The sequence below is a fragment of the Equus asinus genome, chromosome 18 (genome assembly GCF_041296235.1).
Source record: "Equus asinus isolate D_3611 breed Donkey chromosome 18, EquAss-T2T_v2, whole genome shotgun sequence".
Taxonomy (NCBI): domain Eukaryota; kingdom Metazoa; phylum Chordata; class Mammalia; order Perissodactyla; family Equidae; genus Equus; species Equus asinus.
The window spans coordinates 24844162-24988340 of record NC_091807.1 but is presented as its reverse complement, the minus strand read 5'-3'; the positions used below and the strand labels follow the sequence as shown (position 1 = coordinate 24988340).

At 38.6% G+C, this 144179-nt stretch overlaps 1 protein-coding gene and 1 long non-coding RNA gene across 2 annotated transcripts; one reads left to right on the top strand and one right to left on the bottom strand.

Annotated features, from left to right (window-relative positions):
• Positions 1-76777: 76777 nt before the first annotated feature.
• Positions 76778-87779, bottom strand: LOC123278233 (uncharacterized). Its single transcript, XR_011495367.1, has 2 exons — positions 87640-87779; positions 76778-79977 (listed from the first exon to the last, which is right to left on the bottom strand). It is a non-coding gene; the product is annotated as an uncharacterized lncRNA (long non-coding RNA).
• Positions 86635-135680, top strand: ADAMTS5 (ADAM metallopeptidase with thrombospondin type 1 motif 5). Its single transcript, XM_014866273.3, has 8 exons — positions 86635-88473; positions 99013-99145; positions 110443-110610; positions 118877-119160; positions 120897-121080; positions 121451-121626; positions 123447-123622; positions 128927-135680. Exons 1-8 carry the CDS (start codon positions 87373-87375, stop codon positions 129492-129494), a joined length of 2790 nt encoding a protein of 929 aa, XP_014721759.2. The 5' UTR covers positions 86635-87372; the 3' UTR covers positions 129495-135680.
• Positions 135681-144179: the final 8499 nt, after the last annotated feature.

The following is a 144179-nucleotide window of genomic DNA, read 5'->3' as shown; positions in this document are numbered from 1 at the left end:
GCAGATAATAATCGTCCTTTTACTTTAATCCACTGCCAATATTACTTGGTTTTACTTGCGGCTGAAAATATTCTTCATTAACACAGGTATAGGTAATAAATAAAAATAATATAATTCTTGGATTTTATATTTGTAAATCATTATTTTTTATTTAAAAGTTGACATGCATCATTCTTATTTTAGGGCATAGATACATTTAAGCAGTAATGTCCATAGTAGTAAATAATTTATCTTTTCAATTTTTTAAAGATAATTTGCCAGTCTTCATACCCATGATATAAAAATTGGAATATTTTGAAAAACACTCTGAGTATTAGAATATTTTTAAAAATTAAAATATTTTGGTGAGAAAGACATTAAAATGATGGAGTAATAGAATTTGCTAAAAAATCTAGAAGCATCCTGCCTACTGACACTCATTTACTTCTTTACAGCACTTTCCTATGGATGACACAGATCTCCTTTTCATTGCTCACTTAAGTTCATAAGAATTTCCACTATATTTCATTTTTCTAATCTCTCATATGAAGTTTTCAAAGCATTATTTCTCTTTTAAGTAAACTATTAGGAACCCCAGAATGAGAGAAGAAAGAAAGAAGGAGACGAGCCGGGCCAGTGGCGTAGCGGTTAAGTCCCTGTGCTCCTCTTTGGTGGCCTGGGGTTTGCTGGTTCAGATCCCGGGCTTGGACCTACACATCACTAAAAAGTTAAGTGGCAGGCATTCCACATATAAAGTAGAGGAAGATGGGCACAGATGTTAGCTCAGGGCCAATCTTCCTCAGCAAAAAGAGGAGTATTGGTGGCGGATGTTAGCTCAGGTCTAATCTTCCTCCAAAAAAAAAAAAGAAGAAGAAAGAAAGAGAGAGAACTATAGAAGAAATAAATCAAGAATTCATTCAGAATTGAAGGACGCAAGCGTTCAGTCTTAAAAGTCCTATTCAATGCCCAAGAAAATAAATTTTAAAAGATCTACACTGAATCACACCATCATAAAATTTTATAGTACCAGAGATAAAAAGAAAATCCTAATATCTTACCCTGTTAGGGTACACAGGTCATGTGCAAAGGAACAGCACTCAAAAGTCCCCTGGATGCTAGAAGACAATGAAACAATGTGTTGAAAACCGAAGGGAGACTTATTGTTAAGCAAAGTATAGTGCTATGACTATTCACAAATAATCTGATTCTCCTCTCCCTCCAGGCATGGGGTAGGATTGCTTAATATTGCAAGTTATGTTGTCTTGCTTTGACCAATTAAATATGAGTGAAAGTCATATATATTACTCCTAAGTGGAAGGTGCTTGATACGTCAGGCTCCCTATTACCTGTCTTGATAAGTATGGCTGTGCGACATTTTCGGCCAATAGAACATAAATGGGAATAACATGTGTCACTTCCAGATGGCCCTTCACAGAGCCAGTACACAACATTCCCTTTTCCCTGCCTTCTTAATCACAGAAGCAGTTGTTGAGAGTGACCCTGCACTGGATTGGGACTCTGACTATAATGAGCAGCGCTCCTTTCCAATCTGCACTGGACATGGAGCTCGAGTTAAAAATAGTTTCTTATGTTAAATCACTGAGATTTGTGGGCTTTTTGTTAAAACAGCATAATCTAATTTATGTAGGCAAATATAACCAAGTAACCTCTATCCATTCAAACTATTAATGAAGAGTGAAGTAGAATAAGACATTTTCAGACATGAAAATAATCAGAAAGCTTACTCTTATTTATATCATCTTAAGAGGTTACTCAAGTATGTATCAGAACAAATAAGGCAGTAAACCAAGAAAAGGAAGGACATGGTTTCCCAACCAGAAGAGCAATAAAAAGAAATCTAAACATCAGCAGTATAGCTGGACTAAAGAGCAGCCAGTCAAGATTGAAGGAAAGGGGAAAAAAAGAATACCGTGATAAAGTTATCTGGGAAACAAAGGAGGGTTCTTTGTAATGAAATGTGCAAGAAAAATATGATATAGGCAAATAATGCAATAAAAGAAAAAGTAATTAGAAATCCTTGGAAAAGCATATTTAAAACTTTGCACATGAGGGCCGGCCCAGTGGTGCAGCGGGTAAGCACGCACATTCCGCTTTGGCAGCCCGGCCCGGGGTTCACCGGTTCCGATCCCGGGTGAGGACATGGCACTGTTTGGCGGGCCATGCTGTGGTGGGCGTCCCACATATAAAGCAGAGGAAGATGGGCACAGATGTTAGCCCAGGGCCAGCAATCCTCATCAAAGAGAGGAGGATTGGCAGATGTTAGCTCAGGGTTAATCTTCCTGAAAAAAAACTTTGCACATGAATATAGAATCTCAAACGTGAAGCAAATTAAAATATTGAATCATTTGTACAAAACGAGAATGTAGGGGCTGGCCTGGTGGCATAGTGGCTCAGTTTGGATGGTCTGTTTGGGCAGCCCAGGGTTCGAGGGTTTGGATCCCAGGCAAAGACCTACACACTGCTCATCAAGCCATGCTGTGGCAGGAGTACCACATATAAACTAGAGGAAGATGGGCACAGATGTTAGCTCAGGGCCAGTCTTCCTCAGCAAAAAGAGGAGGATTGGCAGTGGATGTTAGCTCAGGGCTAATCTTCCTCAAAAAAAAAAAAAGAACGTATCTGACTTTGACCTGAAAACATTCCTTTTTAAGTGACCTGGGGTTTGTGATAGTGAACCCATAAAAGATCATATGTAATGCTGGAAAATACTTGGACTAGATTTGAACAGTATTTATTATAATTAGTACATTTACAGTGGGAACTCATGGATTATATTCAAAAGGCAATTTGTCTTTTTTCTTTTGCTGCTCTTTTAAAAATGAAGAAAATATTGTGTTGCAACTGGATGAAAATCATTAATGTCCTTACTTCTTTGGACATTCCCAAGTCATAAAAGTCAGAAATTCTCTCTAAATTGTTAAGTCACAAAGTGTAATCTTAATCCAGACATTAGAAGGCTCATAATATCAATAATCATCATTTTAATTTTCTTCCCAATGTAAGACTTCTCTCCAACAGTACCACCAATAGCTAGCACTACCTTGAGGTGTGAACCTGTATCCAGGAAGGTGAGTAGGTGAAATGCTATTTTCTTTCTCTCTCACCTCTTTCTCCACTCCTTGTGTCTTGTTACTGAAATCTCTGGGGCTGGATCCTCAGAAAGTCCAAGGGTAAAGGATGGGTCTGAAAATTCCTTGCTTGACTGATATGGTTGCAAGTTATCTTCATGCTCTCTAGGCTTGGCAGATGTTTAAAGCTTACTGTTTATCTCTTGGACACTTAGGAATTCTCCAGAGGCTCCTTGCTGGGCCCATCCAATTATAACCTCTCTGACATAAGCGGTGCTGATTGTATCCCAGCTCTAGTCTTACAGGAGTTTACACAGAACTCTTTATGGAAGAAGACCTTCTTTGGCAGAAAGACAGCAGCTTAGAGCTGGCTTGCTCTCCTCCTTGGACCACGTTTAATTAATGGGAAGCACTCACTTATCTTTAGCCCTGCTCCCAGAGGACAAGGCAGTTTCCCCTTGAGTCCATTACAGGCTCATTAACTTTCTCAGGAAAACATCAGGCACCAATGCTCCATGTCCCCCAGCTTTACACCCATCATGCCCTCTGAGCAATTCTCTTGAAGCCTTGATGGCTTTCTCACTGGACTTAGATGGGAGAGGCCCAGCCTTTCATTTTTGTGAATCAGGTGGGATGCACAGCTCTCCCACAGCTTTTTCAAAAAACCCTCCTCATAAAATCTATCCTTCCACTCAAAAGATCTGACCTTTTCACACCAGGAGTTTGGGGGGTTGATTGGTTTTGATTGCTAGACAGACTGTAAATGTTAACACTCTTGAGAATATGAAGGTAAAGTTTTGGTTAATAGAACATAGTATGAGGAAGAGAGACAAGATGCAGGAAAGAACAGGGGAGACGATATTCTCTTAAAATGAGATGTAGAAAGCTAATGGAAAGAAGAAATGGAGGTTTACAGTAGTTACAAAGCTAGCCATCTGAGGAACAAAAAATATTAATACAATTGTCAACATCGGGAGGATGAGATGCCAGATGAGTATGGTTTCCATCTAAATCATCATCATTGATATTTGGAAACCAGTAGATTTTTGTCGGGATAAAGCAGAGAAACCAAGCAATAGATGCATAGAGATCAAGGTCACATTGGACAAAGAAGTTCAAACTGTTAAAAAGACTTCTTTTGTCTTAGGAGGCTGCCAGCTGGTCGGGGAGGAAGAAGGCTACTGATCCTATTTAAACTCTCCTGTGTTGTTGGATGATTTAACATGCATAGGTATTAATGTGATAAAGACTAATTTTTGGAAACTAGGCTTAAATACTCGCTAAATTCATTAATGGAAATTATTTTCTTATGTAATTATGATTGTATAAAGTAATCTAAACTAATAACAGAATCTCACCTTTTTAGAGACAAACCATTATGAATCAAAAAATTGAAAAAGGGGGGTTGGACTGGTGATGTAGTGGTTAAGTTGATGTGCTCTACTTTGGTGGCCCGGGTTTCACAGGTTCAGATCCTGGGCACGGACCTGTACACTGTTCATCAAGCCATCCTGTGGCAGCATCCTACATATGAAGTGGAGGAAGAATGGCACAGATGTTAGCTCAGCAACAATCTTCCTCAAGCAAAAACAGGAAGATTGGCAACAGATGTCAGCTCAGGGCCAATTTTCCTCACCAAAAAAAAAAAAAAAAAAAGATTAAAAAAGGGCAACCTATCCACTGACAGCTATAATAGTTATTTCATTTATATGTAAAAATCTACTCAAACATATTAGGAAAACACTAATATTTCCATAGTAGACTTGGTAAAAAAAATGTGAATAATAAATTTATGCAAAAATATACATGAGAATTCTACAGGTTCACTAAATGCATTACTCTAACAATACCATATCTTTGGAGTTAAAGTAGAGTCTACAGCCTTTTGGAGTCATCTAATCAAATCCTGGAGATAATAGGGAACACATGGCTGGCTATATGGAATGTGCTAATCTTAAGTCCTTGTTGGTGGCACAACTCTCTATTCCTCATCTTCTAGAAATCCTGACAAACTGCAGGACAATGGGCCTCAGGGAGGTAGGGGAATTGGAACTGGAGAGAGGAACGTGGCAAAGAAGGAAAATGGGGCAGTATTTGTCTTAAAGAACTAACAAATACAGCCCCAAGATTTACTGATAGGTCCTGATCCACTAATTGGAGACCTTGTTTTAAAAAGTATCGAAATGTGCTTTCTAGAAAAAATATTCTATTGTTTTTGTATTCCCTGCCCCTTCTCACTAACACTCCACCCCAACCCAATTTTTTATTGAACAGTTTTCTTGAGAAAGAAGATAGAAATGTGATTTTGAGTGACATAGTGGGAAGATATTTGACAAAATCATGTGTCTTACCTTAGACATGGAAGAAAACTGGAGGGTGTGAACAATCTCCCAGTATTGGCAATAACATTTGTAAGGTCACTACCCTTCCAGATGGAAATGGGATGGGAAGTCCACCAGCTCACTTCACACAAGTTACAAACCTGCCTGTTGTGTGATGATTTCTGGTTCTTACACAGCCGAACCGAAGTGGAATCAAGGACACAATTGACTATCAGTCCTCAGAACAGCTCCCAGAACACTTTTTCTCTACTTTAGAATTGATGCAAAATACTAATGATACCTTGTATTGCATAAAATTTATTTTTATTACGAGACATTTCCCTTTTTTCTCAAACCAAAAGTCATAAATCTCCTAACAGTCTTGTGGCTGATGTTTTCATTGAAACAAGGGCAATTTGTTTTCCACAAAAGACTAGAAATACGGTCCAAAAACGTTTGATATAAGGAGGTAACTTTACTCACTCGATCCCAAGAGCTGAACATTCACGTTAGGAAGAGCAGTAATAAAAAAACTGTCTGAAAGGACTCTGAACCACTTAGATTTAGTTATCTTCAGCAGTACCAACAAGAATGCTGAATTCATAAAATTGCTCAAAAAACACTTCCTTGAACGAGGTTCATATAAAAATTATATGGTTAATATAATTATATGTTTAATACATACTATTAACATTATATTAATGTATCATTATATTCATTCAATTTTATGAATATAATTATGTTAATATATAATGCATATTTTAATATGTATATAATTATATATAAAATTTCCTGTCAGCAAAAATCTGCTAATGAGTCCTATGTCTTTGTACATAGTGATGTTGGAACAGCAGTCTTACTTAATGTGAAGTACCGGGTGATCCTGTTATATAACTTATGATTCTTCTGTGGGTTACAAAACATACGTGCTCTTCCCATACAGCTGAGATTTCTCCCCAACGTGGGGTGAATGTGAGAATTTGAGAGCATTCATTTAATGCAGTAGCCGAAGGACTAATGGCGATGTGGTTTCACCTGAAAGGCAAACCCCAAGCCATGAACTCCTGGGACAGAATTAGAGAATGGCTCCGGTATTTGAGTTTTCCTTTTATTCTAACATAAATCAAAAGTGACTGAGCATTGTATTGCAATTTCCCCCAAACTAAATTTATCTTGGAATAGAGACAAAACAAGGGTGACTTATGAACTGAAGGACATATTCCATTATATTCGGAATGTATGTAAACAATTGTCTTCAGCATGAGAATGAAAATCTATATGCCTTCATACCTAGCCTTAGGGAGCTACATCACTGTGTTTGCTACTACATGGAAAATAACCAAAACAGATTAGCCCCTTGGAACAAAAGAGGCAACATTACAAACTCAAGTGACAAGTAACAAGATCCCATAGAGAGCAAATTCCTTAAAAGGAACTTTTGAAATCCCTTTGTGCTAGGTTTATCAGCCCGGGGAGCTTGATTTCATGAGGCTTTAGACAGGGGGAAAATTGTGGCACACACTTGGCTAAGTTCAGATCTCTTAATCCTTCTAAATTGCTCTGTCTTGTTTAGAAAGATCTGCTTACAACCGTCACTGTGCAAATGTAAACACAAGAGCTCTCAGATCCTTTTTTGTGCTTCAGATCTGCCAGACATCATTCATGTCTCATTTTACAGGCAAACCCTTGGTACCACCACAGGCTTCTTTAAAAAACCAAACCCTAACGCAACGCGCATGTACAAATCTTTGCATGTCTGGGTTTCCCTATAAGGGCACTGGGTTTTATTTCCATCACAATTCTTGTTTATAGCTCACTAAATTTATAGCCATCCTCTTAAACATCTGCAGTCATCATTTTTTCTCTCTTTTCTCGGGAAAATCACAACTCTCTATAGGACATAAAGCAGGTATTTTCTCCTATTCAACCTTAAAGGGAGATGTTCTTTCTGTGTTTTTACCACTGGAGTAAGTAAAATATAAGACTCCAGTGCTGCCAAGAGACTTAGGATGAGGCACTTGACACAAGACTTTTAATATTTCTGGAAATTTCCATTAGCTACAAGTCAGGAAAACAGAGTTCTAAACCCACAACTTACATTCATTCTCTGTGTGGCTGACGGCAAATCTCTTCATTTTTCCATGCTTCATAGAAACACAGACTTTTAAGGCCAGGAGGAACCTTAGAGTTTCATCAAAACAAGGTTTTCATTTTAGCGAGAGGGTCCCATATCCCAAACTACTAATTTAACCTCCCACAGGGAAAGAGCTGGAACTTCTCTCCCGATCTTCTAATTTCAGAGCGCACTTACTGCTCTCTCTACTGTGCAATGACCCAGTTTCCTCAGCCAAGGCTTAATGACAGGTTTCCTATCACAAGTGCATTATAAGGATCACACAAGATATTTGACCTGGAAGTATATCGGAAATATATGAAGTGTAAGTCACATGTGAGCTCTTACATATTTTCAACTTAACAATGGCTATAAGATGCAAGTTCAAATAATCCCTTTAAAATCATTTTCAGATTTTTACAATAATGCCTTAGTATCAGAGATTATCTTTCATGTTGCCATCATTGACAAGAATCTATAATATATATACCATATATATGGAATTGCTATGAATTGAATTGTATGCCCCAACTAAATTCGTATATTGAAGCCCTAATCCCTAATGTGACTGGCTTTGGAGATTGGGTCTTTAGGAGGTAATCAAGGTTAAATAAATTCATAACGGTAGGGACCAATCCAATAGGACTGGTGGCCTTATAAGAAGAGGAAGATTCAATCTCTCTCTCTCTCTCTTTCTCCCTCCCCCTACACGCGTGCACAGTGAAGAGTCCCTGTGAGCACACAACAAGATGGCAGCCGTCTGCAAGCCAGGAAGAGAGCTCTCATCAGAAACTGAATTGGCTGAACCTTGATCTTTGACTTCTAGCCTCCAGAAGGGTGAGAAAATAAATTTCTATTGTTTAAGCCCCGCAGTCTGTGGCGTTTTGATATAGTAACCCGAGAAAACTAGTACACTACTTCAGAAAAATAAAATTCCAGAAAACTATAATTTCCTGGAGTTATGTATTTAAAAAAAACTCCATAAAAATATAATTTAAGAAACCTTAGACTGGAAAATACAAACTTCATGCTAAGAATACCTTGGAAATATCTAGAACGTCAGCAGTTCATGCTTGTTTTTAGTAGGTCTTTTCCCTATCACTTCTGACACATCTGGCTTTTAAAGGTTACCAATATCACAATCCAATCCGATTCTTATCATCACGATGATATCCAACAGAAAAATGTGGCATGCCTTATTCCAGAGCAATAAAAAATGTTGTTATTGTGCTGTTGTTCTGATTTCTAAAAATATAACAGTCTGGTGGCTGGATATTGAGCCAATGAGGGGAGGAGCCCATTCTTTCATCAGTAAAAAACAAGAATATCCTTAAAGAGAAAAATTATCTTTTGTGAGTTGCTTCCTCCAGCTAGTGAACTCTGGACTGGTCCCTACTTGGAGCTGGTAACGGGACGCCACAATACACAAGCCCTTTCACCCAGTACCAAGCATTTTAACAGATGAAGCAGCATGAGTAGTAATTACTTTCAAGGAGTTCTTGCCTCCTTCCTCTCAAGCTTTTAGTTTCAAGTATAATTTTTTTCCAATACTGTTTTTCTCTTTTTTTGTTGCCAGAAAATCCAAGCTCATTTTCAAAGATTAGATTACCAGACAGCAACTTTCCTTTGTTGAAAGGACAAGCTTTCTAACAAAGGAGCTACCTGTCCCCAGCCTTATATATTTGCAAACTGGTACAGTTTTACCATAGATTTTAGTACTAATTTCAATCTTTCTTCCTGAAAAAAAGGGAAAGATCTTTTTATCCTTCCCCCTGAAAAAGAACAATGATACTACTAGCAGGGTTCTCTAGTTTAAAATTCGAAAGAGCTCTTTACCATGTTCTTTATTCAAAAAAAAAAAACCTGAAAATATTTTGATTAAATATCAGATAAATTAAATAATTTTTGTATTCACACTTTTAATTATTTTCATCAGTTTAAATTACGAAGCAAAATCTAAAAGCAAAGTGAAAAAATGTGGGCAATTTAGAATCTCCTCGTACTTTTCCCCACATATTTACTGCAACCACAAAAATGTTAAAGAATATTTCCCTTAGTATCAGGAAGCACATGTTATTAAATTAATACATATCAAAAGACATTCCCTCTGTTCTGTTTATTGCCTTGCCTGGAACTGATTTGGAAGAGAACCGTGGAGCACCAAGAAAAAAATAAAAAAAGAAATGCGGTATTCATGCCAATTTCCTTTGCCTGATTCTAACAGAATGTGGTTCATTCAAGGTCCTATCTCAGAAATGTGGAGATGCCTGGTACAGTGGGTTCTCACACCCATGACTGCTTTGATATAATGCACGACCCTTTCTCCTCAGCTCCTCAGCGCCCTTGGTTCCCACAGCTCCTCCTGCCCCACCCCAGTCATAAAGCCATCCCTTAGCTGTCACCTGAGCATCCACTTTTTGCCTCTGTCCCCAACAACAATCTAAGACCCATACAACATTCACCCTGCACTCTTCCTTAATCACTTTCCCTAAACCATTGCCCATGGCAGTTTGAACCTGCAACTCCATCCCTCCCCAGCCAATCCTTTCTCTTAATCCCATTTCTAGTCCCTTCTCCTCAGGATCTATCCTTTCAATGCCAGTGCTCCTTCCTCAGACTCAGGCCCTTGCAGGCCCTTAACTGTCTCAGACCCTCAATTCCAAACTTCAATCCATTTCCATTTCATCCCTGGCAGACCTTTCTCTCATTCTTTCAAGCATTTTCCTTTCTTGCAGAGTTGCCGGAAGCCCATGTCTGTCTGCTCTTCACCTGTTCACTCTCTAGTCCTACTTGCTGACCTTCTCAGTCCTTTGGGACCAGGGACATGTCTCTCTGTCCTGCTCTTGTCTTCTTAGATTCTGCCTTTTAATTCTCCGGATAACTTTTTCTGTCTAAGATCATGGTACTTCCTAAATTTTTACTTTCATTTTCTCATGCACTGATTTTCTTTTAAAATAAATGCATCTAAACCAAAAATATGTCATTTAAAGAAAGACATAAATATCAATACAAGCTCTCTAAAGGTAGAGGACAAATTATAATTGTATATATAAAGTCTGAGACACACCAGCATAATGAAAATTATATTGAACTTGGAGTCACAGGACATTGGTCCCGTAAAGGATTAGTTTGTGTTTGCTATTTGAACCTAGACAAGTTATTTAGCTTTCCTGAGTGCTCAGATTGTCTATAGACAACAAGGCTTCATTGCCTCCAGCTGCTTCAGTGTCTTCTGTGCATCTCGGAGAAGAAGACTGGGACTACATTTCCCAGAATCCTCTTCTCAAAGTGATTCCTGGCTTCTGTCTGACAATGACTGGCACTCATAGTGCATTGTTTCAGGATAGTGTTTGGGGAATGCTGGATTGGATTTTGAGGCCAGTATACACAAAAGATGGCTACCTCAAATATGGCAGTCTGTTCCAGGCTCTGGTTAGGTGGCACCCGCCAGCCCACTAGGTATGACAACAGGTCACCAATGTCAGGTTTACATCTATTTGTAGATGGGAGGAAGGTGATCAATTACCTGCCACCTTGAAGTTAGGAGAGGTCATACAACTAGATGTGGCCAATGTGTACAGGTGGAAGTGACTTGTAGGAGAAGATCCAGCAGGCGTTTGCTTTTTTTCCACTGCAATCAGCAAGCTCCATATAGTGGAGTCAGGGACCCTCAGTGAGAAGGGCAACCTCACTCATGATTTACTGTGAGCGAGCAATAAACCTTTTTGTTTTATTTTTAATTTTTTTCTGCTTTATTGAAATTGACAAATAAAAATTATATGTGTTTAGGGTATACAATGTGATGATTTAGTACAAATATACATTGTGAAATTATCACCAAAATCAAGTTAATTAACACATCCATCACCTCCCACATTCACCTTTTGTGTGTGTGGGTGGTAAGAACACTTACAATCTACTTTTCTGGCAAATTTCAAGCATACAATATGGTGTTATTAGCTGTAGTCACCATGCTATACATTAGCTTTTCAGAACTTGTAGCTGAATGTTTGTACCCTTTGACCAATATCTCCCCATTTCGACCACCCACTCACCCCTGGCAACCACCGTTCTACTATCTGATGCTATTAGTTCAACATGGTGCAAGGTTGGATATTTGTATTATAGAAAACCAGAGAAATTTTGGACTCAGGGATACCTGTCATAGTTGAGGATGGGGCAACATAATGAGAACCATTAGATAAAGTGAAAGTCTGCACATTGAAAGGCAAGACCATGCTAGATCTCTTTACAAACACCTTCACAAATGAGCAACCAGGATTACAACTTGTACAGAAATGAAAAGATTCCTCTCTGGAGAAAGACATTACCTAGTGAAACAGCCAATCCAGACTATCTTATAGGGAAATTCATCATTGAACAGAGTTACCAATCATACTGTGGCACCCCCTTCCTTAAATATGAGTTTAAGATTTTTAAAGATGGGGCCGGCTCCGTGGCCAACTGGTTAAGTTTGCTCACTCTGCTGCGGCAGCCCAGGGTTCAGATCCTAGGCGCGGACATGGCACCGCTCGTCAGGCCACGTTGAGGCGGCGTCCCACATCCCACAACTAGAAGGACCTGCAACTAAGATATACAACTGTGTGCAGGAGGGGTTTGGGGAGATAAAGCAGAAAAAAAAAAAAAAAGGAAGATTGGCAACAGTTGTTAGCCCAGGTGCCAATCTTTAAAAAAAAAAAAAAAGATTTTTTAAAGAAACAGAAACAGTGCGTGGATCAGAAAAAACTTTCAAGAAAAAAAAATTGTGGTTGAGTTTCACAGAGAGATCCTTAGAATAAGAAGAGGAGGCTATAAAAATAATAAAAACATGTAACAACAACAACAACAAATACTTCTGAAAATTAAAAATGTGATAGCAGAAATAAACAACTGCATAGAAGAGTTGAAGATAAAGTTTTAAGAGAAAATTGCTTCTAATCTAGAATTATCTAGCCAGCTGAACTCTCAATCAAGAATGAAGGCGCAACAAAGACAATGATAGAAAATCAAGATCTCAGAAAATGAATTAACTCTCTTCCCTATGCATACTTCACAAATCTAATATGCATTGCTCTAGTCAAGAAAGGAAACCTAGAAGAAAAAGACATAGACTCAGAAAGCAGGGAGTCCAACAAAATGATGAAAGAGTAAGGAAGCTTCTGGACTATAGTGAAAGCAAACCCCAGGATGACAGCTCTCCACTAGGCCCGTGTGAAGACCATCCAGACTGGAGCAGGAAGACAGCAAGCTCCAGGAGACCAATCTTTAAATAAAAAGTTTTGTTAAAAAGACACTTGGATATTTTTGAACACACTAGTTGGAGGTTTGGACTTCTAGGACAAGAATTTGAAAATAAGTTACTGGCTGTTACATGCAAAATGAGAAATTAAAAAGTCAAGAAAATTAAAGAAAAAATAATAAAGAAAATATAACCATTGCTCGCTTGAAAATAACATTTGTATAAACATATAATCATTAATTTTGGACTTTCCAAATTATGATCTAATTGTGATAGGATGAGGGACGGGGGTGGAGGTGTGGGTATTTAGAGGACAGAGTGGGTTTATAAGAGTTTCAGATTAGGAAGTCAATAAATACTACCTTAAAATGAAAACTCAGAGAATAGCAGTATAAGCATGGAGGATAGTATTAGGAAAAATATCTAGAAGATGTAAGAGTGGCTGCCTCTGAGGAATGGAAATAAATGGGAATCAGATCTGCAGCAGAGAAATTCGTTTTTTCATAACTTTCAGAACTTAGTTTTGTTATAAGTAATAGAGAACGGTTTGACTTTGGACATTATGCACATGTTTATTTTTATCTTTTAAAGAACCAGATTAAAAGTGTGTATTTTTTTAAAAGACCCTAAGATGTAGTGGAACATGGAATGTTCCCAGCCCTGAGAGAAGCCCCCTAGGGGAGATATTTAACAGGGACAAGAGTAGGGGAGAGGGCCAGACATGGGAACTGGACCAGGCACCATGCAGTGTCTTGCAGGACGTGATAAAGATTGAGGAATTTGCATTAACAATAATGAAATGACCACCTAAGTTCTCAAAAAGAAAAAGAAAGTTATATCTTTTTAATTATTTTAACCAATAAAGATATTTATCGATCATCTTAGAAATCCTCAAGAATAAATGAAAGCTAGATGTTCTTGAGGAGAGTTTCTGAGATTTTTATCTGGGCCTTAAAACTCATAAACCAAAAGAAAGTGGATAGCTGAAACTGTAGGATCCTAAAATTTCTATTCAGATTCAATATTCTATCCAGCATAAGTTGACAAGTACGTTCATGAAAAAGTGAGACTCCAATTAAATATGCTTCTTTCTACATCTGCCCCCATGGAGATTATTTTTGAGAGAAGTAAGTAATAATTTTTTGCGGGGAGTAAATATTACCTGTAAATTTTAATGACCACTTTAACTCCACTCCAACCCAAACAACATTTATTGCTTGACTGATGTTTCACCTCCCCTCCTTGATTCAAAGTTTGACTTTTTGTTTTCAGAATAGTCTCTGAGTATCCTAGAGCTAGAACTGACATAAAGATGTGTATTCTAATCCCATCATTTTTCAAGTGGAGTTCAGATAGGAAAAGTGACTTACCAAAGGCTATATATCTAGTTAGCGGCAAAACATGACCCCAATTCCTTTTCCTAGTTCAGATCTCTTTCCAATACATCAGCTCAGGGCTATTTTATTTCCTAGGCAATATAGTCACATTGACTGAGACCTTGTAGTTTTCCAAGGACATGTAACAATGTTTAAGACCTGGAATGGGGGATATTTATTGACTTAAAAGTATTTAAGAAAAGTGCAAAACTGAAATCTATAAATATATCATTAAACAACTGTACAACATTAATTTACATCAATGAGCAGTTACAGCATGACTTTGAGAATTTTATGTAGTTATATATGAATTTTATTAAGTGAATTACACAATATGTTGGTAAATATGTAAAGTCAGGCCTACAAAAAACATAAAACTGATCCTGTTGTATAAGTGGATCAAAAAAATGTTTTTCAAGATCAATGCTAGCAAAAATATTCATGTGTATACACATACACACAATACATATAATTATTCCGGGTTGTGCAAAAATAGTGGCTAGTAAAAAACGAATTCAGGTTTCAAAGTGTGTCTGCATAAAAATTCCGGGTAATTAAAAGTCATCAAGTTTGTTTTTTCTTGTCCTCATTATTTCAATTCTCATCTCTAAACTAGGGTATTAGACCTACAAATCATACAATCTTTAAGGTTCCTTATGGTTCTAGATTTCCATAATTCTATTATTCTCCTTCTTTTCTGAAGATCAATCCTTCTGTTCTAAAGATCGATCCTTAAGTGAAGACAAATCTTTTGCTGAATTCCTGTCGGGGAACACAGGGGTGGTTGGCTCAAACACTCCCCATGTGTATTGTTTTTGATGTCCTGAGTTCCTTCCTCTTCATTACCTCACACATTTGCTGATGTCAGGGCTTTCACTGTGGATCTTAAGCTGCAACCACCACAGATTTTTCCAGATGTTGACATATTAGGCAAATATATTCTTTGTGGGAGCAGAAACTGCTGTGAGAAGAGAAATCTTGGAAGCACATTCCAGTTGCAGCCTGATTTAATTGAGGTAGTAAACATCGTGGGAACAATGGTTGACACTGGCCAGGCTCCACCATCAGGAGGAGCACAGAGTCACAGGAGAACCGGCGGGGGGGGGGGGGGGGGGGGAGTGTGGAAAATAGGGCAAAACGTATGAAACAGTGAGGGGAGTAGGAGGGAGACAAAATGCCAAGAAATCCAGACACATAAACAAATGAGTAATACTTTTAATTGGTTGTTCAAACGTGAGTGTGTGTGTGTTAAAAGCTCAGAGAGTAATTTATGGAATAAAACATTGTACAAGTTATTCTCTTTGAGTTTTTAAGACCCTAGGAAGATATTTTCACATTATTCTAAGATGCTTGTTTTTCAATCCGATTTAAAAAGGATTACTTTACACAATTTACAAATTACAAAAGCATTTACACAACTAAATCACAACCTCTTCACCAAGTTAATTTCATTGGCTTCCCTTAGTAAATGTGACTTTTTGTAGCCCATTAAAGAGTTTCCTTTGTTCTCAAGGCAGCAATAAATTGATCAAAATGCTAAAGAGGGTTACAATTTTTTCACTCAAGTTCAATGTTAACATTTTCCCTCCACCAATAATGTCTTTGACAAGTTAACAGTTTTTGTAGATTATGAGTAAAGTTGTTTTTCCTAATTCTCTACTTTCAAAAATCCCAGTACATATTAACATTCTTTACACATTCTTATAACCAATGTTATCAAAAGCCTATTTTTTCTTTGCTTCAGTCCTTTTATATCAAGCTATTCAATAGTCTTGAAACTTCTTATCTTATTGCAACTCTCCACATATTATGAATCAGTAACTGTTCATACAAAGAGTTCGATAGTTGTTCTGCCCTATCTATTCAAACTTCCCCAATTTCTCATGTTCTATCCTTCCTGTGCTTCTAAATATATAAATACTTCAACTAACAGATGGCAAATGGAAGCATGAATGGGCACAGAAATCAATCCAAAGCTTTTAAGCATGAAATGTCCCTGAGGCAATCAGCAGAAGGAAAAAGAAAGGGAAGCTCGGATATTTTCAAAGGGAAGAAAGGACTGGCTGTCCTTCCTTGCAGTTTGGGGAACCCTTCAATAAACTGGGCAAATAAAACTGGCCAAGTGAGAATGAATTCATTTTATAGTTTAGATCACATTAGTAGATCACGTTGAAAGTGGTCCTGGGATTTTGGGTGCCCAATATGGCAAAAACTAAATAATAGACTTTCGTCTTGAATGCTACTACATTTCATTGAAATGAAGACCAATGCATCACTCTACTTTTAAGGATTTCTGTGAGTTCCTATATTAAAGCTTTCCAGGTTCTGTGTTTTTAATATTTTGGGTATGACATTTACTCAGTTTGTGGCGTCTTCACAACTGTTAAAGAAAACATGATAGTACAATCCTAAAATATGACTACTCTCTGGTCTCTTTCTCTCAATATTCATTCATCCCAGATGACTCTGTCCTTAATATACGACTATGAAGATACTAAAATAAAACAGATCATCCCAATGTATTTTAAATAATTTCAAGTGTCCTTCAGGCTGGTAGTAATATTTGCAGAAGGAGAAAAATATGTTGTGTTCCTTTATCAGCTAAGAATCCAGTTCAGTCTTTTAAGGGATATTTACATTTTAATTGTAATGTATATTTCATATAGCAAAAAATTTTTAATTTCTAGATTGTTTTTCACAATGTAATATTGAAGGAAAAAATAAAACTGTACCAAGAACAACATATGAGCAGAACTGTGGCTCTATAATGAGAATTAAGGGTTTGCACCCGACATTGATTTTGACTCGCTCTTTCTTGTAACTCTTTATTGTCCTTTTATTCTAAACACTATTTGAATTTTTTTTTCTATTCAGATTGCATCCTCTAAAACTACAAAGAGATTTTGATAGCAAATGTATTAACATAGAAGGTTACAAACCAGCACAGTTCAATGTTGTTGGCAGCGTGGGACAGTGTGGATCCTGGGGCTACAGGTTGGGATCCTGGCCGGTAAGAGACGCAGATTAAAAAAAAGAAGCAGCCCAATAATTTAAATTACATGAAGTTAGAAAAGTGTTCTGAAGCTAACATAGGGTTAAGGTATCTAATAAGGGATTAGGGGAGAGTTTGTTAGGTAGAGATTCAAGAAAGACAGGAGGATGACAAGAGGTCAGCCATGAGAAGAGAGGGCATGAAAGCATGCCAGCAGAGAGATCAGCATGAACAAAAGCCTCAAGTGGACAACAGCTTCACTTGCTCCAAGAGCCAGAAGCAGCTCAGCCTGGAGCTCTGTAAACATCAGAGAAGTACAAGGCGGGGATAGAGCAGGAGGCAGTGGCTGTTGATTGCATTGTTAGCCGGAGGGATATTGTATTGAGAGTGACTGAAGGGTTTTAAGCAAAGGAGTACAAATTAGTTATCTATTTCTGTCTACCAAATACCCCAAAACTTAGAGGCTCAGACAACAAGATTTATCGTCTCACAATTTCTATAGTTCAGGAATCCAGGTGCAGTTTACCTGGGACCCTCAGCTCTCATGGTCTCTTGTGAGGCTGCAGTCAAATTGTTGGCTGTGGATATAGCATCTCAAGGCTTGACTGGGGAAAGATCCATTTCTAAGCTCACTTTGGTTGTTGGCAGGATTCAGTTTTGTGTAGACTGTTGAACTGAAGGCCTCAGTTCCTTACTACCTGTTGGCTGGAGGCCACCCTTACTTCCTTGCCCCATGGGCCTCTCCATAAGGCAATTCACAGCATGGCAGCTTGCTTCATTAGAGGGTGTAATTGAGAAAAGCCAGAGAGAGAGATCAAACAAGACAGAAGTCATGGTCTTTTGTAACCTAAGCTTAGAAGTGACATCCAATTACCTTTGTCATATTCTATTCATTAGATGCCAATACGCTCACCCAACTCTCAGGGGAGGGAATTGCACAATGACAGGAGTATCAGGAGATAGAGACCATTGTGGGCCATCTTAGCAGGCTGCCCACTACCAAAGATTGTGATTTTATAATTCAGAAAGATTACCAGTTTTGTGTGAAGAAGGAACTGTAGGGATCAAAAGTGGAGTCAGGAGGACCATTTTGGTACATTTTGGTAGCTGTCTGGTTTACGCAGCCTATAAACGATGGTTTAGATGTGGAGGCTTAGAGGAAGAGAGGATTCAAGAATTTCTTAGTAACTGAGTTGATGATGATGTACTTTTGAATGATGAAAATGAATAAAGTCTAGAGTAGAAGTCAATTAGCAATTTGTTTATGAAAAATCAAAATACGTGTTAAGAAATGTTCATTGGGCACAATACGTTGCCTCGTTCAAAATAGACTAGATTATTTTTCAATCTGATTTTATCTAGAAGACCAAAAACCATTGTAAACAACCTAAAAATATATGTATCTTTGCCTGAAATTAAGCTTTCATTCGATGTGGCACCACAAGGAAGAATTAAAAACAATAATTATAAATGAAAGGAAAACAGATTTTAGATTAGCGTGAGAATCTTCTAGTAACTTAATAGAAGTCTGTAAAAATTTAATAAACTGCCCCATCAAATAATGAACTTCTCATCTCTAGAGGTATTAAAGAGCATTTATAAAATCAGAGGTTAGAGGAATTCTTTGTCAAGTAGAAGTTGGATTAATATATCTCTGAAGATTCACAAATCTTCTGCTCAATAATTCCATAAAATATTGTGCAGAATTCTCCTACAAATAGGATATCTTTCATTTTAGGTAATTTCACCCTCATAAATTCTTTACGTATAGACCTGCTGTATGCTACGCTCAGTCACAGATTTTGGTTGTAAGTAAAACAATAGAATAACACAACAGTTTCACTTCAACTTTCCTCTGTGCTTCATCTCATGTGATGGCAAATGCACTCTAATGGGCCTCAGGATATCTGTGCCTATGCATATCACTGTGCTCCATAGTCACTGAGAAGACTGCTCCCAGCCCTGCTCTCAAAGATATTTCAGGCCAGGGATCTTTTCCACATCAAGTTCACTTGTAAAATATTACCGAGGAATGGTAAGGTCATTTCCCAGAAAGTCATAGGTCTAAAGGTCCAAAATGTCTGCACTTATGCAACTTGAGAAGGTGAGAAATTTGACGCTAGGAATGGAATGTATTAGCACCATCTAGATAGTCATACATCCTCATCTTTTAAATGTGAAAGAATAAGAATTACACTGCAGCTACAACATATTTCTTTTCTTTCTTTTTTCTTTTTTTTTTAAGGAAGATTGGCCCTGAGCTAACATCTGTTGTCAATCTTTCTCTCTCTTTTATTTTTCTCCCCAAAGCCCCAGTACAGAGCTGTATATCCTAATTGTGGGTCATTCTAGTTCTTCTGTGTGGGACGCCACCACAGCATGGCTTAATGAGTGGTGCTAGGTTGCACCCAGGATCTAAACTGGCGAACCCCAAGCCACCAAAGCGGAGAGTGTCAACTTAACCACTCAGCCACAGGGCTGGCCCTGTCTTTTTTCTTTTTTTGTAGGTAATTACAATTCATTTCATGTCTTATTTACTTTTTTGTGGTAATTTTTTTATTGAAGCATAACATACATAAGTTGATATTGAAATATAACAAAATATCCCTTGATTGTGATTGCTTTGCATTTATTATTTTGAGGACATAGTTGACATATTTACAATAATGAGTCTTCCAACTCATGAAAATATCACGTTATTTGGGGTTTTTTTTCCATTTCTCTCAATAATTTTTATATTGTAAGTATCTACATAGATTTTTTTCACATCTTTCATTTGATTTGTTCATAGGCATCTGATTCTTTCTCTCTTTATTTTTTGAGGGAGATTAGCCCTTAGGCAACATCTGCCACCAATCCTCCTCTTTTTTGCTGAGGAAGACTGGCCCTGAGCTAACATCCATGCCCATCTTCCTCTACTTTATATGTGGGATGCCTGCCACAACATGGCTTGATGAGCAGTGTGTAGGTCTGCACCCAGGATCCGAACCCAGGATCCGAAACAGCGAACCACAGGTTGCTGAAGTGGAACGTGCAAACTTGACCGCTGCGCCACCAGGCTGGCCCCAGCATCTGATTTTTTTTTTTTGTTATATCGTAAATGGTCTTATAAACATAACCAGCACTCCAGAAGACACATGGTACAAATTCATAATAATTAGCCCACCAAGGTAACTACCCTGTGGCTTCAACATCATTGATTAATTTTACTTTTTTTGTGGAATTCTATGTAAATGGGATCATAGCATATAGTATATGCTCTGTTATGACTGACTTCTCACAGACAAACTTATAAAGCAACTCATCCATGTTGTAGCCATGAAAATAGTCTCCAATTTTGGAGGGAAGTTTTATTAATTTCCCTTTCACATTTAGATCTTCAGTCTATCTGGAATGTTCAGTCCATCTGGAATTAATTTTTATATATAGCGTGAGATGTGAGAAAAAGCTTAGTTCAATTTTCCTCCCATTTGAATACCCAATTGAGCCAGCAGCTTCTACCGAAAATATAAAGGTTTACTTTTATTCCCATAGGGACACCCAATTTATCTGGCATCATATACTGAAAATATTTTCTTTCTTCACTACATTTCAGTTGCACTCTTTTTATAAATAGTGGGATTCTTTATATGCATGTTTCATTCTGGATTCTTCTTGGGGTCTCACTGGACTATTTGTCTGATGGTGTCATACCGCAAAGTTTTACTGTAGCTTTATCATAAAATATCATATCTGATAGTTCAAGTCCTCTAGTTTTTCTTTAAGATTGTCTTTGCTCCACTGGTACAGCCACTATGGAAAACAGTATGGCGATTTCTCAGAAAGTTAAAAATAGAAATACCCTATGACCCAGCCATCCCATTACTGGGTATCTATCCTAAGAACCTGATATCAGATATCTCAAGAGTCCGTTGCACCCCTATGTTCATCGCAGCATTATTTACAATAGCCAAGACGTGGAACCAGCCTACATGCCCAGAAACTGATGATTGGATAAAGAAGATGTGGTATATATACACAATGGAATACTACTCAGCCATAAAAAAAGACGAAATTGGCCCATTCACAACAATGTGGATGGACCTCGAGGGCATTATGTTAAGCGAAATAAGTCAGTCAGAGAAAGACGAACTCTATATGACTCCACTCATAGGTGGAAATTAGTATATTGAGAAGGAGATCTGATCGGTGGTTACCAGGGAAAAGGGGGGGTGGGGGGAGGGTACGGAGGGGGAAGTGGTGTACCCACAACATGACTAACAAAAATGTACAACTGAAATTTCACAAGCTTGTAATCCATCATATTATTAATAAAAAAAAAAAAAAAGATTGTCTTTGCTCCTTTTGACTCTCTGAATTTCCACATACATTTTCAATCTACATATGCACACACACACACAACCCTACAGGGACTTTCATTGGTATTGTGTTGCATCTACTATTTTGGGAGGATATAGCTGATATCTTTAAATGATGAGTCTTCCAATCCATAAACATAGTACATTACTGTGTTCTTTCTGTCAGTAATGTTTGTTTTGTGATTTTCTGTGTAGAGGTTTTTTCACATCTTTCATATGATTTATTCGTATTTGCTATGTTGGATGCTATTTTATTTAATTTATTTATTTGTTTATTTGAGGAAGATAAGCCCTGAGCTAACTGCTGTCAATCCTCCTCTTTTTTGCTGAGGAAGACTGGCCCTGAGCTAATATCTATGCCCATCTTCCTCTACTTTTTATATGTGGCACACCTACCACAGCATGGCCTGCCAAGCTGTGCCATGTCTGCACCCGGGATCCTAACCGGTGTACCCTGGGCCGTCAAAGTGGAATGTGTGCACTTAACCGCTGAGCCACTGGGCTGGCCCCAGATGCTATTTTTAAAGATAATATTTGAATATTTAATTTTCTATTTGTTAATTTCAAACCCATCCCAAATCAGCCGCCCAACAGAATCAAGAGCAAGAAATATATATATTTTTAGTCATTGAGTTTTGAGATGATTTGTCTGTCTATGATAACCAACTGACACAATGTCCTTTACCAGTTTTATGGAATTCCCCTTTAATATCAATTTGTCAATAGATTAAAAAAAAAGGTATTGATTTCATAAATATTTTTCTGCATCCAATCAGATGATCCCTTTTTTCTCCTTTATTTTGTTAATCCAGTAAGTTATAATGATTGATTTACAAATGTTATACCGTTCTTGTATTGCTAGAACAAAGGCTACTTTATGCACTACTAGATTAATTTTACTGATGTTTCGTTTCAGATTTTTGTGTCTATGTTCTTGAAATAAATTTGTTTCCAAATTTTCTTGCTTGAAACGTCCATGCCTTGTTTTCACATCAATTTATGTCTGTCATTAAAAAGTTTTGGGATGGGCTGGCCTAATGGCATAGTGGTTAAGTTCACGCACTCCACTTTGGGACCGCGAGGTTAACAGGTTCGGGTCCCAGGGGTGGACCTAGCATGGCTCATCAAGCCATGCTGTGGCAGCATCCCACATAAAATAGAGGAAGATTCGCACAGATGTTAGCTCAGTGACAATCTTCCTCAAGTAAAAGGAGGAAGATTGACAGATGTTAGCTCAGGGCCAATCTTCCTCACCAAAAAGAAACAAAAAAAATTCTGGGAAATATTCCCTTGATTTTTATTCCCAAAACAGTTTTTGTAAAAATGATAACATTTCCCTAAATTTTTAGAAGAATTCAGAATGACGTTCCTGGAACTTGAAGTTTTCTTAGTAAAAGTTTAAATTGTGAATTCAATTTTTTAAAAGTTAGAGAACAATTTACATTTAATCTTTCATCTTTTGTCACTTTCAGTAAGTTGTAGTTTTCAAGATATTGGTTTGTTTAATAAAATTATAATACTAATATATTTTCCATATGTATCAGATACAGGTACACCCTTTTCATTTCTTTAAGAAGTTGCATTATCTCTTTTTAAAATCAAGAATAGTTTTGAAAAGAGGCAGGCTGGTGGCATACTGGTTAACTTCATGCACTCTGATTCAGTGGCCCAGTGTTTGCTGGTTTGGATCCTGGGCATGGACCTCCACACCTCTCATTGAACCATGGTCTGGCCACATCCCACGTACAAAATAGAGGAAGATTGGTGCAGATGTTAGCTCAGGGACAATCTTCCTCACCAAAAAAAAAAAAAAAAAAAAGAATAGTTTTGTAAGGTTATCAATTTTAATACTATTTTCAAACAATCAAATTTTGCCTTTGTTTATTTTCCCTAATAAATATTTGTTTTTTGTTTCATTGATTTCTGCTTTTACTTTTTATTATTTCCTTGCTTCCACTTTATTTAGTTCTTTTTTTCAGCTTCTTCACATGGAAATTTACACTGTTAATTTTTCAAATTTTCTTCTTTTCTTATGAATGTATGTCTGCTAATTTTTCTTCTAAGCACAGTTGTGGCAGCATCCTAAAAGATTTTATGTAATATGGTCATTATATTTTAGTTCAACATATTTTCAGGGCCTGCCCCATGGCCTAGTGGTTAAGTTCAGTGTGCTCTGCTTCAGCAGCCCTGGTTTGGTTCCCAGGCATGGACCTACACCACTCATCTGCAGCCATGCTGTGGTGGTGACCCACATACAAAATAGAGGAAGATTGGCACAGATGTTAGCTCAGGGTGAATCTTCCTTAAGCCAAAAGAGGAAGATTGGCATGGATATTAGCTCAGGGTGAAGCTTCCTTAAGCCAAAAGAGGAAGATTGGAATGGATGTTAGCTCAGAGTGAATCTTCCTCAAAAAAACAATTAAAAATCCCTATCTCCTACACTCCCTATCTCTGTTACTCTATTAAAAATATATAATTTTTTCTAATTTCTATGTGATTTCTTCTTTGGCACATGGGTGACTTATAAATGCATTTCTTAATCTTCAAAGTTTAGGGATTTTACTATCTTTCTACTTTTGTTATTTGTTTTTTGCCTTCAGCTTAATCATTTTTTTGTCAGAACATACTCTGTATGATTTCATTTTCAAATGAAATTTTTTGGGACTTGCTTTGTGGCCCAGCACTTGGTGATCTATTTTGGTAAATGTCCCATGTACACTTGAGAAGAAAGCATTCTTCTCAAGTATATTGTTGTTGTATATATATGTGTTTGTGCACGTGTGTGTGTGTGTATGTAGACAAAGAGACAGAGCATTACATATATTACATAATATATATTACATATTGTATATGAATTACAAGGTATTCAATTATATAGTTTAAGTTTTTGATACCCACACTGAATTTTTGTCTGCTTCATCTATCACTTGCTGAATGAGGTCTATATAAATCTCAAATTATGACTGTGAATTTGTCTTTCTGTCCCTTTTTTCAGTTTTAAGAATATAGCATTAGTTGTACACAAATTTGGGCCCTGTATATTTTTCTGTTGAATAGCTCTGTTAATAATCATTTTCTTAAATATTTGATATTATTATAATTTGATAGCTTTATGGTGGTTACTATTTGCACCATTTGTCTTTTCTTTCCTTTTTTCCCCATTATTCTATGACCTTAAATTAAAGATGCATCTCATGTAAGCAATATTGTTGGAGGAGGTAATTAAGGGGATATGACCACTGGTTGATCCACAAGCTGGACCTGGGCAATCAGAGGCTCCTCACCCCCTGACTTGTCTTTGGAATGTACATTCTGCCCACCGTTCCCATGGTGGGAGCCGTTTCAAGGATGCAGCCTTGAGAGAGCGATGTGCTATTGAGCATTGATCAGCATACGTGAATGAACCCAGCTAAAACCTCTGTATAACTGTTTAAGATTCTGGTGGGTGGGTACAGAGATCTACTCATCTTGCAGCCTCCCCAGACAAGCCTGCCATGTAAGCTCACTTGCTTATTAAACCCTGCCACCTAGCAATCTGCAGTGGCCTCCCTCTTTCTTTGGTCTCTCCTTGCCCTCCGTGTAAAGGAGCCCACTTCAGATTTCTCCCAGGTAGCTCTCAAGGATAAGAACTAACAAATACATAGTTGTTTTATTTTTAAATCCCATCTTTATAAATAACATTGTCTATTAAATTTAGATTTATTTCTACCATCTTACTATTTGTTTTCCTAATTTTTCCCACCAGTTCTTTGTTTCTTCTTTTCTCATTTCTTGCCTTTCTCGATAAATCAAGTATTTTTATTTTTCCACTCCTCATCTTCTATGAGTTGTTAGTAAGACATTCTACTATTATTCTTTTTTGTTGTTGTTAAGGTTCTTTTTTTATTGTGTAAAATATACATAACATAAAACTTACCATTTTTAAGTGTACAGCTCAGTGGCATTAATTACATTCACATTGTTGCGCAATCATCACCACCATCCATTTCCAGAAGTTTTTTCATCTTCCCAAACTGAAACTCCATACTCTTTAAACAGTAACTCCCCATTCCTCCGTCCACCCAGCTCCTGACAACCACGGTTCAACTTCTTGTCTCTATGAACCTGACTATTCTACATATCTCACATAAGTGGAATCATACAGTATTTGACCTTTTGTGACTGGCTCATTTCACTTGGTATAATGTCTTTAAGGTTTGTTCCTGTTGTAGCACATGTAGCCTTTCTTTTTAAGCCTGAATAATATTTCATTGTATGTATCAACCAGCTTTTTTTCATTTATTCAAGCATCAATGGACACTTGGGTTGCTTCCACCTTTTGACTGTTCTGAATAGCGCTATTATGAAGATGAATGTGCAAGCATCTGTTCAACTTCTTGCTTCCAGTACTTTTGGCTGTATACATACCCAGAAGTGGAATTGTTGGATTGTATGATAATGTTATGTTTAACCTTTTGAGGAACCACCATACCATTCTCCACAGCAGCCGCGCCCATTTTACACTCCCACCAGCAACGCACAATGATTCCAATTTCTCCACTTCCTTATCAACACTTGTTATTTTCGGCTTTTCTATAATAGCCATTCTAAAGGGTGTGAACTATCATTGTGGTTTTGATTTACATTTCCCCAATGATTAGTGACATTGAGCATCTTTTCATATGCTCACTGGCTATTTTTACATCTTCTTTGAAGAAGTATCTACTCAAGTATTTGCCCATTTTTTGTAAGTGAGTTGTTTTTTCTATGTTGAATTGCATTATTATTGTTTTCTTTGTTGTAAGTTCCAAAAGGCCTCCTTACACTACTGGATTCACATTAAGTTTATACTTTACCACTCTAGTCACATAATGACCTTACGATATTTTAATTCCATTTCCTCTCCCCAAATTTTATACTGTTTTATCATGACTTTTAATTCTGTATTTGTGTCGTTTAAATAACCATACAAATATTATTATCATTATTAATTTATTACATTAAACAGTCAATTTTCCTTCAAATTTACCCACCTATTTATCATTTCCTCTTTTCCCCATTTCTGACTGATTTACGATGCTTACATATCGGATAATTTTACTTCTGCCTAAAAATTCCGTGTAGTATTTCCTTAGTGTGGGTGTTGAGCTGAAAAACTTTTGCTGTCTGTCTGAAAATTTCTCTACTTCACTATATGTTTTTAAGAATATCTCTTTTTGAAAATAGTATTCTGTTTCGGCAGTTACATTCTTTCAGCTCTTTAAAAATGGCCTCTCAATGTTTTCTGTCTTTCATTATTTCTATTAAAAAGCTAGAGAGCAATCTTATTTTTGGTCCTTTGAAAGTAATGTATTCTTTCCCTGTGGCTGCTTTTAAGATTTTTCTCTTTGTCATGGTTTTCAGCAATTTTACTATGATGTGAATAAGTATGGTCATTTTTTAAAAAATTGGCTTGGGGTTCATAAAAGTTTTTGAACCCATGGCTCAAAGCTTATAATTAGTGTTGGAAAATTCTATACAATTATTTCTTGAAATATAATTTTTTCTCCATTCTCCATTTCTTCTCTTTGGTGACTCCAGTCGTATCTATACTATAACTTTTCATTTTAACTCACATTTTTGTTATGTTTTCTCAGTTATTTTATTTTTCCAATTATAAAATTTACATTTGATAATGTTTTTAATAGATTCAATTCTCTGGTGTTATCCTCCATCTTTTGATCTACTTTTTGAATGTATTGGTGATTTTTTTTTAATTCTATGTCTGATAACTTCTACCTGACGTTTTATGGTCTGTTTTTATTGTCTGCTTTGATTCCACATTTTCTCTCACCTCCTTTCCCTTCATTTTCAGCAATATATCTAGGAAAGGATAATTCAGATATAGAGAAGTTTAGATAAGAAAAGACATGTGGGGGCCAGCCCAGTGGTGCAGCGGTTAAGTGCGCATTCCACTTTGGCGACTCTGGGGTTCACTGGTTCAGATCCTGGGTGGGGACATGGCACCGCGTGGCAAGCCATGCTGTGGTAGGCATCCCACATATAAAGTAGAGGAAGATGGGCACGGATATTAGCTCAGGGCTAGTCTTCCTCAGCAACAAGAGGAGGATTGGGAGCAGTTAGCTTAGGGCTAATCTTCCTCAAAAAAATAAATAAATAAATCCTCAAAAAGAAAGACATGTAATTGTAAAGAATTTTTGCAAAAGAGTCTGGATTTCAAAAAGACTGGCTCACCATTAAAGAACAAACAAATGAAAATCCACAATAGGTGTTTAAAGGGACTGCAGATAAGAGGATCTACAACAGAAGATTAACAAGGTCACTAAGTTTACAATTAATCTTTCTGTGGTGAGAAATAAGCAACATTCTCACATGATTGTCATAAACACAAGAGATACATCTTCACACATCACCATTGCAAAAGGCAGAGATAAAGCTGATTCTGTTAGGGAGTCAGAAATCACAAGTAGCGTCCCAAGTATATTAGTCTGGGTTCTCCAGAAAAACAGAACCAATAGGATCTGTCTATCTATATAACTATCTAAAGAAATTTACTATAAGGAATTGGCTCATGTGTGTTCGGAGGCTGAGAAGTCCAAGATCTGCAGGTGGCAAGCTGGAGACCCAGGAAAGCCAATAGTACACAACCAGTCCAAACCTGAAGCCCCGAGAACCAGAAGAGCTGATGCTGTACGTTCTAGTCTGAGTCCAAGTCCAAAGGCAGGAGAAGACCAATGTCTCAGCTCAAAGACAGCCAGGGAAAGAGAGAATTCTTGGTCTTAGTCTTTTCTTCTATCAGGCCTTCAACAGATAAACACCCTCACAGACATACCCGGAAATAATTCAACCAAATGTCTGGCACCTGTGGCCTAAGCAAATTGACACATAAAATTAACCATCACACTAAAGTTTTGGGATTTTTTAACTTTTTTTTTAAATTGAGGTATAATTACTAAGGTTTTGTTTATTTAGAAGGGACTAGCTCTGGGAAGCACAACCCTTTATATTCGTTTGCTTTGTCTTGTTTTGTTTCGCTTTGATCTCAGGGTGTAAAGTTGCTGGCTTGTCAGTTTTCCCTGACTAGAATTGTGAGCACAGTGAGGCATAATTCATTGCGAAGGGAGACAAGGTGGCGGTTTTGCTTCTACACGCCATTTATGAGATTCTCCTGGCCCTGGAGCGGGGTGTTGCTGCGGCCTGCTAATTGACCCCTTTATAGTAGATGAGAATTTTTGACCATGACATCATTAACACTCTAGTTTACTAGTTTAAGAGTCATGGAGTGTCCAGATTAAACGTTATATTGATTGCTACTCTTTCTGTTTTGCCACCAAGACTTCATGTCACCTCGGGAAAATATTTGGGTTTCCCTGCAAAACAAACTCCAAAGTTCTGTTTTCAAAGATCTAAGTTATCAAAATATTTACCAAAAAAGACCCAAAAAGAAGCGGCATTACAGTCATAGTACATCATGCTAAGATTATCTTGCCTTAGTGAGATCGTTAAATAAATTAGGTGAATTTAATTTAAATTAGGTGAAATAGTTAAATAAATTACCTTTATAAATTACTTGTCTCAAAATTGAAGGTATTTCATATACGTATTAAATATATTAAAAATATTTTATATATTAAATATATACTTTTTTATATGGTAAGTATATATACTTAAACTTTAGAATGTGATTCTTCCATTGAAATGAAGGAAATTTCCACCCTTCATAATGAGGGTTCTTTATCTCATGGAAGAATATAATTCTCAAGGTTGTTTCTTAAAAGTATACTTAAAAGGATAAAAATGTTCCATGATGAAATCACAACAAGATTTGCACATTAGAAATGACGGCTCCTATGTGAAACATTTCTGTAAGAATTCCAAAGGCTCTACTAAAATCTCTGGCATTTCTGTAAAACCCTAGTAGATATTTTTGGTGTAACAACATTACCTCGAGGAATTCTAAAGCTGCCCCTCCCCACATCTGTTGGCAAAGTTCATGTCAAACATGGGTCGTGAAATGTGGCTCGAAGAGCTCCAATTCTTTCAGTCAAAACTAGTGATGCAAAGTTGTCATATAATATACAATTGTGTCCCCATGGGAGAATTGAGAGGGTAATATTTCAATCTCTTTAAAATTCCAGATGAAGAAATAGATTTAGAGAAGTGAAGAGATGTGTTAGTTTCGTACAAGTAGTTAGTGGCAGAACTAGTCCCCAAAACGATGCTGGTTGTTAGCTTTAAAAACTTTCCCACAGACCCACATTTAGAACAGAGAAGAAATTTATACCCTGAAGGTCTAGACATGTAAATGGTAGTGATTCACAAGAAGCAGAAACTTTCTTGGAGGTATCTAGCACCGTGTGAATTTTTCAGCCCCTGTAAAATATACCCACATCTCTTTTAATGTAAAAATAATGTTTTGTACTACTTACCAATATAACAACACCAGAAATTCAGGCACAATTAAAGAGATCTAATATAATATGGTGGGCACAGAGTCTAGATTTTTCTTTTTTACCATTGGCAGACTAAGATGCCCTCCAGAGGATACGTGTATCTGAGTTTTAGAAGCAAAGGATGACAGTCTGTTTCCTATATCATTAATTGGATCAAGTGGGAGTGTGTCTGTGGGATAGGGGTAATTTTAAGAAGTCTAGGAAACAGCATAAATAATCCCAGATTTCAAAATAGGCAAGACAAATCTAGGCAAATCTAAAATGTCATACATTTTTTTTAAATTCTACTAGTTCATTAATAAACTAAGTTACTTGGCACGTTTCTCATAACATAAGCACCAAGATGTAAGGCAAGAATGGAAGTGTCTAGCAATGGCTGTCCCACTAGCCCCAAGCAAAACCCTTAATAACCATCCCTACCACTCTGTAGTTCTGTACCCAACCCTTCAGTGTGCAAAACCCATCATTCTACTTTGTCTTTTCAGATTTACAAAGCCTAAAACTTCAAAGAAGCATCAAAGTTGTCCTTCTCCAAGTTTTCATGGTTAGAAATGACCTGGGGCCGGCCCGGTGGCGCAGGGGTTAAGTTCACACATTCCACTTCCCGACAGCCCGGGATTCGCCAGTTTGAATCCTGGGTGCGGATGTGGCACTGCTTGGCAAAAGCCATGCTGTGGTAGGCATCCCACGTATAAAGTAGAGGAAGATGGGCATGGATGTTAACTCAGGGCCAGTCTTCCTCAGCAAAAAGAGGAGGATTGGCAGTAGTTACCTCAGGACTAATCTTCCTCAAAAAAAAAAAAAAAGAAAAAAAGAAATGACCTTTTCTCTTTCATTCATTACAACTTCCTTTCTTATTTCTATATATTTCAAGTTGATACTAGGAAGAAAGTAATCTGATCAAATTAATTCAAATAAAGCATGTACAGCTAAATTTAAGACATTTAGATATATAGAGAGCTGTAAATATAGCTATATAAATATAGCTAAATAGCCATATAAAGCCATATATAGTCTGGTTAATTCTTGCCAGGATTAGCTCTCATTTGAAAGGAGGGCTTATTCCTAGCTCGAATGAGTTTGTAATTAGCAGAGAATCTGGAACTTCAAACATAGTGGTAAGAGGAGGGGGCTGGGAATTATATATGGCTGTCTTCTTGCTCCCACTGCTCAGTCAGCTGTTATGAGTTGTCATCACCTGTAGCTCTTGAGGCTGTCTCCCTTGACACTAGTTTTCCCACCAGGGTAAGTGGAAGACCAAACAGCAGGATCGTCTCAGTTTCAGAATTTTTTCTTGTGAAGGTCTCCTGGTGTCTCTGTGTGATTTGCTCCGGCACTGCCTCAATGCTTATGAATCATCGTTGCCTGCTTCATTACCCCTGTTTCTTGTGAGATTATGTTTCCCAAACTCTTTCAACCAGGTGTTGCTCACAGCCCAGGGGATGAAAAAGTCCATGTGATTTGAGGAAGAGATTCTAAGCAGGCTATCTTTATGTAGTAGTCTGGATTTGACTCCAACTTGTCTGAGAAGAGTTATCATGGTGTCATGCATGATTTCACTGTTGCAGCCTTTCAACTGCTTACCAGGAATGATAACGATTAATTCTGCTTCTAAGATGGGGGCAGCAGGGACGGTTCACTTGATACAAGTTTCCTCTAAGGAGAGGTTATTAATAATAATTGCTGATTTGAATCCATACGTATTCCTTGAGGGGTTAAGTAATTTCACCTACTAACTGGTCAATATGGATGTGGATAATTAAAAGCAGGCAGTTCACACAATATTAATAGCCAGCAATTTGAAGCCTATTAGAAGAGTGTTGACCTATCTTCACAACGTTTCCACCCTTTGGGTACCCTGGAGAAATTAAGAAGAAATATTGGCTGATACTGATCCCTGATGTAAAGAGCAAATTTGCTAGGTTATTCTGCCAAGAATCTGCTGTTTTAAGCAATTCATGACGAAGAAGGCCAGATTGGTATGCATTCTCCCTACTTAAGTATTTCTGGTTCAAATTAGTCCTTGCAACCATCGGTTCTGGTGGAAGCGTGGATTTACAGTGTACTGCGATTTAGATAGTGGGAGTGGAAGGCTGTTTCCAATACCAAGCTATATTGAAGAGTAATTAGGTGCAGTGGAATAGATCTTTTCTCAGATAAGGCCAATGACTTCCTCTTGAAAATGCTTTTCATCAGCAAGAACATTTTCTTTTAAGCGTGATCCATCACCAATCTCTTTTGTGTGTGGGTTTTTTTCCTTTCCCAAACCCTAGCAACAAAGCACATTTTGAAGGTTACACTTAAAATAGATATTTCTTTACGTGTGTTAAAGTACATAGTTATCATTTGACACACCAACATATGGAAAGATTTTATCCTATAATTTGGGGGGAAATCTTATTTTTGACTCTATATTTATGCAATGGAGGATATTTTAAAACTCTTTATTATTCATCTTTCTCTTCAAGAGAAGCTTAGTGACCTACTAATATTCTTGCACCATTAAAGGAGGCGGCTTATTTCAAAGAAATGCAGATCTTACCCAATTAGCATTCACTGGAAATAAAACTATTAATTAGACTTTTTTTAGATGTTGTGATAATATCATTTTCTGAAAATTAAGCCATTTACGTAAAAAAAAAAAACAAAGAGAACCAGATTTTTACCATTCGTTTGGAATCTCGGTTTACAAAAACCCTAAGATGGTCAAATAACTACTCTTTCTGAGCTGAAATTCTTAACATTACTGAATTATGTGCTTGAAATATAGGTGCTTGAATTAGTCATATCAGGAATGTAATTTTTTCTCCCAGTGCTTTCCACAGACATCAAACCAACTGAAATTTGGCATTTCAACATAGCCTATACCAAAGTAAGATTTAAAATTTGCTAAGCTTTGATTTTCTACCAATTTTAGATTTATCCATTATAATAATAATCTAGTAACTTCACAGACATGAGGCAGGGATGTGCTGAAGGTTGAAATATAGGTTGAATTTATCTCCCATCTTACCAATAGCCAAAATAATTTCAGTAGTAATGATTAACAACTAATGAAAATAGATCTATTATTAAACTAATTTGTACCAAGTTTTATGATAAATATTATGCATACATTTGTATTTCATCTTCAAATAATAAAGAAACATAAAGTGCAATTTTAGTCTTTTCTCCTTTAGACTGATAGAGAAACTGAGCATCAGAGAAGTCATGCGATTTGTCTAAGGTTTCACAGTTAGTAAGTAGGAAAAGAAGTATTCTGGTCATATTCCTCACCGCCAGACCATCAGATTTTGTGTTCATAAAAATGATGTTCTTCATTCCCTCATGAAAGAAAGTCATCAGTGAATTCCAGAAAAAAGAATATATATATATATGTATACACACACATAAAATATATAACTATATATTAATCCTGTAAAAAAAGAAGTGATTATGAATGCAAAGAGAGAATAATAGGTCCTAAGGAGAAAAAGAAGTCAGGGACCAGGGATAAGGGCAGTCTGGCTTGGGATGGGGACTTCCATTTTAAGAAGAACGGACTAAAGCAGCCTCTGGAGAAGGTGTCCTGTGAGTTAAGTCATATGGCATTGTGGATGGGAGAAGATATCTGAAGGACAGGAAACTTCCAGTCTAGAATCCCTAAGAAACAAGATTCCTGAAGTGTTTGAGGAATAGCAAGAAAGCCAATGCAGCTGAGGAGTAATCAACAAGGATTAGATAGCAGAAGGTGAACTCAGAAAGCTAAGAGGGGCAGACATTTATAGGACTTTGTATAAACCATTGTTGAATTTTGGATTTTATTTGGAATGAAATGTGAAGCTATTAGGACTTGAAAAGAGGAATTATATGATTTAACATATCTAAACAGTATCACTTAATAGCTGTACTGCAAATAGGCTAGGAGATGTGGGTTAGTGCAAAAAGAGCAGTGACTCAACTAATGTCCTGTCCACTTGGGAGATGTCAATGTCTTGGACCAAGGTAGAAGCAGTGAAGACGAGGAGAAGGTTATTTTGAAGATAAGCTGATGGTATTTGTAAATAGATTGTGTCTGGAATGTGATAGAAAAAGAAGGGTCCAGCCGGTGACTGGGGGAGGGGTCTAGTGGACAGGTGGAGGGTTTGGTGATAGATAGGCGCTCCTTTTGGGATGGAAGTTTGTGCAAGTTCTTTCTGATTTCTTCACTTTTTCTCAGTGAAATAGAAGATGGTCAGCTCAGTGTGAAGATGGGTGAGGAAGTTTCAGAAATTTAAGGAGAGAGAAGAAGGTATGAATTGATCCTCTGGGAGTTTGGAAGAGTAAATGGAGCAGAGAAATATGGTATGATTACTCAATAGCAATAAGGGGCAACTTGAAGTTAGGCATCATGAATTTAATATGAGATCAGACGGCACAGTTTTGTGTTGGATTCTGACCACATCAAGATGCAGGTGCAAGTGCACAGTATTTGGAGAGTTTAATGTAACCAGGGCTGGGATTTTGCTGAAGAATTGATTATGGGAAAGAGGGACAAGGTAGTCGAAAAGAGTATGTAAAGTAATGTTTTTAGTTGACTGTGGAATTTAGGCTGAGTGAGAAGGGAAGTGAGAACATTAGGTAGAATAACCATATAATTATTGTTTAAACTAGGGCACTATTAATTATAATGCTGAGATAACAGGTTTAAATCAAAACTCACCTATGCAAACTAGACCATATGGTCACCCTAACATTAGGAGATGTGGGACAAGGAAAAGGCAGTAGGATGAGTGGCTTATGAGTCTATGTAGGGTCAACGATTGTAAGAGTCAGGGTACTGGAAGGAATGAGCTAAACAGGTATGCTGTGAGAGTTGATGGTATGGAACGTGTGCAGTTGATGTTATGACTTTGAGAATGGGTGACTGAGGCAGGCAGAGGACAAGATAACTGAAAAGGAAGTCAGAAGCAGAGAGGCCCATCTGTGGAAAGATCTACCCAGATGATGTCATTCACCGATCTTGTGCAAGGGGTATTTTGGAGACAGTGCTATTTACCTAGGGGCTAATATCTTCAGGGAATGAAGGGGTTTGTCCTAGGATCAGTAGACACTTGCCCAAGGAAGAGTAAATCGTGTTATAATCCAAAGACTCAAGATTTAAAACTGAGGGAATTGAGAGAGAAGGAAGTAAGAATTGTCTCAGTGCTTCAAAGAGGCAAAGAGAACACCTACTCTATCTCTAGGCTCATGCTACAAAGTTTGTTGGAGATCCAGCTGCCACTTGACACCACAAGAGAAGTTGTGTAATGAGAAAGAAGCCATGTTTTGGAACAAGAAGGTGAAGAAAACTTTCTTTAAAAAGTTGAGGATATAGGGAATTTGGCTGTGTCATCAAAACCATGGGAAGGCTGAAAATAATGCTGAGTGGGAGAGATCGAAGTAGCGACTGAGAGATGGGATCAGAATAATAAGGTACACTATATAGGGAGATTAGAAATAGGAGGATGAGATGACTGACATCTCAGAGATAAAGGACATGATGAGATTGGGCTTCTTAGTCCCAAGGCAGACAATGATCGCTAATCTTTTACTGATGGGAGGGGGTGTTTTCAGGAAAATGAAGTAGACTGATGGAAATGTGGAGGATGGCAGGTGGGCAGCCTTCTTAAGAAGGCTTGAAAACCCTCCTTTCTTACTAATGTATGGCCCCCCCATCACCATAATATATTAAATGGTCCACGTTTTCAAAATGCAATTTCAATCTTGTGTATTTTTCTGTAACTTTTTCCAATTAATATATTAGGGTAAAATTTATTAATGTTACTAAATTGAGAATTGATGTCCTTTCAGGTGACATTTTCATTTAAAATTAAATTTTTTCAAATTAAAGTTTTCTATTATGTTTAAAGCCAAACATTTTCAGGAAGAACACATCTCTGAATTTATAATGATGGTAAAAATTATACAGAAAAGCATTATATGTTGCCATATATCTAAAAGCATTTGCTTTATGGTAATTGAAAGAATCTATTTATTTTGTATTGTCTTTTAAGGAATCTTTATTTTTTAAAGCTCTTATGTTTTTAATCTAGGAAGATAACAAGAAATTTTTAACTCTGGGCAACATTATTTAAATATTTTGGTGAATGTAATGCTATTGGAAAAGCCATTTTAATTAACATATATTTGAATAACTATTAATTAACATACACCCCTGCATAATAAATTAAAATTTTTAGTTAAAAAACTCTACCAGTACCTAATTGTTTAAGTTTCCTATTTTAGCATATTGAAAGCTGTTTAGACTAAAACCCTAACTCAACAAGAACGCAAATATTTGCATGACTAATAACAGCAAAGGAAAAATTTGGTTTGGATGCCTCTGTTTTTTCATTTATTTAGACAAACAGAATGACAAAAATAAAGGTCTGTCTGTGTAAATGCATAGTTATTAGCTCAGTTTTAGTTACTCTTCAGAATAACTGATTTTTTTATCTCTACATTTTTTATCTCTTGAGGGGAAAAAACAAGAAAGAATTCCAAGCCACATAAATAATCAAAGCAAAATAAAGTTCACATATTCTCATAAAAGGAGAATAAATGACTCCGTACGTTTGGATGGGCAGTCTTGTTTCCAGTCAGTGGCTGAAACCAGTGATTCTGTGTTCCTATGGTTTTCCCTTTGCCGTGATTGTTTACTCTTGACTCTACATGTACCATATTGTTTCTACCTTTGCTGTTTTCATAGATCTTGCTAATAACTTAAGAACTGTTCCGCCAGCCCATAGTCACAAAATTATGGTGGTGATCTAATATCTGTTTCACTAAAAACGAATATGAAAATAGATTGGTTGAAAGTATCTTTCTACTGCATTCCAAAGTACAAACTCCCCGCCCTAGCTAGTTACATGGAGGGTTATTCTGAAGTATTCACGGATGAGTCCGCTCTTCTTAAAATATGTGTTTTATTACACTTTAAAGAGTAGAAGGATCCTCTTAGATGCTGTCTTAGTATGAATGCCAACAGGAATTGCTTGTGGCTGAGGCATTCCTTCCCACACAAGCCCCAAATGCTAGGGCAGCTGTCTCCATAGCAGGTTAACACGTCCCTAAAAATGTTCTCCTTCTCCGAATGGCCAACATGAAGTTTAAAAAGAGTCACAGTAGGATGTGGGAAAGCAACAGTACCCAAAAAAACAAAAAAAGTCATGTAAACAGCTTCTGCTCTCCACCTAATTTCCAATGCTCAGCTTTGGTTCACTCTTCTTTTCCAAACTTTGATGAAGAGAAGAAAAACTGACTATCAGTGGGGTTCTTTCAAGGAATTTTGGAAAAATTCCCTCTTCAGCCACTTCAGATTTGGCATATGCTTTATTGTTTTATGCATATTTTATAGATATGGCATACAAGACCTGTTGATATCAGAGGAGATAAATTTTGTTCTAGAAATGCACCATGGAAACCATTGTAAGAATATTTCACCCTTTGTCCTTTGCTTGTGTGTTGGGACAGCGTATCTGCTGGAATAAGTCTCCTTAAAGGTCCTCAGTAGTAAGTGCCCCATCCTATTTTATGATTGCCTCCCTGTGGAAAAGCATGAAGATAAGAGAATACATCTTCCCAACAGTTGTCACAGCCTTTGTCTTTTAGGGAAGATTGAGCAACTAAACCGGTCCCCGTTTTTGAAGGTTCTCAGACCCCTCATATTAAGTCAGGTATGAATGACCCTGGGTACCCATTGAATTTACTAAGATTTTTAATTTAAAATTAGAGAAATGGATAAGGCACTGGAAAAACGCGTCTCGTTATCCGTAACTTAGTCATGGGAGACCTCTGAGTAGGACCTGTTAAGACTCTGGCAGCTGGTCTCTTTGAAATGGAAACATTGCATAAACTCAAGCTTTCTTAGTTAAGAACACATTCCCTTGTATAACCTTCTCCTACAACACACACACACACACACACACATGCATGTGCCCTGTATTCACTAATAAATATTCCAGCCACCACTCAGACTTTTCTAATTGCATATGTTAAAAGAGAATCTCCTCCCTGAATTAGTTGAATCTGAGTATAAAGGGGAAATGTTCTCTGAGCTACTGACTTTGGCCCAAATGCCCCTATCAACTTTTAAAAATAAGATCACTGTTAATGACTGTATCTGTATCTGTTTACTTGGGCTGCCATAACAAGTACGGTTGTCTCTCGGTATCCACGGGTGATTGGTTCCAGGACTCCCAGGATACCAAAATCCGTGGATGCTCAAGTCCCTTAGACAGCCCTTCCTATCCACAGGTTCTGCATCCTATACCACAAACTTGGTGGCTTAACCAAGAGAAATGTATCACCTTACAGTTCTGGAGGCTAGAAGTCCAAAATCAAGATGCCGATAGGGTTGATTCCTTCTGAGGGCTGTGAGGAAGAATACATTCAATGCCTCTCCCTTAGTTTCTGGTGGTTTGCCAACAATCTTTGGCCTTCCTTGACTCTGGAAGCACTTCTCCAGTCTTCACGTGGTGGGCTCACTGTATGCCTCTATCCAAATTTCCCCCTTTTGCAAGGCTATCAATCGTATTGGATAGGGGCCCACCCTACTCCAATATAACCTCATCTAAAATAACTACATCTGAAAAGACCCTATTTCCAAATAAGATCACATTCTGAAATGTTAGGGGTTAGGATGTTGTTGACCTATAAATTTTGGAGGGACAAAATTCAACCCATAAAGCTGACCAATAGGTCCTTGGAAGTAACAACTCCCTGATTCATCATTTGATGCTATTTCTACTCTCCCAAATTCAAGTTTCTCCATTCATGTTACTTATTTATGTTTGGAGTGCACAGAGATCCAATGCATTTTCATCTTCTTGTTGAAACCAGAGCAGTCGTTTATTTATTCATTCAATAAACATAAGTTTATTAATCGTATATTATCTTCTAAGTACAAGGGACATAGTGTAAAACAAACACTAATTATCCCCAGCTCTGATGGACTGACAGTCAAATTAGAAAGAAACAGTCAAAAGAGAATACAAAAGTTTATAATTAAGGAATTTTACATATTAAAGGAAATAAATTATTCTTATTCTGGGTACAGAACTCCAAGGAAGAAGTCAATAACTTGTTTACTCTTATTTTTGTGACTTCCCCAAAGCCTGATTTTTCACGTTTAATTATTGATTTAGGGGACTATCTGACATTGTAGGGAGATTAATTCTTAGCAGGAAGAAACAGACTCCACAAGAATGTATTTCGAGCGCTCACTGAGAATCCGTGGACCAGCAGCCACAGACAGATTCTTTTGCTTGGATTAGATCCGTGAGACTTTGAGCAAATATTGCTCAGAAACATGAATGGAGAAGATTCACTCTAGAAATGATTTTCCTTTTATGCTTTCTTCTTTGCCACAAGGAATTAAAGCAAACCCTTCTTCAAGAGGCACACTGGGATGAGATTCAGACGGACCATGGAGTGGATGGGAATCATGCAAATAAGGCAAAAGAGGAGGGAGCCATTAACAACCAAAAATAGCAACAAGGATACAAAGAAGCTTGTTAAGAATGGATTCTCTGGCTTCATGGTGATAGTGATTCCAGGTGAACAGGAAGATACAATTCTTTTTTTTTTTTTTACATTTTATTTATTTATTATTTTTGGGGGGGGAAGATTAACCCTGAGCTAACATCTGCTGCCAATCCTCATCTTTTTGCTGAGGAAGACTGGCCCTGAGCTAACATCCATGCCTATCTTCCTCTACTTTTTATGTGGAATGCCTGCCACAGCATGGCTTGCCAAGCAGTGCCATGTCCGCGTCTGGGATCCGAACTGATGAACCCCGGGTCACCAAAGCAGAACGTGCGCACTTAACTGCTGCACCACTGGGCCAGCCCAAAGGAAGAGCCAATTCTTAAACCAAGAGTAGGTAGCTTAATATCACTACTTGTCATGTATTATTAGAAAACATCTATATGAAAAGTATGCTTCATTTTTAATTTCTTGTTTACAATAAAAAATCTGGCGTCTTTGAAAACTGCAAAAGAAACAAATTTTATTCTTTAAGAAACATCTTAGAGGTCCCAAGTATCTTGCTTCAGTGGTATTAGTAGTTTCAAAGCAAGGATATCTTTCCAGTTTTTAAGATAGTCTAATGCAATGCAGGGTATTCCAGGACACAAAACCAAGAGCCTACAGAAACCTAGGCTGGGAGCAATGAAGAGATGTTTATCCTTAGTCTGAAAGTGACAAATGTTAAAAAGTCACTACTTGGGGAAGAGAATGGAGCCATAGATTAACCTGAGTAGGTATTATCATGTTGCTCTGCAAAATGGGTATAGCAGTCTTCACTTCCATCAGAAATGCATGAGGCTTCCTTTTATTCTATGTGGCTGGGGACATAGGGATACTTCTGGCCAATGAGTTATGGGTAGAAGTGCCATATGTCATTTATTTGCCAACACATAGTCCCATCACCCCATTCCAAATCCATCCCCACCCCCACTTTCTGTTCAGAGAGCTCTCCTTTTCCCACTGGCACGGTGATCAACAATGTTCATTGGTTGTGCTATCTCAGCCTGGATTTCCATATGCAGTGAACAGAGGACTACTGTTGATGCCGTAAGATACATATAGCATAAGCAATAAATAAACCTTTGGTGGTCTTAGCCACCAAGATTTTGGTATTATTCGTCTTCATAGCTTATACCAGGCCATCCAGACAGGTAGACCCCATAACCGTATCAACATTTGACATTAGCTGGATTTGTAATTTTTTCTGATCTTAGATATATAAATTTACATTTTATTACTGTTTTAACGTGCATTTCTCTGATACCAAATGTTCTGTGTATTTTATCATATGATTGTAAGATTTTTGTGTTTCCTCTTGAACTGTTCATAGGTACTACCCATTTTATGTTCCTACCTTTAAATACCATTGATTTTCATGAATTTTATTCATGTTTTGCGTTAACCCCTTTTTAGTTTTACAAATTGCAAATATTTTCTTCCATTCTGGAAACTTGTCTTTGATTTTGTCTGAGGCATCCTTTCTGGAAAATAAATCCTTAATTTTTATGCCATCAAATTGTCAATAATTTCTCCATTGGTGCTTTGCTTACAAAATCTTTCCCGATCTCTAGGTCAAAAGGACAAATTTCTACTTTTTCTTCTGATAAGGTTATAGTTTTTGCTTTTCATATTTAGCTCTTCAATCAATCTAAATTTTTACTTTCTTCTATAGCAGGAGTATTTTTCTCAATACCACATGTTAAACAACCTACCCTTTCACTGTTGATTTGTAGAGCCAGATTTCTTGTACACTAAGTTCTCATATATTGCAACATGATCATTGACTCAAATTTGTTAAATATTTCCCTTTGGGAATCTCATTTGGCAAGAGCATCTCGTTCCTATGGGTTTTTGCGTTTTGTGACTGGTAGTGCCTACCCACAAGAACTGGGAGACATGCAGATGACTAAATACACTGTTATCATCGTGTAACCAAGGGCATTTGTTGATCGTCCTCCATCCTGAACACCAAAACTACATGAATCTTATATACCATGTTAGGGAATGGCGAAGATAAAATATCGTAAGAATAAAGTTTCTGACTTGGGTTCCTTAGAAGAAGACCCTGACACAAGAGTTTGTATACAAGGCATTTATTTTTGGAAAAAAAAGAGGCCTGGTAGGAAAGTTGGGAAGTGAGATAAACAGAGAAGGCAGCTAACAAAGTATATCTACCACTACTGGGACTACAGCTTGACTCCTTTGGGAAACTCTGGGATTTAATGTAGAACCCAAGTTTTACAATTATCATACATGAGGGGTAAGGGAGCGGGGGTATTTCCAAACAAAAATCATTGTTTGAGAGCTTCGTTCTCTGTCTTCAGTGAGCAGAAAAGGAGCTCCAGCATCAGGAGAAAACTCTCAGGCACAGATGCTGGCAGTTGCTTGTGTGCAGACACACTATGTGCACTGAGGAGGCAAGGGTGATGGGAGGCTGGTGGGCCACCAACAGCAATTGCTCCCATGGTGAATGTAAATCGTTATTGGATGACCATATTTAATAGAAAAGGAAACACAGGACCTTAGAACAGGGCTTCTCAAGCTTAATTGATAAATGGACCCCACTGAAATCTTCGCAAAAATCCTACAAAGTGGATAGAATTAATATTCCTATTTTACATATGAAAACACTAAGGCATAGAGAGGTTGGGGGAAATTTCCCAAAATTTCAGAGCCAGGTTTTGTTTTTACCAATTTTTTCAGGAGTCCAAGTCACTGGAATATTGTGACTTTTGATATAAATGTTTCATTATTTGTCTTGATCCCCTGTTGCATTTGCAAAATGGTCTGTGGAAAAAATGTATGTTAATAATAAAAGTGTTTTGTTTTGATGAAATGAAAGAAACAAATTAAGATGTGAAAACCAAATGTTGAATTATTTCATGGTTGAAATGTAATAAGACAAACAGGAAACGTTATTCAAGCGGTGAGTGGACCTCTTATTTAATGTTCTCTCTTTTTATTTCCTCACATTACCCACAATGAAAACAATACTGCAACGCTCTGACTGCACAAGGTTTGCCACACTCTGTCCTTAAAATCTCCCATATCAAACCTTGGTTTTTAAATTTTTAAATTTAAACACAATGACAGATGCTACAGTGTTTTCGGAATCCCATTTTCGCTCATTCTAATGTTTAGTCACCATCATTCAATGCTCTTTCTTAAAAAAGAATAAGATAGGGTGACAGACTATCACCCTGTTTATGTGGCTCGATATTCTATTTTGGATCCACTGCCAGTCTGTTCACAAAATAGTCCACATTAGACAGATGAGGCTGTTCTCCACTGGCACTTTTTCCCTTGGGTTGACGGTAGGTTCTGAAATTCTTCTCTAGGATCTATTATTTAAAAGGTAATAAAAGAAGACATGCATTATTCTTAGTCATACAAAAAGCTTTTAAAATGGAACACTCCAAAGCTTCATAGATTTAAAAAAAATTTCCCCTAAGAAAAGTGATGTTTAGTTGTCAGCATTTCACATATTGCTGTCAATGCTCATATGGCACGGCTTCCAAGCTAGGGTACCACATAATGGCATCAGTGATGATGCAATATATCTTTATTTATGTGTCTTTATGTGTATGGGTTACAAAGATTTTTTTTTTAAAGATTTTATTTTTTCCTTTTTCTCCCCAAAGCCCCCTGGTACATAGTTGTATATTCTTCGTTGTGGGTCCTTCTAGTTGTGGCATGTGGGACGCTGCCTCAGCGTGGTTTGATGAGCAGTGCCATGTCCGCGCCCAGAATTCGAACCAACGAAACACTGGGCCGCGTGCAGTGGAGCGTGGGAACTTAACCACTCAGCCACGGGGCCAGCCCCTACAAAGATATTTTTAAATAAAGCATCTTATTTCATCACCAAAAAATGTATTCCGTGTTGTAGACTTTTACAAAGAAGAAAATCAAGGTAACTATCCCAGAATCAAAGAATACTAGTAATTGCCTGATGTACAGTTGAATTCAGGACTACTAACTCTAACATTAACGCAACATTAGTGTTCTCTCCAACAAGCCAGATTTCAGGATGATGTTTCCAAGTGAATCATGTGACACTATCAATTTAAACTCCAGCCTGGATATGCAATCTCGTAGAAGCTCCTTATGATGCCCGTAAGTGATCGTTAGTTTCTGGGTATTTGTTCCTCAAATATTTCTGCCAAGTGAGCCATGAGATAACACTTAACAAAAATGAGGTGTTTGTGTGATAATTACCACAAAGAATCTCTCCCAGTGATTCTTACTAATGGGGCAGAAATGAAAAAAAGGTGCCCTAAAATTTCCCAGCTAGAGGAATATATTGAAAGGCAGTCTGCTCTCAGAAAGTAAGCGGTGGTAGGGTGAATTAAGGGACTAATATTTCTTGCATATTGCTATTACTAAGGAATTGCTTTATGCCATACTATTTTAAGGTATGACAAATATATGAATGGTTAAGAGACATTATCTCTAGTATCAGGAAACACACACGCATGCACACATACTCACACAGACACACACACACACACACATAATCACTGATGATTAGTGAATAATTGGTGCAGATATATTTTAGAAATTCAGAAGAGATATTTCTGTGGATTAGTAAACAGTGGTGATGATACGAGAGATTCCAAGTATGAGACTTTCTGAAAAAGCAACAGAAATGAGACATGGGTTCTCAATGTTTATCTCCAAAAAATTCATTCGTAAGTGATTCAGAGTCACAGGATTCTTAGGTAAGGAAATGTGAGACAACAAACAAAATCTGCCATAAACATTGTTTAGTAACAAGTCTTCACTTCGTGCTGAATACTCCCTAAAATCCAAGGACAGAAGGCTGACAGGGCCATGAAAGAAAAGGCTTAGCATCATCTGATTATATCGCAGAAGACTGTAGTTATGCCAAAGCCTTGTGTTAAAAAAACAAGGTCATCATTTTATGGGGTAGAAACCAAATCATCCTAACCCATCTAGAGCTTATCTGTAATTTTCAGACGGCAATCCTTTTTCAGATGGTCCTGGTGGTCTAGTGGTTAAGATTTGGCTCTCTCACTGCCACAGACCAGATTCATTTCCGGGTCAGGGAACCACACCACCCATCTGTCTGTCAGTTGTCATACTGTGGCAAGGCCATGTTTCTGTGATGCTGAAAGCTATGACACTGGGATTTCAATTATCAGCAGGGTCACCCATGGTGGACAGGTTTCAGGGGAGTCTCCAGACTAAGATAGACTAGGAAGAAGAAACTGACCACCCACTTCCGATAAAACTGGCCATGAAAACCTTATGAATAATAGTGAAGCATTGTCTGATACTGGAAGGTGAGAGGATTGTGCAAAAAGACAGAGCAGGGTCCCACTCTGCTGTACACAAGGTTGCCAGGAGTTGGAATTAACTAGATGGCACCAAAAACAATTTCTTTATTAGGAATTAGAACTCCTCTAGTTTTCATTTGAGTTTTTCCTTTTTCAACTAAAAAATGTGTTCTAGTTAAAATAAAATGCATTTGTCATGCCAAATAACATCATTTGTATCCTCGCTTTAGATATCTAAACATGACAAGTGGAATTTATTGAAGCCCAAATGGATATTATTCCAGAGCCATGCATTATATATTCTTATATTTTATAATTTTGGATTAAGTTAATCTATATTCAAGTGATTTTCCAAATATATTTTTCTTAGGTCAAAATTTCTTTGCTTGGTTGCTTGCTAGCTCTGAATCAAAGTTGGTAATATATGATAACTTGATCATCGTAAGACAGGACCAACAATTTTTTAATTAAGTTGAAACATTCCGTTATCTAAACAAATTTATCCATATTTTTCCCAGGAAAACTAATCATTTATCATCTTTGGAAGAAATGAACTCTTCCTGACTCTTTCAGGACACTTCACTGTGGATAGAAAATGTATCCTGAACAAGTAATGTTATTTGTTCTGGGCAAACCTAATTCAAAGATCACTCATGTATTTCACAAATAATCATGGGTTACTAAGTATGTGTTTCACATTCTAATAGGTACAGTGGACAAAAGGTAAAATTCCCTGCCATCGTGGAATTTACAGCACAGGGCAGGAAACTAGTCAAATGTATAACTCATTTTCTATGATCAATACAATTCATGCAGTATCATCAATCCCAATAATTTAATTCACTATGATATAATTCATTATGACGACAAGAATTATCTATCAAAATAAGACACAAGAATCTCAGAGCGAACAAGACTTTATCCATGGCACGACCACCTTCTGCCTCATAAACTTCTAGCTTGTGGCTAACTCTTGCATCGTGCCCTCCCTATTGAGTCAGTGGGTACTTGGTGTTAGCGTTGAGAGCCACCACTGCAGCACTGTGACTGCAGCCTTCAAGTCCCTAGAGTTGAAATCAAGATCGCAATCTCTATGGTGAGAATTTCTTAGTGTTGAGAAATATTAATATGCTCAACTCAAGGATTGATCCAAGTTTTTGGGGTCTGCTGCTTATATAATTGTGGGAGTCTTCTTACAAAAAAAATATATATGCTTATGAGTACAAATTAGTTAAAGAGATTTGGAAGATGCTACTGCAAGAGAAGCTCTGAAAGTCAAGCTTCATAACAAATGTTTCCATTAATAAATGAGAATAGTGTGCACAGTCCCTCACACGGGCACACTCAGATACACACAATCAGCTGTAGGACTCTCTCACCTATAAATAAAGTTATGAATATCCTATGACAATCTTAGCAGATTTAATCCAGTCGTCTATTAAAAATACATTCTGAGAAACTGCCAAACTATCTTCCACAAAAATGGTTGTATCATTTTGCATTCCCACCCACAATGAATGAGTTCCTGTTGTTCCACATCCTCACCAGCACTTGGTGTTGTCAGAATTCTGGATTTTGGCCATTCTAATAGGTGTGTAATGGTATGTCATTGTTGTTTTAATTTGCTTATCCATGATGATATATGGTGTGGAGCATCTTTTCATGGGATTATTTGCCATCTGTATATTTTCTTTGGTGAGGTCTTTGCTCTATTTTTTTAATGGGATTGTTTGTTTTCTTATGATTGAATTTTAACAGTTCTTTTTATATTTTGGATTTAGTCCTTTATCAACTATGTCTCCTGGAAATATTTTCTCCCAGTCTGTGGCTTGTCTTTCATTCTCTTGACAGTGTCTTTCATAAAGCAGAATTTTTAAATTTTAAAAAAGTCTAGCTTATCAATTGTTTCTTTCATGAATTGTCTCTTTGGTATTGTATCTAAAAGGTTAACACCAGCCCGAGATCATCTCGATTTTCTCCTACAACAATTTTCTCCTCTTGTCATACAACCCAGCAATCACTCTCCTTGCTATTTACCCACAGGAGCTGATAATTTATGCTCACACAAAAACCTGCACATGGATGTTTATGGCAGCTTTATTCATAACTGCCCAAACTTGCAAGCAGCCAAGATGTCCTTCAGTAGGTGAATGGATAAATAAACTGTGGTACATATAGACCATGGAATATTATTCATCACTAAAAGGAAATGAGCTACCAAGCCATGAAAAGATCTGGAGGAATTTTAAAAGCATATTACTGAGTGAAAAAAGCCAATGTGAAAAGGCTACATACTGTATGATTCCAACTATATGACATTCAGGAAAAGGCAAAACTATGCAGACAGTAAAAAGATCAGTGGTTGCCAGAGGTTAAGGGAGAAGAAGGGCTGAATAGGCAGAACGTAAAGGATTTTTAGAGCAGTGAAAATGCTCTGTATGGTAACACAATGATGGATACATGTCAATGCACTTGTTCAAACTCATAGGATGTACAACATCAAGAGTGAAGCGTAACGTAAACTAGGGACTTTGGTTGATAATCGTATGTCAAAGTAGGTTCATCAATTGTAATAAATGTGCCACTCTGGTGGAGAATGTTAATAATGGAGGAGGCTATGCATGTGTGGGGGCAGGAGGTATATGGGAAATCTCTGTACCTTCTGCTCAGTATTCCAGTGAAACTAAAATAGCTCTAAAACATGTCTATTTAAAAATTACATTATGACTATGTGACTATGTACAGTTTATTCCAAGAATAAAAGACTATAAGAAATATTTTATTTTAGAAAATATATAAATTTAAGTTACTATATTAAATATCGAGAAATATGATGATGATCAATTCAATAGTTGCCAAAAATCATGTACTAATTTAAATAGCCATTCTTGATTTTAAAAGAATACAACAGTTTTCTTAGGAATCTAGATCAATTTGATAGACATCTCCAGGAAGCTCGTATTATAAATAATAATTAAGAGATAAAATTTAGGAGCACTTTCATTAAAGTCAGAAAGTCAACATTTTACTAGAATTCTTGAGCACAACAAAACAAACGAAGGAAATAAAAAAGTTCACATATTAAGCTATAAACCAACATAGATAAAATGTATTTGCACGTGCGTGTGAAATGTCCAGACAAAAGATCCAGTCTGGGTAGAGGTAAATTATTGACAGCAGTTGCCTCCAGGCTGACAAGTGGGATTGAAAGTTTGGGGAAGTGGGACATTAGGTGGCTCCCATTATCTTCATCTTTTCTTGTTCACAGCCCCACCCCTTGAATATGAGCTGGACCTTTGATTTGCTTTTAACCAATAAAATAGGATGAAATTGATGGGGTGTCATTGCTGTGATTATGTTACGTTATATAAGACTCTGCTAGCTGACTCACTCTAGAAACTCTCTCCTACTCCCTCTCTCCACTTCCCCCTCCTCCCTTTCTTCTCCTCCTTGCCCCTTTGTGCTGGCTTTGAAGAAGCAAGCTGCCCTTGATCCCACAACTGCAGGAAGATGAATTCTGCCAGGAAACCGAGGTAGCTTAGATGCTCATCCTTCCCCAGGAGTTCAGCTTTTGAGGAGACCACACCCTCAGGCAACACCTGGATTGCAGCCTGGTGAGTCTCTGAATTAGAGAACCCAGTGAGGCCGGGTGGGACTCCAGACCCACAGAAACTATGAGATAATAAACATAAGTTGTTTTAAGAGTGTGGTAATTTGTTACACATTATAGAAAACTAATATACTTTACTTTTTGCTCTACTTATGCATTATTTGTGCTTTTACATGGAAAATATAAATAAATGTAGTAGTGGGACTAACAATAAAAATCACAATGTCCTTATAGAATTAGGCTATGTCCATAGTCTAAGAAGCCTTATAATGCCCATCTGTGTTAAAGAGCAACAGCAGATGCATCAGAGCCTCAGAGAATCCTGCTAGAACTAAGAACCCAGTTCTTACCTTCATAATAGCAACCCACCAGGTGATTTAGAGGAAAAAATCTGCCTTCTGCAACACAAAGGGAAAACTTCGAATGGGAAAAAAAGAGGACACTTTTTCTCACAGTAGAATGACGACTAATAAGTTTAGAAGAAACTGTGGAATTTGGAAGTTACCACTTGGCAATCATAGGAATAACAAATAATTCATTCAAGAAACATCAATATATGCTAAAACTATGGGTGAACGCTCGAGGAATGGAATGTTTACATAGTCTCAAGGTTCTTCCCCACATAAACAGAAAACCTTTTGAACTACAAAGAGAAAAAGAGTAACTTTATAAGGAAGAAACTTAACAGTCGTCACCTTAATCAAGTGATCAAAGATGACATCACCAGTAATGAGACAAATTGAGATCGTGTACCTTCTGATAGAAGGCAATGAGAAGAACAAATTATATTTTCTGTGAAATTCTTGCCAAACATGCAAAATGTGAGCGCAACCATGAAAAAAGCCATCAGAAAAACACAAATTGGGGGAATAGAGGCAGGCGTTCTCAAAACAAAATATATGTTCTGTAACCTTTAAATTTGCCAAGGACCTGAAAGTCAATGAAAGACTAGAATACTCTTCCAGACTAAAAGATATTAAAGAAACATGACAACTAAATGTAATGTAGAATCCTGGAGTGGTTCCTTTAGCCATAAAGGACATCGTTGGGACAACTGAAGAAATCCGAATGCCGTCTGAGAATTAGAAGGTAGTTATGTATCAGTGTTAATTTCCTGATTTTGATGGTTATATTGTGGTTATGAAGGATAATTTTTTGTTTTTTGAGGAAGATTAGCCCTGAGCTAACTGCTGCCAATCCTTGTCTTTTCCCTGAGGAAGACTGGCCCTGAGCTAACATCCATGCCCATCTTCCTCTACTTTATGTGTGGGACGCCTACCACAGCATAGTGTGCCAAGCAGTGTCATGTCCGCACCCTCGATCTGAACCAGCGAACCCTGGGCCGCCGAAGCGGAATGTGCACACTTAACCACTGTACTACGAGGCCGGCCCCTGAAGGATAATTTCTTCATTGAAATTACACACTAAAGTATTCAGAGGTGATGAAGTATCCAACAGCAATTTATTGGAAAATGATTAACAGTACAAAAAAATCGTTATATTCTTGCAACTTTTCTGTAAGGTTGAAAGTATTTCAAAAAAAATAATTGTTATGATTTTTAACGAAATCAAGATATTTTCAAAACAGCCATATTTGTGAATGTTTTCATTAAACTCTATCAACTGGGAATTCTTTCAATTCAAAACCAAACACCACTATTACTAAAGAAGTTTAGTTTTCAAGTCTGATCCTCTTTCAAAATGTTTTGCTACTGGTGAAAGTTTACAGCACCATCAATCATGGAGGCTAGTAATTCACTTGAAAAACAATGAATTGAGTGCATGTATTATGAGTGTCTACCTATGAAAGAATTTGAGATTAAGGCAATTACGCCTTTACTTTGAAACTGTAGGTTTGAAATAAAAGTATCACTTTAACTAGAACCATTCAAATAAGTAATATTTCCTGTCCCCTTCTATTTTGTCAGTGTAGCCAGAAAATTTATAAATAAAACCATTTCTTTCAGATTCCGAACACACACTGACATACACGCACAAATACATACATTCATATATAGCCATCACTCCTACATTGTAACAAGACTATTCCTTTCAAAATGATAATAGCAGCCTTTACTGTAACCCACCACGCCAATAATGTGCTTGTGCATGAGTTAGAGATAGAGCAGATTCCCAGATCCGTGTGGTTTTTAAAGCCAGTGCCATCTGTTTATCATTGAACATTTCCTAAGGCCTACTTTCCACCACTGTTAAGACACTCTATTAAAGGGAATATCTAACTGCTCTTCTAAAATGCAGATATTACAAATCATTCCACTTTAGCAAAACATTTTGCTCTTCAAATTCCATGTTTTAAAAACTGCATAGCAAGGACAGAAACAACAAGAAAGGCATCATTTTCAAGTAGCAAAAGGAACAAGTTTTCATTGTTGCTTTCATTTGCCTATTCAACATACTTCTTTTTCCCACTTCACAAAAGTTCCGGCCAGCCATTCATCAGTAACGTTAAGAGGTTAGCTAATAAACTTACTTTAACCTCAAGTGCAGTTGGATTTTAGTGCAAGATTCTAAATGAATTAAAATCCCTTAAGACTCACAGAAAAATATGCTTTGGAGAAACTTCAAGCATCGTAATCATTGGTGAAAGAATATTTGGACCAGGAACTTTCCCAGAAACCACATTCTGAAAACATTTCCCTGCTTGACTCCGTCTCACTCTGCTGTTCGCTGGGCAGCATGGCCGGCTGTGGAGGACGAGCCTTACTTTAGCATCAGAAGGAATTGGGTACCAACAGCAACTCTGTTGTTGGCTACACATATGACCATGAACAAACGTTGAAACCTTTTTGATCATCAGTTTAGTTAACTGCATATGAGGATAAGAATATTTCTTAAGAGATATTGTTACAATTGAATGTTATAATGCGTATGAAGAATCTGGGAGATAGCAGATGCTTGAGAAATGACAATTATTAGCCATAGAGTTTGCCCATTTGCATCTTCATAGTAAAACGTCAAAATGTGATCTGTATTGTCACAATTTTGGTTCTTTCCAATAACTTTATGACTATAGTTTAATATTCTAATCTTTAAAAAATGGAGTATTCATGAATTTAAAGCAAACTTAACTAGACACCTGTTGCTGTTGCTTCATTAACGTGAACATTTTTCTCAGTAGCAAAAACATGTTCATTGCTAAGTTCTTTCACTTTCTACTCTGTAATGGTATTTTGAATAGAAATGGAATAATTTCATTTGCTACTTATATTTGAGTATAAGTGATATGGGGATCCTACATGGTTCAGAAATCCAGTTTTTTTGTATGATCTGAGAAGAAATTGAGAGACAGAATGCACACAGACAGGATTTTATGTTGTCAATAAATTCAACATTATAAAATTATGCTTCTATTCCATAAAACACCCATATTTAGTACGTTAACGACACTTTGTCCAACTAGAAAGTCAAAAACAGGAAGAGGATAGAGTAAATGATTTTTATTTGCTTTTTAAAATTCTTCTTAGAAGTTGCATTGTCACAAAAAAAGAAACAATTTCCTATTTTGTGAAAGGACAAGTTCACAGGAATTGTTTCATAAGCCATTTATCTTTAAACTATGGATGTCGGACTATGATATCAGAATGTGAGCCAAATTTAGATATTTATTGTTATACTCTGAAACTGTGAAGAAACTATTTGTTGATATCAAAGTTTTATTTTGGTTTTTTTTACCTAGTAAGTCATATTTTAAAGATCCTGAATTTGTAGAAGTCAGGTTGATATAATTTCTGCAAATAGATTTTTTTTACGGCTATTCAGCAACAATAAAAATAATTATCATTTCAAGTTATTTCTGTGTGCCAGACACCATTCTAAGCACCTCATTTACTCCTTAGCACTACCTGTAGGATAAGTATGACCATCCTTATTTTTAAAAAGAGAAAATTGATCCTTTGAGAGGCTAAAGAGCTCCATTTTTCCAACATCGCAAAGGTAGAGCCGGGACCCAAACCCAATTAATCCGATTCCAAACACTTCATTCTCATCTCCTCAGCCACGAGCACATACCCTGTGGAGCCCGTTCAGCTTCCAGATTTGAGAGCCTTTAACAGAGCTGCCACCTTCTCTGGGAAGCTAACGGTAGAGCCGCCAGCCTACTCACAGTGAAAGTGCCAAAAGTTACTTGATCTCCAAAACAACTCTCATAAGAGCCTGTCATGGCTTGAAGTGTGAAAACCACCAGAAGGTTAAAAAAGAAGGTAAGGGCATTATCTGAAAAGAAAAAAAATGAAGCCACAATTTAAATGTTTCTGGTACACATAGCTTAATCTGGTTGACTAGTTGGCATCACGGGGAGGGAACTCGTTATTGGCAAAACATTTCCAGCCAGGGAATTCCATTAATAAGACTTCATCCTGAAAAACACCATTGTGTCTAAGCTCCCGGAGGGCAGACTCAAGAAATTAGAGTTGGGGTCAGGTGCTGTGGCAACAGAAAGAAAAGGCAACACAAGCAAAACTTGATCCCTTTATGTTTTCATTAGGATCATCTCTACTCACAAGTGGAGTCTGGGCGAGCTGACAGTTTGTGTGAATAATTATGTATGTTTAGTTTTTAAGAGAGATCTTGCTGTGAATGTCAATGCTTAGGAGGAATTAGGTGAATCTAATGGATAGATGTTGATTTTTTCCGTAATTGTAGTTTACATTTGCATGGCGTTATACTCTCCATGGATTCCCTCACAGCCATCCTATAAAGCAGATAGAGCCAGAATGACCCCTCTGTGCCATAACAAATATCAGACATGAATTATTCAGTTGACTTACCCAAAATTATGTCACCACTTGATAATTTTGATAAAATAGGGTAGAAATTCTCAAACTTTTAATGTGCATGAAATTTAACAGGGATCTGTTAAAATTCAGATTCTTAGGTGCAAGCCTAGAGATTCAAATTCCTGGGGTGAGGCTCTAGGATCTACATTTTTAACAATACCTTAACTGCTTTTTTTGCAAATGACCCAGAATCTGTCTTTGAGAAACCCTAGCCCGATGAGCTTCTTGATCCGCAAATGTCAAGCTGATCAAAGACAGGCTTGAGGAATAATTGTGGCCTGGAGTTTCCTGGAGTGTTGGTCTCCCCTCTGGAAATATTACTTACAGGATTTAACAGACAAATTGTTCATAACGGCTTAAATCAAGCCATCTGCCAAGGAAACAGCTATCTAGTAGTAGACAGTGAGCAAGTGAAGGGGTTTCAGATACCAGTTCCCAGGGACAGCACAGGGAAGCTCTGTCTGCAGGGAGAAAAGGACTAATTGATCACATCACCAACTACTCTAGACAGACCAGCCCACCTGCTTGAGCACTATCAGGTAGTGGACATACCTGGGGCCAAGTCCTGGGTTTGTGGTCTTCACTCTTCTGCCTTAGGGATTGCTGCCTCTTTAATGAAAATTGTCCTGGGAGAATGATTTTGGTGTTTGTAAGAAATATTTGGAGGAGAATTAGACCAAAAGTCTTTTTAAAAGAATTTGGCGTCTTCTCTATAAAGCCTTTCCTGATCCTGCCAGCTGAAATCAATCATTTCTTCCTCTCATTTTCCATTGCACTGGATGTTCACCCCCAATTGGCACCATGATTTCTCTGTGAAGGATGTTTATTGATGTGTCTTTCCTATCTCTGTGCATGACTATGGCTCATTATGGACAAGGTCCATTGTGGATTCCCTGTTGCATCCCTCCATTGTGTGTGGCACATACCTGGCCACACAACTTCTATGTTGTTGTTTTCTGGAGATTTGAGTTAGGGAGGTTTTAATTTACCTGCTATCAACAGCCTTGAACAGATCATCTGAGACACCTGCCAAGCAGGTACTGTTCCAGATCCCACTTCTGCCATAGAAAGAACAGAGTCAAAATCTCACATGTTTTTCCTCTGATCTGAGACTTGTGATGCCACAATTTGTGAAAACAATAAATCCAAAATTAAACCTTAGAAAGAAATATATTATCATTAGGGAGACTAGGATTCTAGGTTTTTGACTCTCTTCAGGGGAAGAGTAAGCAGAGTTTCCTTGCACATGGACTTGGCAAGAAGAAATTGGTCAAAGGCCTTGGGTTACTTGCCAAACCTTAACCTGAGCCTGGTTTGAGGGGAAGGCAGTGCACAGACCACTGCAAGGTTAGGTGTATCCATTTAGTCTAAAGTTCTGTTGCCAGGCAAAGGTGAGAGAGGTCTCTTTGGGGTGTTGCTAATAATAAAGGTTTGTGGGTTGGGCCTGATGGTCGGAACTTACTTATTCCTTCATGCGTTTATTGAAGATTCACGGAATCTAGCGCTGTTCTTTGGCAACTAATGAGGCCTCTGACTTCTGTTGGTGGCCTGTGTGGCATAGGAATGACATGGTAGATGCTAAAAGCTGTGGTTTGGTCTTGGTGGCATCTTGGTCTAATAGTGTATCTTGGCCCAATATGATGCATCTTGGACAATTTGATGATACTTTTAGTATGCTGTTCCAGAAGCAAGAGTTGGTGGTGTCTTAGCAGTGTTTGGAACCTAGTAACATTTTTTCCCTGCAATGTAGTCTTGATGAAGTTTTAGCTAGTTAGTCAGGGAATGCTGAAAGCTTATAAGGATCTAACTGAAACTTGTTCTAATATTTCAGATATGATAGCTTTTAGAGTGTTGATTTGGGCCAATAAGTAGGATTTAGAAATAACTCTATATTGTGATTTGTTTTGGGGTGGAACATTATCACTCTGGTCAGTTTTTACTACAGTTTGTAACCAATGTTCAATTTAGGAGCTCTGCTCCCCAACAGGTGATACCTAGTGGGATCTCAGATGCAGTGGTAAAAGTCTAATGAAGTCTCACTTCTATGACCCATACTTAATGAGGCCTCAGCTTGGTAATCAGATAACAGTGGAATGTAAAATTTAGAGGGTCTTCAAGCATATTGATAAAGCCTGTGGAGTCATAAGAAGGCCGTCAACTCCTGAGGAATGCTCAGTGTCTTCTACTGTATGCATATGTGGACTTGTATTTGGAATGTGGGAAAAGGTATCAAAGATACTCGCCAGTTTTAGGGCTTGTGCTATTTCAGAGACTGTGGCAACGTGTGGTTTGCCATGATGAACCCACTATTCTCTAATCATCACTGGTAGCTGTTGGTATAGTAATGTGAGCGCTGCATTTGGGGCCTGGTAATGGCACCCCAATGATTACACACCCATGTTATTGTGTGGGATGGAGTAATGGTAGAGCTTGTAAGTTGGGTAGTCAAATATAGCCATAGCCCTAGACATATGAATCATCTTGGTGCTGTAATTGTGAAATTTCGTGGTGAAGACAGAGCATTGGCTCTATTTTATATAGACGATGTCGTTTTTAGGAAGAAACTGAACTTGGGAATCTGATGTTTTTCCTATGATAAGATTTATCTGAAAGCCCAAATTCCAAGTGCTCTGTTAAATGACATGTTTATTTTGGCCTCTACCAATTACCTATCCTTCTCAAGCATCATCTTCCTATGACAGTGTGAAATTTATCTGCTTCCCAAAATATTTGTAACATAAGTTCTTGGTGTCCTACCAAGATTCCTTTACTGAGCCTCTGTATTCACCCCTCAAAAGCTGTAGGAGTTTGCTGCTAACAGTTTGTACCAGCACTCTTCTCCAGAAGCTCACGTTGGAGAATAAGAGCTGACTCACCTGGAGATGTGTGGGAGGTTAACCCACACACACTTGTGGGCTTGCCTCATAGCCAGTGACTAATGGAACAGGGGTCTAACAGTCCATCCTTCTTACCTCTGGGCAGTACAACTTCTGTGATGTGATTCATGCTCCAGAGTTTCCTGTGGGTCAGGCTAGACTTTTCCTAAACAACATTCTTGCTTAGCTTCTCTCCTGGTCCATTCTATTTTCCTCATTTGTTTATAAGTTTTTCCTGAGATTACTCCATCAATACGTCACTTGAATGGAATCTCAGTCTCAGTTCTCTTTCTAAAGAAATATTACTAGGTGATTTAGGGAAGCAATGTAGACTGGATATCTTGAAGTGATATTAAGAGAAAAAGAAAAGAAAAGAACAGTGAGTAGCAATGACAACAACAAAAACCTAAAATGCTAGTGGAAGAGAAGGATATTAACCACTGAAATGTAATGATTGAGGACGAGAATCTCTAAAATTATTTTCCTCATTTTGTACCCAATGACTAGAAAAGTGTCTGGCTCATAATAAGTATTGAATGAATACATTAATAAATTAGGGAACCAGACATCCACCCTCTCTATTGGGAAACTCGAGTGCCTGAAGAAATAGATGGGGAACCAGCATCACAAATGGAGAAACATATGAAATAAAATAGATTCAAAGGTTGACAGCCCTGAGACAGAAATGGGAAACTAGAGAATTTGTTTTGGAAAAGAATGTAATTATGGTCCCCAAGGCTCAACTAGCCAACTTATGATATAGATTTATCCTTTTCTGGCCTATTAAACAACAAGGTTCTGTGCAGACGCAGATGTATAAGATCTACAGTTAGCAAAAGTTTTATTTTTCTAGCAAGGGAAATTGTTTACTAAATAAAATCTCATACTCTCAATAGAATTAATAATCAGATAAAAGCAGTATCTGTTGGTATGAGTTTGTTTGGTAAGTTAAAATTTATGGCAGAGTCAACCAATAAGAAAATGAAACTGTGCTGAATAATTAAAAAACTTCCAAGTGTGGATTACACTTTCTCTTTCCATCTTACGTGAACATCAGTAAGTATTCTATTTCTCTATAGTGTTTTTGAGAAAATACGGACACACACAAATAAGCAGATGCAATGACACTAGTTTTTTAGTGCCTCACCTTGTCAAGACACTCTAAATTAATGCAAATTCTTGAAAACACTCACAGTGAGAAATTTCTGTTTCAAAGTTGAATCACTTAAAGCCATACTGGCAAGCTTTACCTATAATGAATGCTCGCAATCGCTACCAAATTGTCACGATGAGAGGTTATGAGATTACTTCTTATTTCACAACAAGTGAAATTAAGCTGTGATCCAATCATCCACTGAATAGATCCCCTTGATTTTTTTCTCTGGTCACAAGTATGGAAGGAGTATTTTTTTCTAATATTATTTTACTTTAGCAGATATGCATTTGACTGGTTTATTCAAAAATAATGCAAAACTAAAACTTCCTAATCAATAATGCATTTGTTGGACACTTAAATATGTATAAAGATACATGTTTACAGATAAGGATTTCTTCTGAGATTGACCCTGCTCTTTCAAAAAAGACATACTGTAAAGTTCAAGTTAACGCTTTGTTGAATTCTGAAGCAACATTTGTAGACAGCTAAGTTTAAGGGTAATAGTACCTCTTATTGGGGGTTTTGAACCATTTAAAAATAGATATATATGGGGGCCAGCTTGATGGTGTAGTGGTTAAGTTCACACACTCCTCTTCGGTGGCCTGGTGTTCTCCAGTTTGCATCCTGGGCATGGACCTACACACTGCTGATTAAGCCATGCTGTGGTGGCATCCCACATAGAAGAGCTAGACTGACTTATAACTAAGATACCCAACTATGTACTGGAGGTTTGGGGGGAAAAACAAAAAAGAGGAAGATTGGCAACAGACGTTAGCTCAGAACAAGTCTTTCTAACACACACACAAAATACATATATATAAATGAATTTCATTATATACAAATGATATATTCTAAATATATATTCATTATAGATAAATGAAATTTAAATCAAACATCAGTAGAAAATCAGAAGCAGCTCTGTTGAAACCTAGAGTTTTACAGAAGAGTTTGAAAATCGTTCTGTAAGGGAAGGAGTGTAATCTGACCTTTAAGGCTTCTGTCCGCCGCTCTTTGCCTCCGTTATTTCTTCACCAGTGCATAGTCCTAGCAAAACTTCATGAGGGTAAGTGAGGGTATACAATATTTAGACACAAAGCACCAGTGACTAAGAGGCAGAGAGTATTTGCATTACGTAACCCTCAAAGCAATCACTTCAACTTTATAGAACTTTGTTTCTCAACAGCCCCCAGCACACATCAAAATCACTTATGGAACTTTATAAAAACATATCACCAGAAACCATCCTACACCCACCAAGTCAGAATTTCTGCCATTGGAACCCAGACATCTATACTGATTTTTTTCTCAAATATTTTATGGAGGTCATACTGGTTTATAACATTGTATAATTGCAGGTGTAATTATTATTTATCTGTTTCTGTATAAACTGCATCATGCTCACCACCAGTAGTCTAGTTTTTATCTGTCACCATACATATGAGCCCCTGTACTCCTTATGCCCACCCCTACCCCCCTTTCCCTCTGATAACCACTAATCTGTTCTCTTTATCCATGTGTTTATTGCCCATATACAAGTGAAATAATGCAGTGTTTGTCTTTTTCTGTCTGGCTTATTCTGCTTAACATAACACCCTCAAGGTCCATCCATGGTGTTACAAATGGGACAATTTTGTCTTTTTTATGGCTGAGTAGTATTCCATTGTGTATATATGTACCACATCTTTATCCATTCATCAGTTGATGGGCACTTGGATTGCTTTCGTATCTTGGCTATTGTGAATAAATAAACCCATTTACAATCATAACAAAAAGAATAAAATATCTAGGAATAAATTTAACCAAGGAGATGAAAGAGCTATACACTGAAAACTATAAGACATTGTTGAAAGAAATTGAAGATGACATAAAGAAATGGAAAGATATTCCATGCTCATGGATTATAAGAATAAATATAGTTCAAATGTCCATATCCTCTAGGTCGTTTTTAAAACTGCATGAATGTTTATGATAAGGGAGGATTGGGAAGCAATGGCAAGTGGCTTTATAGTTTTCAGAGCGTTTTTATCTATCTCATATTTTAGTCCCCAAAATTAAAAACAGAAGAGCATAAGGACCTGGAGAGATCCAAAAAAATAAAGGAGTGGACAACAAGGTAACACTTAGAGCATTAATAAATCTTAAGAGAGGTTAAGTGGCTTTTCTGAGAACCAAACCAAAATCTGCACTGCAGTGTTCTCACTCCTTATCCCATGCCCTTCCCGTCAGAAGAGGTTCTCTTAAGGGTTATGCATGATCGGGGGATGAACGATGTCTGTAAGAATTAGATCTGAGGATCATAGTCCTAAGAAATTTTATACAACCTTGTGCAAAAACTGAATATTTTCTTTGAAGGCCATGTCCTCCAGCAGGATAGTCCTTCTCAGACTAACACTCTCACTGAGCATTATGTTCCCCATTCACAATTAGAGACCTGAGATTACCCTGATGTCGCACATGGTCCTTGTCCATATGCGATAGGCCATGTCAACCAGCAAGACCTGAGTGACCTGTTAGAAGTAAATGAATTGCATAAGTGTTGAAGTTACCTAGAACCATCCAACCCAGTAAGTTTGGTCAACACTGTGTCTCCTTTATAAACTTTGCTAAAAAGGCATCTTTGACAGCCCTTACAATATGTCCCAGCTTATTTTCCGATTGTTGTTCCAAATCCATTTCTCATCCTTTTCCACTCTACCTTCTCTCTTGGGAGGCTAACCTGTATGGACTATACCCTTGCCCTGTAGCTTCTGCTGGATTTGGTCAAAAAGAGGAGGAAAGTAAATTTAAGATATTTATCTCCAAAACTGTCTTCTTGTGGAGCTACCTCAGGCTGGTTGCATTCTTCACCCAAAAGTCACTGCTCCTCTCCTCCAAGTGACCCTCTCTATAGACTCTTTCTTTCTCAGGTCCTGGAAATTGATCCCACCTCTTTTCCTATCATGCATGCCCAACTGTTACCACTGTTTTTATCCCAAGTTACCATACACTTTCCCTTGATTCCCCACTCATTTGCAAACAGTCCCTTTATTGAAGCTTCTTGGACCGATCCTCATCAAAATGAGTGATTTGTTTCCTACTAGCTGGCTGATCAATAAACAATACTATGCTCATTTTCTATGGAAGTTTTTCAAGTAGGTGAAGTTTATCCCTGAGCTCAGCTTCTGTATTTTTATGTTATGTAAGTATTTGTATTTATGTTGGATTTTATGTGTATATTGTCAGTTAAATACGTTTGATTTTGTTGATTAGAAATTTGAACATATATGCAAGCTAAAATTGAGCAGTAATCACTTAATACCAATTAGTTTCCTAATCTGTGGATTTATATCTATGTAACTGTCTTTTGGATTAAGGCAAATTAACTGAGGCTCATATGAAGCACATAACACAATTCTTCATCTCTCGGGTAACAGTGTGGATGCTGGATGAGGGGGAAGAGGCAGAGAGATGGACACAAGGGGTTGTGCTAAAAGAGATGCTTTGAGTGATGATGAGGGGCATGGCCACAGTGTGGTGACGTTGGTAGTGGCACACTCAGAGAAAGTACACATGGGACAAAAGTTAAATTGCATGGTGATAGGATAAATGAAGATGAAAGAGAGAATAAAAAAGTCAAAACTTAGTACGAGCACTAGTGACTTGCAACATCAAGATTTAGATTCAAGTGAAAATTTTGTTTATGTGAAAAAATGAAAAGAATCCCAATGAATTCTACTTGAGGACTAGCATAGTGTTCACTTCTGGAAAAAGTCTCTTGGAGAGTGGAAAACTAGGCAAATTCCAAAATAAATGGGTCTAGCAATTATGGACACAATATAAAGAACTTGTTCCCTATTGATTTGTAACATACTATTTGCATGTGTTACTTGTTAGTTATTTGAATAGACCTAACTTTTTGTTGAATTAGGCAGAAGGGGCAACATTCATTGCTGTGAAGGGTAATAAGAGAAACAAAAAATACATTTTGCCAACCTTTCAATTTTCTGGCCCATCTGAGTTTCAAATTTGGTTCAAAAATTTTTATCTAATTAAAATACAAAAGGGAAAACATTTCTGGATTGACTAAAGCACAGACATAGAATAGTATATAGATACTGTGAATATCAAATAAGTATTAGAAACTATTTTTATAAATTATGCATAAATAAATAAGAAACATATGGACTACATTTCCCTGGAAATACACTTGGGTTTGAAAATTAAAAGGAAAAAATAACCACTTGGCAAAAAGTTGACAAGACTTTGCCAAACCCCAACATTTGGAAAAATAGCTTGAAACATTTGAGGAACCCAAACACGATGGGTTTGCCCTAGTTAGAAGGCCTTTTACGGTCAGATGAATGTGGGTAACAGCGGAGGACGTAGGGTGGAAAAACAAGTCACGAACAACACATAGTTTGGCATTTTTCCAGTCAATTTAACATAAACTCAGATTAAAATAATTCACAGAATGTACCTGACTCAAACATTCACACTAAACAAGATCAAGGATTCCTTGGGTAGTGGGTCCAATTTGAAATGACAAGTTTTAAGAGCTTAGTATATCTGTATTGCCTGACATCCTACCCTTTCAAACGTAAAATCTAGATTTAGTGACCAGGGTTTCAAAAAGTCCGGAAAAAAGTATAAGAATGATCACATGAATGGGAATTCTGCAAGAAAGGAAATATTAAGAGGATGGACGATATATCAAAAGTAAAATTCTAAGTAAGTAATTGAAAATTATGCCCATGGAGAAGAAAATGCTATTGTGCTTAAGGCAATTTACAAACCTGGGCTAAGAGTTCTTAGATATATGAATATTTGCCCAGCAGAAGCATAAAAGAGAGAAGTGGTGGTTACTAGGACTAATTATAATTGCAAAGATTACTGAAGAGCCTGAGCACAAAACTGAGGCTTTTGAGAAATGTTAAGAACAATAAAAACCTACCATTCATTCAACAGCTATGTATACTCTGAGTAAGAACCAAACAAATGAGATACATAATCGATTTGAAGAAATTTAAGAGCTGACACTCAAAGAGGAGAATAAACTACTCATCTTATGTATTATTTTCATTTTCTCTATCAAAAAGGATAATTGTCAAACTCAAGTGAATTCATTTAGTTAAAATTGAAGCCTCAGATTAGTGAAAAAATAAAGGACATTAACTTCTTCATGTGTTATAGTATCTAAGCCTGGTGAATTACATTGTAGGGACCTAACAAAATTGCAGAGGACAAGCCAAGTCTCCACTGGTAATCAGTGATAATTCATGGCAAATAGGAGAACAAAAAGAATAATACATGATTTTCATTTTCAAAGTGGTTGAGAGTACAGAGGGGCGATTTCAACTTTAACGGGGTGGTAAAGATACGTGAAGTACTTACAGTATTTTAGAATATTAACTTAAGATTAGTTCACATCTTGAGGAATTTGAGGATTTACTTCCATTTGACTTATTGCAAGTTTTCTAGCAGAACCTGGCAGACTGCGTGTAGGAAGTGGCTATCACTAGATAACTTCTCAGATTCATGATTCTGGGAGGGAGTTAGAAAAAAAGGAACAGATGTGGAAAAGAGGTGGAATAGTAATTAATAGGAAGAATAAACTGATTTTAAATGAACTGAGATGGGATGATTCAAACATATAAATTTTTAAAAGCAAAAACATGAGTCAATTTGAAAAGTTCATGTCTTTATGACTATTAACTACTTGAGACTCAATGTTTCAGCCACTTTCCTTTCTTAACCATGACTTTCTATACCAATACTGAAGGCATCATGACTGTAAATCAAGATTGGAAATAGGAAAATTGTGCAATGGGGCTGATCCAAGATTGGAAAGGACATGGTCATAGAGGCTGAAATATGTTAGTGTTGACATTATTTAAGAAATGAACCACACAATTCAAGCTCCACAGAAAGTAAAGTATCGGGCCGGCCCAGTGGCGCAGTGGTTAAGTGCACACATTCCGCTTCTCCGCGTCCTGGGGTTCGCCGGTTCGGATCCCTGGTGCAGACATGGCACTGCTTGGCAAAAGCCATGCTGTGGTAGGCGTCCCATGCATAAAGTAGAGGAAGATGGGCATGGATGTTAGCTCAGGGCCAGTCTTCCTCAGCAAAAAGAGGAGGATTGGCAGTAGTTAGCTCAGGGCTAATCTTCCTCAAAAAAAAAAAAAAAGAAAAGAAAGTAAAGTATAGCAGAAGTGTAGCTTGTAGAGTGAGGTTTCAAATACTTGTTTACTCAGCATAAATAAAATGAGAGTCTACTGTGTGTAAGAACCTGTACTAATTCCTAGAGTACTGTTATGGTCCGTTTTATGTGTCAACTTGACTAGGCTACAGTCCCCAGTTATTTAATCAAACAATGGCCTAGATATTGCTGTGAAGGTATTTTGTAGATGTGACTACAGTCTAAATCAGTTGACTCTAAGTAAAGAAGGTTATCTCTGATAATCTGGGTGGGCCTGATTCAATCAGTTGAAAGGTCTTGAGAACAGAATTGAGGTGTTCCTGAAGAAAAATAAACTCTGCCTGTGGTTTGCAGCTGCAGATTGTGCTTGACATTTCCAGCTGGCCATTCCTGAAAGCTGGCCTTGTGGATTTTGGATTAACATGGCCAGCCCCCACAATTTGTATAAGCTAGTTCTTTACAATAAATATCAATATATATAACTTATTCATTCTATTTCCCTGATGGAAACTTAACTGATACAGATTTTAATACCAAGAAACAGGGTGCTGCTGTAACACATAAGTAAATATGTGGAAGTGGCTTTGAAATTTTGTAATGGGCAGAAGGTGGAAGAATGTTCAGACATATGATAGAAAAAGACTTGATTGCCTTAAAAAGAACTATTGGGAGAAAGATATGTTAAAGGCATTTCTGGTAAAGCTCAGAAGGAAGTGAAGACATATTATTAGAAACTGGAGAAAAAGCAATTCTTGTTATATAGTAGAAGTAAATATAGCTTCATTGTGCCCTACAGTTGTGTGGAAAGCAGAACTTGTAAGCAATGGACTTGGATACTTAGCTGAGGAGATTTCAAGCAAAGTGTTGAGGATGTAACTTGGTGTCTTCCTTCTGCTTATGGTAAAATATGAGCGGAAAGAGGTAAATTGAGGAAAGAACTATGAAGCGAAAAGGAACCAGAGCTTGATAATTGGGGGCATTTTAAGCCTATCCAGCTTGCAAAAGATGCTAAAAATAAGAGATTCACTGGTAGGAAAGTGTGTTCTGGAGAGAAGGTCAAAAGTGTGGCCAGACAAACTTTTGCTAACGCTGAAGAGATTAGGCATGTGGCTCATGGATCTCCGCAGCCATCTCGGCAGAAGATGGGAACAGAGATGGAATTACACGGGAAAGATCTCTGGAGGACACTTTTGTCTAGTGGAGTGCATCCCCATGACATACACAGGAGAGCCACATTTTTTAAGAGCGTTATTTCAGCAAAAGACTATCAATTTGCATGGAAAGTGAAAGAGAAAGGACAAAACGAAAGAAGGTTGTCAGACGCTCAAAATTCTAGAAGCAAGAAACAGGCTGATAAAACCACTCAGATACAAACGTGTGTTACGATTCAAGAAAAAGGAAGTATCACTCCAAAAACAGAGACTTGGTCCCACAGATCAAGACAGAGGCACAATGGCCAAAGTCTGTAACTCACAGAGGATTATTCCCAGGCTTTGAAATCTGATGGAATTTGCCCTGCTGGATTACAAAATGGCATGCAACCGGCGACCCCTTTCTTCCTCCCATTGTCTCCTTTTTGGGATCGGAATTTCTCTATCTGTTATTCTATATGTGCCCCACCATTATATTTTGTGAACAGATAACTCGTTTTCTGGTTTCACAGGTCCACAGATGGAGACAAATTTTGCCTCAGGATGGATCATACCTAGAGTCTCATCTATTCCTGATTTAGGTGATGAGATCTAGGATGACTTTATATCTGATGATATTTAGATGAGATTTTAGACTTGAGTTGATGCTGTACTGGGTTGAGATCTTCGAAAACGATGAAATGGTGTGAGGGTATTGTGTGTGTGGAGCGGACATGAAACTGTGGAGGCCAGAGTAGATTGTAGTAAATTGAATAGTGGTCCCCAAAGATATCAGGTCCTAATTCCTAGAACCTGTGAATGTTACCTATTTAGAAAAAAAGGTATTTGCAGATGGGATTAAATTAAGGATCCTGAGATGAGGAAATTAACTTGGATTATCTGAGTAGATCCATAAATCCATCACATATATCCTTACAAGAGGGAGACAGAGAGAGATTTGGCACAAACAGAAGAGGAGAAGGCAAATTGAGCACAAAGGCAAGAGATTGGGGTAATGTGGCTACAAGGCAAGAAATGCTGACAGCCACCAGAAGCTGGAAGAGATGAGGAGCAGCTTCTTTCCTAAAGCCCCACTGACACTTTGATTTGGGCCTAGTGATGCTAATTTTGGACTTGTGGCCTTCAGAACTATGAGAAAACTAATTTCTATTGTTTTAAGCTACCAAGTTTGTGGTCATTTGTTGAAGAAGCCACAGAACACTAACACAGATACAAAGAAGAGTAGGATGAGGAGTCTTTATAGAGATGATCACGGTCTCTTAGGGGTCAGAGGCAGGTCAGGAGGCATTATAACCCCTTGTAATAACACCGGGTGCACGAAAGAGGAAAGATTGGTTTCTCCTTGAGTCAAGGTGCACACCACAAAATTTTTCAGCCGTGGTTAGGTTAAATTCATCTTATCCAGATAAATAAGAGAAAGAAGATTACTAAACCAGCAAGGACGAGAAGAAAAGGGGTACAGAGGCAGTGAAAGAGTAAGTGCTGTTTTAAAAAATGGAAAGGATGGGGCTGGCCCCATGGCCAAGTGGTTAAGGTCACGTGCTCCGCTTTGCCAGCCCGGGGTTTCACTGGTTTGGATCCTGGGCAGGGACATGGCACTGCTCATCAGGCCATGCCGCAGCTAGAAGGACCCACAACTAAAATATACATCTATGTACTGGGGGGATTTGGGGAGAAAAAGCAGAAAAAAAAAAAAGAAGATTGGCAACAGTTGGCTCAGTTGCCAATCTTTAAAAAAACAATTAGCTCTTCCTTTGAAAAAAATGGAAAGGAATCTTATTTGACTAGAATATGGGATGCATGAAAGAAAGGCTAGTAAGGAAGCGTAAGAGGTCATCTGGGGCCTTATTGATGGCCTTTTATGTGGTACCAATGGACTTATTCATGTGGGAAATGGGGAACTCTCAAGGTATTTAATGCAGTAAGTCAGCAGGGGTTCATGAGATACAATTTTTTGTATATATATTTAATGTGTTCACTCTAGAAGCTACATAGAAAAGAAACTAGGTCTGTCTGAGGTCAGACAGACCAGAGACCAGTTAAAAAGCAATGGCAACACCCCAGGTGAGATGATATGACAAAGGTGACAGAAAGGAAGAGATGAATTTAGAGTCATTTTTGAGGTCAAAATGCCAGGACTTGCTGACCAAATAAACATCAGGAATAAGGAGGAATCCAAGGGTTTTTTTCGGCAACAGATGAATGGTTGCCAACGCCATTAACTGAAAAAAGAATGATAGGGGAGCTTGTGGGCTGTTTACACAATTCATTCATTGGCTTAACAAATATTTACTGTCCACCTACTTTGTTCAGGCTCTGGGCTAGTGATGTCAGCTTGGGGTGATTCCAGGACCTTAAGAAGGTCAAGCAGTTCAAGAAGGGAGAGAAAGGAAACACATCACACAGGGATTGTTTAATTCTTCATGTTTGCTTTATTTTGTTTCATTTTTTGAGTGGGTTGGTAGTGTGGAAAGAAGAGATAGTAGGTGAAGAGGTTGTAGTTTAGACAGGAGAAGACCGTAACTGTGGACGTGGTGGCGCAGCAGTTGAGTACGCACGTTCCAGTTCTCGGTGGCCCGGGTTGGCTGGTTCGATCCGGGGTGCGGACATGGCACTGCCTGGCAAAAGCCATGCTGTGGCAGGCGTCCCACATATAAAGTAGAGGAAGATGGGCATGGATGTTAGCTCAGGGCCAGTCTTCCTCAGCAAAAAGAGGAGGATTGGCAGCAGTTAGCTCAGGGCTAATCTTCCTCAAAAAGAAAAAAAAAAGGGTAAATGAGCTGTCAATAAGAATGTTCTACCTCCATGAACACAAACGAAACTTGATAACCTTTTAATGATTGATTAACTTTGAAAGGTTTTGGCTTTAAATATAAATAACATACCATACGCTTCTCCGCCTCTCATAGGTATTTTTTTAGACTTTCACACTGTATAAAAGTGTGCAGTGGTTTATTGATATGACCATCTAATAAGTTTACAGCTGCAAGATAATGAGACACACTTAGTATTGCACTTCGTTAAAGTTGCAGGCTCAAATGGAACCTAGAAGTTTAAATGAAGCTGCCTCTGTAATTTTGTAATTCTTATACAGGACAAACATTGATATCTTTATGTACAGTGAGATACTTATTACATTTGTATGCTGTACAGCACAATTTTTTTAAAATAACAGTCTAGGAAATAAACCAGAATAGTCCTCTTTTTATACCCACCTGTGATGCCATTGTACAGGATTACAAAAAGCTAGTACACAATAAACAATGATTATTCTTCTTTTTTGCTCAAAAGTCAGCGTCATTCTTGGTCCACAGATGTGGTGATTCTTTTATACTAATTGTCTATCAATGCCCAATGTTTCACAAGCCAATGAAGGTAATGGCCACATGGAAACACCTCACAAGTTTGATGTCTTGGTTCAAAAGAAGATAAACGGAAATAATGGAGAAAGTTTCCATAGCGAGAATTACGTACATGGCATTTGGTATCCTTCGTGTCCTGTGAGCCATTCATTCTCGTGGATGTGAAAATGGCCTTGTCCTCGTCCTGAGCGGAGTTGAACCTTCACCATATCCTCCTGGGGGACACTCCATCCCATTGCTACTCTGCAATTCTACAGCAGAGCAGTTTCTAATTATTAAAGGTCTCCAAAGTACTCGGTACTATTTAAAAGTGACTTCTACTCCACCCAACATTGCTCAAAGGGAAGTGTTATTGTAATAGATATGGAAACTGGTAATTTTCTCGTTTTACTAGATGAGGAAAAGATTATTTTGGACATTTTACTAGATGAGGAAATTTACCTGGCAGAGTTGAGATTCAAACCAAATACGTGATTCTTCAACCCTACAGCCTTGCTATTCCTGGCACAACAAGTACCTCATAAACACGCTACGTAAAATCCCTATATAACCAGAATATTTATATTTTTCTGGTGGGTTTTGCCCGGATTTAGTCCTTTGGGAAAAAATATAATTTTTCTGGTATAATGGAACTTTTGCGTATTTATGGACGTTGTCTTTACTTGGTTTAAAGAGATAAGTAAAGGAGAACATGCTTACTTCAACTGGAGAGGCCACATCTTTGGAACTGAAAGTGTACTTATTTATTTTTAACCAAGGTATACAATTTGCTATAATATTTAAGCTAAATAAAACTCATAGCATAGTGAGTCATAAGGAATTTTCATTTAAAAATGGTTTCTGTTGTTCTTTAAGCATGAAGGATTGACCACATGGGTCTATATCCTCTCTCTTACCTTCTCAAGAACACACTGAAATGGTTAGCCAATTACTTCTCCTGTCTCCTAGACCACTCTGTCTCGCATTCTCCTCCCTCCTCAAACCCCCAACATCTCCTTCCCTTCCTTCACTCTCAGCCAACAGCCTTGCTTCCTACATATTGAGAAAACAGGACTTCTGCAAACTATTGATTTTATCCAAAAGTTTAACTCTGCTAGGTACGCATAAGGAGAAGAAATGAATGGGAGGGCTATATAAGAGATCAGTCTTTAGCTACTGTAAAAAGTCATTGGGTGATGATTAAAATCAATAAACCAAGAAATAATATCATTATATACCACCTCGCAATATGGAAGTAAATATCAAAAGTAGCAGCTAACCATTTTGAAATAGTTGCTTCTGAGGAATAGAACTAGTGAGTCTGGAGGCATGGGAATACTATTTTTTAACTCAAAGCGTTTTGGCATTTAAAAAAATCTATATGATAAAAAAGACAATTGGTAAAATTGTAAAAGTAAAGGCTGGAATAAATTACACAAAAATTATAATTACCTTACTATTAAGATGTTATTCTGAGTGATCATTTTACCATGTTTTTTCCAACATTTTTAAATGTTACACAATTCATATAATTTACCAATAAATCTTTATGAAGAATAAATCTTTTTTGCATTTTATTCTATTTTAGAAAACATTTTAAGTGTTCTCTAAAAGAAATAACTCCATGGTCGGGGAGAGGAGAGTACATAAATGTCTGTTTGTATATACTGAATCTTCCTATTGTAGCCAGGATAAGAGATGATGCTCTGCTGGGCTCATTATTGGACGTACCACATGATAAAAGGGGAGAAAAATGTTTTCCAGGACAAAAGGATCCGCCAGCTTTATCAATAAATTTAATATGCCAAAGAAATTACGTATCAAGGAGGATTGTCAGCACTGAAAAGTGAGTGAGCTAGGGAGATGAAAGGCTCAGTTCTTTACCTGCAAAGCTAATGACCAGATCTTGGACCACGAAAATTCACCAAGGTAATAAGAATCTCAGGATTTTTTGTAGACAGCAAGCTGCTCTCAGAAGATAGTCCATTCACACCTCTGAATGATAACCCATCAGAATCATCAACAAGAGTCATCCTTGACCAGGACAACCTCCAAACACAAGGAATTGACTAGATTTCCAAGGCTCTGATTTTAGGTTAGTTTCACACCACCTATACCCAAGAACCAAAAATGAAGATGAAATTTCTCTTTCAAAGACTTTGCTTTCTACTCTATTCTTTTTCTAGACCACTATAAGACAGTCCTTAAATTTACAGCTAATCACTTGGGCTATAAATGAAAGAATTCCAGTTGGCTTTGGTTTTCCCACAGATACAATGTCGTAATAAGGGAATATTTTCTATCAACAGCTCAACAGCTTGATGCTCAATTTTTTCACAAAATCATCACAGTTTCTCTATTATAATTATTTGTCATTAAATCATAAATGTGTACACTGCACAGTATAAAAGTTTTAACATTGTATAGAAGTTAATATACTTGGACAATATATATTTGAACATACTTGAACTAGGCACACAAAAATACTTAGTTTACTGAAAGTATAACTGGTAGAAATACTTTGTGGATAAAAGTGAACAGCTAAGGACCTCCTGAGGATGGACAATGTTGTATAATATGGAACAAGATTTGAGGTCTGGGAACTTGGATTCAGTCCCAGCTCTGCCACATACCACTCTCTGGCTTTGCTCAAGTGACACATCATTTTCAAGTCTGAATGTACTCATAAGCAAAAAATAGTGTATAATGTCCTTGTCACAGATTTCTTAAAGGATTAAATACACTCCTCTATCCAAAGAGACTACTGTAGTGACTGTCACATAGTAAGTGCTCAGCAAATATTTGGTTATTGATACCAATTGGTACAAAATGAGGGAACATAGGCACAAGGATAAATAGCAAAGCTTTACATAATGTATCCTACATTATTATTATTGATTATTGACAACATATGTTTGAAACCAGGGACCAAAGAGAACCCAAGCAGACGGAGCAGTACAGGCTATCAGGAGGCCATCTGAAGTCGAGGACCCAGGCCATAGGATCTTAGGTATTGGTGCATGTCAGACAGTGCCAGTGATGGAGCTGTGAGTGGCCTCCCGCCAGGGCTCTGAGTAACTGGCAGAGCACTGAGCATGTGACTCATTAGGAGTCAAATTGCTGTAAGTGAGGAACCACCTGTAGCTAAAACAAGTGCCTCATTGAATTTCTGAGAGCAGGAGAAAACTCAGGGAAAGAGCGATCTCTCTAATGCAGAATACATAGTCCTCAGCCCTGGCTTGCGGGACTTTCTAGGAATTCCCTCTTGCGACACCTACATCTGGTCAAAGCGTCTCGTCTAAGTTTCCTCTTTGGAGCAAACTGGGATCTGGGAGCTGGGGCTTCCTATGGCAATCCTATACCTAGGCTCTCCTTACCACACTGTGGATTACTCTAAAAAAGAAATGGAGGCGGGGAGCAGTCCGGTGGCGCAGCGGTTAAGTTCACACGTTCCACTTCTCGGTGGCCGGGGTTCGCCAGTTCAGACCCCGGGTGTGGACATGGCGCTGCTTAGCAAAAGCCAGGCTGTGGTAGGCGTCCCATGCATAAAGTAGAGGAAGATGGGCATGGATGTTAGCTCAGGGCCAGTCTTCCTCAGCAAAAAGAGGAGGATTGGCAGTAGTTAGCTCAGGGCTAATCTTCCTCAAAAAAAAAAAGAAGAAAAAAAAGAAAATGGGAAAAATATAAGAATAAAATAAAAATTTAAAAGAGAGTTATTTCTTTTTAGTTTCACATATAAACTATATTAGGAAGCCTTGTCCTACCTATTTAGTCTCTTTCTGTCCCACGTATACTCCCTCAAACTTTAATTCCATTTCCTAAACCAAACACCATCCCCATTCACAAAGTCTATTTATTTTCCCTTTCCCTTGAGCTTGGCCAAAGGCAATTTTCTCTCTTTCTTTTCCAGTTTTATTAAGAAATAATTGACATACGTTGCTGTCTAAGTTTAAGGTATCCAGCAAGATGGTGTGATTTATGCATATTGTGAAAAAGTCATCACAATATATTTAGTTAACATCCATCATCTCATATGGGTACAATAAGAAGAAAAGAAAAACAATTTCTCCTTGTGATGAGAACTCTCAGGATCTACTCTCTTACGAACTTTTGTAGGTATCACACAGCGTGTTAACTAGTCATCGCATGTGCATTACAACCCTAGAATTTCTTGATCTTATAACTGGAAGTTTGTACCTTTCGATCACCTTCCTCCAATTCCCCCCGATCAACAAATCTTTTTCTTTTTAACATTAAACTTAAATCCTGCTTGGATATTGCCACATATTACTTGACAATCTTCTCTGTCTTCTCTCTTCACCATTAAAGCTTTGCAAGCTCGCTAGTTCTCTCTGTTCCTTCAACTGGGCCTGAATCAGCCTTCATTTTTTCTCAGTTCTTTTCTGTACTTACATTTCTGTTTCCCTAAAATGGTTTCTCTGCTCTTTATAACGCCCCCTTCTTTCTGCAGCTGAGACGAGAGCCGTCATCTGACCACGCCAGTACCCTGGTCTTGGACTTCCAGCCTCTAGAAAGGTGAGAAATGAATGTTTGTTGTGTATAAGCCAGCCAGTCTATGGCATTCTGTGATAGCAGACCAAACAAAGATAGATGCTTTCTAGATGAATTCTTTACTACCTTCTTCCGAATCACTGTTTTCAACTCTATGCAGAGTATATGAATGTATCGTATATATTTTTTACTTTCTGTATAATTATGGCATCTTAAAAAATCTTTCTGGCTAGGGAGATATTACCCCTCCCAGGGCTAGCTTTTGATATGCAAACTAACCAACCAGAGCCATTCCTCCTCCCTGTGGCCCACGTACCACAGGAGATGATATTCTCGCCTCAATCATCCCAGCGACCGGGAACTACACCTACAGTCCAAAGCCTGCCTCAATTATTCAAACTAGCCAATCCTAAGCTATCACCCTGCCCTGCCTGGCCTTTCTGTGGAAACACTAATAAAGGCCATGGCTTGAGGATTCCCCATCTCCTGCTTCTGTTTCCTAACCAAACCTTGGTATTCCTCCTGTGGCCCTTCCAGGCAAGCTGTGCCTGTCATTTCTAGGGGAAGTGTGCACATCATTACACTTTGTTTTCAATGGCATTGACTTCTCATTGTCATCAGTCAGAAATAGGCACAGCACAACGAAATTCATTAAAATAGTTTTATTATTAAAAAATGTATTTTTTATTTTCAAGATTTCTAATGTATTCATTTGCATACTTACCTCTTCTTTTTTTATTATTTTACCTTAATGCTATCTCATAATATCCTATTCTTTTAAATAGAAGTTATTTCTTCATTTATCTCTTCAAGTATCTTCAGAAACTTTATTTTATTTATTTTTTGGTGAGGAAGATTTTTTTTTTTCCTGGGAGGAAGTCAGTAAGAGATGGAAAGAAAGCAACATTGTCCTTCCATTTACCTCCTAAAGCAGTATGTTTCTCAATTTAATGTGTATGTATCTGCAGAACTTGTGAAAATGCAGATCCAGGGGCCAACCCTGTGGCCGGGTGGTTAAGTCTGCATGCTTCACTTTGATGGCCCAGGGTTCGCTGGTTCAGATCCTGGGCACAGATCTACTGCTCATCAGTCCATGCTGTGGTGGCGTCCCACATAAAAGAACTAGAATGACCTACAACTAGGATACACAACTATGTACTGGGGCTCTGGGGAAAAAACAAAAAGAGGAAGATTGGCAACAGATGTTAGCTTAGGGCCTATCTTCCTCACCAAAAGATTAAAAAAAGCATACTTTAAAAAAAAAATAAAGGGAAATGCAGACTCAGTAGGTCTGAGGTGAGATTTTGCATTTTTAGCAAGCTCCTAAGTCATACAGCTACCAGTTTTGAGTAGCAAGTCCCTAAAGCAGTGTTTTTCAGACCTTTTCAGGAGATCTCCAAGGTCAAAATTATTATTGTTACTGTTATTATTATTATTAGCTGAGGAAGATTTGCCCTGAGCTAACATGTGTTGCTAATCTTCCTCCTTTTTTCTTGAGGAAGATTTGCCCTGAGCTAACATCTGTGCCAGTCTTCCTTTATTTTGTATGTAGGATGCTGCCACAATGTGGCCACTGACAAGTGATGTAGGTCCATGCCTGGAAATGAACCTGGGCCATCAAAGTGGAGCATGCCAGACTTAACCACTAGGCCAGGGGCCGGCCCCTAAAATTACTGTTAAAATAATACAAAGACATTACAGTGGAGTTTTCCAGAGGGTACATGACATATGATGTTACATTGATTGAATGCAGAAGGAGATACCAGAATTCAGCTATCTTCTATAGAGAGATCTGCAAAAATATAAAACAATACCATTCATTCCACTAAATATTTTTTACTTTGAAGAATATAATTATTTTTCATAAAAATTATATTCCCTACATTAGCATGTAGTATGTTGATTATTGTTGCTACTAAATGAATCAACAAATACTTATTTTTTTCAGTTATAATTTCTAACATGGTAACTCTCAATAGATATAACCACATATTGAGAACCCAACATAAACCATAGTTTTCCGGCCTTCTCAACAATTTTTAAAGGGATAAATGAGCCCCAAAATATTTGAAATTCGTTGCTCTGTAGAGGACGGAAGTTTATTTTTTCTTGTTTCAGCAGAAACACAAGAAAGGGACAGTATTTTACTCTATAGATGTATCAAGAAAACAGTGAGAATCCACACATTTTAAAATGCCACCTTAGGACAAAGTACTTGTGGACATTTTTAACGGAATAAAAAAAAGAATTTGGCCCTGCTTTATACTCTTTTTTAACGGAATGTCAATAAACATTCATGGAGTTCTTATTCAAGTCCCTAATATTGGGAAATAACAGAACAGGAAAACAAGTGAGTCTTAATCCCAAAATATGCTCCATTGCCACAAAAGTGGATGAGTCAGTTTACCCTTGGCCTCCTTAAATCCTCGTGTTTTCTCCCCCATCTCATGGATGAATATGTGGGAAGGTATTTTCTTTATTGAACATGTTATTTCTCCTCTATGAGCTGCTTCCCCTCAAGAGAACACTTGAGGGGCCATGAGTCAAGTACTGCATTTGTTGACTTCACATGGGGCAGGAAATAAAATGTTTCTGGAAGTTTCAAACCAACATTTGCTCCAAGTATGCTTCATCCAGTTCCCTCCATCTTGCTTTAACCCCCTGTATCTTTGTAGAAATGGGTCCACCTTCTACTTTCTCTTCAACTTCACTTTATTGGAGTCTCACTGTTGTGTGCTTTTTGTTCATGACAACAGATTTCACCATCTTGCAACCTTTTCCAACTGTTTATCTCATTGGTGACTGAACTCTCTGCATTGCACAAACCTCTTGAAGGCACTGCGCCATTTACCTCCCTTTCTTCTATCTCTGGGCAGCCTGAGTGAAATTGTTCACATGGTAGATCTGAGCGATTACTGAATTCTCTTTTTAAATGTATCCATTTTGGTTTCTGTCTTAAAATACAACTATCTTATCCTTATTTATGTTCTCTTTACTTCTACCATCAACAATAATAATTAACCTCCTTCGAAGAAACGTCCTTGTTAGAGAAACAAAAAGTTGTAGTTTTGGGGTTTTGGGGGAGGGGCTTTTGGCTTAAAACAACAGGAATTTATTCTCTCACATCCTGGAGGCTAAAAGTCCAGAATCAAGGTGTCAGCAGGGTCATGCTGCCTCTGAAGGCACAAGGGGAGAATCTTTTCTTGCCTCTTCCTAGCTTTTGATGGTTACCGGCAAGCCTGGGCATTCCTTGCCTTGTGGCTGCTGTGTCACTCCAATCTCTGCTCTGTTGTCACATGGTCTTCTTCGCTCTGTGAGTGTGTGTCTGTATCCGTGTCTTATAAGGACACCAGTCACTGGATTTACAGCCTGCCCTAATCCCATATGACCTCATCTTAACTAATTACATCTGCAACAACCCTATTTCCAAATAAGGTCACATGCTGAGGTTTTGGATAGTTTCTTTTAAAGAAACAAAGACTTATGGTTTTAATTTTTGCTTAATCTCTTTACCTTAGCTGCTTGTTATATAAAAATGAGTATTCAAAACACAACAAACAGAACAAACCCAGAACCAGAAACGCCAGGGAACAGCAGAAGCTGATCATATTTCAAATTATAAATTGCTGTGTACTGTATATCTAAATTCCTCAAGGAACCACTCAGTGATTGAAATGTGAACACCATATCCATTAATCCTAAGGGTCTGATGTATTACACCACGTGGTGGGAAAGATACAAGTGATTGAGTCTTCCTTCAGGCACCGACAACCAACACCATGTTGTCACCACCTGAATTCTTGACTAACTTGAGTTCTAGATAGTCATGATTACTTCATAAGCTACAATTCTTTCTCGTTTCCTTCAACTCAGACCAAGATGGTGAAAAATAAATACCGATTAAAAATTGTTTTGCTTCGTCTCTCCCCACCTGAATCTCGTGGGATTAAATGAGATTGATTTAACTGAAATCAATTAAGCAACAGTCTGATGTTTTGCTGGGTGCTGGAGGCATGTGTAGATGGGGTAATGGTCCACACACTCTGTGGTGGCAGTCCAGCACGCATCAGGAGGGACAAAAAGACGAGCACATAAATGGCTTTAATACTATCAGCGAGTAAAAACACAAGAGCACATGAACAACAAAGACAAATTGGTCATTTTAGATCCCTCTTTATAGTTCATATAGCCATCTGAGGGAAGGACCATTAGAAGATGCATCTTTCTAAACCCTTTTGGAGTTTCTACTTTACATCAGGCTTTTCTTTGTCTTAAATATTTTTATTCTTCATAGCTTTAGCGGTTCTCTTCGAAAACCTCCTGTCGGGACAAAAAGTCAGAGATATTCTTTGAGCCAAAATTTAAATGGACACAAACGAGTTCAAACTAAACCCATAACTGCTGTACTGGGTCAATAATAACAATGACGATAGTAATTATAATAATATTATTTATTTGCTATGCACCAGGTGCTTCACACATATTTAAACTCTGAATCTTCATGAAACCTTAGTGAGGTGTGTTACCATAGTCAGTCTCATGCAGCCGAGGAAACAGGTGTGCACAGGGTAACTTCCCCAGGCTCACAGACGGAGCCTAGGCTGGGATATAAACTCGGCCACTTTGGCTTGTTCCTGTTGTTGTTTTTTGGGGAGTGTGCTCAACCTTACAGAAAGTCAGCACAAAGTAAATCTTCTGCTACTCCCCGGCCTACAGGTTGGTAGAAGACTTTTGACATAATGTTCACCCCCGGCAGTGTGCTCTAACTGCTAAGAGCCACTTAGGAGTTGTAGAGTGACCAGCTTCTTTCCACTCTGCAGGGTCGGGCACCGAGAGGAGGCAGGAGAGCAGAAAATCGCTTCAAAATACACACTAAGGGGATCTTCAGTGTCCTTAAGTTCCAGGATTTCACAGACATTTGCAGTATTTAATAAGATTAAACAGACTTGGAATAACAACAATACAATTGAAGTCTCAGTTTTAAGTAATCACAAATGTGAAAATTCTGAAATTAGAGTATCAACTGAGATAAAAGATGGAGGCAATTTTGATACAGACCAGCATGAGACACTCACGGGTGAGGAATACAGAGCGGAATAACAGAAAATACCGTAATAGAACAAGTGTCTTGCATTTAATAGTTACTTGAGACTACAGTTTTCAGGAATAATGGGATAAGCCTGATAACTAACATCAGACCAATATATTGAGTATTCATTTTTATAATCTTCAACTCAAAAAAATATTTAGACTGTCTTCCGTATGCAAAGCATTGAGCTGGAGACTAGACATAACAAGACAAGCAAAACAGAGGTGTGTCAATCCAGATTCTGTCTATTTTAGGTGACAAAATTCCTAATTAAAGTAGCTTAAAAAAAATAAGGATTTTATTGACATTGCTGGATTTGAGGGTTCTAATGTTATTGTCTTCTCCTTTTTCTTCTCCCTCCTTTTTACTTTCTCCCTTATTCCCTTTATCGCCGCTACTTGGCTTCATTCCTAGTCTTTCTCCATTCGTTGGTCTCTCTAAGATAAATGACAACTGCCTAAATGTTTTTTTCCTCTCTCTTTCTTCCTCTTGGGCTCACACCTGCTCTACAGTCCCTGGCTCCCTACCTTCACCCTACACCTGAGTGGGGCTATATGGCATGTTCTGCAGATGGACTGCGAGCAGAAATGAGGTATGCCATTTCTAGGCAGAGGCAAGTAAGAGAGGGCACCTTCTATACTCTCTCTTTCTTCCATTTCTAAGCCAGCCTTGGTGGCAACAGGAGGAGGATGGGTTTGGACCACAGAATGGAACAAACTTGAATTCCTGAATGATTGCATGGACAGCACCCTGCTTGTCATCAACCCACAATGAACTGTGACGTGAGCGAAGAATAAAATTTGATTGTGTAAAACCACTGACTATTTGAGGGTGTTTATTCCAGCAGTTAGAATAAACTTCGATTTGTGAAACCATTGAGAACTTGTGGGTGTTTATCATAGCAGGTCAATTTCCCTTTTTAATATATGGTCTTTCCATTTCTGATCATGGAGAAAAAGTACATTTGGCTAATGACTTGGGCAAATGTCCCAAGTGGGGTTGCAATGGGTAGAGCTCTTTCTGGAACCAAGTGCTATATGGCCAGGCTCTGAGTTGCTAGATTTGGTATCAAGTGCCCAGACCTGTGGAAAGGGGACAGAAATGCGATCAGCTTTACTCAAATATGTAGACTGGGTTTCCCTAAAAGTGTGTTATTAGGAAACAGATGGTTAAGAAGGATGACAGACAAATATCGATAAACACATGCACACATACTTTAAAAATATAGTACCATACATATTTTGCATAGTTAACATGTACCCATTCATGCCTCCTATTCGCCAGTTACTGAGCTAACAACTGGAGTTACAACGGTGACAAAGACAGACATGGTTCCTGTTTTCATGGAGCACATATTCTAGTGGGGAAGACAGACACAAAGAGAGAGCAGGAGGATAAAAGGGAAAGAGTCTGAAAGAAGGAAAAGAGGGAGGCCAAGAATGATTCAGAGACATTGACTTATTTTCAGCATGCAAAACATTTACTTGTGTAGGAGGAACCAACCATTAGACTTGTCAATGATCAAAGGGAAAAACAAGGTCTATGATAGAGAGGGGAAAAGGCGGGAAAAAAACCAAAAAACATCTCATAGTCTCAAGACATTGTTTTGCATTTTTTGGAGGGTAAATTGTTTATCTGCAAGCTAGCAGAGAGTCTAGTCAGGATAGTTCGCCCTTTAATCCTCTGACTACCATCACTTTTTAAAAGTTATTTTTGGATTTTCTGAAAATTTTGTAGAGTTTAGCTGTGGAATATACGTGAGAGCCTTTCTCTGGGTCATTCCTCCACTTGTTTAATTTCAGTCTGCACCATTTTCCTCATTCGACTTTTCTAAAAGAAAAGCCTCTTATAAGCTCACAGATCAATGAGAGAATTATCTATTCCGTTAATGCTTTGGCAGAAATAAGTGAGGATCTAAGATGCAGAAAAATAGCCTAGAGATTACATAGTTAATTGTAAATATGTGTTTAGTAATTCACAACCAACTATTGCCATTAATTCTAAAGTCATGAGTCAAAAGACTCCGGGAATCATTCATCAGAGTGACCTAAAACATTGGCCCAAAGTGACATGGGCCACCAAGGGTCTGATAACCTTTGAGGGCGGATCAGGTTAGGACTTCATTTAGAGGATGATTTTGAATTTAGGTTTGAGTCTCGTGAATGACAGCACCACAGCCTCATCCTTTCCTACCCTTTTCTGTCCTCAAAAAATTTGATGCCTCACATGCCTGAAGGATAAAGGAAATCTTGTTTCATCACTTACTTAAATTGGAAAGGACCTAAATGGATTGGAAGAGGATCCTAAAATGAGGAACAGAGAGAAGCAAAAGCAAGAGTCTGGCTTTGGGGAAGAATACAGGAAATGTGGGCAAAGATTAGATCACTGAACTATAAATCAATCAAATTCCATTTCTTCTTCTCTTCCAGCTGCCCGAAGCTCATTTGCTCATATTTTCACAGATCAGAGGTGGCAGTGTCGTTGGGACTCTGGAGCGCTTCAGCTAGTGGTGAAAGGCAAGTTTCTAACAGGTCCAAATCTGGCCAGCTGGAAGGAGAAAAGGGGGAGAGTTGATGATGATTGTCACGTAAGGCAGTTCTTTCCTGGGACTTGGAAGCACATCTTCATTCAGGCAGTAAGTAAGGGTGGCATTGTCACTTCCCGTTTCCAGGGAGTGATCGCACGATTCCGGGGTTAGGAAGAGGAGTATAGGAAGAGTGACACCTCTTAAGTAAGAGGAAGGAAGTAAAAGCTGCCATTGCTTTACCTGAACCCCATCTTCATGTGGGATAATGAGCTGGACAGCTGCTCTTTCACCTGTTAGTACCTGATTAGGAAAGGCGTGTGTTAGAGAGGGTTGTGCTAGTCCATGGACAGACATGGAAATATGATACTGTGTATCTCTTTCTTAAATCATCTAAGTAACTTGCAGTGACCCCAGCATCCTGCGTGGGAGGTAAGTTTATTGATCTGGCAGCTACTTTCTCCATTTCCTTACTGGCCAGGGGTGAGTGAGCAGTAACCAGTTGATGTTAATCAGCTTTCTTTAGACTAACTTCAGCTTCTTAGTTTACTGATCAGAAAAAGGCAAATACATTTCATACGGAGAGAGTTTCAAGGAAGATTGTGATATTTTGGAGCTTGAGCAAGGTGTTGTTACAGTGTAACCATAACTTTAAAAAAAAACTCTAATTTTAGAACGATGGGACAACAACTGCTACCTACTACAATTACAACTCCAATTACCACTATTTAGTAATTTGAAATCTTTGCTTAAATTTACCATCATAAAGGAAAAAAGAACCCTCAAACGTTTCAAATTACTCTAGGCTGGAAATTCCTGATTTTCCATGTGTTTCCAGTAAGGTTTGATTTTGAGATGATTTCCGGAAAATAAAGGAGAAAAAAAAGAACTCATAAAAGCAAGTAATGTGCGCATAATTGTGTGAGAAAAGCTAAAACAACATTTCGCAGCTGGTCAGCATAAAAACTGACTTGTCGGTTTTCCTTTACAGATAGCACCTGTATGTCTTAAATAATACACATGGACATTATTCATTTGAAGACTTTTCTATGGTATAGGATTTCTGTGTATAAGAAAAATGAAAATCCAACTTTTCCAAGAATTTGTTTTTTTATAATATTAAGTAAAACTGATTCTGAAGCATATGTTTTCTGTCACAACAGATACTGTTCTGTAATATATCCTAGACAGATAGTAGAGAAAATGGTTTTGAATTTTATCAGGAATGCAGTAAACTTCTCCGAAAAAAAAAAAAAATCTCTACAATGCAGGTCTCAAGAAAGTTTTCTTTGCAAGGGGGCTAGGGGGAGTTGGTATAAAACCCTCTCTTATTGTCCCAGCTCTGATCAGAACTTTCTATCCACTGTTCAGTGCAGCTAGAAGGGAAAATGTGTTGAGGTGAGTGTATGCGTGTGTGTGCACAGGCATGCTGATGTGCGTTGTGTGTGTAAGGTGTGCAGGATTGTGCACTGGCGTGCCGAGATGTATGTTAGACCATTGTGGGATATAGGAGGAGCTGGAGGGGGAAGTAAAGAGGTGGAAAAAGAGAGAAGGGTTGTTCAAGTATAGTTTCACCCCCTAAAAATTTAAGATTCATATCAAAGCCAACATAGTAAATATACTTCTTTCCCTGTTCCCAAAATGTAATCTTTAGTTTTGGTTTGCTTTGTACTGATATTTAATATAAGATCTACTGCCAATAAATTTTTAAGTGTACAATATAGTACCGTTAACTGCAGCCATGATGTTGCACAGCAGATCTCTAGAATTTACTCATCTTGCACAACTAAAACTTCATGCCCGTTGAACGGCAATTCTCCATTTCCCCCTCCCCCAGCCTCTCGCAGTCATCATTCTACTCTCCACTTCCATGAGTTTGACTGTTTGATGGGCGACAATATGGACGAATCTGGAGGACACAATGCTGAGTGAAACAATCCAGTCACAGAAGGTCAAATCCTGCATGATTGCACTTAGATGAGGTATCTCTAAATAACCTTTGGTTTTAAAGCGAGTCTTCTGAGAACTAGAATTTGCAAAGCTAAGTGGTGCTGGAGGAACCGGCTGACCCAGAGTCTTGAAGGCATTCATAAACAGCCTCAAGCAGCAGTAGAATGTTCTGACCCCTGTACCCACTGTCCTGCCAGGGAGGGAGATGATCCTAAGGGAGCTCACAATATAGCAAGACCCAGGGTAGGGATTCAGATCTGGGAAAGGAACACTGTTACACAGAGTGGAGAGATTGTGATCCTCCCACATGGGAGGGAAGGAGCAGGTGTGTGGCTGGAGGGGAATATTTATTGTCAGTTATTTCCTCACTCTTACCATTAAAATTGTAGATGGGGGAGGGGGAGGAAGTGACACTTTAGCAAATGGAAATTTGAGAAAATACGACTGACTGGGAAACATACATCCTATGGAGTGAAGCTGTCCTGAGGACATGCAGCTCCCGGCACCTGCAGGACCGAGTCTCTTGCTTCTGTCTCTCTGTATCTGTAGTTTCCAGCTTGTATTCCAAGCGTCTTTTGGTACAGTTGGCTCCATCTCCCAACTGGGAGCTTCTTTGACCATTAATCATGGCTTATTCATCTTCATATGCCTCCAGAGAACCTCACAGAGCACTCTGCCGTGGGACTCCGACAGATATTTGTTACAGTGGATAGATTTAAGAGGTGTTGTAACTGACCACCAGGCAAGGGAGTAAGGGATTTGGATTCCAGGAGAGCTGGCCACTAAGGATTTTTAAACCACAGACAAGTCATGTTGGTCTCAGCTCTCAGTTTCTCATTGGTAGATGGAGGAAGTTGCCTTACATGATCTCTGAGATAACTTCCAACAGTAACAGTCTGGAGTAGAAAATCTCTCTTCCTTTTGGGAAATGTAAAATTATATATCAGATGTGATCATATACTCCAGTGGAAATACCTCCCTAAAAATGCACAAATAAAACTGTTACTTAGGGCTGGCCCCATGGTACTGCAGTTAAGTTCACGCACTCAGCTTCGGTGGCCCTGGGTTCACTGATTCGGATCCCAGGTGCAGACCTACACACAGTTCATCAAGCCATGCTGTGGGAGCATCCCACACAGAAGAATTAGAAGGATTTACAACTATGTACCCAGACTTTGGGGAGAGAAAACAAAAGGAAGATTGGCAACAGATGTTAGCTCAGGGCCAATCTTCCTCACCAAAAAAAAAAACCAAAAAACATCCTTTAAAAAAAACTGTTACTTGGAATAACAAAATAATGAAGTAGCAATTAATCCACCTAAAATGATTGCTAATATATTTTGTCTTTTTACTGTAAAAAAATAAAAATGAAAACTTGGGCTACTTTCATCCAGTACAAATTACTTTGTTGGACTGACAGACATTCATTTTTCTGGAACGTAGCAATTTATCCTAACCCACTAGGGTAATATTTAAAAAGTGCTACCAAATGAACTTCCTAAAGTATCCAAGTTACTTTCACAGAAAAAAAAGTAGATCCAGGTAGAAATTTTCTGAATGTATAAGAATTTACTCATTAAATTTATAAGGGGTATTAGTTCCTTCCCTGTTTATGTGTGGTTCTATTAAATATTTAGTAATTGATATTCATGTTGGGAGCTTTATCTGTTTCTGTTCTGTTCTTCAATACATTTCTAAACGTTTGAATAATCTGAGCACAAATGTCATTATGTAATTAAACTTAAAGGGATAAAATTCAGAGGCAGATTCACTTGAGAAATGTGATGTTTTTGAAAGAGGAGAAAGACCTTCACTAAGAAGAAAATTCCATTGGAATTTCCTTAAATGGTAAATAAGAAATCTCCTTTCTGTGAACGCAAACAATTGTAATTAAATTTAAACACATCTAAAATGCCTGTCTATCCAAATGATCCTTTGAGATGAACAATGATGAAATGGTTAAAATTACAGAATCAAAGAGGCCACCCTGGTGGCATAGTGCTTAAGCTTACGTGCTCAGCTTCAGAGGCCTGGGGTTCCCAGGTTCTGATCCTGGGCACAGACCTACGCACTGCACATCAAGCCATGCTGTGGCAGCATCGAAATGTTGATGAAAATAATCCATAATCAATCTATAAATGAAAATTTGGGCAAGTTTATTCTGAGCTGAAATCTGAGGACCATGGCCCGGGGCCTTTCTTCACGAAGGAAGAAAGGGCACCAAAGAAGTGAGGTGTACAGAGTGGTTATATACCCCCAAACAGGATGTTTCACATATGATTGAAATGCATCTCCCACAATAGTCACAAGATTGCCCTGTCGGCACAGCACTTGATGGACACAGCAGGTAGTGGGTCTGCTATCTCTGAGGGCTTAGCAGGAGGCAAGTCTATTGTCTCGAGCTGGGTGGTCACAGGTGAGCAGCAGCAATCAGCTCCTAGCCTAAGGAAAGATGCTTAATCCTTAAGGAAATGCCAACGTTGGGAGGGGGAGGGAAGTTGCACCTTTATCTCAACGGCCTTTGTTTTTGCCATAGGGAATGTCTAAAGCAGATATACAATGCTTGCTCAACTGCCACTGGTCAGGCCCTTTTGGAAAGACAAGGTCAGGCCGAATTAGGTTTACACCAAATGGCTTCCTCATATACTCCGATATATCCTATTACTTGCCATTTTTATTTGTCATCATACATACAAAATAGAGGACGACTGGCACAGATGTTAGCTCAGGGCCAATCTTCCTCACGAAAAAGAAAAAAGAGAAAATTACAGAATCAATGTTGTTTTAGAGATGGCATTTAGTGCCAAATATTGGACTACCTTCCATTGAAATTGGTAAAAAAGAAAATTTGCTCTCTATAGGCACGTGGACCACAAGGCTGGAAGGCTCCTGGAGGGACAGAGAAAATTGCTGGAATCTAGATCCTCCTTTATATCCTGATCCGGAAGGTCTCTGGTTCCTCAACATATTGTTGGTAGCTTTGGCCTTGGGCATTGAGAGGCTGAGAGGGTGTGGAACTAAAAGGCAAGAGCCTTCAGCAATAGCAACTTCCTCCCAGGTCTGGAGATACTTCGGAATCCACCAGGGGTTAGGTACTGAGTGGTCCCGGGCCTCAGTGATCACTTCATTCATAAGCACAACTAACTCTCAGGACAGCCTTCACTCTGCCTCCAGGGGACTCCAGAGGGTGCTCCAGGCACAGGGCGGCGGGCATCACTGCTGGGCAATTCTAGAATCATCCCGGGGATCATGAACACTCTGAGGACCCCACATCCATCCAGCACCCACCTGATTCCCTCCCTGAAGAAATGATCAGATGCTTGAGTAAGGATCCAGCAAAACCCTGCTACCCTCCGCATCCCTTTAAGTCAAACAAAAGTAGAAAGATAGAAATGGGCTAATTATACCGGATTCATCTTTCCCTGATGTATTCATTAATTTGCCTGAAGAATGAAGGGGAGGAAGGTGCCTCTGCCCCACGGTAGACAGACCTTCTAACTATCACCAGGCAGCAACGGTTAGAAGTTGGATTTTCCTTCTATTCAATTAGAGGTGATAATTAGAGGAAACAAAGAAAGAGAAACCAAGTCACAGAGACAATGTCACTCAAGTACTAACAGGTACCAACCTGCGCCCCTCCCCCTCCAGTCCGCTCCTCCTCCTAAAAGGAATTTTTGAGAATGATAATAGGTCAGGGCCTAGGGCGATGAGTGGTTGTTTTAGGAGAGAGAAATACCAATAGGGAGAGTTCTGATTTAATTGCCATTTAAGCAGAAGGAAGAAAAGAAAGTGTGGGCACAAATTTTTTAAATCTTATGGAAAAAGAGAACGAGCGCAATTCCCTTCAAGAGTTAACTCTTTCCCGCCCTGCCTTCTTAAAACAAAGCAAAGGAAGTTCCAGTCATCCGGGACTAAGTGACAGATTGTGGGCACCGATGAAAGGCGCGCTGGAGCTGGGGGACGTGGCTCGCACACAAAGGCGCGGGGTTCCCAGGCGGCGGGCGGCTCTGCCCGGGGCACCGCCGCGCTCAGGGCGCAGCGTCGCGCCAGGAAGCGCCTGCGGCTCTCCGGCTGCCCGGCCCCTCTGCTGGTGACCGGGAGAAGTTAGTCACCCGGAGCTCGAACCCAGCGAGCGTCAGAGAGCTAAGAAGCCAGGGAATGGGGAGGGAGGGAAACCGGTCCCCGGACGGCTGCGAGCGGGAAAGAGTTGTGCTGGGCGAGGGGGCGCACGGGAAGCTGCGAGCCGTTTGCTGGTGGATGGAGTTGCAAGCTCTGCGAGGCCGGAGCCCACGGGCTTGCCAAGGGGAAAAATTTGCGGCAGGAACTTCCTACCGAGGGACAGAAAAGCAGGAGAGAAGGAGGCAGGGAGAGACTTGAAACGTCTCAGTAACTTTAAAAACACACCAAAACACCCGTTCAGGAGATGAGGTAAGCCGAGGTTAGCCAACCCGGATTGGTTGTGAAACATCAGACAAACCCAGAGCCGCTGTGGCTTTAAGCAAGCCAAGGAAATATGTTTTTCTTACCCAAATACTTTTTTCCCCCCTCGTCCTTGCTCCCTCCCTTGTCCCTCCTTCCACCTCGCCCGGTCCCTTCCTCTTTCCCGGTCTCCCTTTCCTCGATCATCCGGCTCGCCCGCCCTCCCCCATCTGATTAGGCGCGGACCGGGAAGGGTGGGAGTGGTGGGGGAAGCTCTCCCTTTAAGAGGCAGCTTGCAGTGACGAATTGTTGAAATTGCCATTGCAGGATGGCATGCCGCTATAAATTCATTGTTCCACCTCCTCGCATCTTCACAGCGCTCGCGCTGCTCTCCGCGCTCGCAGCGGCCGACTGGGGATGACGGCGGGCAGGAGGACACAGCATCCGAAGGGACACGGACGCGCCGCTTCACTGGCTCCCCGCAGGCCGCCCCTGGCATTTTTGTTTTAATTTTTATGGCCTTTTTTCCTCTCTTTCTTCCTTTCCTCCTGGTTCCAGTAGAGTCGAGGAAACCCACAAAATAAGAAAGGAAGTGGGCTCCGGAGCTTGGAACCCCCTCCGCCGGCGGGTCCAGAGCGGCAAGGGGGCGGGTGGCAGCGCGCACTAGTTGCCTGCCTGGTGCGCGGCACCTTCCTTACTTTTCTTGGTGCAGCGAGAGCGGCTGCCTTTGGGGGTTGGATTGGGGTTTTTCCCTTTTTCTCATATTTGCTGAATCTCAACCACCCGGCTTTCCTCTTTTTCTTTTTTTCTTCTTTCCGGAGCACGAATCCAAACATTTTCCAAACCAACAAAGAAAAGTTCGCACGCTGGCACTGCGGCCAGGACAGGCTGGCGCTGCTGCCGGGTCCCCCTCCCTCCCTCCGACACTTGACTCAACCTTGCAAGCAAGTGTGTGTGTGCCCCCACCTCCCGCCCCGGTAACTTCCATAGCGAATAACAAATACCCATAAAGTCCCCGACGCGCAGCCCCTCCCCGCGGGCAGCGCACTATGCTGCTCGGGTGGGCGTCCCTGCTGCTGTGCGCGCTCCGCCTGCCCCTGGTCGCCGCCGGCCCCGCCGCGGCACCTGCCCAGGATAAAACCGGGCAGCCTCGGGCTGCTGCAGCGGCCGCCCAGCCCCGCCGGCGGCAGGGGGAGGAGGCGCAGGAGCGGGCCGAGCCTCCGGGCCACCCGCACCCCCTGGCGCCGCAGCGCAGGAGCAGCGGGCTGGTGCAGAACATCGACCAGATCTACTCGGGCGGCGGCAAGGTGGGCTACCTCGTCTACGCAGGCGGCCGGAGGTTCCTCCTGGACCTGGAGCGGGATGGTTCGGTGGGCGCCGCTGGCTTTGTGCCCGCAGGAGGCGGGCCGAGCGCGACTCGGCGCCACCGGGGCCACTGCTTCTACCGGGGCACGGTGGACGGCAGCCCCCGCTCCCTGGCTGTCTTTGACCTCTGCGGTGGTCTCGACGGTTTCTTCGCAGTCAAGCACGCGCGTTACACCTTGAAGCCGCTGCTGCGCGGGCCCTGGGCCGAGACAGAGACCGGGCGCGTGTACGGGGACGGATCTGCGCGGATCCTGCACGTCTACACTCGCGAAGGCTTCAGCTTTGAGGCCCTACCGCCGCGCACCAGCTGCGAGACCCCCGCGTCGCCGCCAGGGTCCCGTGAGCGCCCCCCGGCGCACAGCAGCCCGGAGCCACGCTGGGCGCTGGCCCAGCAGTTCCCTGACCAGTCGGCTACCTCGTCCGATGGGGGCCAGGGACCACAGACGTGGCGGCGGCGGCGCCGCTCCATCTCCCGGGCCCGCCAGGTGGAGCTGCTCCTGGTGGCTGACGCGTCCATGGCGCGGATGTACGGCCGGGGCCTGCAGCACTACCTGCTGACCCTGGCCTCCATCGCCAACCGGCTGTACAGCCACGCCAGCATTGAGAACCACATCCGCCTGGCCGTGGTGAAGATGGTGGTACTGGGTGACAAGGACAAGAGCTTGGAGGTGAGCAAGAACGCGGCCACCACACTCAAGAACTTCTGCAAGTGGCAGCACCAGCACAACCAGCTGGGGGATGACCATGAGGAGCACTACGATGCGGCCATTCTGTTTACTCGAGAGGTAGGTCCAGCCTGGGTGTGTGGTCCAAACCTGGGATAAGAAGGTAGGTCAAAGGGAGTCTTGCTGACCGCCATTCTTCTCCCACAAACCCCCTGCCACTCTAGATTTGCTTAGCCGCTTCTTGCAAGAAACCCAGCCAACCTCCAGCTCTGCTCTGATTCAGGGTAGCCCCAGCAGCCATAACGCCTTAAATGACCAGACCTGCTTAGCCAATCCATCAACCAATCAATCGGGCAGGATGTCTCCAGTCTGAGATGTGGTGACATCGATGCATAAATATGTTAAGAAAGGACTAGGATGCTTAGGAAAAGGTACATAGCTAAATGGGGAAAGGAGGAAAACAAGTTTGTCTTTAGAATCAGGGATCTTCCACTTTCCAATGAACTCAAAAATGTAACTTTGTCAAGCCTAATGGAAAGGGCTTGAAGGTTCATCCATTGTAGTCCCTTTTATCCACGACCTTCCTTTGTAAGTGTTCATACCTTCCTACTTGAGCCTCTTCTGGGACTAAGTTGAGGGCAGACTTTCCAAAGGAAGGACTCTTTTTTCAATCAGGCTTCCTAATGGAGTTCTGACATGACCGCCTTGGTGGAATGTCAGTTCTTGGGCAGGAAGGAATGCAGGGGGACAAGGAGGACATAGAAACGGAATCTTATGAGGTTCCTTAGCAACTCCTTTGCCTCCTTACCCAGTGCACTCAAGCACTGTGCACTCCTCAGCTGCCACTGAAGGGTCATATCCAACTTGCATGTTTGGGTTTTGCATGAAATATCTTCTGAAGCCCCAGTGTGGAGATATCTGGGCAAAGAGTCAAGACATGAGGAAGGAATGTTTTCCGGGGAGAACCATCTTTTTTAAAAAGGATGGTTATAGAAAGGGAAAGAAAATGATCTTTAAAAGCCCAGAAGTTCTGGGAAGAACACAGCGTCTATTTGCACAATTGTTAGATCATCACGCAAGGGTGACATTCAGACACAAAGTCTGGGTTAGTTGTGAGTCTGACTTGCTCAGAACTCTGAGCCTCAGTTTTCACAACTCTACTCTGGTTGGCAGTTTTAAGTCATGCCTCTGAGATGCTTGGTAAGAACTGACTTTTAAAGCTCATTCTTTAAGTGTTTGAGATCCATCCAGGATAGATGAAAGATTAGAAACTTTGAAATATTGTGGAAAATCATGGTATGAAATGGAACAACCAGAGCTGGGATAGGAAATTCAATGATGGCTTGCACCAGGTTTCAGAATCACACAGCTCCACTAGCTAATACTCCTATTTTTACTGAGGCACCCCCGGTATGAAGGAAAAGCGATGATAAATTTGGAGTGGAGAAACACTTGTGGTTCCTGGGGTGGACACAAATGTAAACCACATGTAAACAGACGCCGGAGGGCAGTAGTTTAGGGAGAGTCAGGCAGCGCACAGTGCTATGCGCGATGGAAAATCTTTCTCCTCATTGAGTGACCTTCTGGAAACCATCCTTTAATTTCTCTGCACTACATTAATCTTTGAAACGGAAGAACATTCATTTCGTAGCCTTCCGTACGAAGTGAAGTTCTCCTGTAAGACTATCCCTTTCTTACTTGGTTTCCAAGTCCTTTTTTTGTAAGCAACTTTCCATGTCTGAATTCCTTGCTTGGCTATATCGCAAGAGGCTGCCAAGAAGAAGGCTTCAGAGAGTTTATGGAAGGAAGTTCTCTAAAGACAGAGGAAAAAAATGCTTTTGTAGGCATGCTGCTCCAAAGAGTAGGTCATTTTAATAGTTCGCTTTCATTTTTAAATACAAATGCCCATTCCATAATTTTTTAAATAAACAAAAATTAATAGAAGACCCTATGACTCCCTATTCCTGCCCCGTAATTTTCCCAATTGCTTTTCAGAAAAGAAGAAAACTAGTCAGTGATTCTAAATGATCTGTCTGTTGCTTTTTCTGGGTTTGTTTTTTGTTTGGGTAGTTAATTCCTGTTTTCCAAGCTCTGAAACACATCGGTACATTTTAAAAAGTTAAAGGCATTTTAAAGAGATAAAAGGGAGAAATAAATGAACAATCTATCTTAATTTTAGTAAGTATTATAATAAGACACATTTTTCGAACTAGTCCACACATGGAAAATATTTGACGTGGGTCCTCCCTGGCCGCCTTGCCAAGGAGAAGCAAGCAGACTTTTAGTAAGCAAATCTCATTTAGCTTGTGGTTGGCCCTCTTGTATGTATATCTAACTTGATGAGCACCAAATATCGGAAAAGTGTGTATATTATGAATATATACACCTAATTTAAAAGAGTGCTATTAATTAGGGCACTCAGCAAAATATTACAAGACCCTTATTCAGCATTCATTTGAAAGTACAGTGCTTCAAAATGGGAAGTTATTCTCCACCTAATACTTAAGCGTGTAGAAAACAGGAGAGCTGGAGGAGAAAGGATCTGAGCTCATCTATCTCATAGAAATCAAATAGCTTAAGACCTAAAGAAGAACTTTCATGGCTGTTTTCTTTTCAATGAGAAATACCCAGAGTTGGCACCAAGGTCCTCCTTTTACAACTGTGTTTTGAATGTAAGGAGTACGTTGCTTAGCAGCCAGACGCCAGCCCATCAAATCCATGTTTTGACGGGCTCTGAGCACCGTTCAAATTTTATGTCCAGATGTCTTCTCCTAAATTGCTTGTTTTTCAGGCATGAAGCAAATGTGTGAGGATATGTTTTCCACCCCTGTTTACTAGCCAAGGCTACCTTGAACGTTGTGTCTGGGAGTCAGCGGAATAGGGCTGGTAATTCATTTATCAAACTAACATGCTTCGCCCTTGGGACTGTACCCCAGCACTCAGTACTGTTCTAGTTAGAGAAACTTAGCACCAGTCCGTTTTCTGGCGTAGGATGCCGTTTTCATTCTGGAATGGCACTTAGGCTGGAATTCATGCCATGTCTGCCATCAAACAGTAGAAACCCGATCTCCCCAGGATTTAATTTTGCTTTCCAGAATCCCTTCCCTGTTCCTGGCTTCCTCTTTTATTTTAAAGTAGTTTCTTTAAAGGCAAACTCTTAAACCCATCGTAGAACCATGCACTTCTCTTTAGAAACCAAAGCCCTACCTGCTTGATAACAAAATTGGAAATTATTTAACATCTCCTCATCCCCCGCACAATACCAGTGAAAGCTTCACTCTTTCATGGATTGAAAGCATCCGATTGAAACTGAATGAGCTACAAGAATATACAATGTAAAAGGTGCATTCACTTTCATTAATTATCATTGTGCCCATTCATAGGCAACTGTCTGTCAGCTAACACGTCTCACTCTATGTTCTGCCTTGTAGTTCTGGGCTGGACCTCCACAGACAGCATTTCTCCTTTACCAGCTGGCTCCTTGTTAGGTTCTGACAATAGGGGGCCCTAGAGGGAGACAGAAGCTTGGAGGAGGGAGGAGGATGTGCTTTTTCTTATTTGCTTGCTGACTCGATTGACTCATTGAATCACTCATTTGAGTTCAAATCCCATTTAAAGTCAACAGTGAACCCTTAGCAAGAAGTCGTAGCCTATAGGTCAATCCTAATCAATAAAAGGTGAAGTAACTCAGAAATGGGAAGATCGAGAGCAGATTAAGCAGCGCTCATTGACATTTTAAAAATAAATTGTGAATTGAAAGTTGCTAAGGGAGTAGATCTTTAAAGTTCTCATCACAAGGGAAAAATCTGTAACTGTGATGATGGATGTTAACTAGAATTATTGTGGTGATCATTTCATAATGTCATATATAATATCATTTGTTGTACACGTGAAACTAATATAAGTCAATTCTATCTCAATTAAAAATAAGTAAATTGTGGAGAATGTTCTGAAAAATCTAAAGACTATTAGAGACAATATACAACAGCACACAGGACCTACTTCATTATTGTCTTTCTCACATTCAGCTCATGCCTATGGGTGCCTTCTGTGTATGAGCCACTCATTTCGGCAACTGAAGGAAGCAGGATGGAAAATACCTGTTCTCTGCCCACCTGGGCTTATCGCCAGAGGAGAGGAAGCAGATACATACATCAATCACGCTAATGTTAGGAAAACTCTGATACATGCCATAACTGAGCTATCAACAAAGTCTGTGAAAGGAGAGGGAAGACACAATCAATTCTACCTATGGATCTTTTTACAGGCTTTATTGTAAATGCAGAATTGAATTGGCCCTGAAAGGATGGGTCGATTTGATTTGGTTTCAGCCAGCTTTTATTGCGCTATCCATAATCAGAAACCACTTTGCAATTAATCCTTTCAACAATCGGGAACCATGGTATCATTATCATAATCAGATAGATAAGGACACATACAAAAAGAGAGAGATCGTCTTCTCAGAGTCAGATCTGACAAGTGGTAGAGAGAGAAGGTAGTCCTGTCTAGTGCTCTCTAAACTAAAAATCTTGTAACTAGTTTATTCAGATGTTCAATATGTTCCTAATAGGTAGAGAGAGATTCAGAGGTTTAAAAAGTGGCCCCTTTCTTAAGAATCTATTCCAGGAAGCAGACTGGGAAATGGATAATTGCTGTACAGCAAGGTGACTTTTATGATAGATGTGATCATTAGATATCATGGAAGTATATAAGAAGGTGGCCTAACCCATCAATTTGGACGAAAGAGGAGTTGGACCCAAAAGGAGAGAGAGGCATTGCAGACACACCAGGCAATCATGTGCAAAGGCCCAGAGGCATCATGGTGATTCTGTGAAATGCAGGGTGTTAGATGCAATAGGACAGACAATATGAGGGTGGGAGGGTGATAGATTAGTCAAGAGGAAAATAACCAGATTATAGAAAAAAATTGTATGTTATCTATATTAGTCTGCTTAGGCTGCCATAACAAAATACTATAGACTGAGTGGCTTAAACAACAGGAAAGTATTTTCTCATAGTTCTGGAGGCTGAAAAGTCCAAAGTCAGTGTTCCAGCCTATTTGGTTTCTGGTGAGAGCTCTCTTCCTGGCTTGTAGACTGCCACCTTTAACTTTAATTACATCCCTATAGGCCCTATCTCTAAATACAGTCACATTGGGAATTAAGGCATCAACATATGAATTTGGGGGGGGGGGAGACACAAATCAGACTATAGCACTATGCTAAAGAGTTTAAATGTAAATTAAATTCCATGAGAATCTGTGGAAAGGACATCCAACAGGAAAACAGCAGTGACCAGAGGTATGTTCTGGAATGAGCCTTCTGGCCTAAGCAGTTGGACCGGATCCAGGGGGAGCCTTTGCAGGCTTTCAGTAATCTTCAAGAAAAGACTCAAGATGGTCTCAACTAAACCAATGGCCTTAGAAATGGAGAAGCAAGGATCGAGTCAATAAATGTTACAAAGAAGTAGATGTGAGAAAATTAATCCTTCCAACAGAAGGAATACTTGGGCTAAGGTTTAGGGCCAAAGTGTTGATGAGATATGCCGGAAATAGTGGACAGGATAGATCTGGAAGGTGCAGTGGAGGCTGACATGAAGCCTGGGTTGCATTGTGCCAGGGTTGGAATGGCAGGCCAAGGTTGGTGTATGCTTTATGTTTTGGAGGAGTGGAGGAATCTTCTAAGATCTGGGCTCTAGGCAGGTAACTGACTGCAGCATATAGACGGGGAAGTTACAGGAGACAAAGGGACCCATTGGAAGCCTCAGGTGAGAGTCCATGCAGGAAGAAATAACGGGAGGAGTGAGTCAGATGTGGCAAGTGAGAGAGAGGGGCAAGTTAATGGTGTTCACCAGGTTTCTGATGCAGTGCTTCCATTTTCTTGTTTTCTGGAATATCTTCCTCAGTGCATTTCGTATGTTTAGTAAGCCTCTAAATTATTGAATTTTACTGAACACACCATAGAAATAAAGACCACGCTGTATTATTTCTTGCAAAAAAAGAATTTGCTTGACGAAGCACACATTATAAATGTAAAAGATAAAAACAATGTTGAGAATAACATAGGTGATGAATTAAGTTCAAGAATTGGAGTATTTAGATATAGGTTGAATTTCAGCTTTACCGGTCTCCAGCTTTAAGACACAATGCCACTTTAATCTTCCACATATATACTAGAAGGTTTCCTTTAATACCAGAAAGCCCTAGAGATCACCTGGCCCAAACTCCTTATGTTAATGATGAAGGAACTTTGTCTCAAAGCATATAAATGATTTACATATTGATTCTTACTAACACAGTTAGAATTTTTTAAAGCAATCTACCTTCCATTCACTATCTCTAATCGGCTTCTATTCCCATCTCCAAAAGAACTCTTCTGAGCATCTGCTCCCCGCAGTCTCCAGTTTACTCCATCTCTTCTTCCCCTTCTTCTTACCTTACACTTGTCAGAGGAAATTTCCTATCTTGGAACTCTGGGCCCAGACTATCTTTCCAACTTCCTCTGCTCGCCCTCCACCCAGCAAATCCCACACTGCGGCCACAACAAACTTCTTATTCTCAAAATAGACCCTGCCTTTTACCATCCCCTAATGTTTTCAATAGTTTTTCCTTTTTAGAATACCCTTCCTCTAAGACTGTCAGACTTCTGTTCATCCCTCAGGATCCAGTCATCTCCTCTGAGACACGTTTATTGAGTCCTCCAAGAAGAGCTCATCCATCCCTCTTCTGCGCTTCCTCAACAATCTGTTCATAATAATGTGTTGCGCTCTGCTTCCCTCTTGATATATCTGTTTTGCTCACTAGGTTGCGTTTCTTAAGCGTTAGCATCAGATCTTATTTTTTTCATTTACCACAGTGTCAGCACTTAGCAATATCTGACGGATTGTGGGCACATGATAATTGTTTTAGGAATAAATGCGCCTGGATCCTTTGGCCCCTAAAATCCGGCTAGGCTCTGTATGTTTGGTATTACCTAGTTGGATCCAGAAGCATGGATAGAGATTATATAACACGGGTCATTGTAATGGTTGGCCTAACAGAGCCAATTAACATAGTCTCTGCTGAGGTCCAAATCAAGACCTCTATTATTGGGGATTGCTATATAGGTAGCCAGAAAGGCACATGACACCTCAAGAATCAGATTCAGAGGACATGTATGAATTCTGGTGTGTAAGTGTATGTTTGTGTAATAGTAACTACTAAAATAGGTACCACGTCAGATTAGTTCTTCTATCACTGATACGTCTTTATAGGAATTGGGTAGACAGATAGGTAGACATCCCTCTACCTAGTTAAATCCTCTTCTGTGCTCTTTCCTTGAGCTCCACGCTTGGCCTTACCAGGTTGTAATATCTGTAGAAACAGAAGTTGCTGTTATTTCCAGATTCTCTACAAGGAGAATTTTGGCGCTGTTGCTGCAGTTGTAATGACGTCTGCTTTTATCAGCATTTGTATTTCCTTTAGCTCATTCCCTCAGCACATTTACGCTGCAGGAGAGACCAATCTCTCAGTCAGGGTTAGAAATCTTAAAACTCCTGTTATTCCTTCTACTTTGCACATTTGTATCTGCTTGGTTCACCCGGGACTGACCACTGCGATTTTCCTGGTCATACTATCCCCTGGCCATCTGCTTTACAAGGGAGCCTGTTTTGTTAGCTCCCCGCCCCCCACTCCAGCCACAAGGAAAGGTCTGGGCTACTATTTGTCCTTCTAAATTCCATGATAAATCACAGATTTTGCCATATTCATAATCCTCTAAATGACCATACCTAGTGAATGGTCACCATGTCAATGACCTCTCTGTCAAGGTTTCATTGGTCTTGCTGACCGTCTTGGCTCTATTTTTCAGTTAGATGCAATATCTCTGTCTTGTCTCCTGGCCAACGCCGTACCACACCACAAGCCCATGGGTTAAATCTCTGCGCGCTCTTGCAACTCTTACATTTTACTAAATCTTCCGTTGCATCGCTGTCTACACGTAAAATAAGATGTTGATCCTGAATGAAAAGAACCATGTTTAACATAACTAAGATATAACTTACCTTCATATCTCCACTGACCAGGCAGAAAAACTCTTGTCAGTACTTTTAATTCATTTACCTCTTATGTGGATATTGTCTGTGATTCAGTCTTCAGTATCTCCTGCCTCCAGATCCAGAAGATAGATAAGATCGATCAATTGACAGATAGAAAGACACATAGATCTGTTGCCCCAATAGCATCCTTGCTTTTACTTTGAATTTAAAAACAAGTTCCTATTAACTTCAAATAAGGTTTGCATCTGCAAATGTTGTTATAAGTCATCACCAGAAGATAGACGTGAGTGTGAGGTACTTTATTCTTAATAATTTGGTATACAAGTTGAGCTTTAATACATTGGAATGAGCATCAGATCACAAAGAAATGCAGGCATTCATTGTAAATCATTAGGAGGAAACCATAAGTGGGCTACCAAGACTGTAGTTGCTTGAGTGAAATGGAAAGGATGCCAGTTTACATAATTATACAGAAATGTACAGAGCACGGCTATGTAGTCAAGGGGTTTAATCAGTGTCGTCACAAAAAATAACGAGTACTTCTCATAATTTTGTCACTTGCACACATTTCTGTGGCAAAGAGCCAAGTGCATTTAATGCAATTCAAGAATGACAAGGAGAATTGATGGCCTCTAATGAGCAATTGATTATCAGTAAACAGGAAAGTATCAAGAATCCAGTTTAAACTGTTCAGAAAAGAGAGCCATTTCCATTTGCTGTGGCTCTTCATCCAACCTTATTGGAGTAAGGTATAAGAAGGGCAAACAATTCTTGGATTTTATTATTTAACATAATGAACTGCAAATTGTGAAGATAAATGTAAATCGTGGTTTAAAAAATATGCGTGTGCGGGAATAACCCACAGCATCTCGTAATTCACTTAAACCGTGACCTGTGTCTTTGGTCTTAAAACTACTAAAATGATTGGAGAAAAAAATGGATTAAAAAGTGTATTGTACTATATTATTATCTCAAAGACTGATTATTATGCAAAAATGTGTTCCAATTTCAATTTTAAAAACTACTCATTTGTTCTCAACAGCTGTAATCTGAGATCCCACGGGATGACATATGAGGATACACAGGAAACTTTGGGAGCCTATTGTTGGTTTGGTGACTTGATTCACCAAGGGTACTTGGCCAAGATTTCCACTGTCTCAAGCTATAATAACATCGTGGCTACAATGTAATTCATCACAGCTGGGATCTCATAATATACGAAACACAATAAGGACCTGAAAATGTACTAGAGAGAAGATCACAGGGTATATCTTTTAAGTATTCTTCACCTTGGTTGGATCTTCATGCAGCAAAATAGAGAAGAGTTAGAAGAGTATGTTGTTGACATTGAGTAGGTGGCATTGGTTATACGGTAATAACATTTTGCATTGGCTTCCTGGAGTTTGTTGAGGTCTTGCTAGTATACAGCATATTAAAGGAGTATAAGGTCTCCATTGCATCTGACTGTATTTTACAATTCACTTCAATTAGTCAAATGTTTGTTGCCTTCCTGTCATAAGCCAGACATTGTGGTAGTTGGGGATACAAAGATGATAGCTGTAAGAGAAATAACACTATTTCAACTAGTAAATAGTCATCTTTCATAGTAATTAATATTTTTAAAAAATCCTTTCCTTCTACGGTTATTCACTTAAGGTCTACTCAGATACTATCTTCCTTTTTTGGATATAAATTTTTACACCATTAATTAATTTTTGTTGAAAACAGTAGTCACATACAAGAAGTTCTAATGCCCATTAATACTCAAATGGCATTTAAGGGAAAGTTTATTATTACAAATCTATCATGTCAAAAATTTTATATTTTCTCTTTATGCTTCATAATTTAAAATTGTCTTGCGATATCTCTTTCATCTAAATCAGTAATTTTTAAGCACAAATGGGGTGTCGTCATGCCTCCCTTTGAGAATTTCTGAAAAGTTATGCAACTTCCTACCAGAAAAATGCATATACTCACTTATATAAACACAATATGGTACATGTATTTCCTGAGAATTGATCAAGTTGAGAAACACCACATTAAATGTGGTGAGTAAGAGTGCATAAATTTCTAAAGACACAACCTGTGAAATGATAACTCAATTTGGAAATTAAAAGAAGATCTTTTAAGCCATTAGGTTTTTGGATTAAAATTTAGTTTCCTATCCAAATTACTGATACATTTATATTCTGCCACAAATATAAGGCTTCACTTTGTCGCTGTGATGGAAAATAAATTATTAGGCCAGTCTTCTGATGAATTTAGATCAGAATATTAGGACTTTCCTAAGCATGACCATATGTAAAAATGATTCAGGATATATGTGTCTGCATGGATGGGGTACAGCTTTGTTAAGGCTGCGGCTGCTATTGTAACGGACAAGCTACAATCCTATGAGATCTTTTAAAATGTAATCGAGTCCCATCATCCTTCTGTGCTTCTGGGGCCCAGAGAAGCTTAGTAGAGTCAATGTCATTAGTTTGTCTTTGGAACATTTCCAGAGTTGAACAGGTGACACTATAAACATAGCCCCGTCTTGCTGTTCGGAGCGAGCAAGTGGCTCTACAAGGTGGCTCCTTCTGGATGTAAATTGATTTTAATGATTTCTTTCTTTCTCCCGGGTAGGATTTATGTGGGCATCATTCATGTGACACCCTGGGAATGGCAGACGTTGGGACCATATGTGCTCCAGAGCGCAGCTGTGCTGTGATTGAAGATGATGGCCTCCACGCAGCTTTCACCGTGGCTCACGAAATTGGTATGCGACGCCTTTTCTCTTCCCTTGCCAAATCAAACACTTGTAACAGCTGCAACAGGAACCAAAATTCTTGGCAATTAATTCCAGATTTTTCGTGGTTCAGATGTCCCATTGGGGATTAAATTTGTTTATATTTGCACTTTTAGGGTTAACTAATAAGGAAGAAGGAAGGCAAAATCAGGCCCATAGTAGATGTTTTCTTTCTGACAGTGTCATTTAAAAGTTTAAGAGAAATTTACTACTGCTACTTCTTTTTAAGCATCCATAAATGACTCTTAGGTGAAATTTGTCACAGTCAACTATAGAATGCAGAGGTGTTACTCAAGATGATATTGACTCATCCAGGGCTAATCAGATCTGTTTTCAAAGAAATTGATCATGTTTTATTCCATTGTGAGTGATAATAGGCAACTCCTGTCAAAGGTAATCCATAGCTATGGTAAACATTTCTGTCTCATTTTTAATAGCACAGCAGATGAAACCAAGCCCAAAAGTCAACAGAGTTTGGTTTCAAATATCACTTTACCCTATTTGTTTGTCATAAGAAACATATCTAAATCCTAAAACTAGAAATTTAGGACTGCGTTAATTGTTGAAAAGTATCCCAGTAAATAGGAATATGTGTTTCCTCATCATTGACCTAGGCTACTAAGTGTATGAGTAGTTCAGGACTTAAGACGTGATGTTAGAATTAGACACATCTGGGCTCAATTCTCGCTAAAGTATTTTCTACCTGTGTCACATTGATCTCATTATTTAAACTCTCTAAGCCTTGGTTTTCATATCTGAAATATAGGAATAATAGTGCCTATTTCATGGATTATTTTAAGGATCAAATTGTGTAGGTTATAGATACCAGCTGTTATTTATATCCACGTACACTTCTGTTTTGCTCTTTAAACATTTCATTGAGTTTTTAATATACGTATCACCTTTTAGCATCATCTTTTGGGGGACAAAGTATGTTTTAATAATTATTTTACTTTTTTGCTGTATTTTATTAAACAGATTTAGGTTTTTTAAGCTAAAACCATAATTTTTAAATAGAAATTGAAACTTCTTTTTCACGTTTCTAGTAGACAAAGAACATTTGGCAAGGTGTCGATTTCTAGCTGCTGTGTTTTTTGGGGAGAGTTAAAATAACTTCAAATCAAAGGTATAATTATATAAGGCTGTATATTGCAGCAGTGAAATTGAAATCAGTGGTTAAATTTTAATTCTTAAGTATTAATTATGACCTTAATTTTCCTAACACACTCTTCTTACTATGTAAGCAAAAAAAACACCAACATAAAATCTTAACATAAATAATTGTCCAACAGCATCACTGTTATAATAATTTGATTCAGCACTTGATTACTTGAGATAATAATTCAATTTAACAGTTTACTAATGGAGCATCTTTAGCTTCGGGAGCCAAAGATCTGAGATGGATTCCAAGTTCTGTCTCCATGTTCCCTGTTTTATCTCAGACAAATGATTTAGATACTCAGAGTCTCTATTTCTTCCCTATAAGGTGGACTAATGATGAGGCACGACTCGCTGTATACTGCACTAGAAGAGCTGGTATGCCGGAAAATGTTTTTAAAACACACATGCCATTTGAGCTTCAGGTTTAGGATCACATCTTCACCTGTCTCTCACTCATGCCTATTAAACTAACTGATAAAAATACAGCCTAATATAGATCCTTAATCCATATTTATTACATGTCTGCATATGTACATGTAAGTAAGCAGGAGACACACAAGAGCTGCCCGAGGCAACATTCCAATTTTGCAGCAGAAACTAAGAGAAATTAATCCAAATACTCAAGAGGATTATAATTAAGCAAAGATGATTTAAAAAGTATACCAGTAATTAATCATCATTATTCGGAATGAGAGAAGTCCCATGAAAGGTTCCAAATCCCTGGGTGGGCAGAGGTTGCTTCGTCTCAGACCGGGTAGAAGAATGATGAGGAATAAGCAACAGAGTTGAATTGTGGCGTCATCCATCCATAAGATTATGAGTCCTAAATCCTGATCTCCTAAAGAAGAGATTACAGAGGGCCAGCCCAGTGGCATAGTGGTTAAGTTTGCTTGCTCTGCTTTGGTGGTCTGGGGTTCACTGGTTCAGATCCTGGGTGTGGACCTACACACCGCTTATCAAGCCATGCTGTGGCAGCATCCCACATAGAAGAACTGGAAGGACTTAGAACTAGGGGCTTTGGGGAGGAAAAAAAAAGAAAGAAAGTAAGAAGAGATTACAAATTCCTTGAAAGAAGGACTATTTCTTCCTTCTATCCTATAGTGATTTCTTTTCACACATTGACAGTATACGGGAGGTTTCCCTGTAAGAGAACCTCTGTAGCAGTACATGCAGCTTCTTTGGGGGCTGCGTTGACTCTCAAGGAAGCTAGGCTGGAATGAAGAACCTTCTAACCCCACCTTTCCCATGTCTCCTGAATTACTAAACCAAGGGTTTACACAGGCAGGTACAGCAGTCTGAGAGGCAGGAACCAGATGCTGATGAGAACAAATGTTTTATTTAAACTACATATGTACAATAAGAACTTTTCATAACAGTACAAGAATATTGGACATAGTTTGACAAGAGAACAATGTAGGAGAAATGTGGGCTTCTATGCAGAGAATCAAACCTGAGTCTTTTATATATGGTTATGCCTGTGTTCATTTCAGTGTCTTGGTTGGATCATCTCTATTTGCTTCTTTAGAATTCTCTGTAATTCATTCTCCAATGACACGCTGCCTACGTAGTTTCTCATTTTGCATTACATATGTCCTAACTGAGAAATGTAAGGTTTGGGGAGAGGGGGATATGGATTTAATTTCCCTTTCATAAAGGGACCTGGCTTTCATTCACTTTGTTTCCTAATTGCTTTATTATTCTTTAATTTCACTTTTTGCCTAAATATTGTGAACATGTGTTATAAAGTATGAGCCTTAAAAAATGTAGAGAAGATAACCTTACAAAATATTTCCTACTCATCTGTATATGATTACAGAGTCTTGCCTCTGCAGCCAGTGAGGTCTTGGGTAATGCCACTGGCTGATCTGTTTCCAGTGCTTTATTTTTAGATTGTTGCATGAAGCCGTCAGTCCTAGCTAACATGCTCTAGATTCTAATTCTACTCCATTCTCCTCATGTAATTTCCTCCCTTCCCTTTTATTAGACATTTACTACTTCTGTATTTGAAAGTTTTATATAGAGGCTACGTATGGAGATGAAAATGACGTTGTGAAACCTCGGTTTTGCTAGAATGTTTTGAATTTGCTTGAGCCCATTCCAAAATGTGCAATTTGCTTCATGCACACAGTGTAAATATGTTGCTGTACTCAAAACATAAGCTGTGAAGAAAATTTCCAGGCTATTCCCATAATTTTCTACTTTATTTCTTCTATAAGCAGGAAAAGGATATATTTGATTAAGAATAACACTTTCGTTAGCCAGCCCTTGAGGTCTAGTGGTTAAGATTCGGTGCTCTCACCGCTGTGGCTGAGTTTGTTTCTGGTCAGGGAAATACACCACCCACCACTCGTCCGTTGGTTGTCACACTGTGGTGGTTGCATGTTGCTGTGATGCTGAAAGCTATGCCACTAGTATTTCAAATACCAGCATGGTCACCCACGGTGAACAGGTTTCAGTGGAGCTCCAGACTAAGACAGACTAGGAAGAAGGACCTGGCCACCCACTTCCAAAAAAATTGGCCATGAAAACTCTGAACAGCAACAGAGCATGGTCTGATACAACACCGGAAGGTGAGAGGATGGCACAAAAAGACACGGCAGGGTTCCACTCTGCTGTACACAGGCCTGCTAGGAGTCAGAATCGACTCGATGGCACTAACAACTCCACTTTCATTAACCTACTTAAAGTTTCCCATGGACTGTCCCACTGCTTCCTTTTTCTATGCATGGTGGTTTAAAATACAAACCCATTGCACTGGAATCAAAGTTTCCTTTGCTCTTAGACACCCTCCATCTAAATAATTGCCTACATTGAGAATTAACATTTAGGATAAATAGAGGCAAGTCTGAAGGCCCTATCTTGCACCTTTTCTCTCCATGGTGTTAAAGTCAGAATGAAGTGACTTAAATGAACAATTCTGAAAAGTGACTCTTTTCAGGTACCACATGTTAACTGGAGCACTTTTCTTTTCCCGCTAATTCTTTCACCAGAACAGCTAGATTTTGGAGGTACGTAGTTAACTGACGCCAACATAGGCTTCTGGAAAATAGGTTTTGATGAGTATAGACTCTCCGTAGGCAGTAATAATTTGCCTCCTTGCTATGTTATGTGCATGTAAACATTGACTAAATTGTTAGGACATTTAAGAAACTTTCTTTAAACTGTCAAGAACACAGTCCCCATTCCTATGCCTGAGTGGAGGCAAGAATGTGGTTACAGCTATTTTATAACCCAAATGTGAATCACAGAAAGTTTTCAGTGAATGTAAGTTTACATTTTGAGTTTATATTTTTAACTTGTCCAACTTTTATTTTGGCTCGTAATAATAAAGATTTCACCTGCTGCACACATGGTTCCTCAAACTAATAATTTTATTGATGTTGGGCCAGCTTGTACTATGCTAGGGGGAACAATCTGATTCTATTTAGACTAATGAAATCCATGATTTGCAAACTTGCCGAAGCTTTGCTTTGTAGTAGTTAATTATAAAACGTGCTAAGTGAATCTCTCCACCATAAAAGACTCGAAAATGCTTCCTAAGCTAAAGTCAGGCAACTTAAAAAGTCAAAGCCAAATATTCCGCTGGAGGCCTGGGAAATGGCTGAGACACAACAGCATGGCTGCCTGTGTTTTGCTGTGGTTAGAGGGAGTTCTCTGGTTGTGCTGATCTGCGTGTGACTGTGCTCCCACAGATGATTAGATTAAACAAGGCTGTGTTTTGAAAAGCTGCAGAGGCCCTCGAAACACCATAGACCACAGCCAAGTGCACAGAATCAGATGTCAGGACTGGCTGTGAGATGTGACGTGAAAGGAAGTTAGGATTAGGCTTGGTATTTACCCCCAAAGCCATAGCTTTAATCAACATGAACTGAGCGTTTTTTCTTCCAGTTTGGAGCAGTGCCACCCTGTGTCTTTCTTGGCCCCCAGATAAAAGGTGGAAATAGGCCTTTGCTATAGGTCCAGGAGTGTTGAGAGATTTAGTGTTTAGTGTCCATTTTTTTAAGATCAAATCTCAATGCGTATTTCTGTAGGGGAGACCAATAGATTGTCTACCACATGTGTGGAAACCCAACAAGTTGAAGGTGGCATAGGAATTAAATATATCACACACTTAATGTGTGATTTTTCCGCCCCTTATGATTATAAAATTTCCCCTTCTCTCCCAAATCAAGAGTGTCTATTAATATCAAAATTTAACAAAACCACTGAAGACTACAATACCTAGCAGTAAAAGCATAACAAACCCAAGATATCAGTGAAAGCAATAAAGTTGGCTAACAATCACGGGGCAGAAAGTGACATCACCAAGATGGCGACCTAGGTTGTTCCTGACTTCACGTCCCTTCACAATCGCTGGGTGTTTGATATCTGTCAAGCATTTATTCTAAACATCTTGCGTCGCTTTTTTTTTTTTAATCATTTAAGCCTCACAAAATGCCATGAGGTAAGTACCATTAATGGGTCTCCCAAGAAAGGAGGAAACCGACACACAGAGAAGCTTCTAAACCTATCTAAGTATACTGCTAGTGTAAAATTCTAACTCAATTCTTCTACTTCCAGAGCCCAAGATTTTGATACTCTCCTATAATGGTTTATTAGTGTTCATTTTGAAGGAGATAGCCCTGAATTTGATTCAAAAGGATATTGACAAAAGAAATTTTCTTCCTTCCAAATTACATAGTTGATACAGCATTTACCATTTATGTTCAATGTTCTGAAATAGGAGTTGAAGAGTTTTATCACTTTTCCATAAGGATTTGTGTATGAATAGACAGATCTGGTCCAATTTTTGGAGCTCCTGTTTCCCTTCTTCCAGGATTCTAGATTCTGATCCCATGTGAGCTATTGACTCACTTTTCAACCCCTGGCAAGACCTTCTTGCACTTCAATAATCCCAGCTGGAAAATTAGGTGAAATCAAAATATGACCTCATTAAGAAACAGATGCTTCATCTGAGCAGAGCTTTCTTAAGTAAACATATTACAGAGCTTCTTGTGACATTTTTTTAGAATGTTGTGCTGTGTCCCCTTGTCCATTGGTCAATCTGGGGTCAGGAGACAAGAGGTTGAAATTCTGTTTAATTTGCAGACCAAAGTTTAGAAAAACAACCAATTTCCTTCCTGAGGTTAATGTTATAAGTCAGCTCTAGTTGTACAGTAATACCTGAGTTGAATAAGAAGCTGAACCAACATTTTCCTTTAAAGTAATGTCTTTGCCCGGGTATACATTATCTCAGATTTTCTAACACCAGATTCACTTGTGAATTTAAAGAGGCAAGATGCTTTTTAACCCTAGATTGTGAGTATGAAATTTATTTAATAAAGTGTCACTCATTGGCCAATTTAAAAAGATGATTATCATACTAGAAAAATTATCAGGAGACTGCTATTTCTGAGCTAAAAATATAACTCAGACACTTAGCTTATAGTCTTTGCTTTGATGTAATTTACCATGAAATCTTTTTCTTTAGCATAATTCAGATAAACCCCTTCCTGATGTTACTTTGTGTGATGGGCACTCATTAGCAGGACGGTTGTATTTATGACATGATTTAATATCGATTAAGAATAGATCAGTATTTTCTACAAAATCACTTACAATTTACACCTTGATATTTATTAATGATTTCAAACAGCAAGATACAGTTCTGTGATCTACATCACTTGGGAAAATACTGGACTCGATCATTGCATTATTCTCTAAATTACACTCTGACTTTGGCAATATCTTTTTTTTTTCTTATTTAGTTGTCAATACAAATGCCCTTCACAAGTGCCCCCACTACACAAGTGCATTTGGTCCTTAATTGCCTCAGGATTTTAGGTGAGAAGTTTCCAGTGACTTCAGTCAAGAATTAAAGATTTCACGGGGCCAGCCTGGTGGTGTAGTGGTTAGGTTTGCATGCTCTGCTCCAGCAGCCCAGGGTTCTCAGGTTTGGATCCCAGGCACAGACCTACACCACTCATCAAGTGTACTGTGGAGGCATCCCACATACAAAGTAGAAGAAGATTGGCACAGATGTTAGCTCAGGGCCAATCTTCCTCACCAAAAAAAAAAAAATAATAAAAATAAAAATATTAAAGATTCCATAAGAAAAATAGTATTGGAAACAAGATTGCTTAACTTAGTTAAAGTCAACAAACTGATCTTCAATCTTTTGCGTGTCTGCTGATTACAAGTGGACCCAAATGCAAATACTAATTCTTCCTCAAAGGGAAACTTCAGGACCTGAACTTTAAACTCTGATAATGTACTGTCGCCCTAAATCCATATCTGCCTTATCTCTCTCACTAGGAGTTTTCATGTCCTCTTATACTGAGGGAGCTTGGTTGAGTTTCTTCAAATCTCTTCTTTGACCATTCACAATTGCTTTGAACCCTTTTCACCCTTCTTTTTCTATACTTTGCCTTGAGAGAGAAATGTCTGTCTTTCCAAGGGTAAGAACTGCCTTTCTCTGTGGGTTTCTGCATTCTATCGTGCTGCCTCCTCCAAGACCTCACCCCTCAAGTAATTCCGCTCTGTTTTGCTCTAAAAACTTATCGTGAAATTCATTTAGATGAAAACAGCAAATTGCTTTCAGAGTTGTAAACATTTTCTCCAACACTTCTTTGTATTTTTCATTTGTTGTCTTACTCTCTGGGGTACATATGTGTAAATCCCAACCGTACTAATCCTGCTGGAGGCTGTTTGTCAGAGAAATGCTTTCGCTCCAGTCCACACCTGTAGGTTTGAATAGCTGTGTGGGTGATCCATGAACAAATTCTCACTGGGAAAGGCAGATGTCCCAGGCGATCAATGACATCATGGTAAATTCTGATTCCCTTTCACAACATCTACCCCTAAAATCATTGCCACCTGTGATATTACATTTTTAATTTCCTGGATTCTGAATTTTTCCCTGTCAATGAGCTTTTAGTATCATAGTGTGTTGTCTCTCCTGTGAGTGTCCCTTTAAAATAGCTTATAAGGGGCCATTCCTGAGGGATAGTGATTAAGGTGGGCATGTTACACTTTGGCGGCCCGGGTTTGTGGGTTTGGATCTCAGCTGCAGGCCTGCCCCACTTGTCAGCCATGCTGTGGTGGCGACCCACATATAAAGTGGAGGAAGATTGGTACAGATGTTAGCTCAGGGTGAATCTTCCTCAAGCCAAAAAAAAGAGGAAGATTGGCAACAAATGTTAGCTCAGGGCTAATCTTCCTCCGCAAAAAAAAAATAAATAAAATAAAGTAAAGTAACTTATGCTTTTATATGTGTCTTGCCATTTCAGGGCTCAAAGATATTGGCAAATTTCAGACTGATATTAGATGTCTTAGCATAAATGATTGGGGGCTCATATTTGAAAAAACTATTTCTTTTGCTCTTCATAGCCTTTGGTATGTCTGTCACGTCTTTCCTGAAGAGCATCCAAACATCCCTCACATTGATCTCTTTCCATTCTTGTCCAGCTCCGGAAGGGAAGTCACATGGGTCTCTCTCACTGTGTCCTGGTTCCAGCTACTGTGGAACTGGCTGCCTGTTTCTTTGGGTCCTTAAACGTTCTTCACATTGCCCATGACTCTGATTGCCCTTGAGAGAGCATGCCTCTCCCCGCCAGTCATAGATTTTTTTTTCATGGAAGACAGAACATTTGCTTGCCCTCCAAGGAGTCTGTCACTCTCACTTGACCCTCCCGCAGTCCATTCCTGGCTGACTGTTGGACATCTTACAAAATTCACATCTCCTTTTAGCTCTTGCCGAAATGGAGCTAAGATTTGTTCATGTGCAGAATGGCAATCTTTTCTGATAGCCATGTAAGAATTTCTTATACATATCTTTAGCAGCAGTTGTTACATTGATAAATTAGTAAATTTAGGGAGCATAAAATTCACAATAGCATGCCAAATAGCATGCCAAAAGATTCATAAAATTATACCAAATTATTTTCTAAATAAACTCCTTTGCTTACGTTATTGAAATCTTTAAAATTATTTGCCTCACTACTCTGTATGAAAGAAAAAATCGAGGTACTCTCCTGGGCCCCTCAAAGTGAATTTGGTGTCTGCCACATGGCCTGTATTTTAAATCAGAAATCTAAAATCGACCCTCCAAATGAAGTGTAAGTCCCTTGATGCACTGGTAAAAATGCACATGGAAAGTGCCATTTATTTATATGGATTTGGAGGAAAAAGGCTATCACTCTGTTAAATAAATATGAATATCTTATGAAATAGAATGCAAAAATCATGTTTTTTTAAAAAATGTAAAACCTGGATTCAACTAAACATCATGTTGCAGAGGTCACCTTAGGCCACTTTCCCTCTCTCTGCTCTTTGCCAGGGAAAAAAACTCAATTATGAAATTGCCACACAAATCCCACTGTGTCAGCTGAGAAAGATTCTACCTTGGAAAAGTTCAAGAAGCACAGAGTGCATTGTCAACAAGTGTTTGATGTACTAAGTAACTTTAAGCCATTTTGAATAGGACATGAATGAAAGGTTCTGTTTTTCTGTGAGCTGCGAGTTCCCTGAAAAACTCAATATACCACCCCAAACTTGGACGAGCTTCTGCCAGTCTTATTTTGCATGTCATTTGGGACTTATTTTACAGACTATGATGCACATTCATGACTTTGACCAAATAAAACGTGAGTGGCAGCGGGATGGTTTCTCAAAGAAAACTTGCTAACCTAGTAAAAGCTATTGAAGTAAATAACTACATAAATAGCATAAAAATGTGGTGCCTTGGAAGGTCACGGAGCCCTAGCCGCTTAATTTCAGCCACAACAGCAACCAGCTGCTCAGTGGACAATTTTGTTATGAGGTGTTGGTGATTTAACAAGTTGGCCGAAAGTAGTTGGAATACAGTGTGAAAGATTTCATCTTTGTTGGGTTTTAATGCTGTGCACTGGACTTTTTGGCAGAATGACTGAAGTTCCTGCCTTTGGCATTCAGAAACCCACAGAGAATTTGTAGTAATCACTTTTCTATAGTATTTTCTACATTCTTTTTAAATGGTTTGTGTATGATTCTCTAAAGCTTTGCAAAAAAACACTGCTATGTTGACTTGTCTACTTTTTAGACTCTCTACAAACTGCTGTCCTGGATTTTTTTTTTCAACAACACTTTAGTTTTATTGGAGAATGTCCTTTTATCTTAAACTATGTGAAAATTGATTCTTATGGAATAAAAAAACAGTTTTGTCAGATTATAAGGATGTGGTTATGTACTCTGTGGAATAATACCTAGCTTGGTAGATTGGAAATGGCATGGTGGGATTGGAGAGACCACGTTTGGTAGGCTTAACCTCAACACCACCTAGCTGAGTGATTTTGGACCATCACTTACCTTCCTAATATTTGTTTTCTCTTCAAGCTCTAACACTTCATGATGGACATCTTGGTATTTTAGACATTTTTTAAATGTAAATGAGTGTATTTTCAAAATATACCATTTATTTGTGGGACCCATAAACATTCACAACTCACCAAATAGCTAAAAGAAATGAAAAAGTAAAGCAAGTTTACATTGGCATGGAACTGGAAAATTACTAATCTCTCTTCTCTTTCCTTTTCTCTCCAGTCATCTCTTACATAGCTACCTACTTACTTGGCCAAGAAAATAGAAGTCACTGACATTCAACAACCATGTATTAAGTGTTTGCAACTTGCAGAATATTGAGTTAAATACAGAGGTTTCAATAGTGGGTTGGGGGAGATGCTCTGATTTCATGGGGCTTATGGTTGATCAGAGAAGAAGGAAAATTAGACAAGTAATCAAAGTAATATGTACTGAGGGCTATGACATAATCCCACAGTTGCCTTGCAATTTCTAGATCCTAAATAAGGCCTTGTTTCTACATATGATGGAGCATGTGTGATCCAGATGGATTATGGGAGCATCTACTCCTTAGCATAATTTTTCAGTTTTCCTCTAAATGTTCTCCCAAAGTGATTGCTCTAACTACTTGCAGCTTTAATTTCCCTGGGAATCTAGTTTCTGCATCAGAAGCCAGTTAAAATGAGCTCATGTACAATTAGGGGGGGACAATCAAGTGCTAATATAATTGTCAAGGAAAGGTAGAAATGCAAAATACTCGTCATTTGCGCTTCCTATATTCTGTCCCGTAGGACATCTACTTGGCCTTTCCCATGACGATTCCAAATTCTGTGAAGAGAACTTCGGTTCGACAGAAGAGAAGCGCTTAATGTCTTCCATCCTAACCAGCATTGACGCATCCAAGCCGTGGTCCAAATGCACCTCGGCCACCATCACAGAATTCCTGGATGATGGTCATGGTATGTATCGGGAAAGACAACATAGGCTCAGAAACAAAACTTGGGAAATTATGAGTTTTACTTCATTATATCCTATGATGTTCACTTTGCCCTCTAAGGCAATGGTTGTTCAGATACTGTCCAAAAAGAAGCAAGGGACTGTCTGTTGGTGTGTAATGCCGACGTCCTTGGTGGCATTGTAGCTATGGTATTTTTGCTTTTGAATTGAGAAGTTCAAAAGAGAAGCAGTGTGGGAGACCACACAGAATGCCTCACTAGCGCCCTGAAAGGCTGGCTTTTATTCCGTCGTTCACCACTAGCTTCCTGTGAGAATGCTGGCAGACATCTTGTTTCCCTGCTATTAATATGACTCTCAGAATTATTTGTTGCATGCCTATTACAGGGGTGTGGTTAAGATGTAGGTGACAATTCTGTTGGATTCCGTTTATGGCAACATAAAGCCAGGAAAGGAAGCTCTTTAGATTTGCCTTCATGGAAGAATTTGCTTTAATCCTGACAGCAGGTTCTCCTGAAAGTTAAGTAAAAACTGCAGAACAGAAATAGAAAAGCCATCCGAATGGTGAGAAAACATTTTAAGAACTTCAAAAGAAAACCTTTGGCTTTATCCTTCAGCTACAGTTCAAGAGCACAGCCTACTTTATTAAATTCTGTAAATCCAGGCTTAGTGCTATAAACTATATAAAAATACTAAGGAAGTCACAAATTTTAGAAATAATAAATTCTGACCCTTAAGTAATCTTTGAAATAAGTGGTTACAAATTTCCCAGCTTTCCTTATTACTTTAAAACACTAGAAACACAAGAGGATAGACTCGTTAGAATTGGAGATCATCAGAGACCACATAGTTCAAGTTTCTCATATTACAGAAATGAACATATTCTCATTCCCCTTTTTTTCCTCTTAAAATTGGTCTCTTTCTAAAACTGGTGGTTGAATCGAATATGATAGAAATTCTTGATTATGATGACTGTTCATAAAGTTACCTCATGATGCGTGGTTCAAAGTTGGATGAAAGAGAATCTGTGATAACTTTTTTTCTAGTCTCACAAAATTTATGGCTTGATATTTTCATGATTTCTTGGTGACTTGGCCATCTTGAATTTGGTAACATAGTGTTAAAACAATTGATAAATTCGGTTCTTTTCAGACAAAAAGAAATTCCACTACATCTTGTAGCCAAAATCTGCTCATTAACTCATTTTTGCTCTGTTAGTGGTGAACTGGTAATGCTTTAGCTACTTGCTACTGCTTCAATTTCTTATTCCTGCAAACAATCCATTCTCAGCTTGGCTTCAAAATTCCCCTCAATACAAAACAAATGTTCTTTATGAGTTGAAAGGACATCGCAATATCTTAAAAATTTAGAAACAATACTAAGAATCAATGGAACTGGCTTTTCCTTTAACCAAATACCTCATAAAGTGGTAATTTTCTCTGTAGCTCAGTTTACAGTGCTGATTAAATGCTAATAAAGTCCTGAAATGAACGCTTCCCTAATTATCTGCCTGTCTACATTGATCAAGTCCATATCTAATAAAATCCTTCTTGGGTGGAATCTTAGTCTCCACTCTTAATATTACTTTTGCTGTTTTTTTGTTCAGGTTTTCTGAAAATGAAATAACGTTAATATTTTATTTCAAAATCACACATTACACATTCCAAGATGCTGAGCTAAACTTTGAATCACTAAATGAACGGATTTAGTTGCTAAGGCAGCAAATACTTATGGCTAAAATGGGACCAAATCTTCTTTTCCTATGCAAGTATTAGGTCAGCTAATTACAACGCTGTGTCAAATTTTATTTCTTATTGCCATAATTTTGGAATGATTCATTTATTTCATGTTTGTGGAATTCATGATCTTACTTTCTGTGCAGTACATATGCTTTTAGTATTGTCTTCATTTTTTATCACTATTTCTATATTTAAAAGAGTCCACACTCAGATTTTTAAGAATTTTCCAACAAATTTACATATTTCATCCATCTCTCTCCGTCTATCCCAAAGAACCTCATGGGAGATAATAACCAAGAACATACTTTTCATTGAAATAGATCTTATTCAGTTGCACTAAAATCTTATCTGAATTTCCCATATATATGTTAAATAATTAAATTCAAATACTAAAATTCTTTAGACAGAAAATTCTCGTAGTTTATGTATTAGTTAATTCATTTCATCAAACATAGACTCTCTCTCACTTTTGAATATATTGGTTAGGGAGTCTTATGTTTTAACCAAAAAAACACTTGTATTTTATCGGTAGCCTATAAAGAATAAATAATTGAAGAATAAGGAGAACCAGAGAAAGTCATTGTGGCACAATGGCAAGGCTCAATTATGTTCATTTCAACACAGCACGCGCAGCTACAGAATTGAAACAGCAGTACTCTCTGTAGCATGATCATTTAAATGGGAATTCAAATCATTTAATTTCTAAATTGTGACCAAAAAACTGACAAGTCAGTTTAAGTGAAAGTACAGCCATAGGGACTAGTAAATGAGATTTTGAGATGGTTGAGGTTCTGATATTTCAACTTCAGAGCTTAAAAGAGAACCAAAAGCAAAGTCAAAGTCCAAGATGATGGCAAATCAAACAAATACATCTTGGTTGGAAGACTAAACTGATATCACGAAACCATATCATAAACTCTTTTCACTTCACTTGTACAGAGTTACTCAGGCTTCCGTTCTGAGCCCATTTATTCATACTTAGGAGAAATAGTTCTACTATTTTTCTGTTCTAATTTTCCATGCGAATAACAATTTTAGGCAATAAAATAGTCATGGCTGTGGGCGGGGAATGAGGGGCACTTCAGACAGGTAAACTGAGAGCAAGAAGTGATATCATTTGACAATAACGGAGAAACCAGGAAAGCTGTCAAAGCTGTACCTCTAAAACTTCAAAAGCACAGTGGGCTGCCACTGTTTTCCAAAAGGTCAAAAGCCCCATCAGCCCCTCAGGATCCCCGAAAGTACATCTGTATTTCAGCATGATAAAACAATTGATACTCAGGAAGAAGTGATTGTCAGTTATTTAGGAAGATTCAGTTGTGCCCCTGACATAAAGGCAGCAAAGCTATTGCTTTTTTTAAGAGATATTCTTACAAAATTTGTACAGTTTTTAGATGGTACCTGAAGAGTACATCATCTGGAGAATCCATTTATGTGTAATAGCTCATCTGTCTCCCTCCCACCTCCAGGATTGCTGGAGAAATGAAGTCTGGGAGTACAATTAAATTCAAATTATTTGATTTGTTTTAAAATTATTAGTCATAAGTAGCAGACATTTGTAGCACTCAGCCACTGGCAAATTTAGATTCATTAATGCTGAATGTTTCCTGATTTAGTTCCAACGAGAAATATGCGGCAATTAGGTTATGGTTCAAAAGTCAGTATGCATGCTTCAAAATAACTGTGCCCGCACATCTGTGATTCAGAAAAGGAGAAGCCATGTCTCCTGGGGACCCCTCCTGCCAGCCTGGCCAAGATACTTGCAGACATTCTGCAGTATTTACACAAGTTAGCTCTAAGCAAGCTGGCTAGGAGTATAATCCTCAAAACTAAAGGTAAGCACTGGCAGAGAAATTGTGCAGTGAAAGCAAGTTATTCAATTTCTTTTCTCAAATGCTTCATAACCTTGAAGCCAGAAACCGTAGTGTGTCCACTGCATCCTTATGTCACTCGGCCACATGGTGAAAAAAGCCGCCACCTCAGTTGTTACACAGCTCAGGAACAGCCACGACACAAGCTGCTAGGGAAAATCTACAGACAGCTTTGAAAAAATTAACATGTAGCATATTTAAAGATCTAACTTTATGGCCATTTACCGAACACAGGACTTTGGACATAAAATGGTATCAGAAAGCCAATTCTTGGAATCTTTTGTACATGTAGACTCTAAAGCTAGTAATATGATCTTAACATTCAGTTTTTAAGGTAGTATTCATAAAATTCAAAGCTTGTTATGGTAGTGTCTTGATTTTCACAATAACTATGTTCTTTAAAAGAGTCTGCAAATAAGATGTATATTTTAAGTCCACAGTGACCTATATGTTTGAAAAGCTATGCTTCATCCTTTAACTAAGACAATGTTTAATCTAAGTTGCTTGGCATTACATTTGCTAAACAGTGTACTTAATGCTTCTAACAACTTCACAGACACCTTGAATTACTTTTGGTCAGCAACAATTGTCTATGGCTTTGTGAGTGCCCTCGTTAGTTTATCTGTCATCGGGCCTATAATGCATCAGTTTTTCTTTTAATGTTAGACATTCAAATAAAGATCTAAATGAAGAGTTGCAGGACCCACAAGATGATAGTAGGGAGTAAAACGGGAGAATCTGCAGTGTTGGTAGTCTTCCTTGAATGATTTTCATTAAGAATATTAATTGATTTCTCCTACGTCATGGATATTTGAGCTGATGCTTAATTTCAGGCCTGTGTATTAAAAAGAAAGGGAAGACAGAAATAACTACAGTGCTAGAAATAAGGAAGACAAAAGGAAAAGAATAAAGGACAACCAAACTTAGTACAATAATTTCCATTGCTCATTAATATGAATGACAAACAGTGCTGGAAGTCAGATACACAAAACCAAAGATTTTTCTGTTCCGTTGCCTGGAGTCATGGCATACCTTCCATCAGCCCGTAGTGTACTTTGTGGCCATGGAGAGACTGCCACATTCTTTCCTTTATTTGTCCATCACAAATCACTACATTTTACTTTTTAATTTTTATTAAATTATGCATTTAACTTCACTTGGATGGTAAAAACAAATAGGCAGTATGTACACATTTCTAATGTCTTTCCTTTAGTAACCATTTATATGCACAAAATGTTAAAACAAAAGGCAGGGAGAAAAAAAAGGGAGAGAGGGAAAGAAAGGAGGCAGAAAGGAAAAAGCAACCTGGCAGTTTGTGGAACAGAACAAACAGACAAAACGTTGCCAGCGAAGACTAGATGGGATTTCAGTCTAGGGTCAATTCAAGAATACGTGAAGTAGATGTGAAGAAGTGGTTGAGAATAAAGTAAAACAGATTAAGAGAAGTCATCAGTACATTGGATGCTTTTCGAGGTCAATATAAATGGTATTAAAAGATTGATCCATTTCCTCTTTCATCCCTCCCCCAAATGGTACACATTTTTTTAAATGGAAAACGTGTACCTAATCCACTATTAGATTTTAAATATTTTATGCCGTGAGATTCAGAATCAGGCTCTAGATTGGTTCTTTTCTTGATGTTCCCTGGTACAAATCTGCCATTTGGTAGAGATGTCTGTACCTATTTATTGCAAAAGAACATAATTCAACATATAGATGAAATCGATAGACTGTATATTTCAGGGTAAACAGAAACTAATGCAGCAACAAATCCTGCTACTGAGAACATTGGAGTGAGCAATTAATAGCAATTCTGAAATATGTCATTTTATTTTAAGCAAGAAAAGGTCATCTCCAGATGACCTCTAAGGGAAAATCAAAGAGCTGAGATACCATATTTTTAATAGCAAAGCAAGTGTTTTATTCATTTTTAAAACTTATGCTTCGGCATTAAGCTTTGTAAAGAGATGCTCCACTGAAGTCTCCTTGTATGCTGATTTCAAATTGTTTACATTATACATTTCTTTTCACTCCTCATCTGCTAATGAGATAGAAAGGATGTCACTGACCCATGGAGAGATGGTCAGTTATTTTGGCTCAAGATAAATGAGGTGCAGCCATGCCACATGCACCCACACTTGTTAAAGACTTCTCAGCTAATATTTAATTACCCAGTCTTATGGGCTGTGCTTTTTAGTAAAATTAAAAAGTTTCTTAAAATTGCACTTTTGAAGAATTGGAGAGCATTCTTGCTGTCTCAGAGATTTGTTGACGGTCCTCTAGCATCAGCAATGTGCTAAGCCTTCCCTGGTTTACACAATGCTCTTTTCTGATGTAGCAATAACCCTTTTCATGAAGTTCTGAAATAACTATTCTTCCTCTGTCTTCTAAACAAAGCTCAATGACGTTTTACTATCATTCTTTCCTATTGACTTGATGTTGATGTTTTCCTTTTCATTTGATGTTTTTCCCAAAGTTCTCTTTGGCTGGATATTTATTTTTAATGCTTTTTCTGGCTTGCCTTAAGAAGCTTTACCTCTTCAAATGTTCTGGCTCAGAAGTTAAGTAGCAACTTCGCTCTTTATTCATTTTCATATAATGCCTCCATCACAGATCGACAAATTCTAAGGTATTCACTTTGAAGAAACTTGAATGTCGTTGTAAAAACATTTGCAGTGTACTAAAAATGTGCTGGATATTCCATTTCTCAGTGGAAAGTAGGATTGAAGTATGATTTTCTTTTGTTGAATAAAAAGAATAAGTCAAGGGACCGGCCCAGTGGTGTAGTGGTTAAGTTTGTACCCTTTGCTTCAGTGGCCAAGGTTTTGGGGTTCAGATCCCAGGCACAGACCTACACACTGCTCATCAGGCCATGCTGTGGCAGCATCCCACATACAAACTGGAGGAAGGTTGGCACAGATGTTAGCTCAGCGGCAATCTTCCTCAAGCAAAAAGAAGAAGACTGGCAACAGATGTTAGCTCAGGGCCAATCTTCCTCACCAAAAAGTAAATAAATAAATGATAACTCAAATACATCTAAAACATTGTTAAATATGTTCGCCATAGTACCAGCTATCATTGTTTCATATTTTTCTGGTCGCCCTTTATATCTCTGCTGGCCAGTTTTACCCTAACAGTGTCACAGTGAGAAGAGAAACATTTCACAGGTCTTGAAAATAAATTAGAGAGAGGTTAACTAACTAGGCCAAGACCACTCAGCCATTTAGTGTTTTGCCAGGATTAGACTTTGGACCGACGCATGATAGCCACCATTTAAAGGACCCTTACATACACCTGCCTTTCTGCAATAAAGCAAGAAATCTGTCTACATACTAAGCAGAGGCAACATTGTATGTGATGAGCAGGGCAGGCTCTGAGTATAAAACCCTAATAGCTGTGTGACCTTGGGTAAGTGATCTTAATGTTCCTCAGTTTCCCTATCAGTAAAATAATGGAATCTGCTTCCTAGAGTTCTTGTGAGGATTAAATGAGCGAATACATTTAAGAAACTGAGAATAGTGCAAGTATGTAACAAATATTTGTTATTTTTTGTACTACTAATAACCAATGAGTAAATCCTTAAATCAAGAAAAGAAAAAAATACAGAAAGTGGTGGACAGTATGCATGCTACCAGATAAAGGGAGAAAATTAATGGCGTTAACTCACTGGGCAAGGATTCTTAGGGTAGCTTTTTGCGAGGATGTGAGGGCTGTTTCAGGTTCTGAATTTGCATTCTCTTCGTGTGTGCCAGCTTCTACTGGTCTCCCACGTCGTCTCTGTTTACTCCCCATATTACTAGGGAATGAGAGCACCAACTTGTTTGTGGCAGACACACTCCACGCACCCAACAAACACCAGAGACATTGAATAACACACACAAATGGGAGAAAAGAGAGAAGAGTAAAAAGATAAGGCTAGTCCCAAATTATCAAAGATTGTTTCTTTTCTTCTCCCACTGCCCCTTTATTCTGTGACTCTTGAAAGTTCTTTATTAAAATTCTTATCAGTCTGGGAAAAATACTTTATTTAGTCTATTCCTTCGCTTTATTGGGAGACCTTGAGAGGCGGATCTGGGTCATTGTTGTGTTTTCCCAGTTTCCAGTATGTTTGCTAGAACTCTGTAGGTGCAAAGCAAATGCTTATTGCATGAGTGCAAGAATGAATGAAGTATCACCTTGTTTAGTTATGGAATTAGTGGAAAGGGACAGAAATAAGCACGTGAGGAAGAAATAAGTTGGAAGTGGAGAATGGGGTATACACAGAGTGCCAAGGACAAACTTTTCCCAAAGTCGTAAATGCTTATTTCTTATTATTATTGCTATTGTTGTTATTATGTCCATTATCTTATTTCCTCTAAATCCATCCCAATTTCCTTTTATCCCTCAGCACAATGGCTATTTTCACTAACTATTACAAAATAATTTTATTTACCCATACCACTGCCATCATTCTAGATACCCCAGAACACATTACTCACTGAAAATCCTGGAGAGTGTTGGTGAGCGCAAGGAAACACCGCCCAGCCTGGTCCCCATTACACCGCAGATTTGTGGATGCCTCGGGCTTCAACATCCGCTGAAGCATTTCATTTTTAGATCTGTGATTTTAGTGGCTTGAAACCTACGCACAGAACAGTGGTCAATCTCGGTTATTCTTTCAGGTAACTGTTTGCTAGACCTTCCACGAAAGCAGATCCTGGGTCCTGAAGAACTCCCAGGTCAGACCTACGACGCCACCCAGCAGTGCAACCTGACGTTCGGGCCTGAGTACTCAGTGTGTCCCGGCATGGACGTCTGCGCGCGCCTGTGGTGCGCCGTGGTGCGCCAGGGCCAGATGGTGTGTCTGACCAAGAAGCTGCCAGCTGTGGAAGGGACACCATGTGGCAAAGGGAGGATTTGCCTGCAGGGCAAGTGTGTGGACAAAACCAAGAAAAAATATTATTCAGTAAGTGATTTTCTTGTCACGCAATGCCTGGAGACCCAAGATCCGAAAGACATTCCTGTGACATGTGTGGGTCCTGTTGCCAGAAAGCTTTCTTTCCTAGTTAAAATATCTTTCCTTGGGAGATCTACTTATAGCTTCCTTTTTCACCCCCAGTAGCCATTCTCAGTAATCACACACATTGGAGAAAATGCAGATCAGAGGTACTCCTCCCAGGTTGTGTCCAGTAACAGAGAAGTATATAGCCCAGACTCTGTCTACTTGAGGCCTCAAGTAGGGCCCCAGAATCAATTTTTGGAAGTTTACTTTCAAACTTCTCTGAGTAGAGTCATCAGAACACGTTTCTTTAAATTCAGTAAGGAAATAGCAATAGAGCTGACACATGATCAGCATACATATTTGCTGGACTCCAAAATGGTCATGTTCCTCCCCTCATGACAAGTTAATCTAACTTGAGGAGTGAGGTGAAACCTGGATTGGGACCGGCCCTATGACTGAGTGGTTAAGTTTGCATGTTCAACTTTGGGAGCTCAGGATTCCCCAGTTTGGATCCCGGTTGCGGACCTACATACCACTCATCAAGCCATGCTATGGCGGCATCCCACATAGACAAAACTAGAACGACCTACAACTAGAATATACAACTATGTGCTGGGGCTTTGGGGAGGAAAAAAAAAGAAGATTGGCAACATATGTTAGCTCAGGGCCAATCTTCCTCACCAAAATGTATACTTAAAAAAAAATGTTAATCTAAAAAAAAAACCTGGGGCTGCTCCAGGGAAACCCCTCCACTCTCCCCATAGCCGCCTGTACACAGTTCATGTTCAGGTCAGCAACAGCTACCATCCTTTTCAAGGCCCAAGCAAAGCATTTGTTGACTCTCATAAGGTTTTCAAAGTCCCTGGAAGGGCCTTGCCTTATGCACGCTGCCTTTGTCTTTTAAGGCTGTCACCCAACCATGCATTCTCAGATAACCCAACACAGGCAGCCAGAGGAAGCTCTCCCCGCATCCCCTTGGCAAAGGAGTTAATAATATTCTTCCTTTTGGAGTCTCTCCCTTCCTGCTGCCTGCAGTGTTTCCAGAGTAATTGACCTAGGGCGTCAGAACAGGGCTCTTTATTCCCTGTGGCTTATGTGCCGGTGGTGTGGGTGCACTTGGTGTCTGTCACATTTTTTCTCTACAGGGTAACACTCTGGTCTAATCAGGAATTAAGCTGAGCCCAAGTCAAATGCGTTATGCATGTGGCAGACGTGCATCACAGACAAGATGTGTGATTTCAATAAAGGGACTAAAGAACTTTAGTGCTAAAGAGGGAGAAAAGATGTAAACAGAATCTAATGCCTGACATCATGCAAAACCTTTAGCATCATACATTTCGTTAAAGATCCAACGTCTGAGTGGAGAAAAAGTTAACCGTGGTTCAATGGTTATTAACAGAAATGTATAATATCAGAAGGTCCAGAGAAGCCATGAGGTACTTCTTGCCATAGGCTCAGTACTTAGGGTGAAGCATTCACTTCCTCAAGTGCCAGGGATGCCAGAAAAGATGACTTTCTTAGAACTGGAAACGCATTGTAATTCCAGAACATTCCATACCTATGACCACGTTGAATTCAGTGAAAATTTAACTCTATCTGTGATGAAGTCTCCACTGTCATTGAATGTGAGTGATTTCCAAACGTGCATTTTGAACATTTCCTCCCTTCCAAGTTAATATATCTTCTCTTTTCTATTTCAGACATCAAGCCATGGCAACTGGGGGTCCTGGGGGTCCTGGGGCCAGTGTTCTCGCTCATGTGGGGGAGGAGTTCAATTTGCCTATCGCCACTGCAATAATCCTGCTCCCAGAAACAATGGCCGCTACTGCACAGGAAAGAGGGCCATCTACCGATCCTGCAGTGTCACACCCTGTCCGGCTAATGGTACGCTGCTCCCAAGTGTCAGCAACCACCATGTGCCATGTGTAATTTGTATTCTAGCAGTAATAAATAGGGGAAGATGAAGAAATAGCCTATTAATCTTGTACTGCATGGTTTCACTAGTGTGCAAATCAAAGACAAACAGGAGTAATTTTTAAATTATTATTATAAACAATTGAGTATTCAGGCAGCAGGAAGAAAATAATTGCTATCTTCAACTCTGTGTATAAATAAAATCTTTCAACACTGGTATGTAAAGAGGCTCTGCAAAAAAAAAAGTTAGCATCTTCTTAAAATTAATTATTTAAATGCACGAGAATATATCTAAGTTTCAGAACAGATGAAGTACTAATGTGACATGTTTGTTTTTTAGGTAAATCTTTTCGCCATGAGCAGTGTGAGGCCAAAAATGGCTATCAGTCTGATGCAAAAGGAGTCAAAACATTTGTGGAATGGGTTCCCAAATATGCAGGCGTCCTGCCGGGGGACGTGTGCAAGCTGACCTGCAGGGCAAAGGGCACCGGCTACTATGTGGTGTTTTCTCCAAAGGTAACTGTGCACCGACTGTCCAGAAAGTCGCCTTGGTGGAAATTATTTGGTAGAATGAAGGCTGCAGATACCCAGTGTAAACAGGCATTATTTTGCGGGGGGCTAGATTTTGGAGGGTTTTATTTTCACCCTCCATAATCTCTACGTTTTCAATCTTTATACAGTGAATAAAAATTATTTTGTGAACAGAACAAATAAATGTTCTAAAAGCTATTTTTGAGAAATGTAACTGTCTGTCAAGGAAGGTGAGGTATGACCTTAACTTCAAAATAGCCATGAAAACAGCACATTCTAGGCACATTTGTAAAAAGGATTATATGCAAGAAAACTTTCGATTTCAAGATTTCAAGATCATCATCTCTGGCCTAGACTTTTAAATATCTTGCACCTTAATATGCATTAATGTCCCTCTAGTTATATACATTATAATATATGCGTATGAAGTTATCCCTTATTTTTCAAAGAAGAGCATTTCCTGAATTGTTGCATTTTTATTTCTCAAAATCAATGTTATGCAGCAATTTAAAATACTGTTTCTCTAATTTATACACACAGGGTGCATTTTAAACCACCTCTGAAATTGGCCTTCAGATATTTATAACATACTATTGAAAAATAAGTTAATGTAATTTAAACATATTTTATCTTTTTATTGAAAAATAATATATTTTCTTGTTAAAAATATTATGGAGGAATGAAAACAAAAATATTCCCTGGAAATATAACCACCTGGAGAGCTGTCAACCTGTTGAAGTGTACCCTGCTTCAGTTTACACACCCATATATAAAAAGGGTTTTGTAGGCACCGGCCCCTTGGCTAAGTGGTTAAGTTCACATGCTCCACTTTGGTGGCCCAGGGTTTGCTGGTTCAGATCCCAGGCATGGACGTACACACTACTCATCGAGACAGGCTGTGGTGGCGTCCCACATAGAAGAACTAGAATGACTTACAACTAGGATATACAACTATGTACTGGGGCTTTGGGGAGAGAAAAGAAGGAAGATTGGCAACAGATGGTAGCTAAGGACCAATCTTCTTCACCAAGAAAAAAAAAGAAAGGAGTTTGTATATACAAATAGAAAATATGTATGCTTATTTATATATATATATGTTATTTATATATACTCACATGTACAAACCACCAAATGTCCACATACATACTATTTTACAACTAGTCTTTTAAATGTATACTAATTCTTTTATTCAAATATATTCAGTCTCTTCCAGTAAGTCCTTTTCTCTGGCTTCCCCAGACTCCTTTTCCTACACTAATTTGACTCTATCTCCATGTCTGACATTTCGACACAATAGGGAATGCTTTCCAACCATTGCAAATTTTGAATGTCAGGGTTAGATTTTCAAATTTATTACTATAATAACAATTTTCAACAAAGAAGCATCTCCACATTCTTGAGTCTGCTTGTATTCTGCTCTCCACACAAGTGAGAGACAGTCCCACACACTAATTGAAAAGATTCTTTCTATCGATGTAAAAAGGCAAGCTATACCATGGGAATGTGTTACGCATACAGAAATCAGAAGGAGTGGCTTGGATCTCTTAAGTCATTCAGAAGTAAGCTCAAGAGAGAAAGTGCATAACCTAGATTTACCCCAGCTCTTCTTTCTGCAAATATATCAAGGATTTTTCAGTGAGATATTCCTGGAAACTGGGGATTTTTGGTTGGTTGTTTATTTTTCAGTGTGCTATCTGTTCCAGTCAAACTGAAAACTCACCAGTTAGAACTTGCTATTTTACCAAAGAAACCAAGTAATGAGGCACAAGTACTTCCCACTGCTAATGTGCTTCTCATCATTTCAGGTGACTGATGGGACCGAATGTAGGCCATACAGTAATTCCGTCTGCGTCCGGGGGAAGTGTGTGCGCACCGGCTGTGACGGCATCATTGGCTCAAAGCTGCAGTATGACAAGTGCGGAGTTTGTGGAGGAGACAACTCCAGTTGTACAAAGGTTGTTGGAACCTTCAATAAAAAAAGGTAATGTGATGATAAAATGCTTACCTTTATATGAATTGAACAAAGCTTTAGACTCTTGCAAAATTGATAAATGGAGGGGCTGTCCCTGCTGCAGCAACCCATATATAAAGAAGTAGAGGAAGATTGGCATAGATATTAGCTCAGAGTTAATCTTCCTCAGCAAAAAAAAAAAAAAAAAAGATAAAGGGGGACTTGTGTTACATCATAATCTCTCTGTGGGAAGAGGTCTAACATGGCCCTAATAACACATTGTCAAGATGAGAAGGGAAGTATGGAAATTCCTGGAACCTCTGGAAGCAGATAAACTGCAATGGCCATGGGGTTAAGGTCTTGCAGACTAGGAGAACTGAGAAGAAAAAGTCAATGACATTCCACTTCAGTGATATCTTGCAGATTTATTATTCCTGAAACATAAATTAGGAGAGATGGCTGGTTTCCATCTTAAATACTTTTTTTACTACCAAATTCTCATTAGATTGTATTTTTCTTGAGAAAACATTTGTCATTGCAAAATGTAAGTTAATTGCAGTGGCATAGACAACCACCTCATTTTATAGTAAACTATCCTGGTTTATATCTACTCTATAAAGAGTAATGTCCGTTTCCTACTTCCTCTCGTGGTCATTGATTATACTCTTACTTCAAATATGTGAGTTTATGAAGTACTAATTTCTGGCATAAAATATTATGCTATCAGCTAGGATGGCTGAGTCAGCTAAAGAATCTGCTGGAACGCAGGATTGTTTTTCTTTTTCGCCAGATCCCTCATATGCCTAGTGGTATTGGCCAAGGGCACCCGTATTCTTGATGGATCTGCTGTGTTGTCTTTAACTGGAGAGTAACATGCAAACTAAGTTAACAATAAGGATTTATTAAAACAATTACATGCCATGTTAATGTAAAAAACTGGAAATTCTCTGAAATGATAAGAAATTGCGTAGCTGGGGGGCTGGCCCCGTGGCCGAGTGGTTAAGTTCGCGCGCTCCGCTGCAGGCGGCCCAGCGTTTCGTTGGTTTGAATCCTGGGCGCGGACATGGCACTGCTCATCAAACCATGCTGAGGCAGCGTCCCACATGCCACAACTAGAAGGACACACAACGAAGAATATACAACTATGTACCGGGGGGCTTTGGGGAGAAAAAGGAAAAAATAAAATCTTTAAAAAAAAAAAAAGAAATTGCGTAGCTGGAGAATTTATTCTGAATTAAAATATGGATTACTAATCTTACTTGCTAGTGATATAATTATTTATCTAATTGTGTTGGGCCATCTAGGTCAAAGAGCCTGCAAGTCTAATTATATCCTAAATTTTTATATATTTCAAAGGTGCAAGACACCTTAGAAATTATCAAGCCTAACTTTTTGTTTTACAGATGAAGAAACTAGGACTCTGAAAGTTTAAGACTTACCCAATTTTACATGGCTGGTGAATATTAGCATAGAGCCTATAACTTACATCATACGATGGCCAGGCCATTTATAAAAAAGGGGAAAAGAAAAAGGAAGGAAGGGAAAGAAATTCAGGAACCAAATGAAAAATAACATTATTTAAAAAGAAATCTTATGTACTATATGCTATATATTCTTCCTGCATACATTTATAAACCACATTTTATAATGTTAAATTTAGCATTTTAAGTTTTTTGTATTGACAACTAATATCTGCATATTTGATGTCACGGGGAAAGATGAAGAAATTCATGACAGCAGCAAGTGGTGTGCAACATAACCACTTACAAGTTGATTTGACCAAGATTATATTACGTGGTACAGGTGACCTGTTTAAGTATCCCAAATAAATTACCTTGGCCTAATGTGATTTATAAAAAAGCACATTGATCTTGTAGCTGGAATATTTGCACTCAAGTTCTGGTTCAGTAATTCACTAACCATGGGATCTTTGAAGAGTCACTTAATTTCTTTCGTATCAGAATTGTTGAGAGTAGAATGGAAATAGTAGTAATTATCTTGCAAATTGATATTGCTGTGATGGTCAAATGAGATAATGCACATCAAAATACTTCCTCAAGTTCAAACCTCTTCACAGATATGACCCTGATCTTAATTCACTCCTCCCTCAATTTTCATTCATGTCAGTAAGGGGCAACTCAATCCTTCCACTGCTTACACTCAAAACTTTGGAGTCACCTTTCACTCCTCATTTTCTCTCACACCCCACATCCATCCATCAGCAAATCCTGTCAGCCCTACTTCCAACATATGTCCAGAATCTGGTTGTCCCTCACCACCATGAGCACCACCGCCCCAATCCAATGATGATCGTCGCTTGCCTGGACCAATCCAGCTGTCTTCCTGCTGGGCTCCCAGCCCCTCACTCCCCACAGTCTCTTCTTCACAAAGCAGGGAGAGCCATCACTTTATTACCTGAGTCTAATCTCAGCATGCCTTAGCTCAACACCTTCCAATGGCTTCCATCTCTCCTAGCGTCAATGTCCAAGACTGTTTTGTAACCTATGAGGTACTAAAAGATGTGGCCCCTCCCCTGCTCTGTGTCCCTTCTATGCTGTCCCCTTCTTTTGCTCAGCTCTAACCACACTGGATTTCCCAAGGCTCCTCAAACATGGCAAACAGGTGCGTGTACACTATTTCCTCTGCCTGCAGCACTTTTCCCCAATTAATAAGTAATGCTTCCTCTAGAATTCCTTTTGATCTCTGTCCCATGTCACCTCCCCAGGGGATGGCTGCTAAATGAATAGGAGGCTCTCTTCACTATCCCCATCATTATTCTCTATCTTCTTACCCTGCTCTGTGTTTCTTCACAGCTGCTATCAATGGATATCATCACAGATTTTGTTTGCAGGGAGTGGTGGGGGGCAGTGAGACCCCCACTAGAATGTCACTTCCATAGTCTCACTGGCCTCCACAAGAATGTCACTTCTGTGACAGCATGCCTAACATGTATGACTGAATGTGTTCCTCCAAGGGAGGCACTGCTCTTAGTACTGTGGATATGGCCCTGAACAGAAGAAGAGTCCCTTGTCCTGCCAGCTGTACTTCAGGATAGGTATATAAAATGACCTGCCATTCATTCATGGCAGCCAGGGAAGCTGGTTAATGTCCAGAGCTTAAATGATACCAAGCGGGGTGTAAAGAAAATGAGGGAGTGCAAAGAGAATCAGATCTTACTAAGGCACCGAAAAATCAAGGTCAGGGGCCTGCCTGGTGGCATAGTGGTTGAGTTCACGTGCGCTGCTTAGGTGGCCCAGGGTTCTCAGGTTCGGATCCTGGATGTGGACCTGGCACCACTCATCAAACCATACTGTGGCAGCATCCCACATAAAATAGAGGAAGATTGGCACAGATGTTAGCTCAGTGACAATCTTCCTCAGGCAAAAAGAGGAAGATTGGCAACAGTGCAGGACCAATTTTCCTCAAAAAAAAAAAAAAAAAGAAACCAAGGCCAATCTGCATACTTCCCAGTCCTTGTGAAACTCAGTTTGAAGACCGGCTGCAATGCTGACAGTCCCTACTGATTCTCGTGAAGATGAGACTGGCTTTAAGAAGTAGGATTAAAAAAAAAGATGCTCTCCTGTCCAATTTCCTTACCATGCATTCTTTGTTATCTTTACACCTGCTTGGTATCATTTAAACTCTGAATATAACCAGAACTTATTCTCATTTAACTGTTATAAAGAATAATTAGCAGAGGTAAGGTTTACAGGTACAGGAATATGGTGAAAGAGGCACAAATTGGGAGTCAAGAGGCCTGACTTTCAAGCCTAGCACAGCCACTCATTAGTTCTGGTGTGAGCTTGTTCAAATTTATCCCCACTATATATGCTTTTGATGTAAGCTGGGAGATTTTCTCCAATGTTCCTCCTGGCTTTACTTGAAGCCGCTGCAGGTTTGCGCATCATCTCTTGATATTAGATCCTTCAAATAAATCCCGTACCAGAATCTAATCCAAAGTGTATTACAAGAGTAAAAGTAATGAATCAAGTTGAAGGGATCAGCAACATCATCAGCATTGTATCTTCTGTCTTCAGCACAGTAGGAAGCTCTAAAACCTGTCTCTTAGTCACTATCGATCAGATGCCCAACAGACAGGGGCCTTCCCTGGGGATGAGCTTCCTCTCTGATTCAGAGGAAATGTTTCAGTGGGGGAAACACACATGGATTTTCAGTATATGAATCAGTTGCCCCCTAACCTCTAAACTTGAGTAGGAATTTGAGAGTAGATAATTAAATTTCACACACATCCTTCAAATTGCACAGGCAATTTATTTCAATTCAAACGACCAGGAAAGTAAAACATATGGGGACCCCATTGTGAAATTACTTGTAGAGGCAAAGATTTTCACAAAAGGTGACTCCTTCTCACTGGTCTAGTCCCTTGGTGCTTAATTAGCATTTGTGTCCTAGCATTTTCCGCAAGCTATGGATATTAGAGATATTTATGCCTTGTGCCTATTTTCCTGAACAGATGATGGATCATTAGAGAGCTATCTTACTTGTCACCCAACCTTAAGCCTCTCTCAGTCTATCATCATGCTTCACAGACACTATGCATTCAGGGAAATTTGCTAAGACATTAAATGTTCATTTTTTTTCTTTTGATGATACTAGTAAGCTATAGTTACCCAGTTACAGAGTTTGATGCTGCATTTTGCGTCCTGCCCAGGGAATCCAGAGTTCTAGTAGAAATGGAAGCAGAGCTTTCTGTCTGTCTCCAGATCAACAAACAATTAAATCTGTGGTTCCCCAAGTAGTCTGTGTATTTGGAACAGCATGAGAGCTCCAGAAGTACTGCTGCCTGTCCCCATTCTGAAAGATGGGGATTTCATTGGTCTGGGGTCTCAGCATTTAAATTTTCAAAAGATCTCCACATGATCCTAATGTGCAAACTACTTTGAGAAACATTAAAGATTTGTATGAGATGGAGGGCAGATTTTTGTTCATTTGTTTGTGTCTGTCCTATTTTATGCCAGAAAAAAACATAAGTAGCTTTGTAAAGATGAAAGGACTTGCTAAGGGTGTATAATGGTTTTATAAATCTTTAAGTAAAGTTAGTGTAAATTTTTAAAACAGGTTGCTGACATCATCGTAATTTTGAACATAGTAATAAAAATGATACCATATGATAGTCTAACCATAATTTTATTTTAAGAAAATTAATTTTTGAAGTCAATTTCAAACTAAACTCTTAAATACATTAAAACTTTGTGTTAAGGTAAGGTAAGACTTTTAGAGGACGTCTATTTCTTTATCCATTTGTTAAGTGTTTACTTATTTTTCCTTCTCTCTCTCTCCCCCTCTCTCCCCTGTGGATGTTCCTGTTTCCAGTAAGGGTTACACTGATGTTGTGAGGATCCCAGAAGGGGCAACCCACATAAAAGTCCGACAATTCAAAACCAAAGACCAGACTCGGTTCACTGCCTACTTAGCCCTTAAGAAGAAAAATGGTGAGTACCTTATCAATGGAAAGTACATGATCTCCACTTCGGAAACCATCATTGACATCAACGGAACAGTCATGAACTACAGCGGATGGAGCCACAGGGATGATTTCCTGCACGGGATGGGCTACTCGGCCACGAAGGAAATTCTAATAGTGCAGATTCTTGCAACAGACCCAACGAAAGCATTAGATGTCCGTTACAGTTTTTTCGTTCCCAAGAAGCCCACTCAAAAAGCAAACTCCGTCACTAGCCATGGCAGCAATAAAGTGGGATCGCCAACTCCACAACTGCAGTGGGTGACGGGCCCGTGGCTCGCCTGCTCTAGGACCTGTGACACAGGCTGGCACACCAGGACGGTGCAGTGCCAGGATGGAAACCGGAAGTTAGCCAAGGGATGTCTTCTCTCTCAGAGGCCTTCTGCGTTTAAGCAATGTTTGCTGAAGAAGTGTTAGCCTGTGGTTATGATCTTACACAGAGAATACTGGATGATTCATCGCTGGCCAGTCATGATGAATGGTAGTGATCAGTCGTGGTGAATAAGAGGTCACAAAGCACAGAAAGTCACGCTTCGGCATCATTGTCAACAGGAGTCCAATTATGGGCAGAATCTGCTCTCCGTGACCAAATGAAGATGTGCACTGTTTCATGTGACAGTGGTGACCTTTGCATATAGAAAACTTGGGAGTTATTGAACATCACCTGGGCCTACAAGAATGAAAAAAAAACACTGATGAATGTAGAATCAGGGCACATTTGAAGATGGCAGAACAGCAGTCTCCCCCTTGTCACCTACCTCTTAGAGAATGTCTTCAAAGACATTGTAATCATTTTCACCCGTGATGCACAGTAGCTTATTTTTACTGTTTGTAAATACATTTTCCCTTGATATGTCACTTTATATCACTTGGTTCTATTAAAAAAAATATATATGTATATATATATTTCTATAAAGAAGTGTTTGACCAAAGTAGGTCTGCAGCTATTTCAACTCCTTCCAGTTTCCAGAAAGAGCTGTGGATGTTTTACTGGAAATTAAGAACTTGCTGCTGTTTTAATAAGATTTAGAATACTTTCAGACTACAGGAGATAAAATTTTAGTCAAAAAACCATTTTGACAGCAAGCATCTTCTGAGAAATTCTGAAAAGAAAAGTGATCTCAGTGTCTCACCATTGAAATACATACACGGGTCCACTTACTTAAACCTTTGACTGCCTGTATTTTTTCAGGGAGCTAGCCAAATTAATGCCTAATTAGGATGTAGGAGCAGTGTCTGCGTGTGTGTATGTTATCAGTTTTCAAGAGTCTAAAAATTAGTTTCCTCCTGTTAGAAATTAAAAGGCCAAAAAAAAAAAACAAACCCATACTTCACCATATTTTCAGGTTATATTTTCACAACTGCTTTTCCTTTCTATGGCTCCCCTCTGATATCTCACAATGTGTCATATACAGACAAAACACACAGCGAAAAGTTTTCTATCCCCTTCAACACTGGTATACCTCTTACCAGCAAGCCTTTAAAATGTGTTTTGTTTTGCTTGTTTGTTTTGTTCAAGGGTTGTGTAAGACCTACAATGTTTTGTTCTTCTCGCTGACTTAGTTTAATAGGAATATTACAGATCACTTGGTAGCTCGCCACATCTAGACATGGTTATCATTAATGTGGCTAGTGCAAAAGAAAGTGGTTAATATTAATAAGACTGTTTCCACACCCTAGAGGCAATAACTCCTGCATTGCTTTTTTGCTTTTTAAATTCGAGTACACTAACACTGTACCTAAGATTTTCCCCAATTGGACCTCATTTGGTCGTACCAGTAAGTGTTTGAATGATGAAATGTGATGATTTTCGAGAAGTTCATTGCTTTTATTTCCATAGCCTGTCTAGGTAGGTTGTAAGTTTGGATAGTTAGACATGGAAAATTTATACAGTCATATGCATAAAAATCTCTTTTTAGACAGTAAACTGCATTCCTTCACCCCATAACTCAGAAAATCTAAGGTGTTTCATTTCATTGAGATTTCTTTTTCTTTGTGAAATATCACAAAGCCAATTGTTTTTATAAAATTTTTTAATAATCACACCAAATGTGCCTATTGTTAAAGAGTTGCATATAAAGATGTTAGGGGACCGTTGTTTGAGTTCCCTTAAGCTCATGAGAGTTTATTTTTATTATAAGATATTTTTAATATAAAAGAATTATGTCATTGATGTTGCTATATCACTTTCATTTCAGTGGGACAGGAGAAGGGATGTCTCACTGTTTTAAGTAGTTTCTTAAGAAATTATTTGGTAAGACAAATAATTGTTTTACAAAACTGATAATCATCCTTTGGATTTTCGTAGACTGACTTTACTTTTGACATAATAATTTTTCTTAATAACTTATCATTTAGAGAAATGAAGCCTGTATAGGACTAGTAACCTACAGTTGATGGAAGTCGCCAGATATCAGGGGCAGGGAACAAAGATATCCACATCAGTCAGAAAAGCTTTTAAATCACACCAACCATTTGACTATGCAGAGAGAATGAATAGTGAGGCCCAACATTACTTTTTCCAATTTTTAAAATAATTTTAATCAAGTAGCTGAACTATACCAAAATTTATTTTGATCTTTTGTGGTTATATTCACAGCAATATTAAAAAATAATCAAAGATCAAACATGATTGTCTGCTACTCTGCTTCTCTATACTGTATTCATTCATAGTTTTTTTAACATGGTTTATCATGATGCCTTTTTTCCCCATATTATGAAGTGTTACACTTCTCTTTGAAACAATCCTAGAGAGCATAGAACAAAGAAACCACTATTCCATGCTTTTAAGGAGTTTTCTTTAGGTTTTGTGTATCAGGATCAATAGATTGACTGAGGAATGTATGTCAAAACTCCTGAGAAAAATGATATAGACTGGAAGCTGAAATTCAGAAAAATGGAGTGTTTAGTAGATATAGAAAATGATAGGCAAAGGGAGAACCCTCTTTAACAAAATCTAATTCAGTCCACTTTGATTTTGGACTATACCATTCACCTTTCCATAGCTGCATCTTGAATAAAGAGTCTAGGATTTATGATGCTAGGGACCACTTTCTCAAAAAAAAAAAAGAGTTTGTCTGAAAATGCTCAGGTTAGTAACAATCTAATCTCACTCACAAAACTAAACACTCCAGATTAATTTTCATTAAATATAAAGGGAGCCCGGAAGAAATTAGCATTGATTTCTTCCAGAACAGAAAAGGTCAAATTGAACCCCACCTTGTTATTTAGAGGTTTAAGGATATTGTTTTAATTTATTTATTCAACAAATTCAACTTCCTTTGCCTTCCTGTGGAAACAGTTTTATCCCATTAAACTAAGAATTAAGGGGTTAATCACAAACAAAAAAAGTTGCAGCACTGAAAAAAAAGTAATTTATTGTTTTTGCAACTGGTATGTGAATTTGTGTGATAAGATTATTTATTCTTATTTAACAAAACTATGTGCAAATTCTATATTTAAAATGTTTTGCTGTTGTCCTACTTTTTAATTTATGCTTCATGTTTGTGTATAAAGTACACTTTGTGAGTTTACATAATATACAGCACTGGTTGCTTTTGTATTTTTTTATCGAAAGCTTTCTGCGTGAAACAGGTGTATCTGTATATATTCCTCATGTATCCTTATTCTGATAATACCATTTTCCTTTCTAAGGAAAAGTTAAATTTAATCTTTCATGACTAGTAGTGTTCATTACTTGTAATTACATTAATAGGTCTTTTGTGTCCTATTAATATTAATTTTCCCAAGTCACAGATAAGAAAACTACTTATTTTAGAAACTAAGGTCCAAGTTTTAAACTTGGGTATGTACATAGCCTGGAAGCTTCCCATAGAAGCTAAGATACAGTTAAGAATCAGGTCCATTCACTTCACTGATAAACTTGGACAAGGAGATGTTGATGTATATGAAAGTTGGGTACACACAACCTCTGAGTGATATCAATGATAATAAAACCAAATATTGTCTTTTGCTGCTTTAGAAACACTCCTTAGAATTAATATCATATAGTCTCCAATGTCTGTAGGATTCTATAGACGGCAGTAAACAAATTGCATTTAAATGATTCAAATATTAATAGTCATAACTCTTTCTATAAATTTGGGGTCTCCATTGATAGAGTGTGAGTTTTTACTGCTACTAATGAATCTCATAGAGTGATAAAAGGAATTGGGACAGGCAGGGACACTTCTGATCATCTGTTTCCCTCTGATTGTGATTTCACAGCCTGGTCACAGCCACAAGGCAAAGTACCTTTGGACACAGGATTGACCAGTTCAATCTCTGGTTCTGACCTTTCTCCCATTGACTCCTTTCTTATTAACAAGGTCATTGTAATGGTTAAGGTGAGGATGGCAGCCGGATTCAAAGAAGTCCAGGACTTTTGCTATGACTTAGTGTTCACTGTTTGTGAAATAAGATTGAATTTAATAATGACGAAATTTTGCTAACACTTTATGGCTAAGTGTGAAATCCCATTGGCATGATTGGTGAATATTACTAACCTATTTATAATTAAACTTGAGGTCATCAAAATACCTTATATTTTTTAACATTTCAAAGCTACAAAACAAATGAATAACCATGAGTACAGGAATGATCATCCAAAACTATAGTAGAACCAAGTGCAAGGTCAAGGAGATCTATGATTTAGTCATACAGAACAGGAGCTTGTATGTTTCCTCTGTTATTTTTCTCATTTACCAACACCCTGTAGTTTTAGATTGTCAAATAGGTAGATCAACTTAATTGATTAATCCACTGAGAAAGCAATCTTCCTAATAGCTGGCATGAACTACAGAAGTGACTTCTGAAGTTTTATCGCCATGAAACACAGCCTATACGCATAGTTACGTTCTTGTCAATTAGTATATGAGAACATATTGAAATAAGAGCCCACGTATTAGTGAGACAATAAATGGAAATATCCATGGTGTTTAGATCAGAAAACCATTCAGTTTGGCAAATGTCTTTCTAGTGCCATGACACCCTAATTCTCAATGCAGATTTTATGAAGTAAAGGAATACATTGTTGGAAGATGTTGGTTTTAAAAGAGAATAAGACTGAAATGTACATATTAGTTAACTCAGCTAATTGCACCCTCCTAATATACTAGCACTTAGCAATAAGTTTGCTGTCTGTGCTCCTTGTCCCAGAGCTCCACCAACTGGTCCATGTGGACTGCCATAGGTCAAATGAGAAAAAAACAGGTAATAGCCCATCATCCTGTAAGGCACTGCCACATCAGAGTGACCCAAAGTCTAACACTGTGAGGAAAACTGTGATTTGTAAATAAAACAGGGCATTTTTTTTCATTTTCCTTTGGCACATCCAATGAACAATTGTCATTTTTATCGGGGTGCTAACATCTCCAGTGATCAATTGTCAAATGTCTTTCCAAGTTGCTATTGTATTCTACAAGATTTTTCAATTTCCAAGAAAGAGCTCAGTTTTTTGTCAAGACTGGACACAGCTTGATAAAGTTTGGGAAATTGCATCTCGTGGTCACTCTGATTGGCAGCGTTCAATGACACGAGGTATAGGAGCATCGAGGATGTTTAAGGTGACATCAAAACTTGAAGAGTATCCCGCTGGAATAGCAGACTTTGAGATGAGTCACGTTTCATCACTTACTAAGCCGTCAGTGTTCTTTTCAAACATTCCTTTCAAACAAACTTGTTTGTTTCCTATACACAAACAAACTTTTGTGTATAGTTGGCCTGACTTTTTAAGCTTTGCAATATTTTATATCCGTAGTAAACCTGTGGCTATTAGTACAACTCGGACTTTTCTTTAACAATTCACAACATATTAGAAACACTTCAGCTCATACTGAGAGTTTATTTAGAATAGAAGATCAGACTGTGTGTGACTTTGTGAGGCTAGACTTTAGATTAATGTATATTGTCTCTGGATGGTATGTTTCATTACATACTCAGGCATGACATACATGTGGCAATTGACAAATACTGCTTACATTTTATGACGTATTAGCCAGAGGAAATCATGCACATGCTTTGTAAATAGACCGCAGATAACTAAACAGGTTACAGAAATGTGTTCAATTTGATGTAAGCAGTGGCACAAATATTTGATTTCTGTATTAGAGTCTGTGAGTAAAGTCAAGTAATAAACCCAAGTAGGTATAACTGAGATTTTTAAATCTTGAAACATGCTTTCAAAATAGAGTAAAATATTGAAGATTTACATACTGTATATAAGCGGTAAACTATAAGCTGCTTATTACCCTCAATTTTCCAAAAGTGATGGTATTTTTTCGGTAAATATAATGCAAGTGAAAAACCAAAAATGTTGGAAAACTAAGACAGGTCTTGTTTAAAATATCTCTTCAGCTTTGGCAAATTTCAAACCTGGATCAGCTATTGAACGCATTACTGTGTGTTGCAGCCCGCACTCCACAACAGCTCTGTTATTCAGGTAAACCACTTGAACTGAGTTGTTTGGGACCTATACTGTAATATGTTTCATTGAGGAACAATATCTTATTTTGTAAAGCATTTCCCTATGTGTGACTTTAAACTGTAACATTAAACATTGGCTTTGTGGTTTCAGCGGGATAATAAATATTAATTGTAAACTAGGTAAAAGTATGTACTGCATATAATATGTTTTAGAGTTGGAAACTATTGTCCATTTATTTTTAATTTTCTCATAACGAAGGTAGGACCAAGCCAAGTCTTAAGGATGCCCTAGGCTCTCTATAATTTCTACTATCCTTCATCCACTTCTGTATAGACAAATAATACTTTCTCTATCTTAGTTAAAGTACTATGGAAGTATTGCTTCAAGTCCTTACAAGGCTATCACTCCGTGTGTTTGTCTAGTATTGAATTTCTGGTGTTAAATTAGAAAGAGCCAGAAGCATAATCTACCTGTTACATCTTTGCTTTTTTACAGATGCATTTATTTTAGATACAAAATTAGAGTAAAGATAACAATGCATGCATGGAAATCCAAAAAGAATTGACATTCATTAGCAAAAGTCTAATTATTTGCTAACAAATTTATGGTGTGAAGGCTCCTATGGACATCAATTCCTTCTTAACCTGAAATCATTGCTTTTTAGTGTACACTGCAAACATTGAATTTCTCATATCAAATAATATTTCAGAATTGTACTTTAAACTTTTTCTTAGTAGGATGTATACTTTTTAAAGAAATAATTTAAAAAAACCTATACTTTTCAAAACATGGTATAGAAACAGACATCATAATATGGCTAAGATTTGTTGAATATATCTGGGTCGAGCCCCGTGGTAAAGACCTCGGAACTTTCTCTCACGTGTTTTTCTCCATGACCCTTGTGACGTTGGTCTTAAGATCTCAGCATTACAGATGACCATCACATCATAATAACTGTTAATGGTCTTCTGGTTGTCACCAAGTGCTGGGCACTGTTATAAGCACGTTAGATATTTACTGTCAATTATTGGCTTCTCTAAGCACAGAGAGTCTTAAATCCTTATGGACTGTGAGTCTGAGGGAGGGAGGGTACGGTGGATGGAGGACTGTGTGAGATGCGAAATGGAAGGCAGTGTTTAGATGCCCTAACGGGTGGGCCCCCTGAGTAAAAGCAAGAGCCGCTCTAAAATTCCAATAAAAATGGCATGAAAACTGTAGAGAATCAAGCAAGCAGCAAGAGTAGAGGCAAGAGCTTAGAGTGTACAAAGGACTGTTGTTTGAGGACAGAGAATTTGACTTAGAAAATTAGTAAATTGCTGGGAAGGGTAAAAGAAAAATGTGGTATTTAACGTTACAAACTGCTTCACAGCTAATAATGAGCTGGTTCAGACAAGGTCAAAGGCATAAAAGTGGCCTTCGGGGTAGCTTTTAGATTAGAAATAGAATGAACAAAGATGGTTAGAAAGGCTACTAAGTCCAAAGCATCTTTAATTCCTAGATGCTGTGAGAATCTTTCTTGCTATATTATTATCTGTTCAGTGAAACTCATGTTTCCTCACAGAATAAATGATTACATCTTAATGTAGACACAAGCAAAGGGGTGTAGCTCTGTTTTTCTCAGTTCCCTTCCAAGTTTATCTCATGGGTGAGAGAATCAAATTCCAGAATGATTAACCCCAGGGCAGTTCCCACGGACAGAGGAAGATAAGAAGTTGTCCCAGGACCTTACTCCAACATGAATTCATAAAATTTGCTGTAATAGAAATTTGGCTTTCCATTTCTAGCTGCCCTCAGTGTTTTGTCTCCCTATTTCAGCCTCCAGTTGGGTTTGCCTTGAACTGGAGTTACAGACCTTTTATTGTTGTTGCTTGTTATTAAAAGCATCCAAATCTTGGAAAGCAGGAAAGTATATTTCTTAATCACTTGTAAGTAGACTCATTGCAAAAACAGTGGCTGAACTAGTTTGAGATTAGAAGAAATCTTCATCTACAAAAGTTTCGGGGACTATTCTGCTCATCTTCCAAATGAGCCTGGTACTTACTAGACATTGTGAGGAATTTATCCAGACTGTTTCTTTACTCTCCAACCCCTTTACTATCTCTTGGCCTGTTCAAAGATGTTTTCTCTTCATCCTTGGATCTTAGTTGTATTGTTTTGGGCAGTTTCAAGATGGGAGTTCAGACTTTAGAGCTGGATAGGATCAGGAAGAAGATACAAAAGACACAAGAGCCTATACGAGTGGAACCCTGAAGAAGTGCCTGGAGCTGTGACTGCTGTGGATATGTCAGACAGAATGCTGGTGTACAGGAACAAGTGGTTGATGTCTCTTCCTTCAAGATTATGCTCAGAATAGCCACTTAGTAGCTCCATCACTCCTACCACCCTAATCCAAGCCACCAATCTTTCTACCCTGAGCAACAGCAAATGCCTCCTAAAGGGCTTCCTGCTTCCTTCCCCAGCCAGACTGATCATGGAAAACCATCACTCGGATCATTTAACCCCTTTGCTAAAAATTCTCCAATGCCTCCCTATCTTACTCAAAGTAAAAAACAGTGTCCTTTCCATGACCTTCACAGCTCCCCAGATCTGGTTCCTGCCTCCTCTCTGACTTCCTCTCCTATTTCTCTCCCCTGGGCCCACTGTTCCAGCTGCTTCACCTCCCTGCAGTTCCTCACTATAACACGAACCCTATCCAGAATGCTTTGCCTCGAACATTCTTTCCCAGATATGCACTTGCTTATTCTCTCCTTTCCAGTCTCTGTTTAAATGTTATCCCTCAGATAGGCCATCCCTGATCATCCTAAATCAAATAAAACCATTCCTCCTTCATTTTTTCTCATGGCACTTATCAACACTTGCAATTTCATTATATACTCGTTTGTATATGTCTGATATATATTGTATATCCATATATATATATATATAAATGTACATACTTTGAGGGCAGAGTCTTTGTTTTTTTTCACTGCCATATCGCCAGCTCCTAGGAAGTTACCTGGCATATAATAAGTACTCAATAAGTACTTGTTGAATGAATGAATGAATGGATAGATGACAATCAAGGCAGAAATCTTCATTAAGGGGATTCTGAAAATGGTCAATGGTGTCTTAGCAAGTGGGCAAAACGTGGTAATGGCAATATTTTAAACAGGTAACATTGACATTTTAGAAAAAAGGCAAGCTAGGGTTAGGGCAGGGAAGTAGAGCCAGGGTATATGGATGGTAGCAAGAACTCAGCTCCTTGATTTCAAGACAGATCTTTAGTTGTTGTGATGACACATTGTGGAAGGCAAAATTCTAAAGTATTTCCCATCTCTTGATTATTCAATCAAACACTAACCCAGGTACTGCTGTGAAAGTATTTTGTGGATGGAATTAACGTTACTAGCTCATAAAGCTTATAATAGGATGATTAACCTGGATTAACCAGAGGGCCCAATGTAATTACATGAAATCTTAAAAGCAGATGAGAAAGGCAGAAAGGGAGGTCAGAGAAATTTCAAGCATGAGAAGGATTCCATGCACCATTGCTGGGCTTTGAAGATGGAGAAAGGGAAACACAAGCCAAGGAATGCAAGCAGCGTCTAGAAGCTGAGAACCTCTGCCAGCTGACAGCCAGCCAGGAAACAGGGACCTCAGTTCTACAACTGCAAGACACTGGATTCTAGCAATAACATGAAGGTACTTCAAATCAGATTCATTCTCAGAGCCTCCAGAAAAAGATGCAGCCGTGTTGCCACCTTATTCCAAGCTGGCAATACCCAGAACAGACACCCAGCTGAACCATGCTCAGCCTAGACATCTATAGAACAGTGAGAATAAATTGGTATTGTTTTAAGATGCTAAAGGAGCTTATAGAAAATGAAAACAAAGAAGGATCTCAATCTAGAGTGGAGTATTAGAAAGACTATCAAGTTAGACCCTTAAGCAGAATGAACAAGGTTAAGACCCAGTGATTGGGGTTACAACACGAGAAAAACAGAGAATCAGACTTACTAGGACTGGCACAAGGTTTGGGATAAGACCCTCATCTAAGGGTCTTAGGGATAAGATCTCCTTCTACTTTGATATGGAGTCACTTGGGCTGCTAAACAAGAGGTCCACACATACACCCTGACTCAAGAAAGGATTAGCTAAAAGCTCGGTGGGAAGTGAGAATCTGTAGCAACAGTGCTAAGAACAGGCTGAAAACAGGTGCCAAAGGGATAGGATTTGATAGATGGGGGACTCTATTGCCTGGAACAATGTTTTACAAAATACAGCTAAGAAATCCTTTGTTGGCAATAAATAAATGAATAAGGGCTTTGGTCAAATAAGTTAAGAATTTAACAAGAACATTCTGATTACATATTGCTATTAACAAACCATACCAAAATTTAGTGATTTAAGACAATAGTTTATGGAACATCATGATTTTGTGAGTCAGGGCTCAGTTGGCTGATACGTCTGCTCCACATGTCAACTGGGGTCATTTGGTGAAATTCATCTGGTGGCCAGATTGGAGGGTCCAAGACAGGTTCACTCACGTGCCTTGGGTCCTGGCAGGGACAATTAGAATGTCAGTCCCAACTGGGCTTCTCCTTTTCCATGTAGTCTTGGGTCTTTCCCTGTGGTCTCTTCAGTGAGATGAGGTCCGTCTTCTTACGAGGTGGCTCAGGGTTCCAAGAGCAGGTGTTTCCAGAGAACCAAGTGGAATCTACAAGGTTTCTTATGGCCGAGACTTAGAAGTTTCAGAACACCCTTTTTTAACACAGCTAATTAAAAATTTCACAGTGTATGAATCAGCAACACTCAAGGATCCTTTCTTGACTCTTCCAGAAGTTGAAAGATTTTACAAATGCCGTTCTTTATAGTTATCAATCTTTTAAAGTTAATTTTTCTTTGCAACCATGTCATTTCTACACACAAATAAATGGAGGTTTTCACTTCAGAAACAATGATGTTTAGAATTATAAAGGCATAATGGTTAATAATTGAATGGAAATTATTACCCTTTATATTCACCTCAGTATAAAACACGCAAGCCACAGACAATAAGTCACACAGTCTTATAATTAACTTGGTGCACCAGCCCTGACGCTGTGGAATCTTCCAGGTTGGGTGGGGAAGATGAATTGATTTTTATTGTTTTTTGTTTTGTTTTCCCAGTCTGCATGGAAAAACATGTTTCCCTGGAAACACATTTCAACGTCTCTAAAAAGTTGCTGTTGTCATTCTGTGAACCAGGAGTGTCTAACTTAAAGAGACCTCAAATTTAAGATTGCAAAGAAAGTTTTTGGTATCAGTTGTACATGTGGAGTTAGATATCTTTATTTTCCAAAATATATTAAGCCATATGTATACAATAGCATCTTAAATTGTTCAGTCATCTTCAGGTCATTTTATGAACTACTAAAGCCCCTCTAATTAGGAGGATGAAGACTTTCAAAATGTGCTATTTGGGAATTATATGTAGCACCTTAATTTGGCGATATAGAATGAAGCCACAATCAAGTTCCAGTTCTTTTAAAGTGATGGACCTCTTTCCTAAATCCCACCAGTTCCTCTGCCATTGCTCCTATGGGGGCCAGTCAGAGGTTATGGATGAATCAGTATAAATCCATCAACATAGACTTTAAAAGGCATCTACTGCTGAAAATGGGTCAGGAGCCTATAGAAAGGACAGCTTATACGCTGCATCTTTCTCCTATTGAAATAATGAAACCATTTTAATATTGGTAAGGTGTTTTTGGAGCCCATTATTTTTACTCCTACAACCCAATAGAGATAGACTCCTAAACCTTTCTCGAATTTTGGCATTGACTAGTCTCTAGTGAGCTCATTAACAGAATTTGACATGCAATCCAGAACTGTCATTGCAGATATTTTTTTTTTTTTTTGCCTTAGGGTCATAGGAAGAAAGAGAAATCTCCCCAAAATAGATGCTTTCTGGTTGTCTTATTTTCTTGAAAACAAATCTGTTTTAAGAATAATTTTCTTTTGATCTTCCATTTATCCTTGTTTCAAAAACTCTATATTGTATAAGAAGTCAAAATTTCTTGAGCCAAATAGCACTTTAAGAACCTGATTAAAGCTGTGGTTTGCTTAATAAGTGCACATGCACATAAAATATTACATATAACTTCTAGAGAAGTCATGGACCTCCAAAGCTAAACAAGGAATCCCACTGTAACAGAAAGAAAAGGAAATATGTTGTAAATGGAAATTTTCTAATAAACAATGCACTGCAAGTCAACACCTTGCTCTAAAGATTAGGACATATTTGGTCATACATTGGACAGATTAGGACATATTTGGGCATACATTGATGATTTTTAAAAACATTTAATGATTACTTAAGTAATGTGGCCTGTAATAATATTAGGGTGTAATAGTAAATAATACACAGTTCCAGTATTTAAGGACATAAACCCAGGGAGATGCATATTTAGGTGACAAAGAAGTTACATTGTAGTGGAATAGTTTCTATGATACCGTTAAATATGGTGTCAATCATGAAATATATATGCCACAGAAGCAGCTAGGCTCCTGAAGTGCACTGATACAGTAATATATAGTGGTTCTCTTCCTTTTCGGCATTGATAATGATGTGGCAGACACTGCTCAAGCTAATATCCATTCCATCCTCCCTCCTGGCTCCGTATTAACAATGGTAGGGCAGATGCTCAGCTGGAAACTAGGTCCTTGGCAACTGACCCAATGCCAACAATCAACCATCTTTGAAATTCTTGTTTAGTAAGAACATTTTTTTGTTTTTTGTTTTTCATTTATTTTTGGCTGAGGAAAGTTTGCCTGAGCTAACATCTGCTGCCAATCTTCCTGCTTTTGTATGTGAGCCACCACCATACCATGGCCACTGACAGACAAGTGGTGTAGGTTTGCCCCTGGGAACCAAACCCAGGCTGCCAGAGCAGAGTGCACTGAACTTAACCACTAGGCCACCATTTTTTTATAGGCTGAAATCCCTCCTGGATTTTCTCTTTTTTGCAGGCAAAAGCATTTCTAATTGATTCAAGTTCCCATTTCAATCCTGGAAATCCTAGTTTAAGAATAATATAAACAGACTGAAGTTCCACTAGCGAAAAGAAGTTGAAAAGATGGAGGAACTATCTTATTTTGTATGATTAAAAAACAGCTTGGAAAGGGACTTTAGTATGATATAGCTCGTGTTTTCAAACAATTGATCGGCTACCATAGGGAAGAAAATTAGTTATTTTACATAACCAGAAGGGTAGAATTAAAACAAATGGGTTGGCCAAAGTAAGGACCAGTGTAGGAAAAAGTTTCTCCTATTCTCACATTTTAAGGTTTCTTTCAAATACAGGTGCTTCAGAAGTACCATAACAGTGGAGGTTTATTTTTACCACCTCCCTTCCCCACTGAAGTTTTCCAAAAGTGTGAATGGATACTTTGTATACATATACATTACTTTTAAGTATGTTTAATAAATATTTGTCTTACTGTTCCTTTTCATCCTATAGACTGCTATATACTTCATGCATTCAGTGTACAATGTTGACCAATTACAAAAGCCTAGTTTGACATTTCCCCCAGGACAGTAGTTCTCATTCAGGGATAATTTTGCTCCCCAGGGGATATTTAGCCAAGCTTGGAGATATTTTTGATTATCACAATGCAGGGGCCAGGATGCTACTGGCATCTAGTGGGTAGAATCAAGAGATGCTGCAATGCACAGGACAGCCCCCCCCCCAACAAAGAATTACGTGCCCCATCCAAATGTCCATAGTGTTGAGATTGAGAAACACTGCCTCAGTAGATCACTCCTGTCCTGCTCTGCCCGTATGATACACATTCTCAGGGGACTACGTCTTACCTTCTAATTGACGTGAGTCAGCGTGCCTATGATTCTTTCCTCCTTGCTGCTATAGAAGTTGGAGCAACAGGAGTTGGGGACCAGTGCTTCATTCTTGGAACACTGGCACTGGGTGTGTGTTTCCTCACACAAGAGCCAAATAATCTCAGGTAGGTTGTGAGCCCTGCGCATTGTTGGGACAATTGATGGATTATGCAGGTGAACATGGCATAGACTGATGATAGGCAATTATCATAAATCACCGTTAGTCTTACTTCCAGCCACGTGCAACTGATTGCAAGAAATGTATGGAAACCAGCCCTGGCCCATCCATTTTAGAAAATGAGTATTGTGCCCAAAGCCAAATCTGCACGTTTTCTGAATGAGCTAAGTGGAATGTTTTTCATACAGCCAAATGAAAAGGATTGAGAAGAATAAAAGTTTTGTTCCTTCAAGGGCATTTTTAAATAACATTTTATTTTAGGTGCAAATAGCATTTATTTTTAAACAGTAAATGCAGTAAATGAGCATGTTTTAGTTCCTAGGGAATTTTAGAATTACAAAAACTCTAAGAAATTAAAAAACTCAGTAATACAACAGACAATCCCAATTCAGTTTTCAATGAGTCACTAGCTATAGATATTAGTGTGTTTTGTTGTTTAGAATCCTTTTAAGAATAAGAGTTACATAAAGGCTTATATATTAAGATTTATGCCAAAATACATATTTTCAAACTTGGCAATTTAGAATAGTGCTAATGCTATTATAATTGACCAAAGAGGAAAAAAGAAGGTTTTCTTTTCTTTTTTTCCAACCACAATTTCCTAAGTTAGAAAGGAAATCACCAATAATACAATGGCTGGAA

Coding starts and splice junctions, on each gene's coding strand:
- ADAMTS5 (XM_014866273.3), top strand. CDS start 87,373: ATGCTGCTCGGGTGGGCGTCCCTGCTGCTGTGCGCGCTCCGCCTGCCC. Junction 99,146..110,442: donor CACCGTGGCTCACGAAATTG/GTATGCGACGCC, acceptor TCTGTCCCGTAG/GACATCTACTTGGCCTTTCC. Junction 119,161..120,896: donor CCAAGAAAAAATATTATTCA/GTAAGTGATTTT, acceptor TTTCTATTTCAG/ACATCAAGCCATGGCAACTG.